Source organism: Capra hircus, chromosome 17 (assembly GCF_001704415.2).
Source record: "Capra hircus breed San Clemente chromosome 17, ASM170441v1, whole genome shotgun sequence".
Taxonomy (NCBI): domain Eukaryota; kingdom Metazoa; phylum Chordata; class Mammalia; order Artiodactyla; family Bovidae; genus Capra; species Capra hircus.
In genome coordinates, this window is record NC_030824.1 from 32,394,531 (window position 1) to 32,538,709 (window position 144,179).

Sequence of the window (144,179 nt, forward strand, 5' to 3'; positions counted from 1 at the left end):
TTACAGTTTGCTGTACTATCTCATTTGAGCATTGACATCACATTATATAGAAGGTGTTATAATGCCCATTTTGGAGATCAGGGCATAGAGAAACTGAAAATTATACAGATGATTATTGTCAGTGCCAGAAGAAGTAACATGGCTAGTAGACTCTAAACCAAACTTCCTAATCAACTTGCTATATTGCTTTCAAACCTATACTATGACTCATGCAAGGATCAGCAAACTATCCCCATGGTACAAACACAGCCACTGTTCTAGTAAATAAAGTTTTATGAGTACAGCCACATTCACTCAATCATATGTTGTTTTCTGCTGCTTTGGGGTTACAGTAGTTGTGACAGAGACCAAGTGATCCTCAACCTTAAATATTTCCTGTCTAGCCCTTTATAGAAAAGGAATTTCCAATCCCTAAATTAAAGTAACAAACCAAGCCACGACATATGAATAAGAAGCTCAGGCAGAGGGAACAGTAGGTGGGAAAGTCTTGAACTGGAGCTGTAATTGACATACCCATGGGAAGCAATAGCCCGGTGGGGCTAAAGCCAAATGAATGATACTATGTTCATTATTAATATGAATACAGTATTATTACTCAATAATACTCATGAATTTATATTATTGAGATTATTGAGATACAATATGATTATTGTATTATTATTATTGAGATACAGTAGCCAGAGCATAAAGGGGTTATCATAGTCCTTCAAAGAACTATGAACTTGATTCTGAGTAGTATCAGAAGCCACTGAAAGATTTTCAGCATAGACTTGATGTAGTGGACAGTGCACTTCAGGACTGAAGTTCTTACTCCCAGAAGGATGAAAATGTTGGCATCAGAAACTCTCAGTCATCAGGGCTCTCCTAGAATTCCCTTCCCTAGAGACAGTGATGTTGACAAGGCCATGCCTCGTTCTTGAGGCAGACTGCAATAATGACTGGTACTTTCAGGGCTCCTATGGGATTGAATTGAGGCCATCATTGAGACTGCATTGCAGCTTAGCTTCTTGTTCCACCCCATCCTGATTCTTTCTCTTGCAAAGGCAGTGATGCCCAGGACACTTTTTTTTTTTTTTTAAGTACACAATTTCAGACTTTTATTATGTTTACAGGATTGCATAGTCATCACCACATTCAATTTCAGAGCATTTTTTATCAGCCCAAGAAAGTGCTCCCCACCCCTGAGCAATCACCTCCCCAGTAGCCTTCCTCATCCTTGGTCTTAAGTTGCCATTAATTTACCTTCTGTCCCTATGGAGCATTGTATTTTTGACATATCATGTAAGTGGAATGATTCAGCATTTATCCTTTTGTGTCTGACTTCTTTCACTTTTGCATATTTTTTCAAGATTCATCTATGTTGTAACATGTGTCTGAATTTAACTCCTTTTTAAGGTTGAATAATTTTACATTGCAGAAAAACAGTTCATGTGCCCATTCATGAACAAATGGATAAAACACAACGTGGTAGGCATATACAATGGAATATTACTCAGCTCATACTGTGAGCTTTCTGATAAATCTCCTATATACTCCCCTCTGAAACTGAATCTGCTTCACTGAGAATCTGCCCAGAAATATCCAACTTGCTTCTGAAAAAAATTACCAAATTCAAAGCATATTTTAATTGGGCAAGTGTGGAATCAGTAAGATTAATAAAAATGTATGACAGTAGTTATAATAATGCAAGGTACAATGATGTATAGATCAGGATGTGGTGAGATATTTAGATTATGGATGTATTTTAATGGTTGTTCTGATAGAAACTGTAGATAAATTGGAGGTGACATATAAGAGAGCAAGGAGTCTAATATAGCTACAAATAACTGATAGATAATCAGAATTCTTCTGTTTTTTGTGCTAGATGAGGAAATAAATCTGGAATTTGCTTTTTGTATATGTGTTAAATTCAAATGATTAGGGTATTATTGTTAATGCAAAATTCTCAGCAATCTCATGAATTAAATACAATTTTTTTCACTAACGTGTAATCCAGTGTAGATGTCCAGGTTGGACAATTCTTCCAGAAACTCTTTCCTTAAAACTGACTCTACTCCATGGTTTTACCATCCTATGGCTTTCATATCACATTTTTGTCCTCCTCCAGAAGACAGAGTAGGAAGTCACACCTTATACCTACTACCAGTCTATTAGGGAACCACAATGCTTCCATCTACATCTTACCACCCTGAAGTAGGAACATCCGTCCACTTAGATATAAGGTTAGGAGAGAGAAATGCCATCCTTCGTTCTCATCAGCTCTTCATCATAGGTAAAAGCCAGACCTCTGGCAATCACCAAGCTATCATGGTTGCATCTCTGTTAAGTATGAGATTATATATAGAAGCAGAGACATAAAATACAATTGGCTGTATATAGGTCTGGAATTCAGGGGAGATGTCTGGGATGATGATCAAATTGAAGGGTCTGATAGCTTAAATGGTAAAGAATCCACCTGCAATGCAGGAGACCCTGGTTCTATTCCTGGGTCAGGAAGATCCCCTGGAGAAGGGATAGGCTACCTACTCCAGTATTCTTGGGCTTCCCTTGTGGCTCAGTTGGTAAAGAATCAGCCTGCAATGTGGGAGACCTGGGTTCGATTCCTGGGTTGGGAAGGTCTCCTGGAGAAGGGAAAGGCTACCCACTCCAGTATTCTGGCCTGGAGATTTCCATGAACTGCCTAGTCCCACAAAGAGTCAGACACGACTGAGTAACTTTCACTTTCATTTTTAAGTGACTATATGGCATGTTAAATCATGAGATGGCATACACCTTTCCCATGGATTAGGTGTAGGTTAAAAAGAGGAAACATTCAAGTCCTGAGTCCTGGGTCATTTCAGTAGTTACAGGTTGAGTGGATGATGTGAAATAGCAAAACGCCTGAAAGATGTCACTGAAGGGGAGGGGAGGAGAACAAACAGAGCATGGCTCTTCTGAGGCTAAGCAGAGAACACATACTGAGGCTGAATCTAATGTTGCTGTTAAGAGGAGTAAGGTGAATCAAGAGAAGAGATCACTCAGTCTGCAATGTGACCTTTAGAAGGACAGTTTTGTGTAACAATAGAATGGACACATGTGAAGTGTGTGTGTGCTAAGTTGCTTCAGTCATGTCTGACTCTTCATAACCCCATGGACTGAAGCCCACTGGTCTCCTCTCTCCATAGGATTCTCCATGCCAGAATACTGGAGTGAGTTGCCATGCCCTCCTCCAGGGAATCTTCCTGACTCAGGGACTGAACCCCTGTCTCCTACGTTTCTTGCATTGGCAGGTGGGTTCTTTCCTGCTAATGCCACCTGGGAAGCCCAATGAGAAGTAGAAGTAACAAATATTGCAGAGCTCTTGAGGAGATGTATGTCAGAACACAACGCTCCTTTTTTACTGAGTGAAGTCCTGTAGTAGGTGTCTGAAATACTTAGAAGAAAGTATGCACTGAAATACTTGGCACTGCTTTATAATGCTTCAATATTATTAAAATATAGGTGATGCATTGTTTTAGCAACATTACTACACTGGACAAAAAAAAGATTGGGGTGGCCTATATCTATGTTACCTCCTCATTTCCTGTTTCTACCTGCTTTAGCATCATCTTTGACTTTGGGGCATGTATTTGTGTGTTTGAACAAGTTTTTGAACACTCTACTGCTCTGATTTTTTTCCAACTCAGATTATTCAGACTTGGATAAGAGGTGTCTCATTTCTACACAGTTCAACACTGAAATATTTTGACAGGAATTCTTACTAGAAGCATAAGAAAACTACAACAGAAACACAAAAAATATATAGAAAACAACTCCATTTCTAGAGTTCAATTCCATGCCAGAAATGCAGTCCAATTCTGAGCTAGTTGACAAAGACCTTGGTAGAAAAGCATTATTATTTTTCTCTTCTAAATCCCATGTGATCTGAACTCAGGGGAAAAGCAATTGGTTTTCCTCTGCTCTCAAAATGCCCAGAATAGCTCTGATCCAAGCCGGTGACTCAGAGAGACTGAGAGGAGACAAGAAAGAAATATCTGCAGACTGAAGAAAATTCTCCTCCCTTTCCTGGCTCTAATATTCAGTACATATATTATATATTATATAATATAATATATATGTAACATATATATGCATATATATGTACACATGTATATATATATATATAAGTTTAGATGACTTTGTGTTTCTTGGAAGGTCAGGGGGTGGTGATGACATGTTTAATGTTGCTTAATGTTTTTCTCCTCACTGGAATTCCTATCATGTATCTATCATGTAAGCAACAAAAATAACTTAATGGAGAATAGCAGAAAACTTCATCTTAAAAATAAGGCTTCCAACAAGTCTGTTCTGTGTCTTGTGAACACAGTAGGGGAAGAGGGTGGGAGGAATTCAGAGAATAGCCTGGAAACATATACATTGCTGTATGTAAAATAGCAAACAGAAATTTGCTGTATGACACAGGAAGCTCAACCCAATGCTCTGTGACAACCTAGAAGAGTGTGATGGAAGGGGGATGGGAGGGGACATAGGTGGTGCTAGCAGCAAATAACCTGCCTGCCAACTCAGGAGACATGGTTTGATTCTTGGGTTGGGAAGATGCCCCCGAGAAGGAAACGGCAACCCACTCCAGTATTCTTGACTGGGAAATCCTGTGAATAGAGGAGACTGGGAGCTATAGTCCTTTAGGTAGGATCGCAGAGAGTTGGGCATGGCTGAAAAACTTTAGCATGCATTCACAGGTGAATCAGTGGCTGATTCATATTGATGTATGGGAGGCCTGGCGTGCTGCGATTCATGGGGTCGCAAAGAGTTGGACACGACTGAGCGACTGAACTGAACTGAACTGAATGGCAGAAACAAATTTAAAAAGAGAGAGAGAGAAATGTACAGCTTGGTGACTATAATTAATATTGTATTACATACTTGAAAGATGCAAAAAAGATAGGCTTGACTATGTCCACCAGGATGTGCATCAGCCGCAGAGCTCTTAAAGAAAGTAGCACCAAAAAAAAGAAAAAGAAAAATTGTATGATAATGATGATTTTTATAAAGCTGGGGAAAAGAAAAAGACATTAGAAAGTATTGTTAATATAAAAAATATAAACTAGATTTGCTCAGTAGCTTCTAAACTTATTTGAGGCTTCTTTTTTCTTTCTTTTTAACTAGAAATTATTTGTCTCTCATCACAATATGTCGATCTCCCCTACTACCCAAGACAGTTTTGGTAATTTATTTTAAGATCAGGGATATACACGACTGTTCTGGGAGAATTCCTTCTAAAGGGCTCGGTGCAAACAAAAATCATCAGATTTTAGAAAGGATAGAGAAAGACACAAATTGACAATGAAAGGAACATTTTTATTCTTGCCTCATTTTGTTACAAGTCATGTAGACAATTAAAATAGGAAAAAGGATATTCAGGAACAAATATCCTCCTGTACTTGAAAACAGAAGTTTGTGAAGGAGGAAAAGTGTTTTTAGATTGAAAGTGTGCCTGACAAGGTTTCTTTGATGGGCTATGACAGTGCGAGCTCTTGGGTAAAAATTATGGCAGAAAAATCCTGGCTCATTAGCACTCAGTCTAGATGAAGTGTCAATATGATGATTACTAGAGATTTTTTCTGAAACAGGGCTTATTTGAACTAGATGAAGAGGGAATTATAACAAATTGAAAGTGGCATAGATTTTTATGTTGTAAATCTTTGTGCTTTTCAATTGTTGGAATGGAAGGATGGTATTCTTGTGACGCTTCTTTATTGCCCTTATTTTTTCTTTCATTTACTAACTTTTCAGACTACCTTCTCTGCATTCTGAGTGATTAGGACACAGATTTATACTCTCCTGCTTCATCTTCCCCCATACTATGACAAGTGTTTTACAGATAGGATAGAATCTTTCTCCATGGAAGATGGAGAGTGTGATTGGATTTCCTAAGACGCGTGACCCTGTATGCATCAGCTATACCATCTGTCCTTTTGGCACAAGAATTTTAAAAATGGATAATTTTTAGATTCTTTCCTTGCATGTAATTTTTATCTTCCCTATTTGGATGACTTCCAAGATCAAGAAAAGGAAGGATCGTGTTTCAAAATGGACTGATAATTCAAAGTGCCAGAGTTGAGTTGGGATTTTTGAATTTTAAAATGAACTTACTGAGGTTTCCTCATTGAAAGCACATTCAGAAGGCAGTCCTATGAATGGGAGGTAGCTGGTAACAGCAAGTGTTCTGCTCAAAAGCCCTATTCACATGGCAGCGTCCTGAAAAAAAAAAAAATGGAATTTGTAACCACGCCTTTTCAGAAATAAAATTACGTCCAAACAGCAGGATTTCTAAACAGAAGGTGCCTTATAACTATATTCTAAAATTAAACTTCATTTAAACTACATTCATTCTAAATGGAAAATGTACTGTAGTTGTTTTCTACATAAATTCAAATCATTGTTACCCTAAGCGGTAAGTAGCTTAAATAACTTCTGCCATGTATTGAAGATTAGCATGTACTTCATATTAGGTTTTCTGAATAATTTTGGTGAAAATGATTTCTTCCTGCACTTGTTTCACATAGACTATGATAGAAAAAATGCATTATTTGAGGAAGATTGCTCATTAGTGAGATGTAATGCTTGTTTCATGTTTCAACCTAGGAAGAAGACTAAACAACATGTGAAATATCGATCAACTTACTTCTTATAGAAAGAAACCATCCCAGGGACTTGCTATCTTTAAGTTCTAGAGGGAGCTCAAATATAGAAATGATATCAATGCACACTTTTCAGGGAAAAGAAGAGATGAAAATGATGGCTTATTAGTGAATTGCTCAACAAAATGAGGAATGAAAAGGAATATTAAAGCTATGGTAGAATTTTAACTCTTTCTTTCAGAGATATGAAGCTGATTTTGTAAAATTCACCAGCACAGCCATTGTTATTGACTCTAATATGTCCCTTAATGAGAAATCAAACACTAATTGAGTAAGCAGAAAATAAGTCTCTTGCTCACTTTTCTGTCTTTGCAAATAGCACACCAAATAACATAACTGAACACTAATAGTAATGGATTGCACACACATGTGTGTGTGCTCAGTTGCGTCCACCTCTCTGTGACCCTATAGATTGTAGCCTGCTAGGCTTCTCTCTTCATGGGATTTTCCAGGCAAAGATACTGGAGTGGGTAGCTATTTCCTCTCCCAAGGGATCTTCCAGATGCAGGGACTAAATTCTTATCTCCTGTGTCTCTTGTTTTGGCAGGTGGATTCTTTACCACCTGCCATTCTTTAGTCACCTGGGAAGTCCATCCACATATGTATGTATATGTAAAGCATTTACCTTTGCAAACACTTTCACATTATCTCAAAATTCAAGGAAGACATCCTAATTACTAGCTTCAGTTTTCTCTCTTTCAAAGTATTTTTAATCTAGGTGTCTGAATAAAAAGGATGAAAAAGATTTCCCAGTGCGGTGTTGTGTATAGTCTATATGTTTCTCCCTAAAACTGATGCTAATCAGCATGCTCATTACTAATTATAAGTGTATTAAGGATTCTAATTGAGGATCAATCACTCTTTTGACATTTACTCATTGGGAGGATTGATGCTGAAGCCGATGCTCCAATCCTTTGGCCACCTGATGTGAACAGCTGACTCACTGAAAAGATTCTGATGTTGGGAAAGACTGAAGGCAAAAGGAGAAGAGGCCATCAGAGGATGAGATGGTTAGACAGCATCACTGATGCAATGGACATAAACTTTGATAAACTCCCAGAGATGGTGAAGGACAGGGAGGCCTGCCGTGCTGCAGTCCATAGGGTTAAGACCTGATGACTGAACAACAGCAGGACTCTTTTGCATTTTTTCTGTGTGGAATTCAGGATCTCTGACTTGCTGCTGAAGCTGCTCTGGGCGGCACCTGGTGTGTCTTCAGATGCGGCTATTTATCATTGTGTTCTATCTGAAAAAAGCATGGAAAAGAAAACAAACAAATCATTTTTATCCCCAATGTTCTTTCTATCAGCCTAGTGTGGCCTGATGATCACCAGAGATCTATAACTAAGATTAAGTGTAAACCTTTTCAAAGGATGCTTCTGATTTCTTATTTACAATCTCAGCATTGGAAAATACTAGAGAAGACAGTTTAGGCATTTTACTGCACATGATTCGAGTATATTCATTTTCACTGCAATTCAACAATGCGTGGAGATGAATATACTTTGATGTTATTACTAGTAATAAGCAAAATGCATTTTACATTAAAGTGTCTAAGGCAAACGAAGGAAGTGTAAAGTACTTGAATAACTCGAGTACTATATTTTAAAATATGTGGTCCATGTATTTGTGTCAGTTTTTAGGAAATAAGGCAGAAAGAATTAATGAATTATTTTATTCTCAGAAAGGTGAATACAGAACATACACATTGACTTATTAGAAAAATATTTTCCAAATATTTTTCGAAACTAAATGAAAGCTGGCATTTGTCAAGTAAATAGTAATACAGATGGCAATGAGTTGCAGACTGAATTTTGAGGTAAGAGTTTGAAACTATGTCTTTCATTGGATCATATTCTCAGCTGTTACATCCTTGGACAAGGAGGTTACAAAGAATCTCTCTGGAGTCAATTTTGTTAAGTAAATGCTCTATTTGAATACAATTGGTGTCATATTCTTGCCCTCCAGCCTTTTTATTGTGGATTAATTATTTCTGTAATCTTTATCTAGTTATATTTGCATAGAAGGAGATAAATTCCAAGTATACAGTTCAGGAACTTTTGTCTAATGTGTATTCCAGTGTAATGACCAGTGAAAACAAAATAAATTTCCAGCACTCCTCAAAGTTCTAAGTTAATCCCAGTTGCCATACCAGGCAACCACTCACCTAATTTCTATCCCTATATCTTAGTTTTGCTTGTTTGGAACTTCGTGTAAGCGTGTTGTGAGTTCCTTACGTTTCTAATCATAAATGTACGCTGAATTTGTGAAAGAGTTCTATTGATTTAGTATATTTATCCTTTGTTCTTTTAATGTGATAAATTATATTAACATTTATTTTTATAACAGATTGTTGATGTAGTTCATATATCATATAATTCACTCATTTTAAGTAAACAATTCAATGGATTTAGTATATTCATTATCTTCATTATCAATATCATCCATTTTAAAAAATCAAAAAGAAATCTCTACCCATTAACACTCAATCTCCATTCCCCCAACCACCTCAGCCTTAATCTCCTGTTTATCCCAAAACTGCCTTTTATTAATATTTCATGCACATGGAGTACATTGGAATTTTTCACTTTATGTTTTTACGGTTCACCTATGTTGTAGAGTGTATTGGAACCCCATTTTGTTTTATTGACAAACACTGTCCCATTGCATGGATGTATCATGTTTATGTCCTGATTTATTAGCTGATGGATATTTGAATTCTTCCAACTTATTGCCCATTATAAGAAATACTGTTTTGAACACTTGGGTACAAATTTGTGTGTGAACATATATTTCCATTTCTTTCAACTGTAGGTATAGAATTGTGTCATATGTAACTTTATGTCCAATCATTTGAGGAACTATCAGACTGTTTTCCAAAGCAGCTGTATCACCGTACTTCCAGTTTTAAATATAGATTTTATTACTGTTTAGGTATAGCAAGGATGACAGATAGTTTGTTATACACGCACATTCCAAGTGGAAGGGGCATGCCACATCCTGAGGGTCACATGGAGACACACCAGAGTTGGTCAGGAGCCAGAGGAGAGTGAGGAGCAAATGTTTTCAAGAGCCCTTTTGTAGTTTTCATGAGAAGAAACAGGAGAGACAGTGTGAGCTGGTCTCAGTTCAGTTCAGTCACTCAGTTGTGTCTGACTCTTTGCGACCCCATGAACTGCAGCACGCCAGGCCTCCCTGTCCATCACCAACTCCCAGAGTTCACTCAGACTCACGTCCATTGAGTCGGTGATGCCCTGCAGCCATCTCATCCTCTATCGTCACCTTCTCCACCTGCCCCCAGTCCCTCCCAGCATCAGAGTCTTTTCCAATGAGTCAACTCTTTGCATGAGGTGGCCAAAGTACTGGAGCTTCAGCTTTAGTATCATTCCTTCCAAAGAACACCCAGGACTGATCTCCTTTGGAGTAGACTGTTTGGGTCTCCTTGCAGTCCAAGGGACTCTAAATACCATAGGGTCTTCTCCAATACCACAGTTCAAAAGCATCAATTCTTCGGCGCTCAGCTTTCTTCACAGTCCAACTCTCACATCCATACATGGCCACAGGAAAAACCATAGCATTGACTAGATGGACCTTTGTTGGCAAAGTAATGTCTCGGCTTTTCAATATGCTATTTAGGTTGGTCATAACTTTCCTCCCAAAGAGTCAGCATCTTTTAATTGCATGGCTGCAATCACCATCTGCAGTGATTTTGGAGCCCTCTAAAATGTCTGACACTGTTTCCTCATCTATTTCCCATGAAGTGATGGGATTGGATGCCATGATCTTAGTTTTCTGAATGTTGAGCTTTAAGCCAACTTTTTCACTCTCCTCTTTCACTTTCATCATGAGGCTTTTTAGTTTCTCTTCGCTTTCTGCCATGAGGGTGGTGTCATCTGCATATCTGAGGTTATCGATATTTCTCCCAGCAATCTTGACTCCAGCTTGTGTTTCTTCCAGTCCAGCGTTTCTCATGATGTGCTCTGCATATAAGTTAAATAAGCAGGGTGACAATATATAGGCTTTACATACTCCTTTTCCTATTTGGAACCAGTCTGTTGTTCCATGTCCACTTCTAACTGTTGCTTCCTGATCTGCATATAGATTTCTCAAGAGGCAGGTCAGGTGGTCTGGTATTCCCATCTCTTTCAGAATTTTCCACAGTTTATTGTGATCCAAGAATCAAAGGTTTTGGCATAGTCAATAAAGCAGAAATAGATGTTTTTCTGGAACTCTCGTGCTTTTTCCATGATCCAGCCGATGTTGGCAATTTGATCTCTGGTTCCTCTGCCTTTTCTAAAACCAGCTTGAGGATCTGGAAGTTCATGGTTCACGCATTGCTGAAGCCTGGCTTGGAGAATTTTGAGCTGGTTTAGAATATGCTAATTTTAATAATTTTAGTATACTCTGGAGGATAGGAGCTGTCCTTAGTCATATGGTTCCTCATGTTTTAAAAATCAAGGTTGTCTGATTTTTTAAAAAATATAAATTTATTTATTTTAATTGTAGGTTAATTACTTTACAATATTGTATTGGTTTTGCCATACATCAACATGAATCTGCCACAGGTATACATGTGTTCCCCATCCTGAACCCCCCTCCCTCCTCCTTCCCTGTAACATCCGTCTGGGTCATCTCAGTGCACCAGCCCTTAGAATCCAGTATCATGGATCTGGCCTTTGCAGATTTTTTATGATTGCTTCCCCCCCGCCCATCCTTTCACTTACAGTCTATCTGTATCTTTGAATCTAAAGTGTATTTCCTGTAGATCATATACTGGATATTTTCTGTCATTTTTAAACTCTCTTTTGATTGCATTTTTAATTCATTCACATTTAATGTTGTTGTTAAAATAGTCACCAGCTTAAATCAGCATATTACTTTTCTTCTTAAATGTATTTTTTGCACTTTTGCACTAAGTGGACATTTTCTATGTAACATTTTTTATTTCTTTATTAATTTTCCTACTGCATTTATTTATTTATCTTTTGTTGCTTCCTCTAAGACTTAGGTTACCAGAAATTACTTCAGACTTATATCTAATTCTAGTTATATACAGAAACATTATTCCTACATAGCCCTATTTTTCTTTGCATTTTTGTGCTGCTATTGTTATACCTACTGCATTTATATGTAAATATAATAAATACTAATTATTATTTTATTACATTTTATATCATTAAGAAACAAGGAGAAGAAGAATATATTCATAAAGTGTGCTGCATTAACCTATCTTACAATTTTCATTTCTCTTTGTTTGTTTCTGTGAATACAGATTACCACCTGGTGTCATTTCCATGCTCCAATACCTCAGTGCTCCTGTTCATCTCATTATACACTATTGGTTTATGAAATTGCTTTTTACATCAGTTAAGAGAAGAATGGAAAAGAAATATGCATTTATACTCTCTTTTGAAACTTCATATTTGCCTCTACTAGTGTTCTTTGTTTTTTTATGTGGGTACAAATTGCTCTCTGAAATCACTTGCTTTTAGGCTTAAGAATTTTCTTTATTACCTTGAAAGTCTTATTCACTGGGAACAAATTCTCTCAGTGTAGTTATTGTTTTCTTAATCTGAAAATGACTACTTCTTTTTGATTTATTAAAAATATCTGTGCTGGATATGAGATTCTTGGTTTATAGCTATATTTTTCTTTCTGAATATTGAATGTGCCATCCCACTGTCCTCTTCCTTCCATAGTTTCCAGTGAAGAGTTAGCTGCTATTTTTAGAGTTTTACTTGTACATAATGAGTCATTTTTCTCTTGTGTTAAACACAAGGACAAATTCATTGTCCTTGAATTCCTGTATAATTGCCATGGTATGTCTGGATGTGCATCACTTTGTTTTTATCTTACTCACAGTTGATTGAGCTTCTTGGATATGTATATTAATATTTTCATCAAAATTAGAAAAATATGCCGTATTTATTTTGATTTTCTTCCTATTCCATCTGGTACCCATATTATGTATATATTGGTGTACTTAAAGAGGTTGACATCTCTCTGAGGCTCAGTTTATTTTTTCTTTAATTTTTTTTTTTTTTCTGAATTGCATACTCCCTAAGTTACCTATGAGCTCATTAATTCTTCTGCTGATTCATCTAATATTGTGTTTTTCTAGTAAAATTTTCATAGCCATTGTTGTGCTTTTCAATTCCAGAATTTACATGACTTTCTTTTTAATAGTTTCTTTCCCTACATTGATATTTTCTATTTGTTTAAATGTTGCCATCACATTTTCTTTTACTTTTTAAAGTAATATTTCATTTTTGTTATTAAAATTTATTTGCAATTTATATATTGTAGTCTTTGTTAAAACCAATATCTGAGCCCAAGAGCAGTTTCTATTATCTGCCTTTTTATCCCTATTTGAATGTAATCTTTGGCTGCAAGGGACCGCACATAAGCGCAGCCAAGAGAGCTACCCCACACCCAAGGTCAGGGGTGGCAACAGAGAGCTCCAGGCTGCGATGGCCCAGGAGTGGCCAAGAGGAGCTATCCCAAGTCTGAGGTCATGTGTGGTGGCCTAGAGGTGCTACCCCACATCCGAGGTCAAGAGCAGTGGCCAAGAGGAGCAACCCCATGTCTAAGGAGGCAGCTGCAGGGGTGCAGGAGAGTGGAGAGGAGCTACTTCACATTCAAGGTCAGGAGAGGCAACTCGTCCAAGGTAAGGAGAAGTGGCTGTGCTTTGCTGGAGCTGTGTAGAGATACCCCACATCCAAGGTAAGAGAAACCCAAATAAGATGGTAGATGTTGTGAGAGGGCATCAGAGGGAAGACACACTGAACTCATAATCTCAGAAAACTAGACAATCTGATCACATGGACCACACCCTTGTCTAACTCAATGAAACCAAGCATGCCGTGTGGGCCATCCAAGATGGACGGGTCATGGTGGAGAGGTCTGACAGTATGTGGTCTACTGAAGGGAATGGCAAACCACTTCAGTATTCTTGCCAAAAGGCAAAATGATAGGATACTGAAAGAGGAACTCCCCAGGTCGGTAAGTGCCCAATATGCTACTGGAGATCAGTGGAGAAATAACTCCAGAAAGAATGAAGGGATGGAGCCAAAGCAAAAGCAATACCCAGTTGTGGATGTGACTCGTGATAGAACCAAGGTCTGATGCTGTAAAGAACAATATTGCATAGGAACCTGGAATGTCAGGTCCATGAATCAAGGCAAATTGGAAGTGGTCAAACAGGAGATGGCAAGAGTGAACGTCAACATTCTAGGAATCAGCAAACTAAAATGGACTGGAATGGGTGAATTTAACTCAGATGACCATTATATCTACTACTGTGGGCAGGAATCCCTTAGAAGAAATGAGGTAGCCATCATGGTCAACAAAAGAGTCCGAAATGCAGTACTTGGATGCAGTCTCAACAACAGCATGATCTCTGTTCATTTCCAAGGCAAGCCATCCAATATCACAGTAATTCAAGCCTATGCACCAAGCAGTAATGCTGAAGAAGCTGAAGTTGAATGGTTCTATGAAGACCTACAAGGCCTTTTAGAACTAACACCACAAAAGATGTCCTTTTCATTATAGGGGACTGGAATGCAAAAGTAGGAAGTCAAGAAACACCTGGAGTAACAGGCAAATTTGGCCTTGGAATACGGAACGAAGCAGGGCAAAGACTAATAGAGTTTTGCCAAGAGAACACCCTCTTCCAACGGCACAAAAGAAGACTCTACACATGGACATCACCAGATGGTCAACACAAAAATCAGATTGATTATATTATTTGCAGCATAGATGGAGAAGCTCTATGCAGTCAGCAAAAACAAGACAAGGGGCTGACTGTGGCTCAGATCATGAAATCCTTACTGCCAAATTCAGACTTAAATTGAAGAAAACCACTAGAAGGGAAAACCACTAGACAATTCAGGTATGACCTAAATCAAATCCCTTATGACTATACAGTGGAAGGGACAAATAGATTTAAGGGACTAGGTCTGATAGACAGAGTGCCTGATGAACTATGGACAGAGGTTTGTGACATTGTATAGGAGACAGGGATCAAGACCATCCCCAAGAAAAAGAAATGAAAAAATAAAAATGGCTGTCTGAGGAGGCCTTATTAATAGCTGTGCAAAGAAGAGAAGTGAAAAGCAAAGGAGAAAAGGAAAGATATTCCCATCTGAATGCAGAGTTCCAAAGAAAAGCAAAGAGAGATAAGAAGCTTTCTTCAGCAATCAATGGAAAGAAACAGAGGAAAACAATAGAATGGGAAAGACTAGATATTTCTTCAAGAAAATTAGAGATACCAAGGGAACATTTCATGCAAAGAAGGGCTCAATTAAAGACAGAAATGGTATGGACCTAACAGAAGCAGAAGATATTAAGTAGAGGTGGCAAGAATACACAGAAGAACTGTACAAAAAAGATCTTCATGACCAAGATAATCATGATCGTATGATCACTCACCTAGAGCCAGACATCCTGGAATGTGAAGTCAAGTGGGCCTTAGAAAGCATCACTATGAACAAAGATAGTGGAGGTGATGGAATTCCAGTTGAGCTATTTCAAATCCTGAAAGATGATGCTGTGAAAGTGCTGCACTCAATATGCCAGCAAATTTGGAAAACTCAGCAGTGGCCACAGGACTGGAAAAGGTCAGTTTTCATTCCAATCCCAAGGAAAGGCAATACCAAAGAATGCTCAAACTACCGCGCAATTGCACTTGTCTCACACGCTACTAAAGTAATGCTCAGATTCTCCAAGCCAAGCTTCAACAATATGTGAACAAGAGATCAAATAGCCAACATCTGCTTGATCATCAAAAAAAACAAGAGAGTTCCAGAGAAACATCTATTTCTGCATTATTGACTATGCCAAAGCCTTTGACTGTGTGGATCACAATAAACTGTGGAAAATTCTGAAAGAGATGGGAATACCAAACCACCTGACCTGCCTCTTGAGAAACCTATGCAGGTCAGGGAGCAACATTTCGAACTGGACATGGGACAACAGATTGGTTCCAAATAGGAAAAGGAGTATGTCAAGGTTGTATATTGTCATTCTGCTTATTTAAATTATAATGTGAGCACATCATGAGAAACGCTTGGCTGGAAGAAGCAGAAGCTGGAATCAAGATTGCAGCAGAAATATCAATAACCTCAGGTATGTAGATGACACCACTCTTATGGCAGAAGGTGAAGAGCTAAAAAGCCTCTTGATGAAAGTGAAAGAGGAGAGTGAAAAAGCTGGCTTAAAGTTCAACATTCAAAAGACGAAGATCATGGCATCTGGTCCCATCACGTCATGGCAAATAGATGGAGAAACAGTGGAAGTGTGTCAGACTTTATTTTTCTTGGCTCCAAAGCACTGCAGATGGTGATTTCAGCCATGAAATTAAAAGACGCTTACTCCTTGGAAGGAAAGTTATGACCAACCTACATAGCATATTCAAAAGCAGAAACATTACTTAGCCAACAAGGTCCATCTAGTCAAGGCTATGGTTTTTCCAGTGGCCATGTATGGATGTGACAGTTGGACTGTGATGAAAGCTGAGTGCCAAAGAATTGATGCTTTTGAACTATGGTATTTGAAAAGACTCTTGAGAGTCCCTTGGACTGCAAAGAGATCCTACCCGTCCATTCTAACTGTATCCTGGTCGTTATTTGGAAGGACTAATGCTGAAGCTGAAACTCCAGTACTTTGGCCACCTCACGTGAAGAGTTGACTCACTGGAAAAGACCCTGATGCTGGGAGGGATTTGGGTGTAAGAGAAGAAAGGGACGACCGAGGACGAGATGGCTGTATGGCATCACTGACTCGATGGCCATGAGTTTGGGTAAACTCCGGGAGCTGGTGATGGACAGGGAGGCCTGGTGTGCTGTGATTCATGGGGTTGCAAAAAGTCCAATCGGACTGAGCAACTGAACTGAAGTGATTCAGTCTTTCTTGCTTCTTTGCACATATCACAATATTTCCCACACACATTTTCAGTAAATTTATGGAAAGAATCACAGTTTTTCATTCCTGTGGGCTTCCTCTTACTCTCAGCAAAATCCTTAATAACTATTTTGCAGCTAGGAACATATACAACACTTCCATTTTACAAGCAAATGACAGTAGCCTTTGCTCTTCTTTTCTTGCCTCTGTTGGTCTGGAACCTCTGGTTAAGCATTATTGGACCTACAGCATTCTACCATGACATACCAGGCGTCGTGCCTCCATGCTATGAGATGGGGATGAGTGGCAGGGAGCCCTCAACCCGTTAATCACCCTTATTAGGAATTTCACCTTGACAATGTAAAGCTGGAGGAGATTAGAAATGTTTGTCATTTCCATTGAGATTCCATATCCCTCGAATTGAGCTTAGAGTAGAGGAAGGCTTGTCTTTTCAGCCATATAGTCCCAGAGTGGAGTTTTTGTGAAGAGCTGGGTGAGTTCTTACTTCTGGAAGTAAGAACCAGATTTGACTCAAGTGCCAGAGACTTTTACTCTTATTACTGACATTTAATAGATTTTCTTAAATCAATGTTTCTTAATTGGCTCTGTTACAATTTCTAGACACTAAAAATAATTTTGATGAGTTATGGTTGGTTTTGTATGTATTGGGTCTGTGGATCTTCTCACAAGCCACTCTGGTAGAGGGACTCCATGTTTGCTTGTTTTTTTTTTTTTTTTTTAAACTGTATAAACCGAACTTTCATTGATGGGATAAACTCATTTTAGTCATAATGTGGCATATATTTGTATTTCTATATTCAATTTGCTAAAATAGTATTGCAGATATTTGCATTTTTCTTCAAGAATAACATCAGTCTATGAATTGCTTCCCTTTTAATAGGCTTGCTGATTTTGAGCATTAGAATTAGATAGTCTTATAAATTGAAAGAATATTTTCAGGAAAATTGGTGTAAAATAAGGATTTTGTGTGTGTGTGTGTAAGAAAATGTTTATGTAAACTAAGGATTCCTAAAAGTCAGTCTAGAATTCATTGGTGAAGCCACATGAGTCTGAATTTTTCTTTTTGACATAGTCTTACATTCATATTTTCAGATTCACTTTAGAAATGATATATAGTTTCTTATATTTTTATATCAGTTTATGTACATGTTTTCTTCAAATGATTTATACATTTTATCTAAATTGCCATACTTATTAGCACAAAGGCATTTATAATATCTCCTTTATATCCCAAAGTATGTCTAGGGTCTGTAGTGATATGACATTTTTCATTTCTGATATTGGTAATATGTTTTCTCTCTTTGTCCTATTAACTATGGCTTTTTTTTTCTTTAAATATTTATTTATTTATGGCTCCATCTTGTCTTAGTTGTGGTATGTGCGGTCTTTCATTGTGGCACATGTGTTTCTCTCTGGTTGTGGTGCAGGGTCCAGAGTGTGCGGGCTCAGTGGTTTGTGGCATGTGTGCTTAGATTTCTAGCTTAGTTTTCTGTCTTGTGGGACCTCAGTTCCCTGATTAGGGATTGAAACTGCATTTCTTGTGTTGGAAGGCAGATTCTTAACAACCAGACCACCAGGGGAATCTCCTATCTATGAGTTTATCAATTTTATTAACTTGCTTAAAAACAGATTTTGGCTTCTTTGATTTTTTTTCTCATTTATTTTTGCTTTGTTTAGCTATCTTTTTGTTTTCCAAAATTTCCTTCCTCCACTTACTATATTTTTTTAATTTGCTCTTCTTTATTTAGATTTTTCTGATTTAAACAAAATCATTGATTTTTAATAATTTATTTTTTATAATATATGTATTTCAAGGTATAATTCCTTTTTAATCTATTTTATTTGAATGTCACACTATTTGATATGCTGTATTTTCATGATATTTAATCTTCTTTAATTTCCTTTTCAATTTTATTTTTTATTTAGAAGTGTATTGTTTTAAGGCCCCAAATATGGGGATTATTCTACATGCACTTGAGAAGAAAATATATTCTCTATTTGCTTTATGTGTTCTAAAAGTTTCACTTAGACTAGTTTGTCATCTATATTCTTACCTTTTAAATATGTCTTCTTATCTCACTTATAGTGATGAAAGTGTTGTAAACTTCTAACCAAGAATACAGATTATCTTTTTTTCCTTCTTGTTTCTGTCAAGTTTTGCTTTATGTATAATTAAGCTCAGTCCTTAGTTTTTACACCATTAAAATTGGTAAGTCTTTCTGAGGAATCAATCATTATCATTATTAAGAGTGAAGACTTTTTCTTTTATAAAACTCTTGTCTTTCATGCTGTTTTATAACAATTTAACAGTGCTCCACTATCTTTCTTATCCTTATCATTTTTAATTTCACCTTTTATCAGTCTGTTTGAGATGTATTTAATTAATGTTATTAATTAAATGTTATTAATATGTTATTTATTTTAACATACATTTGTTGTGCATAGCGTCTGGTTGAGTCATGCTTTACATGCAGTTTGCCTATGTTTTCCTTTTAATTGGAATGTTTGACTATTTGCATTTAAATTAATAATTAATATGGTTAAGCTTAAGTTTATTTTGATTTTTTCCCTATAAAACTGTATAATTCCATTCCTTTCACTACTATATTTTGTGTTATAGTTGTCATGTATTTTTCTCTATGTATGTTATAGATCCCCCAAATGCATTATGAAGTCTGGTGTGCTGCAGTCCATGGCGTCACAAAGAGTCAGACATGACTGAGTGACTGAACTGATGCATTATGATTTTATATCCAAACAGCAACCTGAGCTCTATCTTTTCACACAGGGTGGTGACAGATCCTTTCTGGGATTGCCTTTCCTGCGCATGTCCTTGTAAACTTTCTCCACTGTGAAAGCTCAGGTAAGCAGAATCTCATTTGATTTTTTTCCCATCTGTCAGGGATCATGACCCTTTCTTTCCTGATAAACAATGACTTGTGCTAATTGTACCATATATCCTATTTATTAGTCATATTTCATTCAGTGCTTCTAGTGGTTCAGGTAGTAAGAGAAATCTAATTTCTGATACTTTATCTTAGTAAGATATCTGACTCTTGAAACATGTTTGCTGTAAATAGAATTCTATGTTGACAGGTTATTATTTTATTGTTTTCCCTTTAAGCACTTTAAACTTGCATTTTCTTCTCTGCCATTTGTTTTTCATTTGCAACATGCTACCTTGCTTATCATTGTTTTACTTTGTGAAATGCAATTCTTATATTTAAGACTACTTCTACCTCTGGTTTCAGCAGTTTGACTCTAATTTGCTGAGGAATGATATTCTTTATATTTACACCTCTAGTAGTTTGCTGTACTCTTTGGCTTAATGGGTTGTAAATTTTAATCAAATTTGAAAAAAAGATCAGTATTTTTCTGCCTTATTATCTCTTATATACTATTCCAATTATATGATGGGATTGACTGTGGGATACTGTTTCAGAAGTTATAGAGTTGTTCATTTCAATTACTTTTTTTCTCTGCTCTTCAGTTTAGACATTTCTATTGACTGATCTCATATTACATTTACTCTGCTGTTAACCTCTTCCTGTGATTTTTTTTTTTAATTTCAGAATGTCAACTTGGTTCTTTTTGAAATTTTGAGATCTCTTCTGAAATTCATCTCAATATATTTATGCTAATTTAAAGGTATATTTCATAGATATGCTAAAATTCTTCATTGATGAATGCATCATTTGAATTATGTGTGGATTGTTTATATTGTTTAGTTGTGCTTTTACATAGGGATCATATTCTTTTGATTCTCTTTCCTTTTGTTAAGCAACCTAATAACCAGTATATATGGATGGTAGTTTGATCCAGACAGTTAGCTAGGTATTGAGCAACACTGGAGTGGAGTTATCCTTTTAGTTCTGCTATGGGTTTAGGAACAAGGAGTCTAAGAAAATCTCTGTTTTCAATACATTCTCAATTTTCTGCACTGCCAAAGGGCTTTAATGTCATTAACAGCAGAAATTTAATTGGGTGGTAATTGACTCGTGGTTTTGGTGAGATCCTGTTCACCTTTGTTTGAAAATACTTTTGAGTTCAGTCTTCTCTTTCAAAGAGAGAATATCTGTGCTTTTAAATCTCACATTACAACACAGTCATACTGTGGAGATATCCTGGAACTGCAATGGTTCAGTTCCAGACCATTGCAATGAAGGGGCTATCACAAGAAAATGAGGCCCATGAAGTTTTTGGTTTCCTGGTACATATAAAAGGTGCTTTTGAACTATACCATTGTCTACTAAGTATTCAATAGCCATAAATAAAAAATGTACATGCCTTAAATAAAAAGTACTTTACGGCTAAAAATGCTATCATCCTTCACTGAGCCATAACAATTTTGCAATAGTAACAACAAAGATGACTGATCTCAGCTGATCATTATGGTATGTACAATAATAGTGAAAAAATTTAAATACTTCTAGAATTACTAAGATGTGGCACATCAACACAACATGAGCAAATGCCTTTGGAAAAATGGTGCCAATAGACTTGCCTAATGCAAAGCTAACACAAGTCTTCAATTTGTACAAAATGCAATATCTACAAAGTGCAATAAATGAAAGAGCAATAAAATGAGGTAGATTTGTCTTTGAAATCTTGAAGACTTACGGTATTTTCTTTAAAATGGGGTGACTGTGAAATTAAAAGAACAGGAAATCATGAATCCGTGAGATTTTAAGATTCTGAGTCTTTGAGTTTTCATGCGTAGTACCCCAGAGGACCAGAGACATTTGAGATCACAAAACATCATAACCATGTGGTTATTAGACTAAATTATTATAAAATTACAAAATTGAGCAACCCCACCCTCAGCCTTTCTTTACTTAGTAGAACACTGCTTGCTTCTGGATGTTCTTGGCATTTAAATATAACACACCAGCCTGTTCAGTTCAGTTGCTCAGTCACATCTGACTCTTTGTGACCTCATGGACTGCAGCATGCCAGGCTTCCCTGTCCATCACCAGCTCCCGGAACTTGCTCAAACTCATGTCCATTGAGTTGGTGATGTCATCAAGCCAACAACATCACCCCGTAGGTTCATCCAAAGTTTGCGTGGTTTTCCTGCCATAAGCTTACAAACTCTTTTCTCAATTTCTAATATAATCCTCACATAGGAAAGCTTTCTCCATTGTATGCTCACCAAGAAATGGAAAACTCATGCAGGTTTTATTTCTTTGGATTTTTTTATACCTGCACATTTTTAGATGACTTTAAAAAATAGTGTAATAGGTTGGTTCATTTAGTAATATAGTTTTTACTATATTACTTCCCTGGTGGCTCACATGGTAAAGCGTCTGTCTACAATGCGGGAGACCCGGGTTCAACCCCTGGGTTGGGAAGATCCCCTGGAGAAGGTAATGGCAAGCCACTCCAGTACTCTTGCCTGGGAAATCCTATAGACAGAGGAGCCTGGTGGGTACAGTCCATGGGGTTGCAAAGAGTCGGACACAACTGAGCAACTTCAATAGTTTTAGCAGATGTAAAATTCTTTTATTTTCTTCTCTTCTAATCAGAGAAGAATTGTTGGATTAACTCTTGATTACATCCTCTCTCTTGCTTCTATTCTTCTGTGAATACTTGTTTCATCATTTCTATAGTACTAGTAAGTCCCTTTCCACTGTTTTTATCATGATCCTATTGAGATCCTTAGTCCCTCCTTTTTCATGTGACCATCATTTCCAGCTTTATTTTCCTAAATTGGTGGTGTCTTCATAAGAATCCAATGTCTTATTGTTTTAATGTATAATTATTTTACATTAATTATGAAAATAATTAACAAAATAGAAACAGATATGTATAATTCTTTGGCTATTTGGTTTATATTTGCATCAATTCCAGTCTTGGTGCCAATTCTGGGCCCATTTGTGAATTAAAATCATGTGAAACATATGTATATGAACTTTTTAGCATGTTAATTTCTATTGAAACATGAATGCTTCTGCTTTTGATAGAACTTATGTTTGATAAAAATGTGTTTGTAGGGATGGAGTTTCAAATACCTTTACATTGAAAATATTGACTCTGGTGGCTATCAGTTCAGTTCAATTCAGTCGCTCAGTCATGTCCGACTCCTTGCGACCCCATAAATTGCAGCACACCAGGTCTCCCTGTCCATCACCAATTCCCGGAGTTCACCCAAACTCACGTCCATCGAGTCAGTGATGCCATCCAGCCATCTCATCCTCTATCGTCCCCTTCTCCTCCTGCCCCCAATCTCTCCCAGCATCAAAGTCTTTCCAATGAGTGAACTCTTCGCATGAGGTGGCCAAAGTACTGGAGTTTCAGCTTTAGCATCATTCCTTCCAAAGAACAGCCAGGACTGATCTCCTTTAGAATGGACTGATTGGATCTCCTTGCAGTCCAACGGACTCTCAATACATGGGGACAATTAATAACTAAACTTTATGATGCTCTCTGATGTTTTTTTTTCTGCTCTGACTTCTGCTTTGAACCTTTCTAGACATAAAGTTACCATCACAAATGTACAAAAATAACACCTCTAAAAGCAAATGTCTTTATATCGTGTATAAAAAATACTCTTAGCTAGTGGAGAAAACTAACCACTTCAACATATTTCAATAAGAGCTACAAACAAAGTTGATTGGCTACTTTATTGACATTTGGAATGAAGGGCAGAAACAAGATGATAATAAGTTAAAAATGCTAACTATCTGAGGGCTACATTTATTCATGTGTGTTGTTCTACTATGAAGTTTGCTTTGACAAGAAATCATGAAACAGGCCATAATCTGCAAAAGAAATCCCACAGCTGTGGTATACGATAGCTATGGCAACAGAACAATAAATAATTGACACTGACAAGGAAAAATTTTTTTTAACACATCTGATAGCTAATGTGTGAATAACTCCCCTGGTATTGTCTGCCTGTCACTGTGGTTCAAGCATTCTATTTCAGGAATACAGAAGTTGACAGAGGTGGTATTTTTTAAAAAAATTATATAGTAATATCAAATAGCAGGGAAGACTAAGAAACAATTATTGATGTTGATGAGCAAATATTCAAAAGACAACGTACCTTATGGTTCCAATTAAAAGCCAAGCAATGCTAGTTTATCTGGAAAGTATCTTTTCTGTCTGGACATGATAAAATTTTTAAGAGGTGCTCTAAACTAGAATAAAGTTATTTGTCTAATTTGTAGATACTCTCTTATTAGATTTTTTCTTAATGACACTTTTTTGTCACTTTAGGTTACACAGCTCTTTGGCTCGGGTTATATTTCTCTGTGATCATTGTATATTTGCTTTACAATTGCATACAATTTGCTTTGGTGACAGGATATAGGAAAGATTCATAAAGTGATAAGCCCCTGAGAAATTGAACCAACCCATAGAATTCTGTGAATTTACTTGTCACCTAAACAACAATATTATTATAGAAAATGTCAGAGAGTGTTTGCTGATTGTATAAATTATTTTCAGAGAAACATCTCACAAAGATAATCTCACAATTAGCATGATGGCAAAAAATGTTGCAGCAAGAAACTTACTTGATGTTTGAATCTATTTTGCATTTGACCCAGGAAAATGACTTTTGCTAGTCAAAATAAATCTCTTAAAGGCATGTATTAGCAAGATATATTAATCTAAATTTGGACTATTTATCCAATAATATATTTAAAAAATGTTTTAATAAATGTAGAAAGCTATTCTTATCTGAAAGTAGAGCTTAAGAAATGCACATGAAATTTACTTTTGGGGCAAAGATACAATAATCCTCTAAAGCCACAAGTAAGAAATAATAATGATTTACAAAATTGTCAATATTTAGAAGCATGCTACATGAATGAGAGTACATGAGCCAGTTAGATAGTTAATAGTTTCAAAACTAAACTCCCACCCCACCAAGACAGGCCAGGTAGGTGATGTATATTTTGAGTCATAGCTCCAACTTTGTTCTTCCAAATGATAAGTCCTCACAATACTATGGGATAAGTGGCTTCAACAGAAACATGAAAGTTGGGTTTTTTTTAAATGCATTCAATAAATGGAATAAAAACACCTGAAAGTATAGAATTATTCAACTTTAACAGAAGATGGTCTTATGCACATATGCTTGTCTTAAAGAATGCACACAATGTGGTAATTATCCACCAGTTAAAATAAATTAATTAAAGAAGAAGATTGTACAAACCATCATGAATATTTCCCTGAACAAGTATTTCATCCTTTTAAATCATTATTTCCTTTTTCTTCACTAACCAGTCACTTGGCAATTTTATTTTATCAAATCTCTTTAGAAAATAGGCATAGAAGAAAAATACCTCAGCATAATAAAAGCTATATATGACAACCCACAACAAACATTATCCTCAATGGCAAAAAGTTGAGAGCATTTCCTCTAAAATCAGAAATAAGACAAGGATGTCCAATCTTACCACTACTATTCAACATAGTTTTGGAAGTCTTACCCATAGCAGTCAGAGAAGAAAAAGAAATAAAAGGAATCCAGATTGGAAAATAATTAAAATTGCCACTGTTTGCAGATGACATGATCCTCTACATAGAAAACCCTAAAGATGTCACCAGAAAATTACTAGAGCTAGTAAATTAATATAATAAAGTTACAGGATATAAAATTAATACACATAAATTCCTTACATTCACTAACAATGAAACATCAGAAAGAGAAATTAAGGACAATTTCATTCACCATTGCAATGAAAAAAATAAAACACTTAGGAATAAGTTAACTTATTATTAAAGAAGCAAAAGACCTGTATACAGAAAACTATAAAACACTGATAAAAGAAATCAAAGATGACACAAGTAGTTAAAGAAATACATTGTTCTCTTGGGTTGGAAAGAATAATATACTGAAAATGAATAAACTATCCAAAACAATCTTAGATTCAACACAGCCCCTATCAAAATACCAAACTCTCTGTGTATTTTTCACAGAACTAGAACAAATACTTTCACAATTAATATGGAAGCACAAAAGACCTTGAAAAGCCAAAGCAACCTTGAGAAAGAAAATGAAACGGGAGGGATCAATCTTCCTGCCTTCAGAATATACTACAAAGCTACAGTCATTAAGATACCATGCCCCTGGCACAAAGACAGGGATAGAGATCAATGGAATAAAATTAAAAGTTCAGAGATAACTCTATGCACCTATGGACAGCTTATCTTAGACAAAGCAGGCAAAAATTTACAAAGGATAAAAGTAGTCTCCTGAACAAGTGGTTCTGAGAAAACTAGTCAACTACATGTAAAAGAATGAAACTAGAATATTTTCTAGCATCGTAGACAAAAATAATCTCAAAATGAGTCAAAGGCTTAAATGTAAAACCAGAAACTATAAAACTCGTACAGGAAAACATAGAACACTCTCTGACATAAGCCACAGCAAAATCCTCTATGACCCACTACCAAAATCAATGGAAATAAAAACAAAAATAAACAAATGGGACATAATTAAGCTTAAAATTATTTTACAATGAGGAAATATAAACAAGGTGAAAAGACAGTTCTCAAAATGGGAGAAAACAATAGAAAATGAAACAACTGACAAAGAATTAATCTCCAAATTATATAAGCAGCTCATGCAGATCAATAACAGAAAAACGAACAACCCAATCAAAAGTGGGCAAAAGAACTAAACACATTTCTCCAAAGAAGACATACAGATGGTGCATAAACACATGAAAAGATGCTCAATGTCACTCATTATTAGAGAAATGTAAATCAAAACCACAATGAGGTATCATCTCACACCAGTCAGAATGACCATTATGAAAAAGTACAAAAAAATAAACGCTGGAGACAGTGTGGAGAAAAGGGAACCCTCTTTCAATGCTGGTGGGAATACAAACTAGCACAACCACTATGGAGAACAGTGTGGAGATTTCTTTTAAAACTGGGAATATAACTGCCATATGACCCAGAAATCTTGCTGCTAGACATACACTACAAGAAAACCAAAACTGAAAGAGACACTTGTACCTCAACGTTCATTGAAGCACTATTTACAGTAGCTAGGACATGGAAGTAACCTAGATATCCTTCAGCAGATGAATGGATAAGGAAATCGTGGTGCATACACACAATGGAACATGATTCAGCTATAAAAAGGAACATATTTGAGTCAGTTCTAATGAGGTAGATGAACCTGGAGCCTAATATTCAGAATGAAGTAAGTCAGGAAGAGAAAGACAAATCAGTTCAGTTCAGTCGCTCAGTCATGTACAATGCTTTGTGACCCCATGGATTGTAGCACACCAGGCTTTTCTATCACCAACTCCTGGAGCTTGCTCGAACTCATGTCTATTGAATTGGTGATGCCATCCAACCATCTAATCTTCTGTTGTCTCCATCTCCTCCTGCCTTCAATCTTTCCCAGCATCAGGTTTTTTTTTTTTTTTTTTTTTTTCCAGTGAGTCAATTCTTTGCATTAGGTGGCAAAATATTGGAGCTTCAGCTTCAGCATCAGTCCTTCCAAAGAATATTCAGGACTGATTTCCTTTAGGACTGACTAGTTTGATCTCCTTTCAGTGCAAGGGACTCTCAAGAGCCTCCTCCAACATCACAGTTCAAAAAAGATAAGTTCCTTGGTGCAAAAGTTTCTCTACAGTCCAACTCTCACATCCAAACATGACTATTGGAAAAACCAGAGCTTTGACTAGAAGGACCTTTGTTGGCAAAGTAATGTCTCTGCTTCTTAATGCACTGTCTATTTCGGTCATAGCTTTTCTTCCAAGGAGCAAACATCTTTGAATTTTATGGCTACAGTCACCATCTCTAGTGATTTTGGAGCCCCCTCAAATAAAGTTTCTCACTGTTTCCATTGTTTCTCCATCTATTTGCCATGGAGTGATGGGAGCAGATGCCATGATCTTAGTTTTTTGAATGTTGAGTTTTAAGCCAGGTTTTTCATGATCCCTTTTCACTTTCATCAAGAGGCTTTTTAGGTTCTCTTCACTTTCTGTCGTAAGGGTGGTGTCATCTGCATATCTGAGGCTATTGATATTTTTTCAGGCAATCTTTATTCCAGCTTTTGCTTAATCCAGTCCTGCATCTCAGGTGATGTACTCTGCATATAAGTTAAATAAGCAGGATGAAAATATAAAACCTTGACATACTCCTTTCCCAGTTTGGAGCCAGTCTGTTCTATGTCCAGTTCTAACTGTTGCTTCTTGACCTGCATACAGATTTCTCAGGAGGCAGGTAAGGTGGTAAATTCTTTTGAAGAATTTCCCACAGTTTATTGTGATCTATACAGTCAAAGTGGAGAAGGCAATGGCAACCCACTCTAGTACTCTTACCTGGAAAATCCCATGGACGGAGGAGCCTGGTGGGCTGCAGTCCATGGGGTCGCTAGGAGTTGGACACAACTGAGCAACTTCATTTTCACTTTTCACTTTCATGCATTGGAGAAGGAAATTGCAACCCATTCCAGTGTTCTTGCCTGGAGAATCCCAGGGACGGGGGAGCCTGGTGAGCTGCCATGTATGGGGTCGCACAGAGTCGGACACGACTGAAGTGACTTAGCATACAGTCAAAGACTTCGGTGTAATCAATAAGGCAGAAGTAGATATTTTTCTGGAACTCTCTTGCTTTTTTGATGATCCAATGGATGTTGGCAATTTGATCTCTGGTTCCTCTGGCTTTTCTAAATCCAGCTTGAACATCTGAAAGTTTTCAGTTCATGTACTGGAGAATTTTGAGCATTGCTTTGCTAGCATGTGAGATGAGTGCAATTTTGTGGTAGTTTGATCATTCTTTTGCATTGCCCTTCTTTGGGACTGGAATGAAAACTGACTTTTTCCAGTCCTGCGGCCACTGCCGAGTTTTCCAGATATACTGGCATATTGAGTGCAGCACTTTCCAGCGTCACCTTTTAGGATTTGAAATAGCTCAACTGGAGTTCCATCTCCTCCACTAGCTTTGTTCATAGTGATGCTTCCTAAAGCCCATTTGACTTCACATTCCAGGACTTCTGGCTCTAGGTGAATGATTATACATTGTGAATATCTAGATCATGAAGATTTTTTCATATAGTTTTTCTGTGTATTCTAGCCACCATTTCTTATTATCTTCTGCTTCTGTTAGGTTGATGCCATTTCTCACCTTTATTGTGCCCAATTTTGCATGAAATATTCTGTTGGCATTTCTGATTTTCTTGAAGAGATCTTTAGTTTTTCCCATTCTGTTATTTTCCTCTATTTCTTTGCATTGATCACGGAGGAAGGCTCTCTTATCTCTCCTTGCTATTCTTTAGAACTCTGCATTAAAATGGGTATATCTTTCCTTTTCTCCTTTGCCTTTTGCTTCTCTTCTTTCTCAGCTATTTGTAAGGACTCCTCAGACAACGATTTTGCCTTTTTGCATTGTGGATGATCTTGATCCCTGCCTCCTGTACAATGTCACAAACCTTTGTCCATCGTTCTTCAGGCACTCCATGTATCAGATCTAAACCCTTGAACCCACTTGTCACTTCCACTTTATAATCGTAAGGGATTTGATTTAGGTCAAATGGTTTTCCCTACTAGTGGTTTTCCCTACTTTCTTCAATTTAAGGCTGAATTTGACCTTAAATTCAGGAGTTTAGGATGGGATCAGGATGGGGGGGGACACATGTATACTTGTGGCTGATTCATGTTGATATGGCAAAAACCATCACAATATTGTGAAGTAATTATTCTCCGATTAAAATAAATTAATTTTAAAAAGAAATGTACAAATTTTAATAAATATTTTTTCCTGGACGTGTATTTCATCCTTTTATCATTATTTCTTTTCTCTTCTTTAATCAGTCACTTGGTAATTTTATTTCTTGAGCCTCTTTTTCTTCCCTATTTAACTTTTGCTGATATTTTTTAATTAAAATTTTTACTGGAGTATAGTTGATTTACAATGACAATCTTATGTCTCTCCATGTTGCTGCAAATGGCATTATTTCATTCTTTTTCAGCTTGAGTAATATTCCATTGTATTTGAACCGTTTTAGTAGAAAATTTTGTGAAAAATTTTGATAGATATCAAACAGCATTAAACGGGACCACATATTTAATTGACATGGTAAAATCTCTATAGTATATACTATTTTAAGTTTTATTCAGACTTTGAGAATATTGTCTCGGTTCTAAAAAAAGTTATAGATTAGGTATGGTCCAATTATATATACTTTTCAGATGCTAATTCTTACAATAGTAATCTTGTGCAAACTGTGAAAAAATTTCAGATAAAAACAATCACAAAATCATGTCTTTATTTTATTTCTTTAATTGTTAATTTCACATGATATACTATTACTATACTTTGAGATACAATTTTTTGGTATTCTTATTTCTAAGGTATCTGTCACTATTTGTACTTTTATATATCTGTGGAATTAAACCTTCTTGTCTATCTGTTAGTCAATGGATAGGAAAAAAATCTGTATAATTCAAAGTACCTGGAAAATAAAGGAAGTTTTTTTGGTGTGATAGGACATCAACATGCTTTCTATCAGGGTAGGCTTTCACCATGATTGACAATGCTGAATAAAAGCAAGAATAAAATGCTTCTGTGAGGGGAAAAAAAAAAAAAAGGACCCTGTTCTCAAGTCCTCTGCGTTCATTCCTCTCTGCCCCTCCCCTCTCTCTAAAATGTCTCACTGACTAAAGGTTAGTATCAGTGGATTCCTAGGTCTATTCTAGTTAAACCAAATGGGATGATATGCAGGAGCCAGCTTTTATTTACTCAAAAGAGCCAATTGCAAAATTTCAGGAATTTTGAGAGCCCCTGACACCATGCTAGTAGTTTGAAGATGGATCATACCAGGAATATTTATAGCACAGAAATCAGCAATCACCTCACACCATGGCTCTCCTCCCCCTCCCTAGTGGGTCACTCAGCACTTATAAGGACATCACTGGTTATTTGTCACTGTAAAAAATGACTTCTTTAAACTCGTTGACTTCAAGATTTGACAGACCATTTTCCTGGCTATGACTTTCCCTCTCAGATGGCCATCTTCTGTGGTTGCATATCTGAATTCTTTCCCCTCTACATTCTTTAAACATGTGCATTCCTCAGAATTTTGTCTGTATCCTTTCTATTCTCACTCTCTCTCCATGAGTAAACTTTGCACCTGCAACGTCTACAGCTAGCTTCCAACACTTTCTTAAGTTCTAAAATTTTTTAATTGCTTTCTAGAAACTCCCCTTATAGATCCTATGGGAACAGCAGTCTCACCACGAAGAAAAGTGAATTCATCCCCTACTGTCTCTTTGCCCTCCTATGCTCCTGAGCACAGTTCCCCCTTGTTCACAGGTCCTCTCCTCCTTGTTGGCTGTCCATAGTGGAAATATCACCTACAAATTCATTAACTTGCTAGACTTGACCTCTCCACTTCTATGTCTATCATCTATACTCCTTAAAATCGAGGTGTAGTGAGTTACATAAACCCCATGTGACTAAAAGTCAGGGGCACCAATATATGCTAGGTGCCTCTGGGAAAGAAAGAAGACACATAGGAGGACGTTTGTCATCAGAGGAATTTTACATAATTTGCTTCAAGAATGAACACTGGGACAGTTTGAAGCCTGTGTTCCTGGAGAGATACATAGATGCTGAGTACAATGCTCTCATTTACATTGTTGGACTTAAGAGCCTGAGGTCTTCCATGGTCTTCAGTCAAATATCTGTGCCATGCAAAGAATCAGGCATGAGCATCATTAGGGACCATTATTCTGCCTATCATAAGTTCCAAATCTAGAAGCTGTTGGAAAGAAAATGAAATTCCTTTTACACTCCAGAACTCTTGCCTGCTATTGTCAAGCATCTGTTGGGGAATTTCTACAAATCCTGAAGTCAGTTTCACCATCTTGTCACTCCTGTCTGGGATGATTTCATAAGTTTGTTCTCCCCCACCATCCTGCATTCTTGGAGTAAGATCCTTCCTCTTGAACTGACTGCATTGTGGCTGCCTTAGATGCCATCTCCTTAGATTGCTTGCTTTGGGACATAGGCTCATCATATTGTGCCTCTCCAGCAGTTAGCCAAGTCCCCTGAGGCTTGTCAACTAGCACCTGGCCCTTCAGACTCATATAGAAGAGCTGATCAACTATGATCTTAATAAACTTCCCCCCATTCTTGTGTCCTCTCGCCTCTGTAACACTTTATACATCTTTCTTCTTTCTTCCCTTTTGTCCTTCCTTTGTTCTTTCAATTTGAAAATGATACAAAGCTAATTAGAATCTAACAAAATAAACAAAATATTTATCCTAAGCAGTGCGGTAACAGAGCTATATACTCCAGAATGAGGTTTAGGAACAGTCTTATAGAACTAGACAAAGAACATACAAGTCATCTAATACAAATTCTTAACTGCTCTCAACTTATACACATGTGGCTTTTGTGCCTGTATTCTTCTGAAAATATTGGCCTCTGGAATGCCACATATAATAACAAATTAAAGTATTCATTTTAGCACTTTGTAAATTATTTCCCTCTCTTTCTGAAACACCATCATCTACTTTTTGTCCTTTCAAAAATATTGTTAGAATTTTCACATCATTTTCATTGTGACCACACATAACACAGTTATCTTTCCCTTGTTTTTTTTTTTTTTTTTTTTTTTGTGGATCTTTACTCTTTCTCTTGATATGTATCTCTGCTTCCTGCCATAATCCACAGCTCCCAGTCCACACTCTTACCCCAGGAGGTTAGAGAGTTGCTTTTCAAGTCAACATCAAATTGCTGTCATACCACTCATGCCTAAAATCTTCCAAAACTTCCTATCTACCTCAGGGAAAAGGCTACAGTTTTTGAACTGATGAGACATGTGAAATTTGCTAGACATTCTCAGTGTCTCAGTTCAGCAGCTGTACACACCCCCTTCATTGAAAGCAGCTCTGTGGTGCCTTTGCTGTTCTTTAAACACTCCACCTATCCTCTTGTCACGCCACTGCTGCTCCCTTTGCCTTGAAATTTTGTCCTTTGGTCCATTTTCCCATTTTGTCCATTGGACTTATCTCTTAATCTCCATCAGGTTTCTGCTCTAAAGTCACACTGATAGAGGCTCTCTCTGAGTGTTCTATTTTAAATAAATCTTCCTCCTTGATCACACATTTCCTGTCCTCACTCTTTTTTGAAGAGGATCTAGGTCCTTGATCATCTTCTGTCCTCCAGTTTGTTTATTTAGATTGTAAACTTTCCTCACCATAAATTTAATAAACTTAATGAGAGTATAAATTATCTTCCATTCAGTGTCACCAGAGGCCAGAAAATCAGCCTATGCATGAGAGGCGCTCTATAAACATATTTTTAATGAATAAAGAAATGGGAAGCTTTCTATCTGTTCGGTTTTTTCTCAGTATCAGTTCAGTTCAGTTGCTCAATCATGTCTGACTCTTTGTGATCCCATGGACCACAGCATGCCAGGCCTCCCTGTCCATCACCAACTCCCAGATTTTACCCAAACTCATGTTCATTCAGTTGGTGATGCCATCCAACCATCTCACCCTCTGTCATCCCTTTCTCCTCCTGCCTTCAATTTTTCCCAGCATCAGGATCACCATCATCCTTTCCCACCAGGGAATCCTCTCTGTCTTTTCCCTGGCCATTTCCTTGGATTCCAAGCTGTGGGCTTTTCCTTTATTCATTGCTTCTCCTCTGTGTCTCCCCCCCCCCCCCCAATCTATTCCCAGATGCAAGGGCATCTTAACTGCTTTTTCTCTTACTTTAGCCTCAGGACCTGCATATGTCTTTCACACCACTGACACGGAATTCGTTCCAAAACAGTAATATTTTAAAATCATTCCGTTTAAATCACTTGCATTGATTCCTATTCCTTATGTGAAAAAATGCACACAACTTATTCTCCCATTTAAACTGTCTTCTGCAGTGTGGATGATTAAAAACTTTCCAGGCTCATGTAATCCCCCAGTTTATTTGATACCAACATGGAATTCCAAATTCATGCTTTGATATAAATGACCTCAACATTTCTACATAATTTGAGAAGAAACATTTTTGACTATAACAAAACTGGATGTTTTTGTAAGAAAAATAATCTTTACAATTTAGTAAAGAATATCAAGTTTTCTATATCTTCAATTGTGTGCCCATGTTATCACACTATGTCCCTTGGACTGCAAGGAGATCCAACCAGTCCATCCTAAAAGAGATCAGTTCTGGGTATTCATTAGAAGGACTGATGTTGAAGCTGATACTCCAGTATTTTGACCATTGGATGCAAAGAGCTGACTCATTTGAAAAAAGTCTGAAGTTGGAAAAGATTGAAGGCTGGAGGAGAAGGGGACGACAGAGGATGAGATGGTTGGATGGCATCATCGACTCAATGGACATGAGTTTGGATAAACTCCAGGAGTTGGTGATGGACAGAGAGACCTGGCATGCTATGGTTCATGGAGTCGCAAAGACTCAGACATGACTGAGCAACTGAGCTGAACTGAACTTTTATCACACTATACTGAAAGCTACCATTTGTGTGTGAGTGTATGTGTGTGTGTTATTTCAAACTGTGGATAAATTCTCATTAAGAACCATTTCTTGTGATACATTCTCAATACTCATCATGGTATGTTGCATATAAAATTAACCCTATGAATAAGCAAGTGCTATATAAAAATCTATCACACCATGTCTTATTTTGATGTATTTAGAGGCTATGGAATTCATGAACTATCAATTAATTATAACAACATAGTCTTGTTATATATTGTGGCACAAGCTAGTGTTCTCATATAATTACAGTATACTTCCTCTTGAGTACAATTTATTTGTTCTGAGTATGTTCACAGATCTCATTTATTTGATGAATTTTATAATTATTCCATAAGACAGAGACCAAGTGCTTTAAAAATATATACAGTAATTTTTAAATTACATATTCATGTTACAAAGTAATAAACGTACATACAAAATCTCAAAAGCAACTGTATTTCTATCATCAGAGATATTAAATATTAATATCTGTATTGTATATTTTCCAGTTGCATTTCTAGGCATACTTTTACATTTGCACCAAAGCAATCATAAAGTAAAATATATTATAACTTGCTTTAAAAGTCACTGTCTCAAATATTATCTCATATGGTTAAATGTTCTTTTGTACAAGATTTTTTAATGTCTACATAAAATACAATAGCATGATTAAATGCATTAAGAATACTCAGGATCTGAACAAACTGGTTGTAGTTTTTATGGATATCTTTTAAATTATTTATTGCTTTTGAAAGAATACAATTGCATTTTCTATTTTGCTTCTGGACTTCCCCAGTGGCTCAGACAGTAAGTTCAGTTCAGTTCAGTTGCTCAGTAGTGTCTGACTCTTTGTGACCCCATGAATCGCAGCATGCCAGGCCTCCCTGTCCATCACCAACTCCCGGAGTTCACCCAAACCCACATCCTTCGAGTTGGTGATGCCACCCAGCCATCTCATCCTCTGTCGTCCCCTTTTCCTTTTGCCCCCAATCCCTCCCAGCATCAGAGTTTTTCCAGTGAGTCAACTCTTCACATGAGGTGGCCAAAGTACTGGAGTTTCAGCTTTAGCATCATTCCTTCCAAAGAACACCCAGGGCTGATTTGATTTAGAATGGACTGGTTGGATCCCCTTGCAGTTCAAGGGGCTCTCAAGAGTCTTCTCCAACACCACAGTTCAAAAGCATCAATTCTTTGGGGCTCAGCTTTCTTCACAGTCCAACTCTCACATCCACAGATGACTACTGGAAAAACCATAGCCTTGACTAAATGGACCTTTGTTGGCAAAGTAATGGCTCTACTTTTTAATATGCTTTCTAGGTTGGTCATAACTTTTCTTCCAAGACAGTAAAGTGTCTGCCTATAATTATGTTAGTTAATAATATTTGTATAGTTTAAATAAACCTTGATTTTTCCATAGTTTCCTCATTATTCAGTGGTATGCATGTGGGTATTATATATATATTTTTAGTTCACATAAGTATTAGAAGTATATATATATATACACACACACACATATATATGTGTGTGTATATGTATATACATACACACATATATATACTTCTAATTCTTATGTGAAGTATAAGTATATATGTACACATATGTACTCACACACACATACACACATGGGCTTCCCTGGTGGCTCAGACAGTAAAGAATCTGCTTGTAGTGAAGGAGACATGGGTTTGATCCATGGGTTGGGAAGATATCCTGGAGAGGAAAGGAATGGCTTTCCACTCCAGTATTCTTGCCTGGAGAATTCCATGGACAGAAGAGCCTCGTGGGCTACAGTCCATTGGATTGCAAAAAGTTGGACACGACTGAGCAACTAACATTTTCACTTACATATACATACATATATGCATACATATGTGTAGTCTTTAACCCATATGAGATTGCAATGATTCTGAAAATATAAACAAAACATATTCATAATATGAAAGGGCAGTACAGGACCACTGAGAGTGAAGTATCCAGTGTGTGAGTAACATAGGAAATTCTCTAAGCATTCGAGCTGAGAAGGAGACACCACTGTTTGTTACAACAGTAAAGACAAATTTTGGGAAGAACATACTGTGATAGGGAAGAACAAATCTGACCCCATATTATATTTGTTCCATTTATTTTAACCTTTGTGCTCTGTTGTCTGTTGTTAGTTATGAAAGAAACCCCTAGATAGTGTATGTGTGTGTGTGTGTGTGGGGGGTGCTCCAGTTAGCTCAGGTCCTTTAGGTCTCAGTACAGAAAGAATTCAGTTAGAGGCAGAGTGATAGATAACTGATTTATTAAAATAGGATGCTTAAAAGTCAGTGAGCAAGAGGCTACTGGCCCAAGAATTTACTGGGTTACAGTTTTATAATCAAAGGAAAAGTGGGGAAGGGGAGAAGACCACATTCTTCCTCACTCTTAAGTAGACATCGGGCTTCCATCACCAGATCCTCCTCCAGGTTGAGCAGGGTTTTCTTGTTCCTACATCATCAAGAGGTACTTCCATAGTACTAAGAAAAATTTATTTCAGTTCTCAGTACAATGTGAGTCTTTCACTTTAAAATGTCACCTTTCCATAAATTATTGCTTCTTATGTGTGCAGAAACATATCCTAGAAGTAATTACCTTACTGCGCTCACTGCAGAACAAGGACCTCATTTCACCATTGTTCTATTGTTTTGAGGCTGTGCTTGTTTCATGCTTGTGTGTTAAGCAAGCCTACTTGGTTTTGTGGTTAAGAAAAACTGTTTCTTGAGTGGTTATTAACTTACAGTTGTCTCCCAAAGCTCCCCTAAAGTTTCCTCTCTGTTAATATTCTAATGGGATTTCTGAGCTAACTACTTACCATACTCTATCCTTATCAGTTATGCGGTTTCTGCATCTTTTGTAAAAGAATGTTGCATACAGCAGCCTGAAGTATACAGAATAGGCCATTGCCAACGCTCTGACCTTTAAAGGTATAACACTTTCCATTTATACAGAAATTTTAAAAATGTAGAATAGAGAATAAGATTTGTTTATTTGGAGGTTTATAGGAACACTGTGACCTGATCTATAGGGATAACTGCAAGAACAAAGGATTCCAGGACCAAGAACTTTTAAAAGTGCTTTGCTGAAACCCTTCAAGGTGCTTGAGGCTTTAGGGCTCAAGCCACCAGTATCCTTGCTTGCCCTGAAATTAACCTTTCTTTGCTCCAAACTCTGATATTTAGATTTGTTTGTCTTCACTCTACCTCCAGAACTTCAACTTGCTTTCAGTAACAACAGGACTTTGGAAGAGTCTTGAGGAGTAGTTAACACATGAATAGATGAAACGGAGAGAGTAGGTCCCTTCCATTTGCCTAGCAGTTTCACGTGTGTAGTATGTTGGTACATTTTGTTGTTGTTTAGTCACTAAATCATGTCCCATTCTTTGCAACCCCATAGACTGCAGCACACCAGGCTTCCCTGTCCTTCACTATTTCCTGGAGTTTTCTCAAACTTATGTCTACTGAGTTGGTGATTCTATCCATCCATCTCATCTTCTGTTGCCTTCTGCCTTCAATTTTTCCCAGCATCAGGATCTTTTTGAGTGAGTGATTCTATCCATCCATCTCATCTTCTGTTGCCTTCTGCCTTCAATCTTTCCCAGCATCAGGGTCTTTTCCAGTGAGTCAGCTCTTCACATTGGGTGGCCAAATTATTGAAGCTTCAGCTTCAGCATCACTCCTTTCAATGAATATTCAGGGTTGATTTCCTTTAGGACTGACTGGTTTTATTTCCTTGCAGTCCAAGGAGCTCTCAAGAGTCTTCTCCAGCACCACGATTCGACAGCATCAATTCTTTGGTATTCAAACTTCTTAATGGTTCAACTCTCATGTGTGTACATGTCTACTGGGGGAAATTGATAACGCATAAAGACACAGGGAAGAAAAATGTGAGATAAGAATGATAAAACTTATATTACACAGAAGTGTGGCTTTTTCAATTAATTTGAAAAGGTCCTTTGAGAATAAGAAGCTGTATGTTATTTAGCTCTGACTCTAGTGACCTTTGTTGGCAAAGTGACGTCTCACTTTTAATATGCTGTCTAGGTTTGTCATAGCTTTCCTTCCAAGGAACAAGTGTCTTTTAATTTCACAACTATAGTCATTGTCCACAATGATTTGGAGTTCAAGAAAATAAAAATTTTCACTGTTTCTGATTTTTCCCTTTCTATTTGCCATGAAGTGATGGGGCCAGATGCCATGATCTTCTTTGAATTTTGACAAGCTGTCTTATGACAGCTTTTTCCACTCTCCTCTTCACCCTCATAAAGAGGCTCTTTAGATCTTCTCTTTCTGCCATTTCAGTGGTATTACTGCATATCTCATGTTGTTATTATGTTTGAAGTAAAAGTGAAAGTGTTAGTTGCTCAGTCATGTCCAATTCTTTGTGGTCCATGGACTGTAGCTCTTCCAGCTACTCTGTCCATGGAATTTTGCAGGCAAGAATAATGGAGTGAGTAGCTATTCCATTCTCTGGGGGATCTTCCTGACCCAGGGATTGAAGTCGGGTCTTCTGCATTGAAATAAAATTCTTTAGCATCTGAGTTACCAGGAAAGCCCATTGATATGTTTAGGGATGTGAAAAGTTATCATCACCGAGCATATTTTGTATATAATATTTTTATTTCTGTTTTATTTTATTTTTGATTTTTTTTAGTTTTTTATTTTTAAAATTTTAAAATCTTTAATTCTTACATGCGTTCCCAAACATGAACCCCGTCCCACCTCCCTCCCCACAACATCTCTCTGGGTCATCCCCATGCACCAGCCCCAAGCATGCTGCACCCTGCGTCAGACATAGACTGGTGATTTAATTCTTACATGATAGTATACATGTTAGAATGCCATTCTTCCAAATCATCCCACCCTCTCCCTCTCCCTCTGAGTCCAAAAGTCCGCTCTACACATCTGTGTCTTTTTTTCTGTCTTGCATACAGGTTCGTCATTGCCATCTTCCTAAATTCCATATATATGTGTTAGTATACTGTATCGGTGTTTTTCTTTCTGGCTTACTTCACTCTGTATAATCGGCTCCAGTTTCATCCATCTCATCAGAACTGATTCAAATGAATTCTTTTTAACGGCTGAGTAATACTCCATTGTGTATATGTACCACAGCTTTCTTATCCATTCATCTGCTGATGGACATCTAGGTTGTTTCCATGTCCTGACTATTATAAACAGTGCTGCGATGAACATTGGGGTACATGTGTCTCTTTCAATTCTGGTTTCCTTGGTGTGTATGCCTAGCAATGGGATTGCTGGGTCATAAGGTAGTTCTATTTGCAATTTTTTAAGGAATCTCCACACTGTTTTCCATAGTGGCTGTACTAGTTTGCATTCCCACCAACAGTGTAGGAGGGTTCCCTTTTCTCCACACCCTCTCCAGCATTTATTGCTTGCAGATTTTTGGATCGTAGCCATTCTGACTGGTGTGAAGTGGTACCTCATTGTAGTTTTGATTTGCATTTCTCTAATAATGAGTGATGTTGAGCATCTTTTCATGTGTTTGTTAGCCATCCGTACGTCTTCTTTGGAGAAATGTCTATTTAGTTCTTAGGCCCATTTTTTGATTGGGTCATTTATTTTTCTGGAATTGAGCTGCATAAGTTGCTTGTATATTTTTGAGATTAGTTGTTTGTCAGTTGCTTCATTTGCTATTATTTTCTCCCATTCAGAAGGCTGTCTTTTCACCTTGCTTATATTTTCCTTTGTTGTACAGAAGCTTTTAATTTTAATTAGATCCCATTTGTTTATTTTTGCTTTTATTTCCAGAATTCTGGGAGGTGGATCATAGAGGATCCTGCTGTGATTTATCTCTGACAGTGTTTTGCCTATGTTCTCCTCTTGGAGTTTTATAGTTTCTGATCTTACATTTAGATCTTTAATCCATTTTGAGTTTATTTTTGTGTACGGTGTTAGAAAGTGATCTAGTTTCGTTCTTTTACAAGTGGTTGACCAGTTTTCCCAGCACCACTTGTTAAAGAGATTGTCTTTACTCCATTGTATATTCTTGCCTCCTTTGTCAAAGATAAGGTGTCCATATGTGCGTGGATTTGTCTCTGGGCTTTCTATTTTGTTCCATTGATCTATATGTCTGTCTTTGTGCCAGTACCATACTGTCTTGATGACTGTGGCTTTGTAGTAGAGCCTGAAGTCAGGCAAGTTGATTCCTCCAGTTCCATTCTTCTTTCTCAAGATTGCTTTGGCTATTCGAGGTTTTTTGTATTTCCATACAAATCTTGAAATTATTTGTTCTAGTTCTGTGAAAAATGCGGCTGGTAGCTTGATAGGGATTGCATTGAATTTGTAAATTGCTTTGGGTAGTATACTCATTTTCACTATATTGATTCTTCCGATCCATGAACATGGTATATTTCTCCATCTATTAGTGTCCTCTTTGATTTCTTTCATCAGTGTTTTATAGTTTTCTGTATATAGGTCTTTAGTTTCTTTAGGTAGATATATTCCTAAGTATTTTATTCTTTTCGTTGCAATGGTGAATGGAATTGTTTCCTTAATTTCTTTTTCTACTTTCTCATTATTCGTGTATAGGAATGCAAGGGATTTCTGTGTGTTGATTTTATATCCTGCAACTTTACTATATTCATTGATGAGCTCTAGTAATTTTCTGGTGGAGTCTTTAGGGTTTTCCATGTAGAGGATCATGTCATCTGCAAACAGTGAGAGTTTTACTTCTTCTTTTCCAATTTGGATTCCTTTTATTTCTTTTTCTGCTCTGATTGCTGTGGCCAAAACTTCCAGAACTATGTTGAATAGTAGCGGTGAAAGTGGACACCCTTGTCTTGTTCCTGACTTTAGGGGAAATGCTTTCAATTTTTCACCATTGAGGATAATGTTTGCTGTGGGTTTGTCATATATAGCTTTTATTATGTTGAGGTATGTTCCTTCTATTCCTGCTTTCTGGAGAGTTTTTATCATAAATGGATGTTGAATTTTGTCAAAGGCCTTCTCTGCATCTGTTGAGATAATCATATGGTTTTTATTTTTCAATTTGTTAATGTGGTGAATTACATTGATTGATTTGCGGATATTGAAGAATTCTTGCATCCCTGGGATAAAGCCCACTTGGTCATGGTGTATGATCTTTTTAATGTGTTGTTGGATTCTGATTGCTAGAATTTTGCTAAGGATTTTTGCATCTATGTTCATCGGTGATATTGGCCTGTAGTTTTCTTTTTTTGTGACATCTTTGTCAGGTTTTGGTATTAGGGTGATGGTGGCCTCATAGAATGAGTTTGGAAGTTTACCTTCCTCTGCCATTTTCTGGAAGAGTTTGAGGAGGATAGGTGTTAGCTCTTCTCGAAATTTTTGGTAGAATTCAGCTGTGAAGCCGTCTGGACCTGGGCTTTTGTTTGCTGGAAGATTTCTGATTACCGTTTCAATTTCCGTGCTTGTGATGGGTCTGTTAAGATTTTCTATTTCTTCCTGGTTCAGTTTTGGAAAATTGTACTTTTCTAAGAATTTGTCCATTTCTTCCACGTTGTCCATTTTATTGGCATACAACTGCTGATAGTAGTCTCTTATGATCCTTTGTATTTCTGTGTTGTCTGTTGTGATCTCTCCATTTTCATTTCTAATTTTATTGATTTGATTTTTCTCTCTTTGCTTCTTGATGAGTCTGGCTAATGGTTTGTCACTTTGATTTATCCTTTCAAAGAACCAGCTTTTGGCTTTGTTGATTTTTGCTATGGTCTCTTTTGTTTCTTTTGCATTTATTTCTGCCCTAATTTTTAAGATTTCTTTCCTTCTACTAACTCTAGGGTTCTCCAACTCTTCCTTTTCTAGTTACTTTAGTTGTAGAGTTAGGTTATTTATTTGACTTTTTTCTTGTTTCTTGAGGTATGCCTGTATTGCTATGAACTTTCCTCTTAGCACTGCTTTTCTAGTGTCCCACAGGTTTTGGGTTGTTGTGTTTTCATTTTCATTAGTTTCTATGCATATTTGGATTTCTTTTTTGATTTCTTCTGTGATTTTTTGGTTATTCAGAAGTGTGTTGTTCAACCTCCATATGTTGGAATTTTTAATAGTTTTTCTCCTTTAATTGAAATCTAATCTTAATGCATTATGGTCAGAACAGATGCTTGAAATGATTTCGATTTTTTTGAATTTATCAAGTTTAGATTTATGGCCCAGGATGTGATCTATCCTGGAGAAGGTTCCATGAGCACTTGAAAAAAAGGTGAAATTCATTGTTTTGGGGTGAAATGTCCTATAGATATCAATTAGGTCTAACTGATCTAATGTATCATTTAAAGTTTGCGTTTCTTTGTTAATTTTCTGTTTAGTTGATCTGTCCATAGGTGTGAGTGGGGTATTAAAGTCTCCCACTATTATTGTGTTATTGTTGATTTCCCCTTTCATACTTGTTAGCATTTGTCTTACATATTGCGGGGCTCCTATATTGGGTGCATATATATTTATAATTGTTATATCTTCTTCTTGGATTGTTCCTTTGATCATTATGTAGTGGCCTTCTTTGTCTCTTTTCACAGCCTTTGTTTTAAAGTTTATTTTATTGGATATGAGTATTGCCACTCCTGCTTTCTTTTGGTCTCTGTTTGCATGGTATATCTTTTTCCAGCCCTTCACTTTCAGTCTGTATGTGTCCCTTGTTTTCAGGTGGGTCTCTTGTGAGCAGCATATAGAGGGGTCTTGTTTTTGTATCCATTCGGCCACTCTTTGTCTTTTGGTTGGGGCATTCAACCCATTTACGTTTAAGGTAATTATTGATAAGTATGATCCCGTTACCATTTACTTTATTGTTTTGGGTTCGGGTTTATACACCCTTTTCGTGTTTCCTGTCTAGAGAATATCCTTTAGAATTTGTTGGAGAGCTGGTTTGGTGGTGCTGAATTCTCTCAGCTTTTGCTTGTCTGTAGAGCTTTTGATTTCTCCTTCGTATTTGAATGAGATCCTTGCTGGGTACAGTAATCTGGGCTTTAGGTTATTGTCTTTCATCACTTTAAGTATGTCTTGCCATTCCCTCCTGGCCTGAAGCATTTCTATTGAAAGATCAGCTGTTATCCTTATGGGAATCCCCTTGTGTGTTATTTGTTGTTTTTCCCTTCTGCTTTTAATATTTGTTCTTTGTGTTTGATCTTTGTTAATTTGATTAATATGTGTCTTGGGGTGTTTTGCCTTGGGTTTATCCTATTTGGAACTCTCTGTGTTTCTTGGACTTGGGTGATTATTTCCTTCCCCATTTTAGGGAAGTTTTCAACTATTATCTCCTCAAGGATTTTCTCATGATCTTTCTTTCTGTCTTCTTCTTCTGGGACTCCTATAATTTGAATATTGGAGCGTTTCATATTGTCCTGGAGGTCTCTGAGGTTGTCCTCGTTTCTTTTAATTCGTTTTCTTGTTTCCTCTCTGATTCATTTATTTCTACCATTCTATCTTCTATTTCACTAATCCTATCTTCTGCCTCCGTTATTCTACTATTTGTTGCCTCCAGAGTGTTTCTGATCTCATTTATTGTGTTATTCATTATATTTTGACTCTTTTTTATTTCTTCTAGGTCCTTGTTAAACCTTTCTTGCATCTTCTCAATCCTTGTCTCTAGCCTATTTATCTGTGATTCCATTTTGATTTCAAGATTTTGGATCATTTTCACTATCAATATTCGGAATTCCTTCTCAGGTAGATTCCCTACTTCTTCCTCTTTTGTTTGGTTTGGTGGGCAACTCTCCTGTTCCTTTACCTGCTGTGTATTCCTCTGTCTCTTCATCTTGGTTATATTGCTGCGTTTGGGGTGGCCTTTTTATATTCTGGGAATTTGTGGAGTTCTCTTTATTATGGAGCTTCCTCACTTTGGGTGGGGTTCTATCAGTGGCTTGCCAAGGTTTCCTGGTTAGGGAGGCTTGTGTTGGAGTTTTGGTGGGTGGAGCTGGGTTTCTTCTCTCTGGAGTGCAGTGGAGTGACCCGTAATGGGTTATGAGACATCAAAGGTTTTGGGATAATTTTGAGCTGCCTGTATATTGAAGCTCAGGGGAGTGTTCCTGTGTTGCTGGAGAATTTGCGTGGTATGTCTTGTTTTGGAACTTGTTGGCCCTTGGGTGGAGCTTGGTTTTGGTGTAGGTATGAAGGCATTTGATGAGCTCCTATTGCTTAATGTTCCCTGAATTCAAGAGTTCTCTAATGTTTTCAGGCTTTGGATTTAAGCCTCCTGCTTCTGGTTTTCAGTTTTATCTTTACAGTAGCCTCTAGACTTCTCCATCTATACAGCACCGATGGTAAAACATCTAGGTTAAAGATGAAAAGTTTCTCCACATTGAGGGAGACTCAGAGAGGTTCACTGAGTTATAAGGAGAAGAGAAGATGGAGGGGGTAGTTAGAGGTAACTGGAATGAGATGTGGTGAGATCAAAAGAGGAGAGAGCAAGCTAGCCAGTAGTCACTTCCTTATGTGCGCTCTATAGTCTGGACCGCTCAGAGGTATTTACAGAGTTACACGGGGAAGAGGAGAGGGAGGAAGTAGACAGAGGTGACCAGGAGGATCTGAGAGAGGAATGAGTAGGAGAGAGACAAATCCTTCCAGTAACCTGTTCCTTAGGTGTTCTCCACCGACTGGAACACACAGAGATTCACAGAGTTGGATAGAGAAGAGATGGGGGAGAAAAGAGACAGAGGCCACCTGGTGGAGAAAAAGGAGAGTCCAGAGGAGGAGAGAGTGGTCAAGCCAGTAATCTCACTCTCAGGTAAACTTGGATAGTGAAGTTTGGGTTTTTAAATGTACAAAATTGACAACAAAAACTTAAGAGCAAAGATTAAAAATCTAGAGTAGAGGTTGGATTTTCAAAGATACAATATTAAAGAAAAGCAGAAGGAAAAAAGGAAGAAAGAAAAAAAAAAGAATTATTAACAAACAAACAAACAAACAAAAAACCCACCAACAACCATCCAAACACTATATATGGTGTTTGCCTTAAAGAAAAAAAAAAAGTCGAGGGGGAGAGGGAAAGATGGCAGAGGAATAGGACGGGAAGACCACTTTCTCCCTCACAAATTCCTCAAAAGAACATTTCAACGCCAAGCAAACTTCACAAAACAACTTCTGTAGGCTGGCAGAGGACACCAGGCAACCAGAAAAGCAGATCATTGTCTTCAAAAACAGGTAGGAAAAAATATAAAAGATGAAAAAGGAGACAAAGGAGGTGGGGAGGGAGCTCCGTCCCGGGAAGGGAAGCCCGTCCCGGGAAGGGAATTTTAAGAAGAGAGGTTTCCAAACACCAGGAAACACTCTCCCTGCCGAGTCTGTGGCGAGCCTTGGAAACACAGAGGGCAACATAACAGGAAGGAAAAATAGAGAAATAATTAAAACCAACAGATTACAAGCCCAACAGTAACTCCCCCAGCGGAAAAGCAGCACAGACGCCTGCATCCGCCATTGGGAAGTGGGGGCAGTGCAGGGACGCGCGGGAGGCGCGGGCTGCAGCGCTTTGTAAGAATCGGGCAGGAACGCCCCACGCGCAACCAGAACAATCTAACTTGGGCTAGCAAACCAGACTGTGGGATAGCTACCACGCGAAAAGCTCGAACATAAGACACCGCCAGGACCGAGCACAGAACAAAGGACGGAACGGGAAAAGCCGGCTGCAGACCATCCCCCGCCGGGGACAGGCAGCCAGAGTCGTAAGGACTGGAAAGGGGCAATTGCAGACTCGGAGAGGCTTTACTTACCTAACTGCAAGCAAGCTCCTTTGCTAAGACTTTTGGGGGTGCTGGACCGTCACAATCTACCGCACGGGGTGCGCCAGCGGTCCGCCCAGAAAGCTGAGCAGCAGCGGCAGAAAAGGTGACAAGCTGCGGCGATCTCGCTCGCCAAACTCCTGAGCTACTCGGACCTGGGAAGGGCACAAAGCCCAGTTCCAGCCGAATCTGTGCCTCTGAGGGCTGCCTGAGCGCCGAACCTGAGCGGCTTGGACCGGGGAAGTGCATGCAGCCTAGGGCCGGCCCCAGACGGTTCCGGGCTGAGCATCGTAGAGCCGGAGCGGTTTGTGCGCCGCGAGAAAGGACAGGTCGCCGGACAGAGATACTGCGTGCACACAACAGTGCTATTTGTTAGCAGCAGCCCCCCTCCCTACAGCGGAACTGAACTAGTGAGCCTAAAAAGCCAGCAAACAGAAGAAGTTAAACAGAGGGAACCACCTTGGAAGTGATCCCACACGGCCCATTACACCAGAAAGGGCCAGATATTTTTAATATTTTAAAAATCATTCCTTTTTTTTTTTTTTTTGCTTTTTTTTCTAACTTTTTTTTAATTGTTAAGTCTTCTATTTCTCCTCTAATTTTTATTTCTATAACCTATTATTACTATATTTTTTTTGTTTGTTTTTTAAAAAGACTTTTTTTTTTTTTTTAAGGCAAACACCATATACAGTCTTTGGATGGTTATTGATGGTTTTTTTTTTTTTTTTTTTTTGGATTGTTTGTTTGTTTGTTTTTTAATAATTCTTTTTCTTTCTTTTTTTTTTTCTCTTTCTTTCCTCCTTTTTCCTTCTGCTTCTCTCTAATATTGTATCTTTGAAAATCCAACCTCTACTCTAGATTTTTAATCTTTGCTCTTAGGTTTTTGTGGTCAATTTTGTACATTTAAAAACCCAAACTTCACTATCCCAGTTTACCTGAGAGCGAGATTACTGGCTTGACCACTCTCTCCTCCTCTGGACTCTCCTTTTTCTCCACCAGGTGGCCTCTGTCTCTTTTCTCCCCCATCTCTCCTCTATCCAACTCTGTGAATCTCTGTGTGTTCCAGACGGTGGAGAACACCTAAGGAACAGGTTACTGGCAGGGTTTGTATCTCTCCTACTCATTCCTCTCTCAGATCCTCCTGGTCACCTCTGTCTACTTCCTCCCTCTCCTCTTCCCCGTGTAACTCTGTAAATACCTCTGAGCAGTCCAGACTATAGAGCGCACATAAGGAAGTGACTACTGGCTAGCTTGCTCTCTTCTCTTTTGATCTCACCGCATCTCATTCCAGTTACCTCTAACTACCCCCTCCATCTTCTCTTCTCCTTATAACTCAGTGAACCTCTCTGAGTCTCCCTCAATGTGGAGAAACTTTTCATCTTTAACCTAGATGTTTTATCATCGGTGCTGTATAGATGGAGAAGTCTAGAAGCTACTGTAAAAATAAAACTGAAAACCAGAAGCAGGAGGCTTAAATCCAAAGCCTGAAAACATTAGAGAACTCTTGAATTCAGGGAACATTAAGCAATAGGAGCTCATCTAATGCCTTCATACCTACACCGAAACCAAGCTCCACCCAAGGGCCAACAAATTCCAAAACAAGACATACCACGCAAATTCTCCAGCAACACAGGAACACTCCCCTGAGCTTCAATATACAGGCAGCTCAAAATTATCCCAAAACCTTTGATGTCTCGTAACCCATTACGGGTCACTCCATTGCACTCCAGAGAGAAGAAACCCAGCTCCACCCACCAAAACTCCAATACAAGCCTCCCTAACCAGGAAACCTTGGCAAGCCACTGATAGAACCCCACCCAAAGTGAGGAAGCTCCATAATAAAGAGAACTCCACAAATTCCCAGAATATAAAAAGGCCACCCCAAACGCAGCAATATAACCAAGATGAAGAGACAGAGGAATACACAACAGGTAAAGGAACAGGAGAGTTGCCCACCAAACCAAACAAAAGTGGAAGAAGTAGGGAATCTACCGGAGAAGGAATTCCGAATATTGATAGTGAAAATGATCCAAAATCTTGAAATCAAAATGGAATCACAGATAAATAGGCTAGAGACAAGGATTGAGAAGATGCAAGAAAGGTTTAACAAGGACCTAGAAGAAATAAAAAAGAGTCAATATATAATGAATAATGCAATAAATGAGATCAAAAACACTCTGGAGGCAACAAATAGTAGAATAACGGAGGCAGAAGATAGGATTAGTGAAATAGAAGATAGAATGGTAGAAATAAATGAATCAGAGAGGAAACAAGAACAACGAATTAAAAGAAATGAGGACAATCTCAAAGACCTCCAGGACAGTATGAAACGCTCCAACATTAGAATTATAGGAGTCCCAGAAGAAGAAGACAGAAAGAAAGATCATGAGAAAATCCTTGAGGAGATAATAGTTGAAAACTTCCCTAAAATGGGGAAGGAAATAATCACCCAAGTCCAAGAAACACAGAGAGTTCCAAATAGGATAAACCCAAGGCGAAACACCCCAAGACACATATTAATCAAATTAACAAAGATCAAACACAAAGAACAAATATTAAAAGCAGCAAGGGAAAAACAACAAATAACACACAAGGGGATTCCCATTAGGATAACAGCTGATCTTTCAATAGAAACTCTTCAGGCCAGGAGGGAATGGCAAGACATACTTAAAGTGATGAAAGACAATAACCTACAGCCTGGAATACTGTACCCAGCAAGGATCTCATTCAAATACGAAGGAGAAATCAAAAGCTTTACAGACAAGCAAAGGCTGAGAGAATTCAGCACCACCAAACCAGCTCTCCAACAAATTCTAAAGGATATTCTCTAGACAGGAAACACGAAAAGGGTGTATAAACCCGAACCCAAAACAATAAAGTAAATGGTAACGGGATCACACTTATCAATAATTACCTTAAACGTAAATGGGTTGAACGCCCCAACCAAAAGACAAAGACTGGCCGAATGGATACAAAAACAAGACCCTTCTATATGCTGCTTACAAGAGACCCACCTGAAAACAAGGGACACATACAGACTGAAAGTGAAGGGCTGGAAAAAGATATACCACGCAAATAGAGACCAAAAGAAAGCAGGAGTGGCAATACTCATATCCGATAAAATAGACTTTAAAACAAAGGCTGTGAAAAGAGACAAAGAAGGCCACTACATAATGATCAAAGGAACAATCCAAGAAGAAGATATAACAATTATAAATATATATGCACCCAATATAGGAGCCCCGCAATATGTAAGACAAATGCTAACAAGTATGAAAGGGGAAATCAACAATAACACAATAATAGTGGGAGACTTTAATACCCCACTCACACCTATGGACAGATCAACTAAACAGAAAATTAACAAAGAAACGCAAACTTTAAATGATACATTAGATCAGTTAGACCTAATTGATATCTATAGGACATTTCACCCCAAAACAATGAATTTCACCTTTTTTTCAAGTGCTCATGGAACCTTCTCCAGGATAGATCACATCCTGGGCCATAAATCTAAACTTGATAAATTCAAAAAAATCGAAATCATTCCAAGCATCTGTTCTGACCGTAATGCATTACGATTAGATCTCAATTACAGGAGAAAAACTATTAAAAATTCCAACATATGGAGGTTGAACAACACACTTCTGAATAACCAAAAAATCACAGAAGAAATCAAAAAAGAAATCCAAATATGCATAGAAACTAATGAAAATGAAAACACAACAACCCAAAACCTGTGGGACACTAGAAAAGCAGTGCTAAGAGGAAAGTTCATAGCAATACAGGCATACCTCAAGAAATAAGAAAAAAGTCAAATAAATAACCTAACTCTGCAACTAAAGCAACTAGAAAAGGAAGAGTTGGAGAACCCCAGAGTTAGTAGAAGGAAAGAAATCTTAAAAATTAGGACAGAAATAAATGCAAAAGAAACAAAAGAGACCATAGCAAAAATCAACAAAGCCAAAAGCTGGTTCTTTGAAAGGATAAATCAAAGTGACAAACCATTAGCCAGACTCATCAAGAAGCAAAGAGAGAAAAATCAAATCAATAAAATTAGAAATGAAAATGGAGAGATCACAACAGACAACACAGAAATACAAAGGATCATAAGAGACTACTATCAGCAGTTGTATGCCAATAAAATGGACAACGTGGAAGAAATGGACAAATTCTTAGAAAAGTACAATTTTCCAAAACTGAACCAGGAAGAAATAGAAAATCTTAACAGACCCATCACAAGCACGGAAATTGAAACGGTAATCAGAAATCTTCCAGCAAACAAAAGCCCAGGTCCAGACGGCTTCACAGCTGAATTCTACCAAAAATTTCGAGAAGAGCTAACACCTATCCTCCTCAAACTATTCCAGAAAATGGCAGAGGAAGGTAAACTTCCAAACTCATTCTATGAGGCCACCATCACCCTAATACCAAAACCTGACAAAGATGTCACAAAAAAGGAAAACTACAGGCCAATATCACTGATGAACATAGATACAAAAATCCTCAGCAAAATTCTAGCAATCAGAATCCAACAACACATTAAAAAGATCATACACCATGACCAAGTGGGCTTTATCCCAGGGATGCAAGGATTCTTCAATATCCGCAAATCAATCAATGTAATTCACCACATTAACAAATTGAAAAATAAAAACCATATGATTATCTCAACAGATGCAGAGAAGGCCTTTGACAAAATTCAACATCCATTTATGATAAAAACTCTCCAGAAAGCAGGAATAGAAGGAACATACCTCAACATAATAAAAGCTATATATGACAAACCCACAGCAAACATTATCCTCAATGGTGAAAAATTGAAAGCATTTCCCCTAAAGTCAGGAACAAGACAAGGGTGTCCACTTTCACCGCTACTATTCAACATAGTTCTGGAAGTTTTGGCCACAGCAATCAGAGCAGAAAAAGAAATAAAAGGAATCCAAATTGGAAAAGAAGAAGTAAAACTCTCACTGTTTGCAGATGACATGATCCTCTACATGGAAAACCCTAAAGACTCCACCAGAAAATTACTAGAGCTCATCAATGAATATAGTAAAGTTGCAGGATATAAAATCAACACACAGAAATCCCTTGCATTCCTATACACGAATAATGAGAAAGTAGAAAAAGAAATTAAGGAAACAATTCCATTCACCATTGCAACGAAAAGAATAAAATACTTAGGAATATATCTACCTAAAGAAACTAAAGACCTATATACAGAAAACTATAAAACACTGATGAAAGAAATCAAAGAGGACACTAATAGATGGAGAAATATACCATGTTCATGGATCGGAAGAATCAATATAGTGAAAATGAGTATACTACCCAAAGCAATTTACAAATTCAATGCAATCCCTATCAAGCTACCAGCCGCATTTTTCACAGAACTAGAACAAATAATTTCAAGATTTGTATGGAAATACAAAAAACCTCGAATAGCCAAAGCAATCTTGAGAAAGAAGAATGGAACTGGAGGAATCAACTTGCCTGACTTCAGGCTCTACTACAAAGCCACAGTCATCAAGACAGTATGGTACTGGCACAAAGACAGACATATAGATCAATGGAACAAAATAGAAAGCCCAGAGACAAATCCACGCACATATGGACACCTTATCTTTGACAAAGGAGGCAAGAATATACAATGGAGTAAAGACAATCTCTTTAACAAGTGGTGCTGGGAAAACTGGTCAACCACTTGTAAAAGAACGAAACTAGATCACTTTCTAACACCGTACACAAAAATAAACTCAAAATGGATTAAAGATCTAAATGTAAGATCAGAAACTATAAAACTCCTAAAGGAGAACATAGGCAAAACACTGTCAGACATAAATCACAGCAGGATCCTCTATGATCCACCTCCCAGAATTCTGGAAGTAAAAGCAAAAATAAACAAATGGGATCTAATTAAAATTAAAAGCTTCTGTACAACAAAGGAAAATATAAGCAAGGTGAAAAGACAGCCTTCTGAATGGGAGAAAATAATAGCAAATGAAACAACTGACAAACAACTAATCTCAAAAATATACAAGCAACTCCTGCAGCTCAATTCCAGAAAAATAAACGACCCAATCAAAAAATGGGCCTAAGAACTAAATAGACATTTCTCCAAAGAAGACATACGGATGGCTAACAAACACATGAAAAGATGCTCAACATCACTCATTATTAGAGAAATGCAAATCAAAACCACAATGAGGTACCACTTCACACCAGTCAGAATGGCTGCGATCCAAAAATCTGCAAGCAATAAATGCTGGAGAGGGTGTGGAGAAAAGGGAACCCTCCTACACTGTTGGTGGGAATGCAAACTAGTACAGCCACTATGGAGAACAGTGTGGAGATTCCTTAAAAAATTGCAAATAGAACTACCTTCTGACCCAGCAATCCCACTGCTGGACATACACACCGAGGAAACCAGAATTGAAAGAGACACATGTACCCCAATGTTGATCGCAGCACTGTTTATAATAGCCAGGACATGGAAACAACCTAGATGTCCATCAGCAGATGAATGGATAAGAAAGCTGTGGTACATATACACAATGGAGTATTACTCAGCCGTTAAAAAGAATTCATTTGAATCAGTTCTGATGAGATGGATGAAACTGGAGCTGATTATACAGAGTGAAGTAAGCCAGAAAGAAAAACACCAATACAGTATACTAACACATATATATGGAATTTAGGAAGATGGCAATGACGACCCTGTATGCAAGACAGGAAAAAAGACACAGATGTGTAGAGCGGACTTTTGGACTCAGAGGGAGAGGGAGAGGGTGGGATGACTTGGGAGAATGGGAATTCTAACATGTATACTGTCATGTAAGAATTGAATCGCCAGTCCATGTCTGACATAGGGTGCAGCTTGCTTGGGGCTGGTGCATGGGGATGACCCAGAGAGATGTTGTGGGGAGGGAGGTGGGAGGGGGGTTCATGTTTGGGAACACATGTAAGAATTAAAGATTTTAAAATTTAAAAAAAAATTAAAAATTAAAAAAAAAAAAGAAAAAAAAGTCTTTTTTTTTTAAATAGTAATAATAGGTTATAGAAATAAAAATTAGAGGAGAAATAGAAGACTTAACAATTAAAAAAAAGTTAGAAAAAAAAGAAAAAAGAAAAAAAAACCAAAAAACAAAAAAGCAAAAAAAAAAAAAAAAAGGAATGATTTTACAAATAGTAAAAATATTTCTAGCACTTCTCTGGTGTTATGGGCCATGTGGGCTCACTTCCAAGGTTGTCCCCTCTGTTTAACTTCTTCTGTTTGCTGGTTTTTTAGGCTCACTAGTTCATTCGCGCTGTGGGGAGGGGGGATGCTGCAAACAAATAGCACTGTCTTGTGCACACAGTATCTCAGCCCCGCTTGACCTGTCCTTTCTCGCGGCGCACAAACCGCTCCGGCTCTACGATGCTCAGCCGGGAACCGTCTGGGGCCGGCCCTAGGCTGCGTGCACTTCCCCCATCCAAGCCGCTCAGGTTCGGCACTCAGGCAGCCCTCAGAGGCACTAATTTGGCTGGGACTGCACTTTGTGCCCTTCCTGGGTCCGAGTAGCTCAGGAGTTTGGCGAGCACGATCGCTGCGGCTTGTCACCTTTTCTGCCGCTGCTGCTCAGCTTTCTGGGTGGATCGCTGGCACACCCCGTGAGGCAGATTGTGACGGTCCAGCACCCCCAGAAGTCTTAGCAAAGGAGCCTGCTTGCAGTTCGGTAAGTAAAGTCTCTCCGGGTCTGCAATTGCCCCTTTCCAGCCCTAACGGCTCTGGCTGCCTGTCCCCGGCGGGGGATGGTCTGCAGCCAGCTTTTTCCGCTCCGTCCTTTGTTCTGTGCTCGGTCCTGGCGGTATCTTATGTTCGAGCTTTTCGCGTGGTAGCTATCCCACAGTCTGGTTTGCTAGCCCAAGTTAGATCGTTCTGGTTGCGCGTGGGGCGTTCCTGCCCGATTCTTACAAAGCTCTGCAGCCTGCGCCTCCCGCGCGTCCCTGCCCTGCCCCCACGTCCCAATGGCAGATGCAGGCGTCTGTGCTGCTTTTCCACTGGGGGAATTACTGTTGGGCTTGTAATCTGTTGGTTTTAATTATTTATCTATTTTTCCTTCCTGTTATGTTGCCCTCTGTGTTTCCAACGCTCATCACAGACTCGGCAGGGAGAGTGTTTCCTGGTGGTTGGAAACCTCTCTTCTTAAAATTCCCTTCCTGGGACGGAGCTCCCTCCCCACCTCCTTCGTCTCCTTTTCAGTCTTTTATATTTTTTCCTACCTGTTTTTGAAGACAATGATCTGCTTTTCTGGTTGCCTGATGTCCTCTGCCAGCCTACAGAAGTTGTTTTGTGGAGTTTGCTCGGCATTGAAATGTTCTTTTGAGGAATTTGTGAGGGAGAAAGTGGTCTTCCCGTCGTATTCCTCTGCCATCTTTCTCCTAGAGTCTCTAATTTCTGTTTTAAATAACATACAGCTTCTTGTTCTCAAAGGGCCTTTTCAAATTAATTGAAAAATCAACACCTCTGTTAAATACAAGTTTTTCATTCTTATCTCACACTTTCCTTCCCTGTGTCATTAAGTGTTATCATTTTCTCCTGTGTCAGACACCCGGTTCTGTACATTCCTTATTCCGCTAACTCTCAACCCTAGCCTTTGAACCTGTTCTCACTTGCCTTCATCATGACCTCCTTTTGAAAGCATTTAACACTGCCAGTTTTTCTTCTTTGTTGACCTTTTTCTCCTATGTATGTTTCTTTTAAGCAGGCATAAGTCTTTTTAGCCTCAGTAAATCCAATCTGTGAATTCAAAGCACAGATTTTCTGTTTCCCACTCACCACTAGCCATTCACTGAGTAACAGCTTAAAATCTGGATTCTTAAGCGAAAGATACTACTTTTTAAATGAACATTTTCAATATCTTGTATTAAAGGAAAACTGTAATAGGGAAAATGAATGACTCCATATTGGATCTGCTTCATTTGCTTTAACCTTTGTGTTTTATTGTTTTTGCTACTTTAACCTTTCTTATTGTTTTTCCTATTGTTTTGTAATTTCATGGATTTTCCAATAGTCATGTATAGATGTGAAAGTTGGACTATAAAGAAAGCTGAGTGATGAAGAATTGATGCTTTTGAACTGTGGTGTTGGAGAAGACTCGAGAGTCCCTTGGACTGCAAGGAGATCCAACCAGTCCATCCTAAAGGAAGGACTGATGCTGAAGCTGAAGCTCCAATACTTTGGCCACGTGATGTGAAGAACTCACTCATTTGAGAAAACCCTGATGCTGGGAAAGATTGAAGGCAGGAGGAGAAGGGGATGACAGAGGATGAGTGGTTGGATGGCATCACCAACGTGATGGACATGAGTTTGAGCAAGCTCCGGGAGTTAGTGATGGACAGGGAAGCCTGGTGTGCTGCAGTCCATGGGGTCACAAGGGGTCGGACACGATAAAGAAACTGAACTGACTGAAAGGTGTGTTGCCTACAGTTTAAATTTACATAATGACCCATCTCCGGAACACTGACTGTCATGCCTGAGTGTTAAGCTAAAGTACCTTTGCTTATAGTTCATGGGAAACATCCTGACCACGCCCACCTGTGAATGGTTGTAGGGAGGAAGAAATCAACACATCTCCAGAGTCAGACTGGAATCAGGAAATATTTGCAGCATGTTATGGCCTATTTTACTTTATTTCCTCATGTCCCCCTCTTTGCTCTATAAAATAAACTAGAAGGCAATGGCACCCCACTCCAGTACCCCTGCCTGGAAAATCCCATGGACGGAGGAGCCTGGTGGGCTGCAGTCCATGGAGTCATCAAGAGTTGGACACGACTGAGCGACTTCACCTTCACTTTTCACTTTCATGCATTGGAGAAGGAAATGGCAACCCACTCCAGTGTTCTTGCCTGGAGAATCCCAGGGACAGGGGAGCCTGGTGGGCTGCTGTCAATGGGTTTGCACAGAGTCGGACATGACTGAAGTGACTTAGCAGTAGCAGCAGCAGCATCCAAACCAAGGCAAGATGGTTCTTTGGACATTAGTCTACCATCTTCTCAGTCTGTTGGCTTTCCAAATAAAGTTGATATTCCTTGTTCCAATGATTTGTCTCTCCATTTATTGGTGTGTTATGCAGTAAGCAGTATAAGCTTGAATTCAATAACAAAATTCCAACCCAGGAAACTGCCTACAGAAGGGAAACATTTAGATGCGGTGTATATGTTTTTGCCATTTGACAGGAACCAAAATCAATATACCATTTGGGAGGGGCAGGGCAAGGTGAAATATCTATTTTATGCAGGTCAAGTTAACTTCTTAGCTCTTTTCTAGCAAGCACAGTGATATACCTTAGGCTGGATATAATGCTGTCTTCAAATTCCAGAGGCTTATGTTTTTGTATAGTTAGTTTAGCCATAAAAACAATGAACCCTTCTTGGTCTTTAATCCCTTGATGTTCGACTTCTTTGACAGGGTCCCACCTATGTCTTCTCAGTTGGTTTCCGTAACCCTGTGCCATCCTGGTTTGCCTCTGGTAACTAAAAGCTCCTTTAATTTTTAAATGTCTTTATATATTTCATGCTACAATATCAACTTTTCCCCATTTTCTCACTCAGTGAATTAATCTATTCCTATGAATAAAACCCATCTCTGTATAAATAAATATCAACTCCTCTTCTAACCTTAATTTTATACTAATTTGTTATCTTATTTCATGCTGTACAGTTTATTTGGATGCTACTGTATTAAATATTATTAGGATTCCCATATAATTTATCATCCATATCATGACTTTTTGAGAAAGAAAAATTTTTAAGCCTCATTTAATTATTAATTATTAACCCTGTTTAATTATGTCTGGAAAACAGATGTAAACTGGACTGACCCTGGAACCCTGGACATATCATCAGCTTACCTAAAATTCATCTTTGTCTCCACCAACGAACCTGCCTTCTGAGTCCTACATTACTCCCAATTACAACACTGTACCTGATTATTCAGGTAATGAGAAAACAAATCACCCCTGCAAAAAAAAAAAAAAAAGTTGATTTATAGAAGTATGGACAATGAATATTTTGAAAAAGACATTTTATTCCTTCCATGAAGACTGTGTGCACATCAGACCTGTACACCTCACAAATCCAAGGATGCCAACTGGAGTTGTACATAGCAAAATATTCTCCCTGATAGTATGAGTGCTCTGATAAATCTGTTGCTGTTCAGTCACTAAGTCATGTCTGACTCTTTGTGACCTCGTGGACTGCAGCATGCCAGGCTTCCTTGTCCTTCACCATCTCCTGGAGCTTGCTCAGGAGAGCAACCATCTTGTTAACCATCTCTTCCTCTGTTGTCCCTTTCTCCTTCTACCTTCAACCATTCCCAGCATCAGGGTTTTTTCTAATGATTGGCTCTTTGCATCAGGTGGCCAAAGTATTGGAGTTTCAGCTTCATCTCTGATAATTATGTTTAATTGAGAAAGTGTGATGGAGAACATTGTTAATATTTATACTTAAACTGAGTATCCATAGAAAATATTGCCATAGAAGCAACACATGTTCTGTCAAAAATGAATATGTAACAATACTAAAAATTACAACATTACAAAAGAAAAACAAATGGGTTTTGGTGTGATAATTTGGAATCAGTTTGTTCTGATTTCAGTTTTGAAATACTGTGTTTTGGCACTGAAAGGATGGTGACAGAACACTATCAACTAAGGTGAGAGAACCAAATCTAATTTTAGAGGTAGAATTTAATTTGCCTATTAGTTCATGTACAGATGAGTTGCTATGTTGTAAGAAAAATCATACGTATGGATGTGAGAGTTGGACCATAAAGAAAGCTGAGCACTAACGAATTGATGCTTTGGAACTGTAGTGTTGGAGACGACTCTTGAGAGTCCCTTGGACTGAAAGGAGACCAAACCAGTCAATCCTAAAGGAAATCAGTCCTGAATATTCATTGGAAGGACTGATGCTATAGCTGAAACTCCAATACTTTGGCCACCTGATGTGAAGAACTGACTCACTGGAAAAGACCCTGATGCTGGGAAAGATTGAAGGCAGGAGGAGAAGGGGATGACAAAGGATGAGTGGTTGGATGGCATCACCGAGTCAACAGACATGAGTTTGAGCAGGCTCCAGGAATTGGTGATGGACAGGGAAGCCTGGTATGCTGTAGTCATGGGGTTGCAAAGAGTCAGACATGACTGAGCAACTTAACTGAACTGAACTAAAAAAAATTCAATTGTGCATTTGGCAACTTCATTTCAATTGAAAAAAAGAAAAGGTCCTAACCTGGAAGGAAAGATTTATAGCAACCAGGAATAAGTACTAAGGTTAATTTACAATTTTTCCATTGGCTTAATGAATAGAATTTTTAAGTAGTAGTAAAAATATCTTTTCTTTGTAGGAATATTACAGGTGATTTCATATGCTTCGTGAATAAGTAAATTAGAAATTTAATGCTTCAGTTGATGCAAATTATAGCAGCAACACATTTTTTGTCACTAAATCCTAAAAATTAAATAAATAAGTAATTTCTTTATATAAATGAAGGAAATTTGCTAAAATACAATTACCTTTAGCAAGTTAGTCAGTTTTGGTTGAAAGCTACTTATATAATTTTCTTAGATGATATTTTTAAGATAGTGTGGCTATGAACTCTTTATGTTTTCTCATAGCACTATGGATAGTCCATAGATACAGAGTTACAGAATAACTAGGCAGAATTGAAGACTAATTATTATTTGAATTCACTTTTATTCATGAATATATTAAGAATCTGCTGTCAAAATAAGATTTGAGTTACCCTTTGAGTTACCCTATCTTTTTCATAGAAACAAATATGAAAATTAAAAAAGCAAAGCCGGAATATTCTATACTAAATAATTAACATCATTTGATATTTTACCATTGATTAATTATTCTAGTTAGTTATAATTATACTTTGTAAGATTAGTTCTTTAATCTTTCATAGAGCATTGTGTATTGTGGGTGTCTACAATTGTTCTATTTGCTCTCAGTATTTTGAGTATTATGATTTTTTATTGAGGTAAAAGTTACATAATTTAAAGTTAATAATTTTAAAGTGAACAATTTGGTAACTATATAGTCAAACCTATGGTCTTTCCAGTAGTCATGTATGAATGTAAGAGTTACTTATGTAATTGTACCACAAAGAACTGATGTAATGGTAAAGTAGAGTTGGACCAAAAAGAAGGCTGAACACCTAATAATTGATCTCAAAGAATTGATACTTTTGAACTGTGGTGTTGGAGAAGACTCTTGAGAGTCCCTTGGACTGCAAGGAAATCCAACTAGCCAATCATAAAGGAAATCAACCCTGAATACTCATTGGAAAGACTGATGCTGGAGCTGGAACTCCAATACTTTGGCCACATGATGTGAAGAGCTGACTCATTAGAAAAGACCCTGATGCTGGGAAAGATTGCTAGCAGAAGTGTTTGACAGAGGATGAGATGGTTGGATGGCATTACCGACTTACTAAGCATGAGTTTGAGCAAGCTCCGGGAGATGGTGAGGACAGAGATGTGGTGTGCTGCAGTCCATGGGATCGCAAAGAGTTGGACATGACTGAGTAAGTGAACAACAATGCTGTGTAGCCACCGCTTCTGTTTAGTTAAAATTTTTACATTTTTTAATACATTTAACCCCATTCCAATAAATAGTTGCTTCCCATTCTTCCTCGCCCTCAACCCAGGCAACCACTAACTTGATTCCTGTTTCTAAAAATTAACCTGTTCTGCATATTTCACATAAATGAAAACGTGGATTATGTTAATTTTGTGTCTGGCTTTATAGTACATTTTTGAGGTAATCCATGTTGCAGTATTCATTGAAATTTTATTCTTTTGTATGGCTGAATAAATTTCATTGTATGTATGTACCATGTTTCCTTTAATCTATTCATCCACTGAAGGATGTTTGTGCTATTTATACTTTTTGGCTCTTGTGAATACTGCCATTCATTTAGGATTATCTGAACATTTATAGTAGGAGTATTTGAGTACATTTTCTCAGTTCTTTAGGACTTCCCTGGTGGCTCAGACGGTAAAGCATCTGTCTACAATGTGGGAGACCCTGGTTTGAGCCCTGGTTAGGGAAGATTCCCTGGAGATGGAAATTGCAATCCACTCCAGTACTATTGCCTGGAAAATCCCATGGACAGAGGAGCCTGGTAGGCTACAGTCTATGGGGTCACAAAGAGTCAGACATGATTGAGCAACTTTACTTTCTCAGTTCTTTTGGGTTAAACACTACTTTACCAGGCCATGCTATATGCCCAAACCTTCCTGTTTGCCAGGTCTGTGAGGGTATTTCAGAGCTCAAACAAAAAACAGTGCCCAGAAACTAGAGCAGTTGAACTGAGAAAGTTTTCATGGATATTCCCAAGTGAAATTATCTATACTATCCAGAAATAGCTCCCTAATATACGTTATTTAGAAGCTGCATTTTACCATACCTTGTCTTTACACTGGACCATGAACTTTATTTCATTTGTGTTAGACACTTAACGCATTTAGCACAATGCTCAATAGAAATTTAGAGGTTAAATTTGCAGTAGATTTAAATTAAATTCTTTAAAAAATGTATTTGTGAAGGAAATTGATTAGGAATGTGCACTTTAGAGTTACACTTGCTGTTGCTGCTGCTGCTGCTGCTAAGTCACTTCAATCATGTCCTACTCTGTGAGACACCATAGGGCAACCCACCAGAACTCCTCTGTCCACAGGATATTCCAGGCAAGAATACTGGAGTGGGTTGCCATTTCCTTCTGCAGAGTCACACCACCTGGGTTCAAATCAGCAAGTCAGTAAGTTATTGGCTCAAGTCATTGCATTGGAAATATGTTTATTATTAAAGGCTAAAGTGTTTAGATTCATTGAAAAGGGACAGCAAATATAAGGAAAACATCTTTTATATGTATTTATTTCATATATTTTTCATATTTATATTTTATGCTTTTTTCTACAATTATGTAAATAAGTTAAACATTCTACTTCAGAGCATCCCCCCATGATCACATGCAATGTATTAAAAGTTATAGCTTTTTACAATCTTTGCCTAATTACTTTATGTGTATTTTCTTTTGAGAATGCCATTTTTTCTAATGTAGGAGGAAATGGGCTAAGACTATCCACATAATGATTAAAACCAACCACTGACGGATATTTAGAGGCTTAATTAAGTGAAAAGCATAAAATATAAATACAAAAAGTATGTGAAATAAATACATATAAAAAGATGTTTTCCTAATTAAGTTAAAGAGACACAAGTCAGTAACCTAGGTTTGAAAGGCATTTGATCTGTTCAATGTTTCTCTGAGATCATCCATTCATCTAGTCTCCAAAGAAGACAGTTCTCTCAACATTTAATTCATCTTTCTTATGAGGGTCTAAGTCCCAGCTGGATTGACATGCCCTGTTAGGTTTAAAAATGATGTCTCCTTAGATGGGTGGGATGGGGAGGGAGGTTCAAAAAGGAAGAGATATAATTTTACCTATGGCTGATTCATGTTGAGGTTTGACAGAAAGCAACAAAATTCTGTAAAGCAATTATCCTTCAATAAAAAGAAAATTAATTAAAAAAATCTGTTGGAAAAATGGCATCACTATTCTTGCTTGACAAGAGTTGCCACAAAACTTCAGTTTGTAAAAAATGCAATATCTGTGAAATGCAATAAAACAAGGTATGTGGTGTAAAAAAAAATGATGTCTCAGATAGTCTCCTCATTTAGAAATATATCTCTTCACTAAGAGATATAGAAGACCATAGACTCAATGGTGAATTTAAGGTTTTGAACACATCATATGTAGAAGGATGATACTGTAACTTAGATGTACTATATACACTGTTGAAATTTCTCTGTCTTAATTTTAAAATAAAATAGTCAGGATTTAAAACTCACTGATTGATGGTTCAAAAGTTTCCTTATGTCTATTTTTATTTTTTGTATCAATAGCTGTAAAATCACTGAAAAACTGCCACACTGCCCTTACATATGAGTCCTTGCCCAGCCATAGATAACATATGTCTTCCAGAAAGATTTTCTTTTGCTCTGTGTGTGTGTGTGTGTGTGTGTGTGTGTGTGTGTGTGTGTGTGTGTGTAGAGGCCTTAATGCACTCAATATAATAAAACCTGAATAACTTGAGGATCTGAAATAGAGATTATAAATTTGATTTATATTTACTGTGCTAAGAAAAGTTGCTGTCCCATTGCTAGTTGAGAGTCACTCAAGAGCAATATTTGGTTTGTTTTGTTCTTTATATCCCCAAAATAAAAAAGTAAGTCCTCCTTGCATTAGCCTTTATTTAATTTTTATCTCACTGTTGCACAATGTATTATTGTTAAGCTATTAATCTTTGAAATACTGAGAACTTGTTTTATTTGTGGATGACTAGAAAAGTCCTAGAAACTCCATTAAAACATCAAATGGCTTGACCACTTGCATTAATTCTTATTAAAACAAAAAATATTAATCTCAGTTTGCAACTTGAGTGCCAGGTTTCAAGACATTACATTTTGAGTTGCTGAAATAAAAGTGCTCCAAAAGCAGTGTTTGGAGGGAAAGTACAGAGCCTTTAAACCACAGCACCATGCTGCATGGCATTGGAATCAAGAAACAATTCTTGATACACATTTTCAGTGAGGTTCTTTTGGATTATACGGTTCCCTCAGGAGGAGATAAAAGATAATTCTCCCAGAGAAAATGCCACAGCTAGCGAAGGAAATGTGTTTTACATGATTTGTAATTATTAATATGATTCAGGTGCCAGTCCAGATGAATCTTGAAATAAAAATAGTTTTCTGTAACATATGACTCGAACACTATCTGATCAGTACACATCAGAGAATGTGATGATGACTATTAAAAGATGATGACTATTTCATGGGAAATAAAATGCTTATGTTGATTTTTAAATTTTGTTTTCATCTTAAAAATTAAATAATATAGATAATGATTTTGCAGAAATTTTCATTGTGTAATTATATGGAGTAAAAAAATTTCTATTTTTATATGAGTTAATTTACCAACTTCTCTTGTCCTAATTTGGCTATAATGAGTTGATATTTCAGCTCTCATTCTGAAAATCCTAACCCTAAAGTCCATTCTCACATACTTCTGCACAATAAAATTAAATGAGCTAAGAAATATGCCTAGTTTATTTAAGAGGTTTTAATTTCCAAATATGTTTACTATAAATTAAATTTTCTCTACTACTAGGATTTAATTTACAGAAAGTTAACTGTGTCTCACGTCTTCTCTATTTTAATGCCTAGAGCATATCAGTAATATCACAGACCTTTATAAATATTAAGAGAATGGTTTAATTAATCTTAATTTATAAAGTTTAACTATGTTGATTGCAAATAGCACATCTTACAACACTTTTTTTTTTCCTTAGTAATGTTTGTTCTCCAGCATTCTTCAAAGACTGTTCTTCACTCAATCTGTGGGCTCCTGCTTTCTAAACCCTCTTGCAATTTTATCATATTTCACAGAGAAAATAAAACCTATTAAAAGTGATTCCTGTTATCTCCCCACCACCAAATGAAAATTTCTGCATCTATACCCTGACTTTGCTTTTGCTTAGGTTTGATCTAAAGACATGCCATCTCTCTCTGACATGCCAACCCCTCTCTGGGTCCTCTAGATTTTCCTACAAATTGACTTCTCAGGGACCTGAATTCTTTTGGAAATCTCCCATCTCTCCTCAATTTTTAGCTGCTTATTTATAGAAGATCCCCAGTATCATTTTTTTTCTTATGTTTTCTTAACCTCAGTGCTAGAAAACCAAACCAAAAACATGAGAAAACAAATCTTACAGCAAATCTTTCTCTAGCTAGCACCTTATTTTTCTACATAATTCTTCAATCACAATCCAGATATCAGAAAAGTTTGAAAACTAAAAGTTTATCTTTTAAATTTCATTTAGTTGGTCAAAACCTTATCAGATTTTACCTGACAAGAGGTTATTTATAGTTTTATCCATGACTATTTATATATTTTAATCAAGAAGAGTTAATCGTATTTTACCATAATATTTGATTTTCGAGTGTTGTTAAGAAGTCACTGAGGGTGACTTGTATATAGTAGGAGTTTCTTTGCTTCTTAAAAGTGGAAACTATTCAGAATTCCAAACACACCTAAGTCCTTTATTTTCACATGAGAGACTGTGGACCTCTCTTTTTCTTCTTGGTCACACTTCTCAAGATAATAACTTTCACACACTGTTTCCACCTCACTGATTTCAATTCACCATTGAGCTCACTCCAGGCTTCTATTAGGATGTATTCTTGCCAAGGCAATGCATAATTTCCATGTTGACAAATCCAATGGCATTTGCCAATTTTGTCTTGACCCATGCCTCATTTGACTCAGTTGATCATTCCCTGCTTCCTGAGATATTCTTCTTTCCCTAGGTTTCCATGACTTCCTTCCTTGCCCTCCTCCTCCTTCTGTGGACCCTGTATAGTCCATTAAACAGGCTTCTCCTCTATATATCATCTGAAGGTTGGTGTTCCACATAATATTGTCTATATATTATCACTCTACTTTCTTGAAACATGAGGGATCCATCCCCACTCATGGTCTGTCAAATAATGACTCCTAGATGTATATATTCAAATTCCATGATTCTGTTTCTGTAAGCATAAACAGTCAGCTCAACATGTCGTAATAGTCTTCCCTTGGAGGTTATACAAGTATTCCCAAGTTTTATCCTTCAAATTTCACTCAACTTGTCTTTGAGTCCTCCCTTGACAAAGTGAATCTTAATTAAAACAACTTTTTTCTGCATTCCCTAATTTGATTTTTTTTTGTTAAGTACTTACTATAATGCTATACTCTTCTTGGTATTGGGAGAATATTAGTGGAAGAGATGATTGTGGTCTCTCTGCATGGAAAATATCAGATTGATAAATCACAAATTAAAATGTTTTAAGTACTTACAACTTTTAATGACTGGTATAAAGTACAGTAACTGGGTTGCTGAGATAGGGCATATCTCTTGGTTTGAATCCTTTTGATAGGATGAGCTGGGAAGCCTTCTCTAAAGAGGCATCCCTAATACTGAACTATGAAAGTAAGACAGATTTGATGAGGGTCAGAATGACAGTCAGGAAAGTGAAAGTGAAAAAGCCCTGAGTAGAATGATAGAAGGGAGAATATAATGATGAAAATAAACTTCAGCTAGATAATAGAAGTAAATTTTTTGTATTTCTATTTAAGAATAGATTGCATGTTTCAAAATTATTTTATGCCATTTGAGAAGGCACACTTAACCTTTCTTGATAATAGCTCAGAGTTGAGTTTCTTCCAGAAGTATTTCTTATGTAATCTCCATTTATTCCCCTGATTATTTTTGATGATATATTAGAATTTTCTATGAAAGAAGAATAAATCTTCCCAGCACTTGAACAGGCTTCCCAGGTGGCTTGGTGGTAAAGAATCCACATGCCAATGCAAAAGACACGATTCAATCCCTGGGTCAGGAAAATCTCCTGGAAAAGGAAACATCAATCCTCTCCAGTTTTCTTGCTTGGGAAATCTCATGGACATAAGAGCCTGGAAGGCTATGGTCCATGGGGTTCAAAAGAGTTAGATACAATTAACAATTAAACAACTCTTTTTGAAAAGTCACTGAAACGAGCAACTTAGAACTCTTGAGAACAATAATTTATTTGACATTTCTTTTGAAAAAATGTTAAAGCTTTACCAATTATTTATTTTTAATTTACTCTTTGATTGATGTGAAACTTTTAATTATTTTCTTCCTTTCCTCACATTAAGTTGAAATCCTAGGTTACCATTTAAGTTTACTGTACTCGGGATTCTAAACAATGGTCAGAGTTCGGATGTCTACAGCATATAAGAAAGTGCTGGAAAATATGAGAAAATAATATTTAATACAAAATACTTTAATTTCACTTTATAGTAATGGTAATTAATAACTTTCAATTTTTGATATTTACCATGTGAAAAGAGACTGAGAGACCCCAGGGAATTGGACTTTGAAGTCCAGTGGGACTTGATTACAGATCTGCCACAGGACTGGGGAAACAGAATCTTGCAGGGTGCAAACAAAACTTTGTGTACACTAGGACCCAGGAGAAAGGAGAGGTGACCCCACAAGAGACTGAATCAGACTTGCCTGTGAGTGTCAGGAGTCTTTGGTGGAGGTATGGGTCGACAGTGGCCTGCTGCAGGGTCGGGGTACTGAAGACAACAAGTCCTTTTGAAGAAGGATGCCACTACGGTCATTACTCCTACTTGAGGCCAAACAACAAGGAGAGAACACAGCCCCACCCATCAACAGAAAATTAGATTAAAGATTTACTGATGGGCCCTGTCCAACAGAACTCTCCTCATAGAGCCATACAATCCAAGAAATAACAATTTATTTAAATGGTAGGAAGGACAACAGACTTTTTAGTCCTTACTGTATTCTCATTTAATTATTAAAATTAAAAAATAAAGATCTCCATTCAGTGACTGCAGAGCTACAGAAGAATCACCAGCAGCAAATGTCCCCAGAAAGCTGGGATCTTCAATGCCAAACAAGCAAAGAAGATCTATGTTGATCCCCAGGAGAAGGAGGTTTAGGATGCCATGAAGTACCTCACCCCAAAATCCCAAAATTTAAAGCATCAATATTCACCTTTTGAAACCAAATCAGAGCCTTGAAATGCTTGATTTATTTTCCTGGTCTCTCTAAGATGCCATTTGAGATGATCACAACCTAATTCGAAAATCAATCACTTTTATTTAATAATTTAAAAAAATATATTTCATTTAAGCTACTGACTTTATACATATCTACCAACAATTCTTTTTTTTTTTTTTTAATGTAAAGCTTTGGTTGGGTTCCTTCACCTCTGTTAGCTCCAATTCAACCCCCTGCATAGTATGATTAATGGTGTCTCTCTCTTCTTTGCCTCTCTAGAAACTTGTAAGGGTCCTGATAGGATCATCAACAGGAAAATGGTAATATGTTAAAGAAGACATAACTCTTGTGAACCAAATTGTGACTCATAATATTTCCATAACAAGGAAATACATGTTGTTGTAGGGATGCAGGAAAATGTAATTCTTTTACTGTTAAAAATAAGATATACACAACAAAAAATAGTATATTTTTCCCTTGTATAGAAAGTGCTTCTAATGGTAATGCAACAAAATATATATTTGTGTGAGTTTTAGCTTTTGAAGAGCATATGATTTAGATTCTCATATATGATGCCATTTACCTGGCTTATTCATTTCAAAACTGAGTCATTAATGATTTGAAACTCTAGAATGTATTCACCACTGAACCAGAGCAAAACAAAACTGCAACTACCATATGCAGAAATGTCAGAGATAGTAATGTGGTTTTTTACAACCTCTATAGTTGCTGACCTAGTTTTAATTGATAGCCTTAAGATGGTAAGAAGAGAGAATCTGTGGCCTTAATAGGAGAAAACATTCTCTACAAATCTGTGAAGACAGAATCACTTCAATTCGATGTTCCATTCTTGACTTGCTATGTAAGGTAATAAAAATATGAGTAACGTGTAATGAAGACCAATGGATAGCAATTCTTCATTGACCTTGTATAATGTCTGGCACATTATATGGAATCAGTATTGCCTGCTCCTATGGATGAATGCTTTTGTATAGAAATGATTTTACCCATCTTTGTATGTGCCTACGACCTTCTCAACAAGAACCAGAAATTGGTCTAAAAATTACCTTTTTAGCTCGGTCTTTCCCTTCCCTACTATCAAAGTAGCTAAATCTATTTTTGTTATCTCTGAAAAGACACCATGTTCTTGGCCACCTAGCACTTCTCAAATTTTCATCTATTGTTTTTTGTATTCATTTGTTTATTATATGTCTCTTCCACTGAAATCTAAATCCACTGCTGGCATATAACAGGTTAGTAATACCCATTGGTGAAATAAATGCTAATGGGTAACTATTTACTTCCACTTTGTGTAGGCTCCATGACTCCTTAGGGTCTCATGGATAAGAAACAGATACTCTAAAGAAAATATCATCATTTTTAAAGGGTCACTTTCTGTCTATTATTCCTGATATAAACCTGACAATTCTGGATGTTTCTAAAAGATGCTGCTATATGCTTCTTAAAGAAACAGTGAGTCATGTAAGTTTAGCTTATCACGGGACTTTTAGTTCTGTTTTTCAACAAAAGTTTAATTGATCAGTTTTATTAATGTGTGTACTCATGTTTCCACCATATTAAATAACTCTAGATGGACACATTTAAATTTTTTTCCAAGACCAGTTCTTACAATGTTAATAAACACTAAGGATAGTAGAGGAAACTAAAATTCCCAGTGAGACTCACAGAGGACCAGAAGGAGTTCCACTTGGCTGAAATCCTTCAGAACTACTTCTAGCATAAAAGCAAAGTTCAGTAGGATTAATTAAAAGAAAAAGAAATGGAAAACTCTCCACATTAATGTCAGTTTACCCACGGGAAATAGGTTTCACCAAAGAAATAGATTTCTTTGAAATCTTTGATACTCAGATGTGTGAATAAAACGTTTCACATAGCTATATTTTGGAAAAGCTACTTTCTTTTATAAAAAAGTAATCTTATACCAAGTTTATCATAAAAGTAAACTTTATTGTACTTCAGAAAGCACTTTTTATACAGAATATATGTATATACATATTTAAGAGACAGTACTAAATACACAAATGGAGGACTCTTCCATTATTTGTCATTGTTTCCCCAGTCTTCTTGCAATGATGTTGAGAAAGCTTCCTAAGTATTTTTCTCTAATTTTGCATATCCTTAAAGAGGTGGCTAAATGTTGAATAAAGATCTATCTATCCAATCATAATTGTATTTACTATTTTAAAATTCCGTTGCATCCAAACCACTTACCAGTATTCTTGTGTGATACTAATCTTAGAACCATAGCAATTGCAAAATGAAAAGGATGTTAAGTGAAGTAGTTTTACTGTGTTGTTAATCTGACTCCAAAGCTTAACTTAAATGTAATTTGTCCACGTATCTTTTAATTATTTTAAAGTGTGTAGCCCAGGTGGGACAGTGGTAAAGAATCTGCCTGCCAAAGCAGGAGACAAATGTGGATTTGATCCCTGGGTCTGGAAGATCCTCTGGAGTAAGAAATGGCAATTCACTCTAGTATTCTTGCCTGGAGAATTCCATGTACACAGGAGCCTGGAGGGATACAGTCCATGCGGTTGCAAACAGGCAGACATGACTGAGCACACACACACACAGCAACAATTTAAAAGTGTGTAGTAGAATAAGTGTTTTGAAAATCAAAAGAACAGTACTACGCAATCTTTAGTGGAGCTCACAGAATCTTCAAATTTTAGAGTATTAACAATGTAAAGTATTCGATCACTAGGAAAGTAACAATGACGTTTTAGGAATCAGTGCACTAAAATGGACCGGAATGGGCAAATTTAATTCAGATGACCATGATATCTACTACTGTGGGCAAGAATCCCTTAGATGAAATGGAGTAGCCCTTGAAACCAACAAAACAGTCCAAAATACAGTACTTGTATACAGTCTCAAAAATGCCAAAATGATCTCTGTTTGTTTCCAAGGCAAACCATTCAATATCAAAATAATCCAAGTCTATTCCCCAAGCACTAATGCAAAAGAGGATAAAGTTGAATGGTCTTGTGAACCCACAAGACCTTCTAGAACTAACACCACAGAAAGATGTCCTTTTCATCATAGGGGAATGGAATGCAAAAGTAGGAAGTCAAGAGATATCCGGAAAGCAGGAAAGTTTGGCCTTGGAGTACAAAAAGAATCAGGGCAAAGGCTAACAGAGTTTTGCCAAGAGAATGCATTAATCCTAGCAAAAGCCTCTTCCAACAACACGAGAAATGACTCTATGCTTGAATGTCACCAGATAGTCACTACCAAAATCAGATTAATTATATTCTTTGTAGCCAAAGAAGAAGCTCTATACCATTAACAAAAACAAGACCAGGAGTTGACTGTGCTTCAGATCATGAACGCCTTATTGCTAAATTCAGATTTAAATTGAAGAATGTAGGGAAAACCACTAGGTCAGTCAGGTGTGACTTAACCAAATCCCTTAAGATTATACAGTGGAAATGACAAGTAGCTTTAAGGGATTATATGTAATAGACAGAGTGACTGAATAACTATGGATGGAGATTCATAACATTGTACAGGAAGTGGTAAGCAAAACCAACCTGAAGAAAAAGAAATGCAGAAAGGCAAAATGGTTGTCTGAGGAGATCTTCCAAATAGCTGAGAAAAGAAGAGAAGCAAAAGGCAAAAGAGTAAAGGAAAGATATATCCATCTGAATGCAGAGTTCCAAAGAATAACAAGGAGAGATAAGAAAGCCTTCTTATGTGAACAATGCAAAGAAATAGAGGAAAACAATAGAATGGGAAAGACCAGAAGCATCACAACAAACAAAGCTAATGGAGGTAATGAAATTCCAGCAGAGCCATTTCAAATCCGAAAGATGGTGCTGTTAAAGTGTCACACTCAATATGCCAGCAAATTTGGAAAACTCAGCAGTGGCCACAGGACTGGAAAAGTTCAGTTTTCATTCCAATCCCAAAGAAGGGCAATGCCAAAGAATGTTCAAACAACCACACAATTGTACTCATTTCACATGCTAGCAAAGCAATGTTCAAAATCTCCAAGCTAGGCTTCAACAGTACACGAGCCAAGAACTTCCAGATGTTCAAGCTAGATTTAGAAAAGGCAGAGGAACCAAAGATCAAATTGCCAAAATCACTAGGATCATAGAAAAAGCAAGAGAATTCCAGTAAATATCTACTTCTGCTTCATTGACTATGCTAGAGCCTTTGTGTGGATCACAACAAACTGGAAAATTTTTCAAGAGATGGGAATACCAGACAACCTTACCTGCCTTTTGAGAAATCTCTACACAGGTCAAGAAGCAACAGTTAGAACCCAGATTGGTACAGTAGAGTGGTTCCAAACAGGGAAAGGAGTACATCAAGGCTGTATATTGTCACCCTGATTATTTACTTTATATGCAGAGTACATCATGAGAAATGCCAGGTTGGATGAAGTACAACCTGGAATCAAGATTGCCACAAGAAATATCCATAACCTGAGTCATGCAAATGATATCTCCCTTATTGCAGAAAATGAAGAACTAGAGAGCCTCTTGATGAATGTGAAAGAGAACAGTGAAAAACCGGGCTCAAAACTCAACATTCGAAAAGCTAATATCACGGCATCCAGTCCCATTACTTCATGCCAAATAGATAAGGGAATAATTGAAATAGTAAGAGACTTTATTTTCTTGGGCTCCAAAATTACTGCACATGGTGACTGCAGCCATGGAATTAAAAGATGCTTGTTCCTTGGAAGAAAATCTATGACCAATCTAGACAGCATGTTATAAAGCAGAGATGTTACTTTGCCAACAAAGGTCCATATAGTCAAAGCTATGGCTCTTCCCAGAGAAGGCAATGGCACCCCGTTCCAGTGCTCTTGCCTGGAAAATCCCATGGATGGAGGAGCCTGGTAGGCTGCAGTCCGTGGGGTCGCTAAGAGTCCTACATGACTGAGCGACTTCACTTTCACTTTTCACTTTCATGCACTGGAGAAGGAAATGGCAACACTCCAGTGTTCTTTCCTGGAGAATCCCAGGGACGGGGGAGCCTGGTGGGAGTCAGACACGACTGAAGTGACTTAGCAACAACAGGAGCAGCATGACTCTTCTAGTAGTCATGTATGGATGTGAGATTTGGACCATAAGGAAGGTTGAATGCCAAAGAATTGATGCTTTTGAACTGTTGTTTGGAGAAGATTTTTGAGTCCCTTGTACTGCAAGGAGATCAAACCAGTCAATTCTGAGTATTCATTAACAAATGTTGAAGCTCCAATACTCTGGTCACCAACTTATTTGTAGTGCCAATTCATTGGAAAAGACCCTGATGCTGGGAAAGACTGATGGCAAGAGGAGAAGGGCATGACAGCAGATGAGATCATTCAAAGACGTCACTAACTCAATGGACATGAGTTTGAGCAAGCTCTGGGAGATGGTTAAGGACAGGATTGACTTGCATGCTTTTCATGGGATCTCAAAGAGTCAGACACAACTGAGCACCTGAACAATAACAAGGAATGCAAAGCTTGGCATTGTTATATTAAAATCATACTAGATTATATCAAAATTATAACATGATCATCAATTTATTATAGCTCTTATATGTCTTGCACTGTATAACTCAAAACACAAAATATAAATTTTTAACAATAAAAGGATTTTCATGATCTTATAAAAGACATTAGCTTTAAAGGATCATTTACTAGTTATTGTTAATCTGAGAGGAATTGTATCTATTTTGTGTGCAATATAGCAACAAACATTGGCTCAGATGGTAAATAATCTGTCTGCAGTGCAGGAGACTAGAATGTGATCCTGGGTCAGAAAGGTTCCCTGGAGATGATAATGGCAATGCATTCCAGTATTCTTGCTTGGAGAATCCCATGGGCAGAGGAACCCAGTTGGCTAAAGTCCATGGGGTTGCAAAGAGCTGGACACAATTGAGTGACTAAGCACTCACTATTACCTAACGGAATAAGACTAGCTTGAATGAAATCTAAATTATTCAGACACTGCTTTATCCAGGAATATACTTAAGTTTTATCTTCATTCCTGCAACATAAGATTGTACAGTTGGCAAATAACCAATCAATATAGACTTTAAAAATATTCTAGACATGGTGGATTAGTGGGGTGAATTTAGAGATTGGGAATGGTATATGTGCACTGCCATGTATAAAACAGCTAACTGAAACCTGTGGTATAGCTCAGGAAGCTCAGCTTGGTCTTCTGTGATGATCTACATGGGTGGGACAGGGGGTGGGAGGAAGGCTCAAGAGGGAGAGGATACATGTACACATATAGCTGATTCACCTCATGCTGCTGCTACTGCTGCTAAGTCGCTTCAGTCGTGTCCGACTCTGTGCGACCCTATACACGGCAGCCCACCAGGCTCCCCCCATCCCTGGGATTCTCCAGGAAAGAACACTGGAGTGTGTTGCCATTTCCTTCTCCAATGCATGAAAGTGAAAAGTGAAACTGAATTCGCTCAGTCGTGTCCGACTCTTCGCGACCCCATGGACTGCAGCCCACCAGGCTCCTCCATCTGTGGGATTTTCCAGGCAAGAGTACTGGAGTGGGGTGCCATTGCCTTCTCCTGATTCACCTCATAGTACAGCAGAAAACTAACACAACTTTATACAGCAACTATACCTGTCCCGCAAGATTATCTTAGCTCCATGGATTTACATTACATAATGAATATGTTTAAGAATCTGGAAAATGCATCTGTGGTTCTCTCAGTATGTAAACAACTTATACAACATGGAAGAAATATTTTCAACTGGGAGGGGCTAATAGATATTTTGAAATGGATTATATAGAGTTCAGCTCAGTTCAGTCATGTCCGACTCTTTGCAACCCCATAAACTGCAGCATGCCAGGTCTCCCTGTCCAATTCCTCACCAATTTCCGGAGTTCACCCAAACTTATGTCCATCGAGTTGGTGATGCCATCCAGCCATCTCATCCTCTGTCGTCCCCTTTTCCTCCTGCCCCCAGTCCCTCCCAGCATCAGAGTCTTTTCCAATGAGTCAACTCTTTGCATGAGGTGGCCAAAGTACTGGAGATTCAGCTGTAGCATCGTTCCTTCCAAAGAACAGCCAGCACTGATCTCCTTCAGAATAGACTGGTTGGATCTCCTTGCAGTCCAACGAACTCTCGAGTCTTCTCCAACAGCACAGTTCAAAAGCTTCAATTCTTTGGTGCTCAGCTTTCTTCACAGTCCAACTCTCACATCCATACTGACTACTGGAAAAACCATAGCCTTGACTAGACAGACCTTTGTTGGCAAAGTAATGTCTCTGCTTTTGAATATGCTCTCTAGGTTGCTCATAACTTTCCTTCTAAGGAGTAAGTGTCTTTTCATTTCATGGCTGCAGTCACCATCTGCAGTGATTTGGGAGACCCAAAAAATAAAGTCTGACACTGTTTCCACTGTTTCCACATCTATTTCACATGAAGTAATGGGACCAGATGCCATGATCTTAGTTTTCTGAATGTTGAGCTTTGAGCCAACTTTTTCACTCTCCTTTTTCACTTTCATCAAGAAGCTTTTTAGTTCCTCTTCACTTTCTGCCATAAGGGTGGTGTCATCTGCATATCTGAGGTTATTGGTATTTCTCCTGGCAATCTTGATTCCAGCTGATAATTCTTCCAGCCCAGCGTTTCTCATGATGTATTTTGCATATAAGTTGAATAAGCAGGGTGACAATATACAGCCTTGACATACTCCTTTTCCTATTTGGAACCAGTCTGTTGTTCCATGTCCACTTCTAACTGTTGCTTCCTGACTTGGGTACAGGTTTCTCAAGAGGCAGGTCAGGTGGTCTGGTATTCCCGTCTCTTTCAGAATTTTCCACAGTTTATTGTGATCCACACAGTCAAAGGATTTGGCCTATTCAATAAAGCAGAAATAGATGTTTTTCTGTGACTCTCTTGCTTTTATCCATGATCCTGCAGATGTTGGCAATTTGATCTCTGGTTCCTCTGCCTTTTCTAAAACCAGCTTGAACATCTGAATGTTCATGGTTCACGTATTGCTGAAGCCTGGCTTGGAGGATTTTGAGCATTACTTTGCTAGCATGTGAGATGAGTGCAATTTTGCAGTAGTTTGAGCCTTCTTTAGCATTGCCTTTCTTTGGAATTGGAATGAAAACTGCCCTTTTCCAGTCCTGTGGCCACTGCTGAGTTTTCCAAACTTGCTGGCATATTGAGTGCAGCACTTTCACAGCATCATATTCTAGGATTTGAAATAGCTCAACTGGAATTCCATCACCTCCACTAGCTTTGTTCATAGTGATGCTTTCTAAGGCCCACTTGACTTCACATTCCAGGATGTCTGGCTCTAGGTAAGTGATTACACCATTGTGATTATCTTGATCATGAAGATCATATAGACTGGTAGTGTGCAAACAACATTAAGTCTCTGGTGAGTTCTCAAGTCTTCCATTTTCTTAGCTGTATAGATCCAACTAAAGGCTTCCCTTGGATCCCAGTTTGTCAGCAGAGAAGATGAGTATGGATGCTTTGATGATGCTTCTTAGCTAGTATAGCATTTGTTAATAATCTAGTCTATAGGAAATACAGTTTACATCAGTGACTATTAATGCGACCCCAGAGAACAAGAATATTTCTTAACTTATTTTTAAGGTATTCTGAGAAATGAAGAAGATGATTTTGTGGCTGAAGAATGGACATTTTTATCAGATTAATGATAAGGATCTATGGATCTTCTCAAAGTCCTGAAAACCACTGGGAGCTAAAAGTAAATCATTTTGAAAATGATAATAGATCACTTTTCCTCAGGAACTTAAAAGCACTTTGTGTTTACATGCTTACTTAAAAAAAATATTATCTGTACATAAACTCATGGAATCATAGATCTAGAATACATTAAGAAAAACTGCAACCAAATGTTCCCAAAAGTGATGATAATATTTCCTTTACATACTGGAAATTAAATCTAAGCCTTTTTCTTCATAAAATAATCCAGTGTTCTTTGTGTCTTAGCATTTTCTCTTTCACTGACCAAAATATGGAATCCTTTATTTACCTTGAAAAGTTTTTTTTCTTACACAATCTTTGCTAAAAGAATCACTTAGTCTACTAACAATCTTTTATTCTCTGTTGAAAGTAAATTTATGTATTTTACCACTTTTTGTAATAGTTTCGTCTTGTCTTTATCCAAATTGTGCTCCTTTGGCACTTATCAAATTGTGAACTACACTATGACTATTAGATCCATTTATAGGAAAAATATGCTTCATATGTTCACTGTCAACTTTAAAAAACAACCAAATTTGTTCTTTATTTTTATTTGGTGAATAATTTATTATAAAAACACATTTAATATTAATTTAACATATTTCTTTATATAGCTCATGCAAATTTTATGTCATAAAATATATTCACAGTTCATATTGTCACAGAAATTATTCAAAAGTATCTCATAGTATTTGTATCTTAACTTACCTCACTTCTACATTTTTTTCCTGAGAAAATTCATTTGTCACCTACTGGTCAACTATGGCCACTTTACCTCATTCTCTAATTCAGCTGTTTGCGCTTTTGCTCTCCTGGACTCATTATATCTCTAAGTTACTTCTTTTGCTAATTGTAGTATATCTAAATTTTTTCAAAGCTTAATTTTTCAAATGTATTTATTTAAGTTTTAATCCAAACGCTCAGTATTCTATCAATTTTTAACAATTACATTGTCTCACACAGTTTGTACACAGAAGCATCAAATTTACAATGACCAGGTCTCTGACAGGAATTTGCGCCAGATTTCATCAGATGAACCATATTTATTAGTTTTTTATTTTTTTGTTTAGTCACTCAGTCATATTCCACTCTTCTGCAACCTCATGGACTGTAGCCCATCAGGCTCCTCTGTCCACGAGACTTCCCAGGCAAGAATACTGGTTTGGTTTACCATTTTCTTCTCCAAGAAAACTTTCAGAAGTAGGGATTGAACTTGTGTCTCCTGCATTGCAGGCAAATTCTCTAGCACTGAGCCTGAGGAAATCTATATATTAATATAACACAATCAAATTAAATAATTAGAAATATAAATGGAGTCTTATTTGGACATGTTCAGTGTAAAAATGGATAGACTCTGAGATCTAGACTTGACAATAACAAACTATATTTCATTTTAAAAGACAAATAATAATCTGTTTGTCTTCAAAAGTGTATGAACAAAGAACTTCCAGATTAACAGGTTGTATTTAGGAAAGTCAGAGGAACCAGAGATCAAATTGCCAATATGTGCTGGATCATAGAAAAAGCAAGGGAACTCCAGAAAAACACCTACTTCTGCTGGTAAAGTATCTGCCCGCAATGTGGGAGACCCGGGTTCCATCCCTGGGTTGGGAAGATCCCCAGGAGAAGGAAATGGTAACCCACTCCAGTATTCTTGCCTGGAAAATCCCATGGATAGATGACCCTGATAGGCTACAGTCCATGGGGTCACAAAGAGTCGGACACGACTCCACGACTTCACTTTCTGCTTCATGAACTATGCTAAAATCTTTGATTGTGTGGATCACAACAAACTGGAAAATTCTGAAAGAGATGGGAATACCAGACCACCTTACCTGCCTCCTAAGAACTCTGTATGCAGGTCAAGAAGCAACAGTAAGAACTAGACATGTGACAATAAACTGATTCAAAACTGGGAAAGGGGTATATCAAGACTATATATTGTCACCATGCTTATTTAATCTCTATGCAGAGTACCTCATGAGAAATGCCAAGATGGATGAAACACAATCTGGAATCGAGATTTCTGGAAGAAATATCAATAACCTCAGACACGCAGATGACACCACCCTTATGGCAGAATGTGAAGAGGAACTGAAGATCCTCTTGATGACAGTGAAATTGGGGAGTGAAAAGAACTGGCTTAAAACTCAGCATTCAAAAAACAAAGATCATGGCATCCGGTCCCATCATTTCATGGCAAATAAGTGGGGAAACGATGGGAACAGTGAGAAACTTTATTTTCTTGGGCTCCAAAGTCATTGCAATTGGGGACAGTAGCCATGAAATTAAAAGACACTTGCTCCTTGGAAGAAAAACTATGACAAACCTAGACTGTGTATTCATAAGCAGAGGCATTACTTTGCCAATAAAGGCTCATATAATCAAAGCTATGGTTTTCCAGTAGTCACGTACAGATGTGAGAGCTGAACCATCAAGTAAGCTGAGCGCTGAAGAAGTGGTGCCTTCAAACTGTTATGCTGGAGAAGACTTTTGACAGTCCTTTGGACTGCAAGGAAATCAAGCCAGTCAATCCTAAAGGAATTCAACCCTGATTATTCATTGGAAGGAGTGATGTTGAAACTGAAGCTCCAATACTTTGGCCACCTGACGCAAAGAGCCAACTCATTGGAAAAGACCCTGATGCTGGGAAATATTAAAGGCAGGAGGAGAAGAGGATGACAGAGAGATGGTTGGATGGCATCACCAACTCAATGGACATGGGTTTGAGCAAACTCCAGAAAATATGAATGACAGGGAAGCCTGGCATGCTGCAGTGCATGGAGTCACAAAGAGTTGGACAAGACTGAGAGACTGAACAACCGCAAATTTACTATGTTTCTTATGAAACAGGAAAAAACATCTGTCAAAATGATGTTTTTAATACATAATAGCATTTTTACTGAAAATCAGTATTATTAACATGTTGAAAAAGTTTTTTTTCATAGTGGTTAATCTCATGCATATAAATATAACTATACCATCTATATTTCATTTTTTGCAAACACGAAGTAATTGATTTTAGGAATTTCTTCCTCCTTAATTTTTTTTTCCTTTTATAGCCTATCCATAAACTTACAAGTGCTGCAAATAGCTGGTTCATCTTTCTTGTAGACCTTTCATTAAAATGCATAACTTATTTTGAAAGGATAGATTGTAATGGCCATTGCAGACTTGACTAATGACATATACTGATGAGGATATAAGCTAGCAAAGTCACCAAATTAATACTTTGCAAGAGGATTATAATGAGCAGCATTAACATGTTGGAGTTTTATGAATTTCCAAGGGAGTTTTTGTGTTTGGCAATAGTCATGCAAAGAAAAATACTTTAAATATTTTTTCATTTAGTTTAAAATGAAATTCAGAAAGATATATGTAAACAAGAAAAAAAAGACTCATCAAATGGAATCATAATCTAAAAAAAAAATCAAAGTTAGTCATGAGAGCCATAAAATTTCCTTTTATATAAAATTGGTTTTCCATTATCTCTGGCTTCACTGATCACTATACAGGTGAGGTTATTGCTTTTTCAGTTTTATTAATAAACCTATTAGTACATAAATAGCCTTCTGGCCTTTCCTAAACAAATGTAAAATGAAATTGTTTCATTATCCCCAGGGTTTCATGCACTCCTGTTTATAGAACTATACCTGAAAGAATGTTTCTGGTTACAAGAAAATGTTTATCTTGAAGACTTTTCAAATTGGATTCTACATTTCTGTAATTCTTTATATTTTATAATCAGAAATGAAATATTATTTGAAGTCCTGCTATAGTTTATAAAGAAAATCTTTAAAAATTATTACAGGCAATTTCAAACAAAGGGTAAAGCATGAGTTCCGTGTAATGGCAAAACAAGAAATATGAGAATAGGCATTTGGTGTCAAACAAGGGATATTTTATTATATTGCAAGGATATTTCATTGAGTTGAGTATTTTAATTTTCAAATGGTCTTTAAATCAAGAAAATAAGAAAGTAGCAACTATAGGCCAGGCCTAATAACATGTGCTAGAAAAGGAAAGACAAATAATGCTGCATCCCATTTATCCATTGCTTCATACAAGATAAGCCTAAATATTCCTTAACCAAGAAGGTACCTGTCACCTGCCCTAAAACCTAGAATTATTCCTTAGTCTTTACATACAGAATATAATTCCTTATTTGCCACAGATTGGTTCATTGCATTCACTGTTGCTGTGTCAAATCGCCTAGGTTGCAACATTAGTCAGAAAGATACCAACGATGAATTTAAAAGCGGTGATCCTTTTGTTCCTGCTTTGTGTCCATAACTGCATGATTATACCAAGCTAAAGTTAATTGAACATCCTTTTAGGATACTGAATTTCATAGGACTCGATGAAATTGCAAAAATAGCAAGCAAGTGAAAAAGCGAGGAAGTGAAAAAGCACAGGTCTAAAGAGTTAGCTTGATGGCTGATCTGTCATTCACTGTATGAGAAAAAGAAAACTGTTAGTTGGTTGAATAATAAAATATAATGGAATAAGACAAAGTGGTCATTGCAATTAAGCAGTTCTAAACTCCATACTTCAGAATGGATTGTTTGAAATGATTAAAGACAAAACCATTCTTGTTAATTCTTTGAAAACAGTGAATACTCATCTGTACAACTCCAACCCTGAGTTCAGTGCTTGACAGTTGAAGTGCACTAAAATTTTTGTTGAATGAATGAACAATTAATTAATAAAAATGAATATATGTGTGTTCTAAAATATCACACAAATGAACTTATCTACAAAGCAGAAACAAACCCATAGATGCAGAGAACAGACTGTTGTTTGCTAAGGGGAAGGAATGAATTGAGAGTTTGGGACTAATAGATGCAAACTATTATGTATAAAACAGATAAACAGTAAGGGTCTACTGTATAGCATATAGGCATATGGAACTGTACTCAATATCCTGTGATAAACCATAACGGAAAAGAGTATGAAAAATAATATATATATGGATAACTAAATCACTTTTTCAAGAAATTAACACAGCATTGTAAATCAATTGCGCAGAAATTTAAAGAGAAATGATTATAGCCACGATCCAAAGGATGAAATTTTTTCCTTTAAAATACAGTTCATTTTGTTCATATTTATTGAGGAAATTTTGTATTAGATTACTTTATATAAAGTTATATAGGTCAGCATTCCTCAGCCTTATTGGAACCAGAGACTGGTTTCACAGAAGACCTTTATTCCAAGTTCCCAGCAGGGAGAGGATGGTTTCAGGATATTTCAAGAGCATTACATTTATCGTGCATTTTATTATTATTACCTCAGCTCCACCTCAGACCATCAGACATTAGATCTTGGAGGTTGGGGACCCCTGATACCGGTGACTTAAAACCAATAAAATGCCTTAAACAATAAGATGTTTAAGATTATTGCATCCTAATTGAAAGGCTAAAGCCTAAATTATTTAAATCCTAAGTCAGTTAGGCTCTCATATAACATATATAATGTGGAAATGAAAAGATACAGACTAAATGGCAAAACATCCCTGTTGTGGCTTACCTAAAGATTACTATTTTTAGTGCTCTCAGCCTTTCAGAGAGATTCTGCCAAGCACAGGTTTAAGATTCCTGTCTAGCATCAGAAATCATATAGATCATAATTTTCTCTATGAAATTTCTACAGAACTGTAGGGAAGGTTTTCTTAGAAATTTAGGTTGTGTATTTCCCATAGTGATGTACTGAATGCCTAATAAATTATCCAAAAATATTCATTCAGTTCAGTTCAGTTCAATTCAGTGGCTCAGTCATGTCCGACTCTTTGTGATCCCATGAATCGCAGCACACCAGGCCTCCCTGTTCATTACCAACTCTCAGCATTTTATTAATGAAAAGTTAGGATCATAAGAATGAACTACTTTGCTTTTATAAGTGTACAATTATTAAATACCAGATATACAATTGGTAATAAAAAATAATATATTTGGGATAATGAAAACATGAAAAATTTATGTTTGAAGATAGTCTGAATACATTCAATTCACTTGTGGCATATAGGATATTGTGCTTTTTGTATTTATTACTGTAAATGTTCACATAAGAATCAGGGTAACCTCCGGGTTGCCTTGCCATGTTCTGGTGTCTGTCTTGTGTGTTTTTATATCTACAGTCAATGAAAAGAAACATTAGACACATACCACGTTCTGTGATACTCATCCTCATACAATAAGAACTATAATATTAGTTATATATGAAGGAAAATACCCTTTTCCATTTCTAAATATTAACTCTCGGTGTTAAAGGTCAACGTTTTCTTAATTCATTTTTAGAATGCTTTCATAAACATTTCCCAGCATAACTACTTTCCTGAAAGGTGCTGCCTCCTGAATTTAGGAAGGACATGATTCATTGAAATGGTAATTTACCAAATGTTCAGTTATTGTATCTACTTATCAATATTCCTTTAGAATGCCTGCAGGAGATGCAGTGTTTCATTTTCTAGTCCCAAGGGACAGCAGGCAATTTATGCATAATAACTATCTGTTACATTTCTCTAACACAGTCACTTTGCTTGTAAATAATAACTGTGTTTTACTTATAGAAATGTTTACCAGGATATTAACAATTTGTTAAAGCCCTGACATGAAGAATGTAAAAAAATATAATTCAATTTGAAAACCTATAATTTCAAGTGATACAGTTTTACCACTCTTCTTAGTCAAGGTAAGATAAAGCAACTTTCCTGTCAGAGATGATTGGATAATGTGATACATTACCTGATTACCAAATGATTCTGGGAAAACAACCCATTTCTCTATATTAATCTGACTTGTTTAGTGTTCTTCCTCTCTGTGCATTCAGATGAGGTGCTCGACACCAACCTAATTCTTTTTTATGTGCATTGGCTGTTTTTTTACAACATCATTTTTTCCTGAACTGCTTAAATAATGACAGTTTTGCAAAGTTCTGAATAGTTTTCCAAATGTCTTGAATTTTAATTTGGTGCATTTTCCTTCATGACTATCTGTGTGGGTGGAAACAAGAAATAGGAAAATTTGCAACTTGGTGAATTTCTATAATATGCCGTAATATCTGAATGTGGCTGATATCATGTTGTATTTATATAAGATATATATGTATTTATATCTTGCATTGGGTACTTTTCACATATTTTATTGTTATTTTCCAATTATTATTTTTTTTAGAAAAGGAAATTAGCAACACAGAAGAAATAGACGATTCAATTTTGCATGGTCAGAGAATGAATAGCAAATACTAGACAAATGTCTTTTCTGAGGTTTTGAAACATTTGCTTGAGAAAGGTAGAAATCATCTGTCTATTGTTGAATACAAGAACTTTCATATATTGTGCTGAACTTGTCCCAAATTTCTAAGGATTCATACCTTATGTTTCATAAGATACAAGTGTATAGCCTTTTATCTGAGTTCAAGTCAGTCAACTGTCTCAACACACTGTAATATATCTCTGCCACTAGAATGCCAAGTAAGGACTTGGATGTTCTTTCTTATTTTATAGATTTGTTGTTGATGTTATAATAGTTTTACTCATGATCCTAGCTGTTCCAATGTTCTTTTCTAGTGGTAGAATTGAAAATTCCAATAGACTTTATTTGCATCATACAACATAGATTTTTTGTTTCAAAGGAAACTTTAATGGCCTCATTGTTTAGCTCTCTGAATGTGGAAATGGAGGCACCAATAGGTTCGATACAGGATATAGGATGCTTGGGGCTGGTGCACTGGGATAACCCAGAGAGATGATATGGGGAGGGTGGTGGGAGGGGGGTTCAAGATTGGGAACTCATGTACATCTGTGGTGGGTTCATGTCAATGTATGGCAAAACCAATACAGTATTGTAAATTAAAAAATTAATAAATCAAAGAGGAATTTGATGAGAGAATTATAAATTCAAAGGATATTCTTATGCTGCTTTTCTAAAATATAAATGTTCTTCTTTGAACTCCACAATTGCTTAATTTAACCTTGACCACTTTCATCATAGGGCTTCCCTAGTGGCTCAGATGGTAAAGAATCTGCCTGCAAGTCAGGAGACCTGGGTTCAATCCTTGGGTCTGGAAGATCCCCTGGGGAAGAAAATGGCTATCCACTCCAAAATTCGTGCCTGGAGAATTCCAGGAACAGAGGAGCTCTGTGGGCTACCATCCAGGGGGTGCAAATAGCTGGACATGACTGAACAACTAACACACTTTCATCATACCGCAAGAGTTATTTTTGTTTTTTAAAGCTAGTAATGACATAGGTTTCCTTGTGATTGGCTTGTTATTTGACTACTAAACTTTCTCTTTCTTGCTTTCTTCTACATGGAAATTGAATTCTCTTGCTTGATTTTCTACCCTTGTCATATTTTTCAAGTACTGTTTCTTACATTCTATTTTTTGGATGTTTTCTTCTGAATCACTGACCTTGATCTCTGGCTTGGATTTTTATCTATTTATTCAGCTTATTGGATCTTCCCTGGTGGCTCAGACGGTAAAGCGTCTGCCTACAATGCCTATCACGTGGGAGACTCAGGTTCAGTCCCTGGGTCAGGAAGATCTCCTGGAGAAGGAAATGGAAACCCACTCCAGTATTCTTGCTTAGAAAATCCCATGGATGGTGGAACCTGGTAGTCCACAGTCCATGGGGTCGCAAAAAATTGGACATGACTGAGCAACTTCACTTTCTTTTGTGAATTCAGCTAATGTTCAGTTGCCTCTATGTGTAGGCCAGAATAGTGCTTTGCTTTTGTTTTAAACCACTTTATTGAGGCATGATTAACATAACATGCAAAAGGCTGCACATACTAATGTACACAGTTTGAAGAGCTTGGAGGTAAGTATACAGTTGTGAAGTTATCATCACAATGATTACCATAAACCTATTACTGCCAAAAGTTTCCTCTTGCCCTCTTTATTTATTTATTTCTATAGAATAAGAGCATCTAACATAAGGGATAACTTCTTAGCAAATTTTAAAGCGGACAGCATAGTATTGTTCATTGCAATTACTGTGCTGTCCAGTAAATCTCTATGACCTACTCACCTTGTTATAAATGAGACTTTGTACTGCAGATAGTGATTGAAGCCATGAAATTAGAAGATGCTTACTCCTTGGGAGAAAAGTTATGATCAACCTAGACAGCATATTCAAAAGCAGAGACATTACTTTGCCAACAAAGGTCCGTCTATTCAAAGCTATGGTTTTTCCAGGGGTCATGTATAGATGTGACAGTTGGACGGTGAAGAAAGCTGAGCGCCGAAGAATTGATGCTTTTGAACTGTGGTGTTGGAGAAGACCCTTGAGAGTCCTTTGGACTGCAAGGATATCCAATCGGTCCATTTTAAAGAAGATCAATCCTGGGTGTACTTTGGAAGGACTGATGCTAAAGCTGAAACTCCACTATTTTGGCCACCTCATGCGAAGAGTTGACTCATTGGAAAAGACCCTGATACTGGGAGGGATTGAGGGCAGGAGGAGAAGGGGACAACAGAGGATGAGATGGTTGGATGACATCACCGACTTGATGGACATGAGTTTGAGTAAGTTCCGGGAGTTGGTGGTGGACAGGGAAGCCTGGAGCGATGCAATCCAAAGAGTTGGACATGACTGGGTGACTGAACTGAACTGAGCTGAATTGAGAAACCAATCAGCCTGAGAAATAACTAACAAGCCTGAGAAAACTTAAGCTACAAGTTAGTTTTGGGAAGCTTAACTCACCATGCAATTGATATGGATCTAGGTGTAGCCCTTGTTCTGATATCAGATGCCCTAAATATCAAACCTGGGTTTGAGAAAATTGCAATTTTTTTCCTTGGTGACTTTATGTCCCTTTAAGGATAAAAGCTTTAGCAAGTAAGTAGATGATGTTTTCCTGTGAGGAGGCCTGAAAAAGAGAGAAAAGAACCAAATCATCCACATATCGCAGCAAATTAGAAGCCCTAGGGAACTTTATATCATCTAGATCAGCCTTCAGAATTTGTGAGAAATAAGAAGGATTCTCAGTAAATCCCTGAGGCATTATTACCTAGGTAAACTGTTTTTCTTCCAAAGTGAAGGCAAAAAGGTATTGGCAAACTTCATCAAGAAGAATACTAGAGAATGCACTGCATAAATCAATTATAGCAAAGAATTTGCTTCCAGTGGGAATGGATTTTAGCAGGGTATGAGATTAGGAATAATAAGGTGTCAAAGGATAACAATGTTCTTTATTGCTGAGAGGTCTTAGACAAACCTCTGCCCTCAGATTTTGTCATTGATAAATGGGAGTGCTATATGGGTAATGATAATCTTCTATTATGGGCCTTATACCTTGAACAATTTCTTTACATAATATTGAATAATTCTTACGAGAGGATATAAGGGATCTGTTTGAATCCTGATAGGAGGTGTGCTGTGAATTCTGCCCATATTAGTTGTAAATGTTGCCCTTAAGGAGGGTGGTAGCAGATTCAAAAGGTGAATGATGAGTATTTCCACTATCAGTTCTAGCACCATCAGAGACAGAATAAGTAAAAAAAAAAGTCAAAGGATCACTTAAGTCACCTTGTTGCGTGCCTTGATGACCACCATCAGGTTGAAGAGCTATATCCCTCTTTGGGAGAAACAAATCTAAGTCCTGGCCTAATAAGAGGATGTGTGTGCGTGTGCTCCGTCACTTCAGTCATGTCCGACTCTTTGAGACCCCATGGACTGTAGCCTGGAAGGCTCTTCTGTCCATGGGATTCTCCAGGCAAGAATACTGAAGTGGATTGCCATTTCTTCCTCCAGGGGTATCTTCTCAACACAGGGATCTAACCCAAGTCTCCAGTGTCTCCTGCCTGACAAGCAGATTCTTTACTTTTCAAGCAATCAGTGGCAGAAGAACTCAGAGAAAAGAGCATGCATCTCTCAAAGGGCCTAAACAAAATAGTATTGGTTCAGAGTCAGGAACCTCTGGAGGTTCACTAGAGAGCCCCACTACTGGAACTGTTCCAGTCCTCTGAGGTGGGGGCTGCTTTATAGTAATGAGGTTGAGTACCAAGAGTGTGACTCTGGTGTCATCTAGGACTGGAAAAGCTCACCAATCTGGACAAATGTTTCCCCAGACCAACTGAGAGGAAGGATTCAGATGAGGCCCTGCAGTTCCTCACAGCCTTACTACTGAGAATTCGGAGAATGTTGGCAAGTCCAGTTAGAAGGCTGAAAGTGCCAGATTTTTTAAAATTTGTAATAATCTCTTCCTCAATGGTGGCTCTTTGCAATAACAGAAGAACCTAGGAGAGTTTTGATTTTATTTAAGGTCTTTCACTTGCTTCAGTTGAAGATTAAAAATATTGGTAGAATCTGTCCATCCAAATCTTCCGATTTATCCCTTACCTCAGACCCACTACTATATATAAAATAAGTAACTAATAAGGATGTACTGCATAGCATATGGAACAATACTCTGTAATGACCTATATGGGAAAAGAATATTTAAAGGAGTGGATATATGCATTTGTATAACAGAATCAGTTGGCTAAACACCGAAAACTAACACAATATTGTAAATTGGTTATATCCCCCCAAATTTAAGATAAAAAGTAACAGTCAAAAAAATTTTGGTGGTTTTCTTTTGAGGTGACTCATCTAGATTATGAGAGAGGTGGTTTGACAAACTAACTGACTCTGGAGTGAACATAGCTTTTCCATTCCTTCCTGGTCATTTTTACTAGAAGATCAGACTTTTCTTTAATAATAATCTGAAGTTGATTGTAATAACTATGAATATATTCATCAGGTTTTTGTGCACAAACCGGAGTTTTGTTCTGATTAACAGTCTTCAGAAAAGCCCTAGGAATTTGCTCATTGAAATTGCCTAGCAATTTCTTGAGCCTAATCATAGAAGTTAGCAACTGGTCTCCCAGGTATAGTTTTAGAGACCTGGCAGGACTTTCCCAATTAGTGATTTTTATCCAAAGCTGGACCTGGGCTTCACTGACAAGCATATAAAGCAGCTAATATAAGAAAGAGAAAGCAGGTTGATACATTAGAATGACTATATTAAATTCTGTAGGGAATCTGTAAGGGTCTTTTGTTACTTTGTGAAAATCTTTGTTACAACAAGGGTTTGTCCTCTGGATCCTCAGAAGGTTTCATTTTAACTGGATAGATTCCTATGGATTTAGGGGAAATGGGGGCTGAGATGAGTTTCAAAGAAAAAGGGAAATTTGATGAGAAAATTAAGATGGGGGATCTGTCAGTATAGAGAAGGTATAATTGGTATAGAAGGAAGAAAAGAGAAAGATGGATCTGGGGTGGCACCTGAGGCAAAGGATCTGGTGAGAGGAGCTTGAGGCTTTGGAAGGCATCTTTTCTTTCTTTGTGTGTGTGTTTTGTTTGTTTTGCCTTAGTTCATCTTAAAAGTTTATTTTGCAGAGAGGCAATTCAAGGTTCATGATAACATTTAGAAGCTTCAAAATATCAACTGACATAGCATGCCATTCAGTTTGGGAATTTTTATTTATTTTTTTTTTCTCTTTTTATTTTTATTTTTTTATTTTTTTAATTTTAAAATATTTAATTCTTACATGTGTTCCCAAACATGAAACCCCCTCCCACCTCCCTCCCCATAACATCTCTGTGGGAATTTTTAGATCTATGGTAGTGCAGTCAATTTTAAGAAAAGTAAGTTTGGGAATTTAAAACATTCTTTATTGTGGCCACTGATAGTTCAAATTGACTTTAGTTGTCGGTTCACTTAGTAAATGTGCATGAGAAAGAATCACAGTTATTAAACTAAACTCAACTAGGGCCCCTGTAGGTGGGGTGTACTCAAAATATTCAGATAACTGTTATCTTATTTGGAGTTCCTTTTTATCTCTAGATTAAAAGAATAATTTTCAAATAGCCTAAGTAGCTTGCAACTCAAACAGCCTATAAGCCTAATACCATCCAGTTCTAAGGGGACAGGCTGTTCCCAAAGTAGCCAAGCTGAAGTCTGCTCAAAACAGCTGTGATCAGTTCAGTTCAGTTCAGTTCAGTCCCTCAGTCGTGTCCGACTATTTGCGACCCCATGAATCGCAGCATGCCAGGCCTCCCTGTCCATCACCAACTCCCGGAGTTCACTCAGACTCATGTCCATCGAGTCCGTGATGCCATCCAGCCATCTCATCCTCTTTCATCCCCTTCTCCTCCTGCCCTCAGTCTCTCCCAGCAGCAGAGTCTTTTCCAATGAGTCAACACTTCGCATGAGGTGGCCAAAGTACTGGAGTTTCAGCTTTAGCATCATTCCTTCCAAAGAAATCCCAGGGCTGATCTCCTTCAGAATGGACTGGTTGGATCTCCTTGCAGTCCAAGGGACTCTCAAGAGTCTTCTCCAGCACCACAGTTCAAAAGCATCAATTTTTCAGTTCTCAGCCTTCTTCACAGTCCAACTCTCACATCCATACATGACCACTGGAAAAACTATAGCCTTGACTAGATGGACCTTTGTTGGCAAAGTAATGTCTCTGCTTTTCAATATGCTATCTAGGTTGGTCATAACTTTCCTTTCAAGGAGTAAGCGTCTTTTAATTTCATGGCTGCAGTCACCGTCTGCAGTGATTTTGGTCCCCCAAAATAAAGTCTGCCACTCTTTCCACTGTTCTCCCATCTATTTCCCATGAAGTGATGGGACCAGATGCCATGATCTTCGTTTTCTGAATGTTGAACTTTAAGCCAACTTTTTCACTCTCCACTTTCACTTTCATCAAGAGGCTTTTTAGTTCCTCTTCACTTTCTGCCATAAGGGTGGTGTCACCTACATATCTGAGGTTATTGATATTTCTCCCACAATCTTGATTCCAGCTTGTGCTTCTTCCATCCCAGCGTTTCTCATGATGTACTCTGCATATAAGTTAAATAAGCAGGGTGACAATATGAGACATAAATATCCATATTAAGTTACTTGTCTTTTTATCATGAGTTATAATATATGAGAGTTTATAATATATGAGTTCTTTATATATTTTTGAGACAAGTATCTCTTCAGATATATTATTTTCAAATATTTTCATCCATTTAGTGGGATGAATTTTCATTTTCATTGGCTTTCTTAGAATTTTCTGTGTAAACAAACATGTCATCTCCAACTAGAAACAAATTTTATTTTTCTTTCTGAATGAATATTTTAATTCTTTTCTTCTTAAATTGCCCTTGTTAGAATTTCCAGAATAATGTGTCAAAGTAGAGAGAGCATATGTTCTTTTTTTGTTCCTAGTTTTAAGGAGAAAGATCAAGCATTTCATCAATAAATATAATGTTAGCTTTGAGTCTTTCATATATATATTTTTTGGTAGATCTAGTTAAAGAAGTTCCCTTTTATTCCTAATTCGTTAACATGTTTTTATCATGAATGGGTCTTGGGTTTTTGTCAAATTCTGTTTTTGTGTCTGATAAGAGGGCCATGTGTGTTTTGTTTTCTATTCTGTTGATGTGCTACATCAGCATATGTGATTTTTGGATGTTCTACCAACCTTGCATTCTAGAATATATCCTGCTTGATCATTTTGTTTGGTGCTCCTGCTAAGTCACTTCAGTTGTGTCCGACTCTGTGTGATCCCATAGACAGCAGCCCACCAGGCTCCCCCGTCCCTGGGAGTCTCCAAGCAAGAATACTGGAGTGTGTTGCCATTTCCTTCTCCAATGCATGAAAGTGAAAAGTGAAAGTGAAGTCACTCAGTCGTGTCTGACTCAGTGACCCCATGGACTGCAGCGCACCAGGTTCCTCCATCCATGGGATTTTCCAGGCAAGAGTACTGGAGTGGGGTGCCATTGCCTTCTCCGATCATTTTGTATAATTGCATTTATATGTTGCTGGATTTGCTTCGTTAGTATTTTATGGAAAATTTTTATGTTTATATTTATAAGAAATATTGGTCTGTAGTTGTATTTTCTTGTGGTGTCTTTCTCTGGTTTTGATTAAAGGACAATAATGACTCTTACAAGTTACAATAATTTCTTTTTCTTGACTAGGAAAGAAAACTGCATGCAATGTTGGTCTGATTGAATCTGAAAACAAGGTAACCTGGGTACATACTATACATCTCAAACTCTTTATTTTGATCAAGCAAATTATCACTTATCAAATGATGGCCCCTTAATTTGAACAAAACCAGGATCATTGCCTAGTACAAATTCTGCAGATGTAGCATGTCTGGAGTTATGACTTCTTTCTTGCCCTGTGCTAACTCAAGAAGAAGAAAGGATTAAGCATAGAGCATATTACAGAGTTGCTCATTTAAAATCCAATAACATTTTTGTTAGAATAGAAGTTCATGGAATGATGGAAGTCTAATCATAAGTGTGATTGAAGATAAAAACGCCCATTAAGTAGAAGATGCCAGAGCTTCCCTGCTCTGACGCCCATAAATAAAAACCAAATCCACTTTATTTTGTTTGGGTGAAAATAAAAATGATTTTAAGTTGTAAAATGTGGATGCTTACAAGGAGTAAATACTCATAGTTGCCAAAATTTCTATTTCTTTTCTGTCAAACAAAATGTTTAATTTTGATGTCATATGTTTCTGAGGAATATAAATATTTATTTAACAAATACATTACTGACAACATTTTCTATTTTTTTTCTCAAATAGCACTCTAGAAATATTTAAAAGTGTTGGAAATAACAAAGATTTAGCATTTTTATTTTTATTTTTTTTTATATATATATATATATTTAGTTTTTTATTTTTTTAATTTTAAAATCTTTAATTCTTACAGGCATTCCCAAACATTTTTAAATGTTCCTTTTTATTCAGGCCATGTACTTGCCAAATCAACTGTGTTAGTAGAGAGATTTTTTGGCTTAAATCGTTCTTGTTACACAGAATTTCATCTTGACAATATGCAAGCAATGCTATTGGGTAAACTAGGGGAAATCAAGAATCAAATTATGATTTCCTTTAATAGCAAAAATTTCAAAAGTTTCATCCTTGAAACTTATCTAAAGAGATGTGCTGGTTTGAACAGACCTTAAATGTCCTGTAGATCTGCAGTCATTTTCCCCCTCTTTATGTAAAGCATATCATTATTGCAAAATATGCACATTCAGAAATGGAGTTAAATTTTTCCAAATATGAAGAATGGTATTTTTAAAGATCTATTTTCTAAGCCTGGCAATGTTTTCTAGGGACAATTGATGCTATGTGTAAAGGTTAATTCAAGAGAAATTTTACTCCTACCCTTGATACCTTACATTTTTAGAAAAATAAAAGCCTTTTTTGTTTGTCTAGATGTCTCAAACTTTTGCTTCAAGTTACATGTGTAGATATAGTCTTTGCTGATCTGTGTTTACTACTGTTTTTGCTCTGCACTCTAGGAGTATGATGTGTGATGTTGCCATTGCCCTAGAGAATTTTTTTTTTTTGTCTACAGGATGTAGATAAATAATTTCCACAAAACAAGACCATGAATAGATTGAAAATTTTATATTTGATATTGTTAAGATGCTTGGTTCCACAAACTATGTTATTTTCAAATGTCTCATTAAACTAAAAAGACTACACTAAAAATCTGCTTTATCTAATGCTCATATTTTTTTAAAAAAAAGTTTATAGCTCTGCTATAAATGTATTTAACAAATTTCTTTTTAAATCAATATTTTTGCACACAAGGATTAGGTATTTGAAGAGAAGGAGACTATGCATACATCATCTCTAAAACATCAAAGGACTTTTACTGGAGTGGAAGAAAATTAAGTATAAACTATGACAGAGAACAGTCATCAAAACTAACTGCTGCAATAGAGAAAAATATTCTTATTTTATGTATCATGTATTGGGTTGCTCTGGAAGTAATAAATACTGTGAAGTGCAGAAAAACTGGGAAACGTTTTGACTCTTATGCTATTTACAGGCTAAAAGGTACATTTTTCTGCTATTTTTTTTTTCCATACTACAAATGGTTCATTGTCAATGAATAGACCTCAGTTTAAAACTAAGCCAGATTTTCAGGCTCAAATTTTTCTTTTGCTCTGGGCTTGCTGTGATCACTATGTTCATTCTCCTAATTCATCCAATCATATGAACCTGGTAAATAAAAGCAATCAGGATTCATACTTAAGTTTTTGATTGTGTCACAGGCACAATAAGCTGTGACACAGGCAGCTTATCAATTATCTTAATTATCTACAATACAAATAATGGTGTGATAAAATCTTTTTGTTTTTATAAGTGTATATGTCATCCAAATATTTTATATTTGTGCCTTTTAGAAAAAAGTTTGTACATCTCACAGATTAAAATACCTGCTAAGGGAGTATATTAGCCATGTGTTCTTTTTCATGCTTTTCCAGGGCTGCATGGTCGAGTTTATTTGATATTGTTTCATTTGTCAACATAGTTTTCAATCTTAACAGATAACGATGATGTTTGCTTTAAAAGACATATACTTAATAAACAGAACTTCTCATATTTAAGCTGTAAATGAAAAAAAAATGTGTTTTTAGGGATGCAACTTCAGACATGAAAGATAAGGAATTCATGATGAAAATACAGTTGTTTTAGGTCACTTCAGACATGAACTGAACTATAAGCTTTAGTTCTGATCCAATTCATAAATTCTGTACTTTTCAAATGAGGCATTTCTTAGAGTGTCTGATTAAGATACATCAAGGTAGCTAAGATAAGGAGGTTTATATACATAATACAAGTAACAAAAAGAGAATATTTTTTCTTTTACAAGTAAAAATGGAAAGGCCATACTTTCTACAAATGCACTCGTTTTAAAGTAGTAGCTTTATTTACACCTATGTGTGCACATGTTACCTGCGTGATGCACTCTTTTCTTATTGGATTATCAGTTCCAGTAAGCATGAAGCTGCATTATCATCTATTTTCATTTCTCCAGTCATGTTTATTTGATGGAGCTCCAAGTAAGTGATCTCTACTGCCTACCACTACTGGAAGGAAGAGAGAAATAGTTCCTTTTTATTAGTCCAAGATACACACACATGTCCTATAGATACACAAAACACCTAAGTGTACCTTTGCTTAATATTTCAGACAAGAAATCCAAGGCATGCAGAATAAGGATAACACATATCACTTAAGGACCAAATAAATGACCACAGCTTACTTTCACAAATTCATATTTTGACTATGCTCTGTTCACTCCTGCTCATTTTGTTTCTTTCTCCTCATTTGCTTCCATTCTGTAAAATCAGTCCTTTTTCCTGGAATGCTACCTGTCCTATTTCTTCTGACCAACAACCCTACTCCTGCAGCCAGATCCTGTCCATTCTCAAGTGATGCAAACTTATTACCTCTTGCCACAGTACTGGATGGATTGCTACAGTCCTTTCCAGTATCTGTTTTTGGACTCAAAGGAGAAGAAAATTTTAAGGCTTTAGAGCAGATGCAAAAACAAGAGACCTTAAAATGATCCTCAGTTGTGGGTTTTTTTTCAGGTTGCTATTTTTTCTTTGACTGTCTATGAAGTATTTACAAAAAAGTCTTCTTCTCATAAGGGTTATCTTTTTCTTAACCTGAAGATATAATGTGGTTGCCTAAAAGAATCATGTCACACATGCTAGCATAATTTTTTTCCATATATTTATATATAAATATCACTCTCTGACCTTTGCAATTCTTCAAAACCTTCTGTTATCATTATTCATACTATTATTGAAGACTGCATTGCCTGATTGCTCTTTCCTAATTCTTAGATCTTTCTCTGAATTATATATTACATCAGTTCAGTTCAGTTCAGTTTCTCAGTCGTGTCTGACTCTTTGCGATCCCATGAATCGCAGCACGCCAGGCCTCCCTGTCCATCACCAGCTCCCAGAGTTCACCCAAACCCATGTCCATCGAGTCAGTGATGCCATCCAGCCATTTCATCCTCTGTCGTCCCCTTCTCCTCCTGCCCCCAATCCCTCCCAGCATCAGAGTCTTTTCCAATGAGTCAACTCTTCACATTAGGTGGCCAAAGTATTGGAGTTTCAGCTTTAGCATCAGTCCTTCCACAGAACACCCATGGCTGATCTCATTTAGGATGGACTGTTTGGATCTCCTTGCAGTCCAAGGGACTCTCAAGAGTCTTCTCCAACACCACAGTTCAAAAGCATCAATTCTTCAGCCAAATATACTATATTTCATTCCAATATAAATAAAATGGAGAAGGAGGCTCTTATCAATACATGCACGACAGGCTGGACACTGTCATATATATAAAATATCATGCTTGTATTGAAGAAGCTCTTCAAGGTGCTCATCATTTACCTGGGCCCTTTCAGTAAAGCCTAAGAGCTTCTGATCCACTGGTCCACCTAGATCCACTTTCAGAGGTGTCCCACATTATTCCAAAGTGAAGATCATAACTGATTAGACAGAAGATCAGCACTTCACTAAGACGCAGTATTTCATTAGACACCTGGGAGGACTCCATCCTGAAGTTTACTGCTTACTGGAAACTGGACCCAACTCTTTTTGGGATCTTGAGTTCAAGATAGAAATAATCAAATAAAAGTGATACGTGGAAACAAAACAGAGAAAAGATTGTCAGCAGAAGGCAGAGAAGTAAAGTAGCAGATGGAAGGTACAGGCCTTCAGTAATAATAATGTACAATCTCAGTCTATTGACACATCCCTCAACTGTGACTGACCCAGTTTATCACAGTCCTCTGGCCTGGCTGCATGGCTGCTGAAGTTGTTCATGTTACTCTTCATTTTCTTGTGCATTTTGTAAGCATTACCTATTAACTGGGGCAATTATGGTGTTTTGTTTCGTTTTCTCTAAAAATCAAAATGTTGTACTAAAACATTATTAAAATGGAGGAGAGTGTTATGTTCAAGAAATTGGTCTTTCAAACTAGGTTAAATAAAGGAATTGACTGATCATAAAGATAATTTAAATTGTGCTGAAATGGGTTTTATTTGTAATATATTTTTCCAATCTAGTAATAGCATTCAAAATAAATAATACAAGAGTCTTGGGAATATGTTATGAGAAAAAATAGTATTTTAACAATTTCACAATAAGGATTATTGTTGAATATTAGTAACTGTTTTGTGTATATAAATTAAATCACATAAATCCTGACTCAGAATAGTTTACACACCACATGAGTTGCAATGATATTGAAAAAAATCTAGTAATAACATTTTTAATAAAACCTATATACATGTTTAATACCTTGCTTAACTGACTATATATTTATTTGTAGGTCTTAGTCACAGTGTTTGTTGAAACTAAAATTGCTTAGCTCCAGAATCTATTTACATAAAATTTTATAAATTATTTTACAAGCAGTTATTTGTTTTTAATTCTCTTCTCCTAGATTGCATTGATCATTGTGTGTAAGCTGATCTGAAATACCACGTTTTATAAGCACATGAAACAACTGGTCAAATGGGTAGTAACTTTTATGACACTATTAGTTGGTCTTTGGCAGTTTATTCTGACATTAGACGATAATGATATAATTATTATACTTCATCTAAATTTTTATGTCTATATCTTATTTATTTCATACATTCTTAAAACTGTGTGATGCCCAAGTGACTTTTGATCAAGTTGTAAACCATTTCATTGATGATAATAAAGGAATTAGGAAACCCTCTCTAATCATTTTGGCAACCTCACAATAGCATAAAGCAATGGCTGTCAAAGACTAAGATATAGAAAAGGAGTACCTGTCTTAAGTAGTGCTACAACTGAATTGACAAAGTAGTTGATATTAGTCTGAGTTGCTTTAAAAAATTACAAGCCATTCCTACAGTTATCAAAAAATATATCACAGATAATTTCATACTTCTAACATAGCACAATGACTTCTTTGTAACATAGCACAATGACTTAAAAAAAATGACAAGCCACTCCTACAGTTATCAAAAATATATCACATAACTTCATACTTCTAACACAGTACAATGACTTATTTTCATGGTCATAGTAAAATGACATCTAACATGGTACAATCAAATCAAACATAGTACTTTCAAATATTAATTTAAATTTTTTTAAATTTTTAGCAGCATTATTTTATTGATTTTTCATAGTCTGTCATCTCATATCATTTTTATCATTATTTCAAACAAAATTGTTTTTTAATTCATTCTTAGAGAAAAATTCAGTTCAGTTCAGCTGCTCAGTCGTGTCTGACTCTTTGCAACCCCATGAATTGCAGCACGCCAGGCCTCCCTGTCGATCACCAACTCCCAGAGTTCACTCAGACTCATGCCCATCGAGTCAGTGATGCCATCCAGCCATCTCATCCTGTCGTCCCCTTCTCCTCCTGCCCCCAATACCACCCAGCATCAGAGTCTTTTCCAATGAGTCAACTCTTTGCATGAGGTGGCCAAGTACTGGAGTTTCCGCTTCAGCATCATTCCCTCCAAAGAAATCCCAAGGCTGATCTCCTTCAGAATGGACTGGTTGGATCTCCTTGCAGTCCAAGGGACTCTCAAGAGTCTTCTCCAACGCCACAGTTCAAAAGCATCAATTCTTCGGCACTCAGCTTTCTTCAAAGTCCAAATCTCACATCCATTCATGACCACTGGAAAAACCAAAGCCTTCACTAGACAGACCTTTGTTGGCAAAGTAATGTCTCTGCTTTTGAATATGCTATCTAGGTTGGTCATAACTTTTCTTCCAAGGGTAAGCATGTTTTAATTTCATGGCTGCAGTCACCATTTGCAGTGATTTTGGAGCCCCCAAAAATAAAGTCTGACACTGTTTCCCCATCTATTTCCCATGAAGTGATGGGACCAGATGCCATGATCTTCGTTTTCTGAATGTTGAGCTTAAAGCCAGCTTTTTCACTCTCCTCTTTCACTTTGATCAAGAGACCTTTTAGTTCCTCTTCACTTTCTGCCATAAGGGTGGGGTCATCTGCATATCTGAGGTTGTTGATATTTCTCCTGGCAATCTTGATTCCAGCTTGTGCTTCTTCCAGCCCAACGTTTCTCATGATGTACTCTGCATATAAGTTAAATAAGCAGGGTGATCCCAATCCTGAATATGGTAAAGTAAAATAAAGCGAAAAAAAAAAAATCAGGGTGACAATATACAGCCTTGACATACTCCTTTTCTTATTTGGAACCAGTGTGTTGTTCTATGTCCAGTTCTAACTGTTGCTTCCTGACTTGCATATAGGTTTCTCAAGAGCAGGTCAAATGGTCTGATATTCTCGTCTCTTGAAGAATTTTCCACAGATTGTTGTGATTCACACAGTCAAAGGCTTTGGCATATTCAATAAAGCAGAAATAGATGTTTTTCTGTAACTCTCTTGCTTTTTCCATGATCCAGTGGATGTTGGCAATTTGATCTCTGGTTTCTCTGCCTTTTCTGAAACCAGCTTGAACATTAGGAAGTTCACAGTTCATGTATTGCTGAAGTCTGGTTTGGAGAGTTTTGAGTATTACTTTACTAGCGTGTGAAATGAGTGCAATTGTGCAGTAGTTTGAGCCTTCTTTGGCATTGCCTTTCTTTGGGACTGGAATGAAAACTGACCTTTTCCAGTCCTGTGGCCACTGCTGAGTTTTCCAAAGTTGCTGGCATATTGAGTGAAGCACTTTCACAGCATCATCTTTCAGGACTTGAAATAGCTCCACTGGAATTCCATCATTCCCACTAGCTGTTCATAGTGATGCTTTCTAAGGCCCACTTGGCTTCACATTCCAGGATGTCTGGCTTAGATGAGTAATCACTCCATCATGATTATCTGGGTCATGAAGATATTTTTTGTACAATTCTGTGTATTCTTGCTACCTCTTCTTAATATCTTCTGCTTCTGTTAAGTCCAGACCATTTCTGTCCTTTATCGAGCCCGTCTTTGCATAAAATTTTCTCTTGCTATCACTAGTTTTCTTGAAGAGATCTCTAGTCTTTCCCATTCTGTTGTTTTCCTTTAGTAATTTGCACTGATCACTGAGGAAGGCTTTCTTATCTCTCCTTGCTTTTCTTTGGAACTCTGCATTCAGATCTTATATCTTTCCTTTTCTCCTTTGCTTTTCACTTTTTTCTTTTCACAGCTATTTGTAAGGCCTCCTGAGACAGCCATTTTGCTTTTTTGAATTTCTTTTCCATGGAGATGGTCTTGATCCCTGTCTCCTGTACAGTGTCATGAACCTCAGTCCATAGTTCATCAGGCACTCTGTCTATCAGATCTAGGCCCTTAAATCTATTTCTCACTTCCACTGTATAATCATAAGGGATTTGATTTAGGTCATACCTGAATGGACTAGTGGTTTTCCCTACTTTCTTCAATTTGAGTCTGAATTTGGTAATAAGGAGTTCATGGTCTGAGCCACAGTCAGCTCCCAGTCTTGTTTTTGCTGACCGTATAGAGCTTCTCCATCTTTGGTTGCAAAAAATATAATCAATGTGATTTTGGTGTTGACTATCTGGTGATGTCCATGTGTAGAGCCTTCTCTTGTGTTGTTGGAAGAGCGTGTTTGCTATGATCAGTGCATTCTCTAGGTAAAACTCTATTAGCCTTTGCCTTGCTTCATTCTGTATTCCAAGCCCAAATTTATCTGTTGCCACAGGTGTTTCTTGACTTTCTCCTTTTGCATTCCAGTCCCCTATAATGAAAAGGACATCTTTATTGGGTGTTAGTTCTGAAAGGTCTTGTAAGTCTTCATAGAACCATTCAATTTCAGCTTCTTAGACTTGGATTACCGTGATATTGAATGGTTTGCCTTGGAAATGAACAGAGATCATTCTGTCGTTTTTGAGATTGCATCCAAGTACTGCATTTTGGACTCTTTTGTTGACCATGATGGCTACTCCATTTCTTCTAAGGGATTCTTGCCCACGGTAGTAGATATAATGGTCATCTGAGTTAAATTCACACATTCCAGTCCATTTTAGTTCGCTGATTCCTAGAAACTCGACGTTCACTCTTGCTATCTCCTGTTTGACCACTTCCAATTTGCTTTGATTCATGAATCTAACATTCCAGGTTTCTATTCAATATTGCTTTTACAGCATCAGACCTTGCTTCTATCACCAGTCACATCCACAACTGGGTATTGTTTTGCTTTGGCTCCATCCCTTCATTCTTTCTGGATTTATTTATCCACTGATGTCTTGTAGCATGTTGGGCACCTACCAACTCCCATCTTATCTATGGTGCTACAGGTCTTGCTACAACAGCAGGCCGTCACTCATAGTCAGGGCGGTGTCCATGCAGGTTAGAAGCGAGGTCAGAGGCCTGCTCTGCTTTGCCTCTGAAGCATAAACAAGACTATTTAATTTCCCTAACAGATTTTTAGAATTTTATTGCTATTTTCAGAAAAATTATTTTAATCAAAGATCTGGACACCCCATGGCACAATGGAACTGACACAGAAAGTTAACTATCACAAGTCCACCTCTTGTCAACTTGGCACCATTATACATTTCCTTAAATTATAATTAATCTCCAAATAAAGACAATAACTAAGTTGTGGCTCTGATTGTTATGATGTAACTTTCCTGTATACAACAGAACAGATGCTAGCCCCTCCCCTAGAAGAAGTAAGGAACTTGAGTCCTGTTTAGCAATACTAACATGATGTCTTATGGTACATAGTAAGGACTACCAGAGTGAAGAAAACAAAGATATTTACATGCAAATATATTCATAACAAAAGAACTTCCCAGGTAGCACAATGGTAAAGAATTTGCCAGCCAAAGCAGGAGACACAAGAGACTTACTTGGGTTTGATCCCTGGGTCAGGAAGATCCCATGGGTTAGGAAATGGCACCTGGATCCAGTTAGTGTTAGTTAGTGTTAGTCGCTCAGAGGTGCACGACTCTTTGTGACCCCATGGAAATTCCATGGACAGAGAAGTCTGGCAGGGTACAATCCAGAGAGTAGCAAACAAAGGGTTGGACATGACTGATCGACTGAACACATATTCATAACCAAATGAGGACACACGCATGGCAACAGTCCTCATTTTTATAACTGGCCCTGTGGTAGAATTTGTAACTGCCTTCTTCCACTATTCGCTCTATATATCTTTTGCTTTCACTCTGCAAGCCCCTCGGCAGGTCACTGCGCTTTATCTGGTAATCACATTTCCATTCCTAAAGGGTGTAAGTCTTTAGTAGTTCTGCCTGAATTGAATTGTGACAATTTTCCATTAACCTTATTCAGAGAGAAAGATGCTAGGGATTTGTATTCCAAATGTACTCCTTCACCTCCACAGTGGAGCAGTAGTCTGATCCCCTTTGGTCGTTAGGATCAATTACTCTAGCATGAACAAAAGCTCACTTCTTTGCCTTTTAAAAGTTATGAGGATTCCAAAGTGGCCAGATAACTGTTTTAACTTGCAGTGCAGTGGAACCATTCATTGTGTCTCCTTGCCGAAGTGTAACTCCCTTTGCATCTACGATCTCTGGGCTGGACTGGTAAAGAATACATTTGCAAAAAAAGGACGAACAAATTTTGCTAATAGGTCATTAGTGGTAATAGTGATGTCATTCCCATTTCCCCTGATTCTGTACCTATAATTCCTGGTGATGAGAGACACAGTTCCTTATATTTAATGCTAATTCAGAGCATATAGAGTCTTCTGGAGAAGATTGCCCCAGCCCTCCACAGTCATGCCACTTAACTGGTACAATACTGAAGTCTTCAATAAGCCGCTCTGCCATTCTACCACAGCAGCTACTTCAGGATAGTGGGGAGGCTGGCAACATCAGTGGATTCCATGAGCACGAGCCCATTGCTGTGTTCCATTTGCTGTGAAGTGCAATCCTTGATCACAAGCAATGCTGTGTGGAGTATCAAGATGAATGTTAAAGTCATTTTTTTTTTTTTACTTATGATAATAGAAATTTGGAGGACAGAAGTGCCAAAGTAAAAGTGGCAGCGGAGTTGGGTTCCCTCCAAAACCACTATGGAGGAGTCTTGCCTTCCTTCTTCCAGTTCTTGTGGTTCTAGGCATTCCTCTGCTTGGGGCCACATCACCATAATCTCTGCCTCCATCTTCATGCGGGCTTCTCTCTCTTTTCCATGTGGTATTTTCCTTTTCTGTCTCTTTTAAGGACAGCTAAGTTATTATTTTTTAATTCATGGGTAGTAGCATTGTCAGAAGCACTGCATGCAGGGGATGGAAAAAAAAAAAAAATCCAGATTAACCATTTGTTATAGAAAACTAAATACTGCCCTTCTATGATGGAAATAATTCACTGTAATCAACCTGCCACCAGGTGGCTGGATGAGCAGCCCTGTAAATTGTGCCATATCAGGGACTTGATGTTGGTTTGTGCTGCTGACAGATTGGAACTCAGCTGTGTCCATAGACAGTCAACAGAAGTCCATGTTTCTGGGCCCATGCCTCACCTCCATCTCTGCCATCAAGACCACTTTGTCCATGAGACCACTGGGTGATGACAGGGTGGCTGGGGAAAGAGCTGACAGGTATCTATCCACCTGATTATTAAAATCCTCTCAAGCTTTGGTGAGCATTCATGTGGGTCACAAATATATTCATGCTTTTTGTCCATGTAGAGAGACATAGTTGCATATCTATTACCCAAATACTCTTGTAACCAGTTTTCCAGATGTGCTCCTTCCAAGTCCCTGACCATTGACCCTTTTGATCATGGTATGTGACTCAGTATGTAATCACATGTATGTTCATTTCTTCTTCCTAGTAAAGTGAATAGGTCCTGTGCTCAATTCTCTGTCCACTGAAAGGACTTTCCCTCCACACTGCCTTTCAGGGACATCCCATGAAGGGGCAGTAGCACAGCAGCTGTCCACTTCCAAGTGGTCCTTGCATAGCATGCAGACACATCTGTAAACCAGGCCTGAGTCTTTTCCTCCTCTGTTGACTGACCATGGGGAGCTCCCCATGGGGCCCTAGGTGCTGGGTCAGGGAAAGAAGGCAGGAGTGAACAGAAATTGGCACTACAGGTATTTGGACCACTTTATCTATTTACTTGTGCCTTCAGGGCTTTATCACTCTCAATCACATATAAATCAATTCCATTAGATGATGGAGCACTGATGTGCATGCCCAACCTTATGGCTTGGGGCATCAGTTCATGGTGAGCAGTCCAGGTCACGAGGTAACTCGGTTGCCCATGGTGCAGCATTCAGACTCTACTAAAGCTCAGCAGCAGTCCAGGAGTTTTTTCTCAAAAATAGCTATTTACGGAGGATAGTAGGCCTTTTTTCTAAAATCTTAAGGGCCTGGACTGGGATGCAATTGGAGGGGCCTTTCAAAGCATTAAAAAGCAGCCTTACCTCTATGACACTTCAAGCACCACTTGATCTGTTGGATCTCTTGGCCCAAGATGGGAAGTTGATTGTCCAGCAGCCTGGACCTGGTGTAGAGTCCTCTCATGTTCTGTGCATGCACACTTTGTCGCTTTAGTCATATCTGACTTTTGAAACCCTATGGACCTTAGTCCACCAGGCTCCTCTGTCCATGGGATTCTCCAGGCAAGAATACTGGAGTGGGTTGCCATGCCCTCCTGCAGGGCATCTTCCAGACCAATGGATCAAACTCACATCTCTTATATCTCCTGCATTGGAGCTCCACTCAAAAATAGCAATGTCTCAAGTCATGTGGTAGTTGAAATGAAATGACACCTTCAGGACAGGAATAAGTTACCTCTAAAACCCAAAGTCTTCCTAGGTACTGTGCCTCTTTTTGGTTGTAGAAAAGGCTGGATGTAGCCACTTATCCTTCACCTAAAAAGCTTCTTGTGCATGGAATATACTACATGATATCTACAAATTTCACTGAAGTAGAATTCCTGAGTTTTCATCAGATTTATTTCCCATACCCTGACTAGCACATACCTTACTAATCAGTGTAGAATAGTTTCTAGTTCTTGCTCACTAGATGCAGTCAGCACAATGACGTCAATGTAATGGACCAGTGTGGCATCTTGTGGATGGGAAATCTGATAAAGTTGTTGGTGAACAGAATTATGACATAGAACCAGAGGGTTTATAAACCTCTGGGAGCGGACAGTAAATGTGATTTGCTAGCCTTGCCAGCTGAAAGTAAACTGCTTCTGTTAGTCTTTAATAAAAGGTATTGAGAAAAAAAAAAAAAAAACATTTTCTAGATAAATGGCTGCATAAATGGTACCAGGGATGTGTTCATTTGCTCATGTAATAAAATCAATCTGTTACCACAGCTGCAACTGGAATCATCACCTGGTTAAGTCTATAGCAATCCCCGTCCTTACTCCAAAGCCATCTGTCTTCTGCACAGGCCAGTAGATGAGATGAATAGGGTGTGATGGGAGGTCTCACCTCAGATTTTCTCAACTCCTTGATCATGGTGTTAATCTCTTAAATTTCTCTAGGAATTCAGTTTCTTTGGACTTCACTATTTTCCTAGATAGAGACACCTCTGGTGGCTTCCACTTGATCTTTCCTAAAATAATAGTCCTCATCACACAGTCAGAGAATCAGTGTGGGTCTTCTTTTAGCTACTGAGTTTATCTATTCCAATTAGGCTCCAGAACTGTGGAAATTACAAGATGGGTGTGGGAACCACTGGGCCTGTTGTAAGATGGACCTAGATAAAACTCAACTGATCATCTGACCTCCATAACCCCTACTCTGAGTCACAGTGATGCTTTTGGTCTCCAGGATTTGCTGTCAGTTGATAGCCAGCATCCAGTTGTTCCTGAAAATGAGTTTATTTCCTTTTCCCAGATGCACAGTTAACCCTAAGGCTGTAGGTCCCATTAGGAAAGGCTGAGAGAAAGACTCACAATATAAATTGGTAGCCTGAAAGGAACCCAGCCTCCTTAATTCAAAGCATTCTGTGTCTGTAAACTGGCTCAAGTCTGGGAGATTAAGGGTCCATGACACTCTGCTTTTATGATTCTGTTTAGACTTTTGCTTACTTGACTCAGGACTTTATTGCTTATACAAATCAAGCAAGAATTTAATATTCTTCCTGTGTATTTCACTGTAGGGAAACCATGATCAACTAGCCAATATCTCAGGTCTGTGGAATTTGGTTATTCTGCAGCCATTACCATGCTCACCTTGCTTTTGAGGTGAGTGCTATAACTTGGCCCCTGCTACCTGGGGATCAAATTACTCTAATTGAGTTTAGACTTCCCAGTTCAGTGACTGCAGTTCTCCTGTTATGTCTGGCCTGCGGAGGCCTGCTCTTCAGTGATGCAAAGATTACTCTCACAAGTCATTTTTGCCATAAAGAGGATAAAAGTATATCCTTAAGACTCTCAGCAAGGCAGGAGTTAGATGGACTCCAGGCTAGTTATTTACAACAGCCTCCTGTTCACATTTCCTGAGGAAGGAGGCAGGTGGCCTCTAGGATAGATATTTGCAATGAGCCCTATTTGCAGTTTGAGATGGAAATAACAGAAATAGTGTAAATAGCTGGTCTTTGCCTCTTAGACACTTTAAGATTACAGCTATGGCAGGAACAGAGGGAGGCTAAACCCTGTTTGATTAAAAGGTCAATATCCTTGGGGCAAGGGAGACACTGCCCATGTGCAGAAAGATTCCTTGGGAGTCAGGAAGGAGGGGCGCCACCTCATAATAAGTGATACTAATATCCAAAAGGCCTTTGGGCTGTAATCCATGCTGGAAAAGAGTTACACACAGATGTTGGGCAGGGTGCTAGGTTAGGTGTGGAAAAAGAAACTAGATAATCGATCAAAGGTAAAGAAAGAACTGCCCTATATAAATGACTTAACTACCTCTTTACTGCCCTACTCCTCATTAGAGAGGACACCCACACCTCTTCTCTGTAGGTTTATCTCTGCCTTGCTTCTATATTAAACAAATAGTTTCTTTGTGTGGGCTTCCCTGATAGCTGAGTTAGTAAAGAATCCACCTGCAAAGCAGGAGACTCCTGTTCAATTCCTGGGTCAGGAAGATCCCCTGGAGAAGGGAACAGCTACCCACTCCAGTATTCTGGCCTGGAGAATTCCATGGACTGTATAGACCATGGGGTTGCAAAGAGTTGGATACAACTGTGTGACTCTCACTTTCACTGTATGTTCTCCCATTTTGCACGTCTGTTAGTTGCTCAGTAGAGTCTGACTCCCTGCAATCCCATGGACTATAGTCTGCCAAAATTCTCTGTCCATGTAATTCTCCAGGAAGAATACTGGAGTAGATTGCCATTTCCTTCTCCAGGGGAATCCTCCTAACCCAGAGGTTGAAGCTGGGTCTCCTACATGGCAGGCAGGTTCTTTACCTTCTGAGCTACCTGGGCTGTGTCTCTAATAATAAACTTTGTACATGATATTAACAATTTTGCCTCTTTGAGAAATGCATTTTTCAATGAGAGCAAGGACCAGGGAATTTTGCTTCTAACCTCTAGCCCCTGGTAGACTCGCACCTAGGATTCCTGGTTTTCATCGAGGCTACCCAGGTTCAATTCCTGGGCAGAGAACTAAGAGTTCACTTCAAGCCACCACTCACTGCTGTCTCTCCAAGATCACCAGTGTGAGTGAATAGGTCTTAAATGACAAATCAACTCTAGCACTTTAATCTCCTCAAGCCTTTGAATTTCTTGGGCACCTGATGCAAAGAGCCAACTCATTAGGCAAAGACTCTGATGCTGGTAAAGATTGAAGGCAGGAGGAGAAAGGGATGACAAAGGATGAGATGGTTAGATGGTATCACCAACTCAATGGACATAAGTTTGAGCAAGCTCTGGGAGATGGTGAAGGACAGGGGAGCCTGGTTTGCTGCAGTCAGTGGGGTTGCAAAGAATCAGACATGACTGACTGAACAACAACAAAATTCAACCAAGATAGGTCTGCCATGTCTAATTTTCTCATAGCGGGTATATGATCAGGCCACTCACAATGGCTGTTCTCTTGTCTCCGTCTGTCCCTTGTTGACCAGTCCTTGCTTCATTTACTCCCTATGCACATGACTGACCTACCTACATACTTGATTCAGGTACCCAGCTAGTGATTGTTCCCAATAGCTTATCAAAAGGACAGTGAGAATTGCTCCTTCTGCTGGTTTCCCTCGCAACCGGTAAGCCAACCTGATGTCAATCCCTCTATAAGTGGTAAGCTCTCCCTGCACCTGGGAGTGAAGACTGCTGCACTGCCCTGCCGCTGCAGTTATCCAGGCCCTATTCCAGGACCTTGCATGTAAGATTTCCTCACCCATTAAACTAATGATGTCTGTGTTGCTGACACTGGGCTCTGGTCCGTGGGGTGCAGCCTAACAGTGGGCCACTTTTTGATCCAAGTTTTAGTCAACCAGCCAGGCAAGCTGTACATACCTTCCTCTGAGCTGTGACATCAAGGCAGCATCTCTCCTTAGTGAGCCTATATCAGTAAATTCAGCCTGATAGAACTTACTTTCCTACCATTATTCCACATGCTTTATTTCCCACATGTGTTCTCTAGAAATTGTCTGTGTAAATCAGAACATTCAACTAGTTATCTAATTTACATACATGATTATGGAGCCTGAAGAGATTATGATTATGGAGGGCAGGAGAGCCAATGATGGAGTTCCAGGCTGAGTACAAAACTGAAGACAGAAGACTAATGACAGCTTAAAGACAGTCAAGGATAGAGAACAAATTCTCCTTGATATTGTCTTTTTGGTTCTATTCAGGCCTTCAATAAATGGGATGAAGTCCACCTACACTGGGGAGGGCAATGTGCTTTATTCAATCTGAAAATTCAAATATTTAGAACCACTTTCACCAATATACTCAGAATAATGTTTCCGAGGACACTTGGGTGCTTCCCAGGTGGTATCAGTTCAGTTCAGTCACTCAGTCGTGTCCGACTTTTTGTGACCCCATGAATCGCAGCACGCCAGGCCTCCCTGTCCATCACCAACTCCCGGAGTTCACTCAGACTCATGTCCATCGAGTCTGGGATGCCATCCAGCCATCTCATCCTGGGTCGTCCCCTTCTCCTCCTGCCCCCAATCTCTCCCAGAATCAAGGTCTTTTCCAATGATCAACTCTTTGCATGAGGTGGCCAAAGTACTGGAGTTTCAGCTTTAGCATCATTCCTTCCAAAGAAAACCCAGGGTTGATCTCCTTCAGAATGGACTAGTTGGATCTCCTTGCAGTCCAAGGGACCCTCAAGAGTCTTCTCCAACACCACACTTCAAAAGCATCAATTCTTCGGCGCTCAGCTTTCTTCACAGTCCAACTCTCACATCTATACATGACCACGGGAAAAACCATAGCCTTGACTAGGCTGACCTTAGTCGGCAAAGTAGTGTCTCTGCTTTTGAATATACTATCTAGGTTGGTCGTAACTTGTCTTCCAAGGAGTAAGCATCTTTTAATTTCATGGCTGCAGTCACCATCTGCAGTGATTTTGGAGCCCTCCAAAATAAAGTCTGACACTGTTTCTACTGTTTCCCCATCTATTTCCCATGAAGTGATGGGACCGGATGCCATGATCTTCGTGTTCTGAATGTTGAGCTTTAAGCCAACTTTTTTACTCTCCTCTTTCACTTTCATCAACAGGCTTTTTAGCTCCTCTTCACTTTCTGCCATAAGGGTGGTGTCATCTGCATATCTGAGGTTATTGATATTTCTCCCAGCAATCTTGATTCCAGCTTGTGTTTCTTCCAGTCCAGCATTTCTCATGATGTACTCTGCATAGAAGTTAAATAAGCAGGGTGACAATATACAGCCATGATGTACCCCTTTTCCTGTTTGGAACCAGTCTGTTGTTCCATGTCCAGTTCTAACTGTTGCTTCCTGACCTAAATACAGATTTTTCAAGAGGCAGGTCAGGTGGTCTGGTATTCCCATCTCTTTCAGAATTTTCCACAGTTTATTGTGATCCACACAGTCAAAGGCTTTGGCATAGTCAATAAAGCAGAAATAGATGTTTTTCTGGAACTCTCTTGCTTTTTCCATGATCCAGCAGATGTTGTCAATGTTGATCTCTGGTTCCTCTGCCTTTTCTAAAACCAACTTGAACATCAGGGAGTTCATGGTTCACATATTGCTGAAGTCTGGCTTGGAGAATTTTGAGTATTACTTTACTAGCATGTGAGATGAGTGCAATTATGCAGTAGTTTGAGCATTCTTTGGCATTGCCTTTCTTTGGGACTGGAATGAAAACTGACCTTTTCCAGTCCTGTGGCCACTGCTGAGCTTTCCAAAGTTGCTGGCATATTGAGTGCAGCACTTTCACAGCATCATCTTTCAGGATTTGAAACAGCTCATCTGGAATTCCATCACCTCCACTAGCTTTGTTCGTAGTGATGCTTTCTAAGGCCCACTTGACTTCACTTTCCAAGATATCTGGCTCTAGATTAGTGATCACATCATCATGATTATCTGGGTCGTGAAGATCTTTTTTGTATAGTTCTTCCGTGTGTTCTTAATGTTATAAAACTGAAAGATCCTTGATAAAAACATACAACTCAGAAAATTTTAGGAAAATATTAGGACAAACATAAATCAAAATAAATTGAGGAGATGCAAAGAATGCAGGTTTGATCCCTGGGTCAGGAAGATCCCACTCCAGGAAACAGCAACTCATTGCACTATTCTTGCACACACACACACACAAATACTTTAAGTACCTTGGACCCATTCAGTTGGAAACTTGAATCATCATATTATCTGAGTCTAAACTCAATTTATTTTGATTTATGTTTGTCCTAATATTTTCCTAAAATTTTCTGAGTTGTATGTTTTTATCAAGGATCTTTCAGTTTTATAATGTTAAAATATAGATTCTCTGTTTTTAAAAATATTTTTGGTCCTTGTATACTTGCCAGGCAAAATAAGTACCTCAAAAAATATTTACAAATTTAGAATTGCCTAAATCTAACTCTTAGAAATGGAATTTCTGAAATTCTTATTATACTGTTTATAAATATTTTCTTTGTTCTTGATATTCTATAGATTTAATATAACTAGATTATATTTTAAATACACAGTTTCACAATTCATGCATGTTGTAATCCTAAGGTCTCATTTTTTTTTTTTTCAGTTCTGTAGTATTTTTAATCTTTTTTTTTTTTTTCCTGTGATTTTGTTTAGTCTTTCTTCCTGGAAATTTTATGCAACATATTTTCAAGTATTTCAACCAAGTGTCTGGATCTTTTAAATTTCTCATATTTAGTCTATTTCTCTGGTTTATTCTGAATTAAGTTTTCAGCATTCATGTCCAATTAGTTTTTTTTCTTCACTGGGTTCCTTCCAGAATTAACTACATCTATTGAGCATTTTAGTATGATAATTATATTTCTCTATTTATTTCAATTAATTATTTTGGATGTCTATTTGATTTTGATTTATATAATTTGTTTTCTTTGATAATTTTTATTGTTTTTATAATATATGTTTTTCTTCCTTCACTCTACTGAGGGTTTTCTTTATACTCATTTTTAACATCTTTTGATAATGTGATGGTATTTACATCTCACTAGTGACTTAATCTTTTGATTATTCAGCTGTTGTTGCTTTTCTTTTTTACTGTTTATTTTGTATTGTGGTGTAGCTAATTAATGAGCTAGTGATAAAGAACCCACCTGTCAGTGCAGAAGACATAAGATTTGCTAGTTTGATCCCTGGGTCAGAAAGATCCGTAGGAGGGCATGGCAACCCATGGTAGTATTCTTTCCTGGAGAATCTTATGGACAGAGGACTCTGGAGGACTGCATTCCACAGGGTCGCAAAGAGTCAGACACCACTGAAGTGGCTTAGCATAGCCAATTAACAATCTTGTGACAGTTTCAGATGAATTCAAGGGTACATATACATGTATGCATTCACACCCAAACTCGCCTTCAATCCAGGCTGCCATAGAACACTGATCAGAGTTTCATATGGTATACAGAAAATCTTTCTTAGTTATCCATCTTTTAATATAGCAGTGTGCCCATGTCCATCACCAATTCCTTACCAAGTATTTCCCCTGGCAACCATAAATTTATTTTCTAAATCTGTGAGTCTCTTTCTGTTTTGTAAGTAAGTTCATTTGTATTATTTCTTTTTAGTTTCCATGCATAAGAGATGTCATTTCTCCATCTCTGCCTGACTTCACTCAATATGACAATCTCTGGGTCCATTCATGCTGCTGCAAATCACATTATTTAATTAGTTTAAAGACTGACTACTATTCCATTAAATATATATATTACATCTTACTGATATTTTTTCTCTATTGATGGGCATTTAGGTTGTTTCCATGTGCTGAATGTTCATTGAAAGGACTGATGCTAAAGGGGAAGTTCCAATACTTTGGCCAACTGATACGAAGGACTGACTCATTGGAAAAGACCGTGATGCTGGGAAAGATTTAAGGCAGCAGGAGAAAGGGATGACAGAGGATGAGATGGTTGGATGGCATCACCAACTCAATGGACATGAGTCTGAGCAAGCTCCATGAGCTGGCGATGGACAGGGAAGCCTGGCGAGCTGCAGTTCAAGGGGTCACAGAGTTGGACATGACTGAGCCACTGAACTGAACTGAATTGAACTGATACTATTCTCTACAGTGGCTGTTCCAACTTACATTTCTAGGAGTGTTCCCTTCTCTCCATACTCTCTCAGCATTTACTGTTTGCAGATTTTTTTTTACAATAGTAAAAGATGTTTATCAGTTTTCATAATCAATAGCCAGATAAAAAATAACAGATAATTACAACTGCAAGTCATAATGGGAACATGATTAACTTAAAAATATAAAATAATTACATACAATTTTAGGTCGGGGTGGGGATGTCAAGCAGAGTGATGTGTTAAGTTGAAGTGCATAAATGCACATGTTTTCATCCATCCAGTCAAGTTATGTGTTTTGGTTGATGCATTTAATATATTTACATTCAAGATAATTATTGATCTTATTGCCAATTTCTTAATTGTTTTGGGTTTATTTTCTGTAGGTGTTTTCCTTCTCTTGTGTTTGCCACCTAGAGAAATTCCTTTAGCATTTGTTTTAAAGCTAGTTTGGTGGCACTGAATTCTTTTAACTTTTGCTTGTCTGGAAAGCTTTTGATTTATCCATCAAATCTAGAGGAGAGTCTTGCTTGGCAGAGTGTTCTTGGTGGTAGGTTCTTCCCTCTCAGCACTTTAAATATATCATGCCATTCCATTCTGGCTTGTTGAGTTTCTGTTGAGAAACCAGATGATAACCTAATAGGGGTTCCGTTATATGTCATTTGTCATTTTTCCCTGGTTCTTCTAATATTTTTTCTCCATCTTTAATGTTTGTCAGTTTGATTATTATGTGTCTTGGTGTCTCCTTCCTTGGGTTTATCCTTCCTGTCACTCTCTGTGTTTCCTGGACTTGGTTGACTATTTCCTTTACTTATGTTAAGGAAGTTTTCAGCTATTATCTCTTCAAATATTTTCTCAGGTCCTGTTTCACTCTCTTCTCCTTCTTGGACCCCTAAAATGCAAATGTTGGCACATTTAATATTGTCCCAGAGGTCTCTTAGTCTGTCTTCATTTATTTTCACTCTTTTTTCTATATTCTGTTCTGTAGCAGTGATTTCCACCATTCTGTCCACCAGGTCATTTATCTGTTCTTCTACCTCAGTTATTCTGCTATTGGTTCCTTCTAGTGTATTATTCATCTCTGTTTGTTTGTTCTTTAGCTCTTCTATGTCTTTGGTAAAGATTTATTGCATCTTCTCTATATCTGCCTCCATTCCCAACCCCTCCCCCCCCCACCCCCAGATCCTGGATCAACTTTACTATCATTATTCTGAATACTTTTTTCTGGAAGGTTTCCCATCTCCACTTAATTTATTTGTTTTTCTGAGGTTTTATCTTGTCCCTTCATCTGGGGGCTTCCCTAATAGCTAAGTTGGTTAAGAATCTGCCTGCAAAGCAGGAGACCCCAGTCCAATTCCTTGGTCAGGAAGATGCTGGAGAAGGAATAGGTTACCCACTCCAGTATTCTTGGGCTTCCCTTATGGCTCAGCTGGTAAAAAAAAAAAAAAAAAAAAAAAAAAAAAAATCCACCTGCAATGTGGGATACCTGGGTTTGATCCCTGGCCTGTGAAGATCCCCTGGAGAAAGGAATGGCTATCAACTCCAGTATTCTGGCCTGGAGAATCCCCATGGACTAGTCCGTGGGGTTTCAAAGAGTCAGACACTACTGAGGGACTTTCACACTTCACTTCATCTGGGACATAACTCTCTGCTTTTCTCATCATGATTAACTTTCTGTAATATGGTTTTTGCTCTCGCTTCTGTGAGACTGTGTTTCTTCTTCTTCTGTCTTCTCTCTGATGGATGAAGCTGAGACTTGTGTAAGCCCCTTGATGGGAAGCACTTGTGATGAGAAAAACTGGGACTTGGTCTGGTGGGCAGGGCCCTACTCATTAAAGGTTTAATTCAATGATCTGCTGATGGGTGGGGTTGTACTCTCTCCCTGGTAGTTGTTTTGTCTGAGGCGACCCAGCCCTTGGGTCTAAGGGCTCTATATGTAGGGTTAATGCCAAATTCCAGAGGGTTCATTCCAAGTGGATCTTCCAGTGTCCCTGTCCCTGTGGTGAGCCCCTGACAACCCATGACTCCACCGGTGGGTAGAGGCCCTCTAACACTAGCAAGTAGTTTTGGTTCAGTCTCCTGTGGGGCCACTGCTCCTTTGCAATGGGTTTTGATGCATGCAAATTTTTTTGTGTGCCCTCCAATACTGGAGTCTCTGTTTCACTTAGTCCTCTGGAAGGCTTATAATCAAATTCTGCTGGCCCTCAAGGCCAGATTCCCTGGGGATTCCCTGTCCCTTTTTCAGATCCCCAGGCTGGGAAGCCTGATGTAGGGTTCAGAACCTTCACAATAATGTGAGAACTTCTTTGTTGTTATTCTACTCCATTCTGTGTGTCACTCATCTGAGGTGCATAGGATTTGATTTTATCTTGATTGTGCCCCTCCTGCCATTCACTATGGCTACTTCTTTGTCTTTGGACCTGGAGTATCATTTTTTTGGTGGGTTACAGCATCCTCCTGTTGATGGCTGTTCAACAAGTAGTTGCAATTTTGGTGCTCTTACATGAGGAGATGAGCACATGCCCTTCTGTTCCATTTTTAATGGAAAAGCCACCTTTTGTGGATTTTTTGATGACAGTCATTCTGGCTATTTTGAGATAATATCTCCTTGTAGTTCGATCTGAATTTCTCTAATAATCAGCAATGTTGAACATCTTTTTTATGTGCCTCTTGGTCATCTGTATGTGTTCTTTGGAGAAATGTCTATTTAGGTTTTCAGCCCATTTGTTGATTGGGTTGTTTGTAAATCTGTTTGTAAATCTTGGAGACTAATAACTTGTTGGGAGTGTTGTCTTTTCATTTTGTTTATTTTTTCCTTTGTTGTGCAGAAGTTTTTGAATTTGAGTGGGTCCCATTTCTTAATTTTTGTTTTTATTTCCATTATTCTTGGAAAGAGATAAAAAAAAATGTTGCTGTGATTTATGTCATGGAATGTTCTGCCTATGTTTTCCTCTGAGAGTTTTATATTATCTAGTATTACATTTGTGTCTTTAACTTATTTGGGGCTTACTTATGTGAATGATGTTAAAGAATCATCTAATTTCATACTTTAACATGTAGCTGTCCACTTTGCCCCACATCATTTGTTAAAGAGACTGTCTTTCCAGAATTCTGCATTTTTGTCTCCTTTGTCATAGATTAATTAACTATAGGTGCATGGGCTTATTTCTGGGTTTTTCTATTCTATTCTATTGATCTATATTCCTCTTTTTGCACCAGCACCATAGTGTTTTAATGACTATATCTTTGTAGTATAGTCTGAAGCCAGAAAGCCTGATTCCTCCAGCTCAGTTTTCCTTTCTCATGATTGGTCTGACTATTCAGGGTCTTTTGTGTTTCTGTACTAATTTTAAGGTTTTTTTTTTTGTTGTTGTTGTTCATTTGCTTAGTCTTGTCTGACTCTTTATGATGCCATGAACTGTAGCACATAAAGTTCCCTGTCCTTCACTATTTCTGAGAGCTAGCTTAAACTCATGTCTGTTGAGTTGGTGATACCATCCAACCATCTCGCCCTCTGTCATCAACATTTGACAGCTTACACCATACTCAATGGTGAAAAGATGAAATCATTTTCTATAAGATCAGAAATCTGAATCCTCCTGCCTTCAATCTTTCCCAGCATCATGGCCTTTTCCAATGAGTCAGTTCTTCACATCAGGTGGCCAAAGTATTGGAACTTTCCCTTCAGCATCAGTCCTTCCACTGAATATTCAGGACTGATTTCCTTTAGGATGGACTGGTTTGATCTTCTTGCAGTCCAAGGGAGTCTCAAGAGTCTTCTCCTGCATTATAGTTTGAAAACATCATTCTTTTATTCTCAACCTTCTTTATGGTCCAACTCTCACATTCATACATGACTGCTGGAAAAGTCATAGCATTGACTATATGGACCGTTGTTGGCAAAATTTTGTCTCTGCTTTTGAATATGCTGTGTAGATTTTCATAGCTTTTCTTTCAAGGAACAAATATCTTTTAATTTCATGGCTGCAGTCACCATCCACAGTGATTTTGGAGCCCAAGAAAATAAAGTCTATCACTGTTTCCTTTGTTTCCCCATCTATTGGCCATGAATGATGGGATTGGATGCTGTGATCTTAGTTTTTTGAATGTTGTGTTTGAAGCCAGCTTTTTCACTCTCTTCTTTCACCTTCATCAAGATGCTCTTTAGTTCTTCTTCACTTTCTGCCATAAGGGTCATGCCATCTGCAAATCTGGAGATTATTGATATTTCTCCTGGTAATCTTGATTCTACCTTGTGCTTCATCAAGACCAACATCTTGCATAATGTACTCTGCACATAAGTTAAACAAGCAGCATGACAGTATACAGCTTTGATGTACTCCTTTTCCAATTTTGAACCAGTCCATTGTTCCATGTCTAGTTCTAACTGTTGTTTCTTGACCTGCATATAGGTTTCTCAGGAGACAGGTAAGTTGGCTTGGTATTCCCATTTCTTTAAACAATTTTCCTAGTTCTGTGAAAACTGGCATTGGAAATTTGATAAGGATTGCATTGAATCCATAGATTGCCTTGGGTAGTATCATCATTTTGACATTTATTCTTCCAGTCTACAAACATGGTGTATCTTTCCATCTATTTGTGTCTTGTTTGAGTTCTTTCAGATGCATCTTCTATTTTCAGGGTAAAAATCTTTTGTTTCCTTAGGTAGATTTATTCCTAGATATTTTACTCCTTTTGATATAATAGTGAATGAAATTATTTCTTGAATTTCTCTTTCTGATCTTTCACTGTTAGTATATAGATATGCAAGAAATTTCTGTGTATTAATTTTGTAACCTGTACTTTTACCAAATTCATTGATAAATTCTAGTATTTTTCTAGTAATATCTTTAGGATCTTCTATGTATAATATCATGTCATTTCCAGACAATGAGTTTAACTTCTTTTCCAACTTGGGTACACTTATTTATTTTTCTTCTCTGATTGTTATAGGTAGGACTTCCTAAACTATGTTGAATAATTGTGTCGAGAACAGATAGTGCAGTCTCTTAGGACTGAACCAGGAAGAAATTGAAAATATGAACACAACAATCACAAGCACTATAATTGAGACTGTGATTTAAAAACTCCCAACAAATAAAAGTCCAGAACGTGATGGCCTCAAAGGAGAATTCTATCAAACATTTAGAGAAGAATTAACACATATCCATCTGAAACGGATCCTTGTATTGTTTCTGATCTTATAGAAAACGATTTTATATTTTCACCATTGAGTATGGTGTAAGCTGTATATTCGTTGTATATGGCTTTTGCTATGTTGGGGTATATGCCATCTGTTCACTCTTTCTGGAGGCTATCATAAATGGGTGCTGAATTTTGTGGAAAGCTTTCTCTGCACTTTTTGAGATGATTGTATGGTTTTTATTCTTAATTTGTTGACATGGTGTATTATATTGGTTGACTTGTTGATATTGAAAAATACTTGCATCCCTGGAATGAATGTCACTTGATTATGTTGCATGATCTTTTAGTCTATTGTTGGATTCAGATTGCTAGTATTTCATTGAAGATTTTAACACCTATGTTCATCAGTGATATTAGCCTATAAGTTTCTTTTTTCATGGTATCTTTATTTGATTTGGTATCAGTGTGATGGTGATCTCATAGAATGAGCTTGGAAATTTTCCTTCTTCTGAATTTTTTGGGAACAGTTTCAGATGGATAGATGTTAATTCTTCTCTGTTTGATAGAATTTTCCTGTGAGGCCATCAGGTTCTGGACTTTTCTTTGTTGGGAGTTTTTAAATCACAGTTTCAATTTCAGTGCTTGTGACTGAGATGCTCATATATTCTATTTCTTCCTTGTTCAGTCTTGGAAGACTGCACTATTCTAAGAGTTTGTCCATTTCTTCCAGACTGTCAATTTTATTGGCATAACGTAGCTCATAGTAGTCTCTTATGATCCTTTGTTCTGTGGAGTTATTTGTGACTTCTTTTCATTTCTAATTTTATTAATTTGAGTCTTCTCCTTTTTTTTCTTGATGAGTATGGCTAAAGGTTTATACATTTTTATTGTCTTTTCAAAGAACCAGCTCTTAGTTTCATTGACCATTGCAATTATTTTCTTTGTCTCTATTTCATTTATTTCTGCTCTGATATTTATGATCTTGTTTCTTCTACTAAATTTTAGTTTTGTTCTTTCTCTAGCAGGTTTAGGTGTAAAGATATGTGGTTTATTTGATATTCTTCTTGTTTTTTGAGGTAAGTTTGTATTGCTGTAACTTTCTTCTTAGAACTGCTCTTTCTGCATCCCATAGGTATTAGATCATTTTGCTTTCATTTTGGTCTTGTTTTTGTATCCACCTAGCCAGTCTATGTCCTTTAGTTGGTACGATTAGTCCATTTAAATTTAAGGCAATTATAGATATGGATGATCTTACTAGAACTTGCCAGGTGGCTCAGTGATAAACAATCCATCTGCCAATGTGGGAGATTAGGGCTTGATCCCTGGGTGGGTAAGATCCCCTGGAAAAGGAAATGGCCACACACTCCAGTATTCTTGCCAGGGAAATCCAACGGTCAGAGGAGCCTGGTGGGCTAAAATTCTTGGGGTTGCAAAGGGTCGGACGTGACTTAGTGACTAAATAGCAGCAACATGATTCTCTTAGTTTAGTTTAGTTTAGTTCAGTCCCTCAGTCGTGTCCGACTCCTTGCAATTCCATGAAGCACAGCATGCCAGGCCTTCCTGTCTATCACCAACTCCCAGAGTTCACCCAAACTCATGTCCATCAAACCAGTGATGCCATCCAGTCATCACCTGTCGTCCCCTTCTCCTCGGGTCCTCAATCATTCTCAGCATCAGGGTCTCTTCAAATGAATCAGCTATTTGCATCAGGCGGCCAAAGTATTGGAGTTTCAGCTTCAACATCAGTCCTTCCAATGAACACCCAGGACTGATTTCCTGTAGGATGGACTGGTTGGATCTCCTTGCAGTCCAAGGAACTCTCAAGGGTCTTCTCCAACACCACAGTTCAAAAACATCAATGCTTCAGCTCTCAGATTTCTTTATAGTCCAATTCTCACATCCATACATGACTACTGTTAAAACCATAGGCTTAACTAGATGGACCTTTGTTGGCAAAGTAATGTCTCTGCTTTTCAGTATGCCATCTAGGTTGGTCATAACTTTCCTTCTAAGGAGTAAGCGTCTTTTAATTTCATGGCTGCAGTCACCATCTGCAGTGATTTTGGAGCCCCCAAAATAAAGTCTGACACTGTTTCCACTGTTTCCCCATCTATTTCCCATGAAGTGTTGGGACAAGATGCTACGATCTTAGTTTTCTGAATGTTGAGCTTTAGGCCAACTTTTTCACTCTCTTCTTTCACTTTCATCAAGAGGCTCTTTAGTTCTTCTTCACTTTCTGCCATAAGGGTGGTATCATCTGCATATCTGAGATTATTGATATTTCTCCTGGCAATCTTGATTCCAGCTTGTGCTTCTTTCAGCCCAGCATTTCTCATGATGTACTCTGCATAGAAGTTAAATAAACAGGGTGACAATATACAGCCTTGACGTACTCCTTTTCCTATTTGGAACCAGTCTGTTGTTCCATGCCTAGTTCTAACTGTTGCTCCATGTCTAGTTCTAACTGTTGCTCCCTGACCAGCATACAGATTTCTCAAGAGGCAGGTCAGGTGGTCTGGTATTCCCATCTATTTCAGAATTTTCCACAGTTTATTGTGATCCACACAGTCAAAGGCTTTGGCATATTCAATAAAGTAGAAATAAATGTTTTTCTGGAACTCTTTTTTTTTCCATGATCCAGCAGATGTTGGCAATTTGATCTCTGGTTCCTCTGCCTTTTCTAAAACCAGCTTAAACCGTCTGGAAGTTCACAGTTCACATATTGCTGAAGCCTGGCTTGGAGAATTTTGAGCATTACTTTAGTAGTGTGTGAGATGAGTGCAATTGTGCAGTAGTGTGAGCATTTTTGGCATTGCCTTTCTTTGGAATAGGAATGAAAACTAAGCTTTTCCAGTCCTGTGGCCACTGCTGAGTTTTCCAAATTTCTGACATATTGAGTGCAGCACTTTCACAGCATCATCTGTTACCATTTTCTTAATTGCTTTGGGTTAGTTTTTTGTATATATTTTCCTTCTCTGCCTAGAGAAATTCCTTTAGTAGATGTTGTAACGATGGTCTGGTGGTGCTGAATTCTCTTAACTTTTGCTTGGATATGAAGCTTTTGATTTCTCCATCAAATATGGAGAGAATTGTTGAGTAGCATATTCTTGGCTGTTTTTCTTCCCATCCATCACTTTAAACATATCATGCCATTCCCTTCTGTCTTGTGCAGTTTCTGTTGAGAAATCAGCTGATAACCTTATGAGAGTTCCTTTGTATATGTCACTTTTCCCTTGTTGCTTTTTAATATTTTATCACTGTCTTTAATTTTGTCAGTTCGATTATTTGTCTTGTTTTGATTATTCCTCCTTGGATTTATCCTTCCTGGGACTGGAAGTCTCCTATAGGGCAACTGCTCCTTTCCCCTGGATCCTGATGTTCACAAGGTTTTGGTTGTGCCTTCCAAGAGTGGAGTTTTTATTTCCCTCAATCCTGTGAAAATCCTACTATCAAATCCTGGTGGCTTTCAAAGTCAGATTCCCTGGGGATTCCTAGGCTAGGAATTTTCCTTGCCAGATTCCCATGCTAAAAAGTTTGATATGTGGCTCAAAACCTTCACAACAGTGGGAAAACTTCTTTGGTACTATGTTCTCCATTCTCTGTGTGACCCATCCAATGGCATGAGATTGCTTTTATTATGAGTGTGTTGCTCCTAAAACTTCTCCTTTGTCTTTGAGCATTTTTTTTTTTTTGATGAGTTGGCAATGTCTTCCTGTCTATGGTTGTTCAATAGACAGTTAAAAAGTTGGTGCCTTCACAAGAGGAGACAAGCACATACCCTTCTATTTGGCCATCTTGAACCAATCTCAGTCATGTGCTTTTCTATAATGTCATTTTTCCTCACTTGTTTTTAAGTTTAATTTTCTTGTTCTTCTTAAGTTTTACTTTTTTTTAAAGGCCTTGGCTTATCCTTTATGGTCTGGGAGCTTTGTAGTTAAATCAACTTTTTTCTTTGTGATGCCATGGATAGATAACCAAGTTATATGATAAGTAAGATTTCCTTTCCCGTAGGGATATTGAGAATTTTGAGATCAAGCTCTCAGGTCTGCATGGTCAGATTTCTTTATTGCCATTCAATGGTAAGTTTTCTTTTCTATATAAGCCATAGATCTAGGGATGCTCAATTTTATTTAACCTCATTTCTGGAGCAGTTTAAGACCCTATTTTGTTCCCAATGCTCACCACTGGACAAGTAGGTACTTTTAGTTTAACAGCTGTTGTCTCTTACTGCTAGTTTCATAACTGGAGTCTGTCTCTTGTAGTCTTCACAAGATGATCTATCATTTGGTTTCAGACTGTTATTAATAAGTGTTTATCTTTATTTTATTCTACTTTCTTTATGGGCCTCACCCAGGAAATATTTACTTTGAAATTCATAAAACAGTATTTCTTGAAATCCTCACTTTTTCAAATAAAATTTTAAAATATTATAAATCTGTTTTTCTCATTTTAATATGTGTTAATGTGTCTGATTTTTTCTCATTTTAATACATCATGATTATTCTCATCACATCAGTTCTTCATAAGCAACTCTTATGACTGTGGCTACTGACATTTGGTATTGTATATATTTCAAGCGCAGAAATAATAAGTAACACAAATGCAAAAATTCAGAATTAAAGTCATGGCATGGAGACTAATAAAACAGAAAAAAATTATAATGAAATGTGCTTCTGCCAATCTTAGCCAGTGATGCGAAACTGATGCTTCTAGGACTTTAATATTTAGAATTTAATATAAAATGGGGGAAAAAGTCAGTGTTGAAATAGCAATAACATTTTAAAGACGTGGAAAAGACTTTATTAACTGCACTTTTCACTGATGAAGTATAAAAAGGCTCATATTTTATATTGCTACATATCCTTAGTTAATGCCAGTTAGGTACAAAAGCAACTATAAACTATAATTAAAGTGCCCTTTATAAATTAAAAGCAAGCATTATTTAATTTTCTAGTTTATAAAAATTATCACCATGATCATGAATAAAGTCTGATTAGGATGTTTGGTTAACTAGGGATATTTGTGGGCAGGGGCAAATATTGTTAGCAGAGGAATTAATGTCCAAGTCGAATCTAAAAAAGCATTGCTAATTTATTTTAAAGGAGCTATACATGCAATCGTTATGTCTGAACTCTGGGTTAAGCAGGTGACTCAGTGCAAAGTCTCCTATTATTTGTTTTTTTTTCTGCTCAGCCAGCTGTTTTAAAATTAGGAAGTGTACGCTATCTATCTCAATTAATATAGACATAATACTTTCAAACTGAACTTGAGTTACTTCAAAGTAATAAATACCTTCTTTGACCTGAAAAGTGAAATTGTCTCTGTATTAAGGAGAATTTATATATGGAGAGATTAATTAATTGCCAACCTCAAAAATGTATTCTTTATTCATTGAAAATTTTATCTTTCCTTTCCAAAATAGTAAAATAGAAAGGTTATCTTTGGAATTTGTAGAAAGTTCAAACTACTTCAATTACTCATATATATATATTATTTATTAAAGTAACCTCATATATCCTTTCAATTTTACTTTAAACACATTTTCAGTGTACTACAGTACGTCTGTCATTCTTATGGCTGTAACAAAAAGTAAATAAGACTGAAATGGTATCCTTGCTCTATAATTTTCTGGAGTGAGAGTAGAATCAGGAGACTGACCAGGAGTCCAGTTAAATAAGAAAAATCTGACAGTGCAAGTGCAGTGAGGGAGTCCATGTAGTTTGGCAAAATCTAAAGTCTGAAAAGAAGAAAAGCCATAGAAAAGTATAGAACAGCTGATTCTAAGACAGAAATTTATTACTGTTTTTAATGTTTTATTCCTTTTGCTGGATCAAGGAATCTTGAATGATGAAAGTAGATTTTATGCAGAATGAAGTCAGAGGTACAGAAAAGTCTGGCTCTCAATTGAATAATGTCTTCAATCAGGATCTCCTTATTCTACTGCCAAGTTTTTGCTATTATCACAGTTTCTACTAATTCTGACTTGTCTTCATAGTATCTATTCTCAATAGAAGGAAAAAGTTTTAAAAAGAAATGAAAAGGAGCAATATGGTTAGAGAGAAAATGGAATCACCAATGAAGGATACAAAAGAACAGTTGAATGCCTGGTACCATTCTTTGTCTTTATATGGAATGAAAAGTTTCTCCCTTCAAAAGAGTGGATTAGCTAAAATAAAAATAGAGTGAAATGAGTAGGATACTGTTCTTCAAGTTATAGTGACTTTTTGGAAGTATCATTCTTCAGTTCAGTTCAGTCGCTCAGTCGTGTCCAACTCTTTGTGACCCCATGGATTGCAGCACTCCAGGCTTCCCTGTCCATCACCAACTCTTGGAGTTTGCTCAAACTCACATCCTTTGAGTCAGTGATGTATCCAACCATCTCATCCTCTGTCGTCCCCTTCTCCTCCTGCCTTTGATCTTTCCCAGCATCAAGGTCTTTTCAAATGACTCAGTTCTTTGCATCAGGTGGCCAAAGTATTGGAGTTTCAGCTTCGGCATCAGTCCTTCCAATGAATATTCAGGACTGATTTCCTGTAGGATGGACTGGTTGGATCTCCTTGCAGTCCAAGGGACTCTCAAAAATCTTCTCCAATGCCACAGATCAAAAGCATCAATTGTTTGGTGCTCAGATTTCTTTGGAGAAGGAAATGGCAACCCACTCCATTATTTTTGCCTGGAGAATCCCAGGGAAGGAGGAGCATGGTGGGCTGCCATCTATGGGGTTGCATAGGGTCTGACACAATTGAAGCTATTTAGCTGCAGCATCAGCAGCTTTCTTTATAATCCAACTTTCATATTCATATATGACTACTGGAAAACCATAGCTTTGACTAGACGAACCTTTGTTGGCAAAGTGATGCTTTTAATATGCTGTCTAGGTTGGTAATAGCTTTTCTTACAAGGAGCAAGCATCTTTTAATTGCATGGCTGCAGTCACCATCTGCAGTGATTTTGGAGCCCCTCCAAAAAATAAATTCTTTCACTGTTTCCATTGTTTCCCCATGTATTTGCCATTATGTGATTGAACCAGATGCCATAATCTTAGTTTTGTGAATGTTCAGCTATATATATATCATTCTTACTTATATATTTCTTTCCATTTTAATTCTGATTAATAGAAAAAAAAAGAAGAATATCATCTCACTTTAATTTCTACCCTGTAAATTCAGAGAGTAGAAAAGAGACCATTTATAAATGCTTTCTAAAATATATTTTTTATTAATAAAGTTTATTGAAAAAAACTGTTTTTCTCCCATGGGGTACCATCCATTTATTCAGAATGTTGGGGACACCAAAAAAATGAAAAAAATGAGGATTAATATTTTACTTTGATCAATTTTATTAGACATTTGTAAGCATTAAACAAGCCAATAGAGTTATTATGCTATTTGTATTTTTTAGTGTCAGACAAATAATTATAGTTATTTAAAAAATGTAAAACATTTTTTGAGACTCCTCTAGTGGTAGATTATGCATTTCCAATGCAGGCACCATGGTCCTGAGAACTAATAATAATAACAATAATAAAAAGTTTAAACATCAATCCACATTATTTGATGACTTGCTTAATACATGGGAAGACTTAGAACAATATATTCAATGTACTTATTTCCATTAAATATAATGGTAATATCAGTAGGTTTCTAAATCAATTTTTCTCCAAATATAGTTCAAAGGTGACAAGTGTCAACTACAAAAACCTTTCTCAAAGAGCCATTAGTTGAGTTTTAGTCAGGCACTTAAGTACTACAGCTTGGCAGATAGCCTCTCAGACAGCTCTGAGGACCTGCAAGAAGAGGTAAGGGGAGCAGCCAGTATGCATGACTTTGGCCAGGAAATATGTGCAGTCAATCAGACATTTCAGTATATGATTACGAGTAGTCATGAGCATCACTACAAACAAAACTAGTGGAGGAGATGGAATTCCATTTGAGCTATTTCAAATCCTGAAAGATGATGCTGTGAAAATGCTGCACTCAATATGCCAGCAAATTTGGAAAACTCAGCAGTTGCCACAGGACTGGAAATGGTCAGTTTTCATTCCAATTCTAAAGACAGACAATGCCAAAGAATGCTCAAACTACTGCACAATTGCACTCATCTCACATGCTAGTAGAGTAATGCTCAAAATTCTCCAAGCCAGGCTTCAGCAATACATAAACCATGAATTTCAAGATGTTAAAGTTGGTTTTAGAAAAGGCAGAAGAACCAGAGATCAACATTGACAACATCTGCCGGATCATGGAAAAAGCAAGAGAGTTCCAGAAATACATCTATTTCTGCTTTATTGACTATGCCAAAGCCTTTGACTGTGTGGATTAAAATAAACTGTGGAAAATTCTTCAAGAGATGGGAATACCAGACCATCTAACCTGTCTCTTGAGAAACCTGTATTTAGGTCAGGAAATAACAGTTAGAACTGGACATGGAACAACAGACTGGTTCCAAATAGGAAAAGGAGTATGTCAAGGCTGTATATTGTCACCCTGCTTATTTAACTTATGTGCAGAGTACATCATGAGAAACGCTGGGCTAGAAGAAGCACAAGCTGGAATCAAGATTGTGGAAGAAATATCAATAACCTCAGAAATGCAGATGACACCACCCTTACGGCAGAAAGTGAAGAGGAATTGAAAAGCCTCTTGATGAAAGTGAAAGTGGCGAGTGAAAAAGTTGGCTTAAAGCTCAACATTCAGAAAATGAAGATCATGGCATCTGGTCCCATCGCTTCATGGGAAATAGATGGGGAAATAGTGGAAACAGTGTCAGACTTTACTTTTTTGGGCTCCAAAATCACTGCAGATGGTGACTGCAGCCATGAAATTAAAAGATGCTTACTCCTTGGAAAGAAAGTTCTGACCAACCTAGATAGTATGTTCAAAAGCAGAGACATTACTTTGCCAACAAAGGTCTGTCTAGTGAAGGCTATGGTTTTTCCAGTGGTCATGTATAGATGTGAGAGTTGGACTGTGAAGAAAGCTGAGCACCAAAGAATTGATGCTTTTGAACTGTGGTATTGGAGGAGACTCTTGAGAATCCCTTGAACTGAAAGGAGATCCAACCAGTCCATTCTAAAGGAGATCCGTCATGGGTGTTCTTTGGAAGGACTGATACTAAAGCTGAAACTCCAATACTTTGGCCACTTCATGTGAAGAATTGACTCATTGAAAGTCTCTAATGCTGGGAGGGATTGGGGGCAGGAGGAGAAGGGGACAACAGAGGATGAGATGGCTGGATGGCATCACTGACTTGATGGACATGAGTTTGGGTTAACTCCGGGAGTTAGTGATGGACAGGGAGGCCTGGCATGCTGTGATTCATGGGGTTGCACAGAGTCGGACATGACTGAGCGACTGAACTGAATTGAACTGAACTGAGTCATGAGGAAAAAAGTACCTATGCTAATGACATTAGTGTTTGCTTGTTTTCTATGTATGGGGAGATTCAAGAACTTGTGATGATTAAAATTTTTCCTGAGAGATAAAAATATTTAAGGGACTTGTTTTCCCAAATAAGAGTGTTTTCCATTATGAATTCCTTTCTGGGTGAACCATCAGTCAGGGATAGCAATGGCTAGTTATTTAACCTTTGTAGAACTAGATGCTGGGCAACAATCTTTCTCTTATAATTATCTCTCTTTGGTCATAAGTTGACCAAGGTTTGGAAAGCATATCATGATCAATTTGTCTCACACCACTAACAATGCTCATTCCTAGGTCAGGTGATGATTTCATTGATAAAACACTAAATGTGCTATTACTGTGTTAATGTTAGCATAAAAATCTCTGGTACACTTGTTTTACTAGTCTGTTATGGTTTAGGAAATGTTTCTTCTTTGTTGCATCTTTGTATATCTAGAGTTACACTATTGCAATCATTTTAATCTTATATTCAGTTCAGTTCAGTTGTTCAGTCATGTCTGACTCTTTGTGACATTGAATACAGCACGCCAGGTCTTCCTGTTCATCTCCAAATACCGGAGTTTACTCAAACTCTTGTCCACTGTCAGTGATGCCTTCCAACCATCTCATCCTCTGTCATCCCCTTCTCCTCCTGCCTTCAATCTTTCCTAGCATCCGGGTCTTTTCAAATGAGTCAGTTCTTTGCATCAGGTGGCCAAAGTAATGGAGTTTCACCAACAGTCCTTCCAATGAATATTCAGGACTGATCTTTAGAATGGACTGGTTGGATCTTCTTGCAGTCCAAGGGACTTTCAAGAACCTTCTCCAACACCACAGTTCAAAAGCATCAATTCTTTGGCACTCAGCTTTCTTTATCATCCAACTCCCACATTCATACATGACTACTGGAAAAAATCATAGCTTTGACTAGACAAAGGACTAGATATTTCAAGTGGCTTAGTCATTTCAAGTGACTTAGTCATTGTAACTTGAATTGAGTGATCAATTACACAGAGTAATACTAAAACCAAATATTGTGCAATATAGACAGAAGGCAAGTAATACATCTTTAGCATCAGTAAGGTCGTAAGTTAAAAGAATTTAAGACAGGAACTTCCATTAGGTGTGGCCCAGTATATCCCTAGCTTTCTGTTCCATGCCAAGCATTATCTTTAAAAGTAATGATATATTAGCATTATTGATAAGGCCCTCAGTCTAATTTCCTAATGTTATTAATCTTATTATCTATCATTTTAATTAATTGTTCCAAATACAGAGGGGCTTTAAACTTAAATGAACATAACCTGGTGTTTCTCATATAAATCAATACCATAACTGAGGGAAGGTTCTCTTAATAAGTGTGAGGCTATTGTTTTGACTGAAATTTAGCTTGTTACTTTGACTGAGCTTGAGTAACATTTAAAGAAAATGTGTATTTATTGCCAGGGTCTAAGTAAGTATGATTGATTGGCCAAGTGAGTGATTAATAGCATTATTAATATCAATAATGGCCCAAAGAAAAAGAAAGAAACAGTGAAATCTCAGTCTGACTCTGCAACCCCATGGACTGTAGCCTACCAGACTCCTCCATCCATGGGATTTTCCAGGCAAGAGTACTGGAGTGAGTTGCCAATTCCTTTTCCATAATGGCCCAAACAGAACTTAAATTAATTATAGCTTCTTTCTTTAAGATTAGGTTTGCAATTACCATCCAATCAGAGCCTTGGAGAGGAGGGATCCACCAAAGTATTGTGACTAATTTTGTAGTAGAATGTAGGATTATGTTCCATAATACAGAAACACCTGATTCATGTGAAACAGTCCAAAAAATTAAGGAAATACTACAAATAATCATACAGATCAGCTACAGCCTCTTAGAATAGCTGTTTACTTCTGATGCCACCTTCTCTTTATCTTGCTGTTGGAATCATTTCTTCTCTGTTTGACTATCATTTTAAGGTGAGCTTAAAGTCAGCTGTCTTCTCTGTAAACCACTACAGGGCCATTTTAAAAGAGGAAACTATGAATTTATGAATCAATTCCCTTCATTTTTACTGCACATGAGCTAGTTATGTGTATCTGATAAGGGTCTCTCCATCCAGATTGGAGAGAGTCCTTTAAATGATGTCTTTTCCAATATGCATAATCTCCAGGTTACACGTCATCAGGCATCTGATTTTCATTTAAAAAACAAACTACTATAATAAGCTTCAGAAACAAGCTTAGAATGCCCTTTTTTTAATAATTTAGTTAAAGCTTACAATAAGTCAGTATAATAACAAGGAGCCTTTTGGAATTGAAATCTTAAGCAGTAAATACCAAACATGAATGGCTGAGACAGTAAAGAATCTGCCTCCCAGACAGGAGATCAGGTTCAATCCCTGGGTCAAGAAGATCCCCTGAAGAAAGAAATGGCATCCCACTCCATTATTCTTGCCTGGGAAATACCATGGATGAAGATACTGGCAGGCTACAGTCCAAGGGGTCGTAAAGAGTTGGTTATGTCCATGGGGTCGCACAGAGTCAGACACGACTGAGCGACTTTCACAAAAAGCATAGCAATTGAATGTATATGCTCTTTTTTTTTTTTTTTTTTTTTTTTTTTACTTTACAATATTGTACTGGTTTTGCCATACATCAACATGAATCCACCATGGGTGTACACATGTTCCCAATCCTGAACCCCCCCTCCCTCCTCCCTCCCCATATCATCCCTCTGGGTCATCCCAGTGCACCAGCCCCAAGCATCCTGTATTCTGCATCGAACCTGGACTGGTGATTTGTTTCTTATATGATATTATACATGTTTCAGTGCCATTCTCCTTATATGCCCTTTTAAATTTATTTTGTTTCCACAAAGAATCTTAGATTGACCTTTTTTAACTGGAGGTTAATGCTTTAAATGTTGTTGGTTTCTGCTGTACAACAACATGAGTCAGCCATAAGTATTCATTTATCAGATTGACTTTTGAAAAGACCTCATATTCAAGAAATTCTCAACAAGAACTTGCCACTAGATTCTACCAGAAATACCTACAAGCTTGGGTAGATTTCTTTCTTCTCCCTGAAATATTTTGAGTTCCCTCCACCTACCAGGAAGTGAGTTTCCTATCGTGTCCGACTGTGTGTGACCCCACAGATGGCAGCTCACCAGGCTCCCTGTCCCTGGGATTCTCCAGGCAAGAATACTGGAGTGGGTTGCCATTTCTTTCTACAGTGCATGCAAGTAAAAAGTGAAAGTGAAGTTGCTCACCCGTGTCCAACTCTTAGCAACCCCATGGACTGCAGCCTACCAGGCTCCCCCTTCCATGGGATTTTCCAGGCAAGAGTACTGGAGTGGGTTGCCATTGCCTTCTCCATTTACCTGGTAAGGTTGCTAAAAAACTTTTAAGCAAGGCTGCTGCTGCTGCTAAGTCGTTTCAGTCGTGTCTGACTCTGTGCAACCCCATAGACTGCGGGCCACCATGCTCCTCTGTCCCTGGGATTCTCCAGGCAAGAATACTGGAGTGGGTTGCCATTTTCTTCTCCAATGCATGCATGCATACATGCTAAGTTGCTTCAGTCCTGTCTGACTCTATGCGACCCTATGGGCAGCAGCCTACCAGGCTCCTCTGTCCATGGGATTCTCTAGGCAAGAATTCTGGAGTGGGTTGCCATTTCCTTCTCCATCTAAGCAAGGCACCAAGCTGTTTTTCCATTGATCTTTTTGCCTACATAAAGTTCACCTTAGTTATTAAATTATCTGGTCATATCTGATTCTTTGCATTTTCTCAAATATGACATTCTGGTCAAAGTCATTGTAATACGACTGTTTCAACTGTGATCTGTTATAAGGAGAATAGATTCCTGTTGAACTCATGCATATGACTACATGATCATTAAAATAAGAATATTCACTAAGAGTTTCCAAAATCTGGAGGGATGAGGTAGATAGAAAAGAAAAATAATTTAATTCTGTTTACAAAGTAATAATTTACCAAATTTCTATGTCATAATTAACTTAAGGTGAAAGGTTTCCTTATATCTGGAAAACAAAATTTAAAAGCAAGTAATATTTCTGACAAAAAATCATTAAAAATTGTTTCAACCCTATGACACTAACTATTTTTGACCTTGATCTTCTTTTAACAGGTATATGAAGCCATCATGATTTTCATTAGAATTTTGTAAAAGAAGAGAATTAAACTAAAAGATTGGACTTGAGTAATTCCTACATGTGTTTTCACAAAAATTTTAAAGTAAACCTTACTTTATATTCAAAGCAGGAAGAAAATACATTCTCTAAATCTCAATCTAGAGATATAATTTGTCTCATCATTTTCCTCAATTTTTATTTCCCTTTAAGAACCCATTTAAAAGCAAATGGTCATGAATTATATCATTACACTAAAGGCTGAATTGGTTGAAAAATTACAGGGAAATGAAAATTCTACCAGAAAAGAGTGTCTGTGATAGGAAAACCAAGAAAGAATTTCAGTTAACTAATATGTAGGAAAGTATTGAGATACATTGAAACAGAGCATAATGATCTAAAATGGACAAACAAGGTGATATGAGGAATTCCAGGTATGCTATTTCTCAATCTGTGTATTGTTTACTTAGTGAGTAGTGTTTTTGGAGAATGTTTCAGTTCACAAATTCCTCTCAGCACACACACACAAAAATAACAATTCTCAGAGTCTATGTAAGTATAGACTCATTTCACATATTCATGAGAAGTATTTCACATCCTCATGTTTTTAGCATTTCATCTTAATATTTGTCAAAGTAAATTCCAAATTCATAAATAAAATAGTGTATATGTATATTTTGTTCTTTTTGCTATATCTTAAAACATATTCAAAAAACGTTTTGACAATACAGATAAGTGCAAATAATAAAAAGAAACTAATTTAGTTATAACATGAATTGATGTTTATGCTTAATACTTTGGTATTTGTTCTTCCAATATTGTTTTATAAAACTGTTTTTCCAAATATTTATGCTTGAGTTATATCACATATATGTCTGTTATCTACTTTTTTCTTGGTAATAAATATTGATCATTAATATATTAACATACATTTAACATAAATATATATTATATATCAATATGTTATTGTTAATAAATATATATTAACATTTTAATGTATAATACAGTTGCAGTCAGTGAGTGGAAATATTTGAATCCAGTTATGTCCAATAGGCTGATATTTTGGTTTATATTATATATATTTTTGATTCTAGGAGTGGCACTACAGTACACACAAACCTTTTGGTACATATTTTTGTTTGTCATTATATTATATCCTTGGAAATAAAATTTCTGGTCAAATTTATCATTAGTTTTGATAAAATAATTGTGGTAGGAATTTAAAATGATGATCCATTTTTGTAAACACCTTGAATTACATTTTAAGTAAAAGTTTTATTCTATTTCTATATTTTAAAAAATTTATACAGAGTATACTTTTTTTATACCTATGCTTTCCCATGTATTTTTAATTTGTGAAATTTCTCAAGTTTTTTTATTTTTGGGGAAAAAGGTGTCTTAATTTTCTTAATAATTTGTAACAAATATTTTATTTTATTCATAGATGGATACCTTTTTTATATCTGTGTCTCACTGCTAAACTGGTAGACTTTCAGAAATTATTTATGTCCATAAATATTGCTGTCAAATAAAAAATTTTATTTTTCCCACGTTTCATTTATTAATTTTTTCCCCTTTGTCTGTGTAGCTCCTAACTAGAGTCACTTACAAGCAAACTATCTAATAGCTGAAATAATAATAAGCAAAAAGAATGTATATTTGTTTACCCTAGCAATATATTTTGATTACTATTATTTACTACTTGCTTTGAATATGTTCACAATTGAGCACTATGACCTTTGTTTATTTCATATCTTAAAGGGAAGTTTTTTATATAGTTTGGGCTTCCGTATAGCTCAGTTAGGAAAGAATCCACCTGCAATGCGGGAGACCCCCTTTTGATTCCTGGGTTGGGAAGGTTCACTGGAGAAGGGATAGGCTACCCACACTAGCATTCTTGGGCTTCCCTTGTGGCTCACCTGGTTGAGAATCCGCCTGTGATGCAGGAGACCTGGGTTTGATCCCTAGGTTGGAAAGATCCCTTGGAGAATGGAAAGGCTACCCACTCCAGTATTCTTGCCTGGAGAATTTCATGGGCTGTATAGTCCATGGAGTTCTGAAGAGTCAGAGACAACTGAGAGATTTTCACTTACATAGGAATACGCAGGAATGAAATCAGACATAGTGAGGGTATCATGCTCTATTTGTTCTACTTGCTGTGTATTAGTAGTAAAAGTTTTATAAGAAACAAGGAAGATTTTGCTGTAGATTGAGTTCTATTAAAACATCTGTTCTATGTTCAAAGAGTCTGCATTTACTTACATAATATAGCATTTTGGGTGGTAAACTCTTAGAAGTATAAACATGTAAGGAATTTTTATGATTTGACAGATTTTTGAAAATATGATAATATACAGTTTTGGCAAAAATTTTGGAGAAAGACCAATCCCATCTACAGCTGATCAGAATATACAGTTTAGGGACTTTTAGATAGTTGACTCATTGGAAAAGACTCTGATGCTGGGAGGGATTGGGGGCAGGAGGAGAAGGAGACAACAGAGGATGAGATGGCTGGATGGCATCACGGACTCGATGGACATGAGTCTGAGTGAACTCCGGGAGTTGGTGATAGACAGGGAGGCCTGGCGTGCTGCGATTCATGGGGTTGCAAAGAGTCAGACACGACTGAGTGACTGAACTGAACTGAACTGAACTGAGAGAATAATTTGGGAAAATATTTTGTAATAATTTCTTGTTGTTATTGTTGTTGTTCAGTCGCCCAGTCGTGTCTGACTCTTTGTGACCCCATGGACTGAAGCATGCCAGGCCTCCATGTCCCTCACCATTTCCAGTTGTTTGCTCAAGTTCTTGTTCATTGCATCAGTAATGCCATTCAGCCATCTCATCCTCTGATGCTCTCTTCTCCTTCTGACTTCAATCGTTTTCAGCATCAAGGACTTTTCCAATGAATTGTCTGTTTGCATCAGATGACCAAAATCCTGGAGCTTCAGCTTCAGCATTAGTCCCTCCAGTGAACATTCAGGGTTGATCTCCCTTAAGATTGACCAGTTTGATCTTCTTGCTGTCCAAGGGACTTTCAGGAGTCTTCTTCAGCACTGCAGTTCAAATGCATCAATTCTCTGAATTTCTGCCTTTTTTTAATGTCCAGTTCTCACAACTGTTACATGACCACTGAAAAGACCATAGTCTTGATTATACGTAATAATTGCTAAGACATTATTATCACAGTATTTGTGGTAATATAAAAAAGACATAGGCTGGTGTGAATTTTCAACATTTTGCTATTTAATTACAATGACATTATAATAAAAATAGGACATGGCTAAATATATTTTCTATACACATAAAAATACATTTTATATTACAATATTACATAATCTTTCTTTGTATCCTCTTCTAAACTGTCTTTAGTACAAGACAGAGTTATTTGTCCCCAGAAAAAAAGGTGCATTTCTGTTTTCAGAGGCAAACCCACTTGTGTTTCTATATAGTCAGTTGCTTCTGTTGTGTCCAACCCTTTGAGACTCCATGGATGTTAGCTTGCCAGGCTCCACTCTCCATAGCATTCTCCAGGCAAGAATAGTGCAGTGAGTTGCCATGCTCTTTTCCAAGGGATCTTCCCAACCCAGGAATTGAATCTGTGTCTCCTGCATTGCAGGTAGATTCTTTACATCTGAGCAACTGGGGAAGCCCCAAACACACTTACATAAAGACGAGAAGTTTCCCATGTTATTCTGAATTTTGCTGATAATTTGGCACCAAAGACATGACAAAAATTTTAGATCTTCTTACGTTAGCTTAGCCTAATAAAATGTATTAAATACTTACAGATTGCCTAAAGAACAAGTGGAAGTGAGTATTTCTAAGGAAATTTACAGCTTGTATGACTATTTGCATTAATGTATACTGCTAAGGAATTAGAGGAAGACATATGCATCAAAGCACATGTAACTTATGAACCTTACTACTTGAAAAGAGCACAAAATACAATAATTCTTATTGGGAAACTGAAAACATATTTTCAAACCCTACTGATATTGTATAATCATTTACTTTATTCCACTTTTATTAAATTACTTGAAATAATTAAACCATTTTAAAATATTTCCCTATAATGACTGTGGAAAACTCTGAAAGAGATGGGAATACCAGACCACTTGACCTGCCTCTTGAGAAATCTGCGTGCAAGTCAGGAAGCAACAGTTAGAACTGGGCGTGGAACAACAGACTCATTCCAAATGGGAAAAGGAGTACGTCAAGGTTGTATATTGTTACCCTGCTTATTTAATTTATATGCAGAGTACATCATAAGAAATGTTGGGCTGGATGAAGCATGAGCTGAAATTAAGATTGCCGGGAGAAATAACAATAACCTCAGATATGCAGATGACACCACCCTTATGGAAAAGAGTAAAGAAGAACTAAAGAGCCTCTTGGTGAAAGTGAAAGAAGAAAGTGAAAATGTTGGCTTAAAGCTCAAAATTCAGAAAACAAAGATCATGGCATCCAGTCCCATCACTTCATGGCAAATAGATGGAGAAACAGGGACAGACTTTATTTGGGGGCTCCCAAATCACTGCAGATGGTGACTGCAGCCATGAAATTAAAAGATGCTCACTCCTTGGGAGAAAAGTTATGTCTAACCTAGACAGAATATTAAAAAGCAGAGACATTACTTTGCCAACCTAGGTCTGTCTAGTGAAGGCTATGGTTTTTCCAGTAGTTACATATGGATATTGATCTATAAAAAAAGCTGAGCGCCAAAGAATTGATGCTTTTGAACTGTGGTGTTGGAGACGACTCTTGAGAATCCCTTGGACTTCAAGGAGATCCAACCAGTCCATCCTAAAGGAAATCAGTCCTGAATATTCATTGGAAGGACTGATGTTGAAGCTTAAACAGTACTTTGGCCACCTCATGTGAAGAGCTGGCTCATTTGAAAAGACCCTGATGGTGGGAAAGATTGAAAGCAAGAGGAGAAGGGGATGACCGAGAATGAGATGGTTGGATGGCATCACTAACTCAATGGACATGAGTTTGAGTAAGCTCCGGGAGTTGGTGATGGACAGGGAGGTCTGGTGTGCTGCAGTCCATGGGTCACAAAGAGTCAGACGCGACTGAGCAAGTGAACAGAACTGTTCTTACTGATGTTTTTAAATAAAGTGACTGTGAAGAAAGCTGAGCGCCAAAGAATTGATGCTTTTGAACTGTGGTGTTGGAGAAAACTCTTGAGATTCCCTTGGACTGCAAGGAGATCCAACCAGTCCATTCTAAAGGAGATCCATCATGGATGTTCTTTGGAAGGACTGATGCTAAAGCTGAAACTCCAGTACTTTGGACACCTCATGTGAAGAGTTGACTCATTGGAAAAGACTCTAATCCTGGGAATTTGCGGCAGGAGGAGAAGGGGACAACAGAAGATGAGATGGCTCGATGGCATCACCAACTCAATGGACGTGAGTCTGAGTGAACTCTGGGAGTTGGTGATGGACAGGGAGGCCTGGCATGCTGCAGTTCATGGGGTCGCAAAGAGTCGGACATGACAGAGCGACTGAACTGAACTAAAATAAGAATTAAAAGTGTAACAATTTAAATATTCAACAATAAAGGACTTGTTAACTTTGCCTATTCTAGAGTAGAATACTCTGCAGTCATTGCAAATGAACACAAAATATCAATATTTATAACATATTTTGAGCGAGAAAATCAGTACACTAAGACATCTTTTTAATAAAGAAAAATGTATGCAATTATGCTTAGATAAAAGAATTACAAATATAAAAACAAAAAATTAACACTATTTGTTTATAAGTAATGAGTTTTTGGTGTCTTCTTTGTACATGCAGCTTGTATTTTTCCCTGTAAATGTGAATCATTTTATAATGCGAAATATAAAGGTTACTAACACATTTAAATATAGCTGAAAACTGAGTGACCCTTTATTTTGCAATTCACATAAACAAGGTTATATTTGTTTAAGTCCAGACATGATAGAAGTAGAATTAGAGTCATGTAGTTTTTCTTCCAGGTTTTGTTCTTTCTTCTGCACTGCAATGGTTTTAACATAATCTGAATTAGTTTTTTTGTTGTCCAGTCACTCAGTCATGTCTGACTCTTTGTGACCCCATGGACTGCAGCACACCAGGCTTCCCTGTTCTTCACTATCTCCCGAGTTTGCTCAAACTCATGTTCTTTGAGTCAGTGATGCCATCCAGCAATCTCATCCTCTGTCCTTCTCTTCTCCTTCTGCCTTCAATCTTTCCCATAATCAGGAACTTTTCCAATGAGTCAGCTCTTCTCATCAGGTGCCCAAAGTATTGGAGCTTCAGTTTCAGCATCAGTCCTTCCAATGAATATTCAGGACTGATTTCCTTTAGGATTGACTGGTTTTATCTCCTTGCTGTCCAAAAGACTCTCAAGAGTCTTCTCCAACACCACAGTACAAAAGCATCAATACTTTGGTGTTCAGCTTTCTTTACGGTCCAAATCTCACATCCGTACATGACTACAGAAAAACTGTAGTTCTGATTAGGTGTAATTTTGTCTGGAAAGTGATGTCTCTGCTTTTTAATAAACTGTCTAGGTTTGTCATAGCTTGTCTCCCAAGGAGCAAGCATCTCTTAATTACATGGCTGCAGTCACCATTTACAGTGATTTTGGAGCCTAAGAAAATAAAAAGTCTCTTACTATTTCCTTTTTTCTCCATCTATTTGCCATGAAGTGGTGGCACCAGATGCAATGATATTGGTTTTTATTATTAATCTATATACCACTTACCATTTGCTTCAACATATATTTATTCAGATGATGATTAGGATGATAAAAATTAGTAATGTAGTTTATATATTTTTTTCATTAAATTGTTGCCGGCCAAAATCTTGGCCTTCTCTACCCACTGAAGCTGAATGAAAAATATGGAGACAAAGTTTGGAGGAAATAGAAAGGGGGCTTTTATTCTCAGCTGGAGGAGAAGTGAATGCAGTAGGCTAATGCCTCAAGAATTGTGCCCACCTCCTCCCATGAGGAGTCTAGGAGTTTAAATAAGGCAAGGATTCCCACTCAGGAGTCAGTGATGAGAAACAAAGGTGATAGGATCTTGATTTCTTCCTCTTGCATTGTTTCAAAGACAGTCAGTCATAAACTGGAGTCAGTAACCCAATAATTGAGTCTGGCAGTAGGTGCCTCTGTGTAAGGGTAAACACCAGATAGAGGATGTATTAAGCATAGAGTTTAAGGAAAATAGGTGTCAAGTGTAGCTCTTGCAGAGTTAGAGGGCAGAAGAGCAAACTTAGTTATAGACATTCAGAGTTAGGAGAAGTTAAAGTAAATAACAACAACCAAAAACTTGGAATGTTCAGTCCTGCTCACTCTTCTCTCTATATTCTTTGTCCTCAGGAAAGGGAAAGAGAAAAACCCATTCCTCTTTTTTTTCCTTTTCCCTTTTCACTGCAACAATACCAAATGGAATAAATTATCCCAGAGTTTTGCATTGTGGGTTCTACTTTGCTTGTATAATATCTATCCTTAGTAAACATAAAAACAAATCAAATAGATGCAACAAAAACAAAATTTTGCTCATCTCATTATGTTACTGCCATTTCATTCTTTTACCTGGAAAGCTTGACTGAAAAGGAATGCTAATCCTTGAAGTCACTCCCAGCAGAGACTTTCTTTAACTTAGTTTGTTATGCTCTTGGAAAATATCAAGAAATAAGAACCACGATTAAAGATCATTCAAATGTCTAAACATCTAAGTTCATGAGACTTGCTTTTGCTGAGACAGTTTTGTTCATTCTGAATCAATACTCTCTGATATAGTACTTTTTCATTTTATTTTCTTCTGTTCAGAAATTTAATTAAATTTTATGAAGCTATACAATGAAGGGTGAGTATATAAATCATTCTTCAGGTACAATTAACAGCAAGCATGGCACTCCAGCTGAGTTATTTCATCCAGCACATCAAAGGGACTTCCTTTCCATTGTGGTCCATTAAGAACTTAAGCAGGAATAGCCTATGAACTACTAGCTTTAAATTTCAGGCCCTGGGAGGACTCTAACTGGATGAATTCAAACATCTTTAAAATGTTGGTATTTGCAAACTAAGACATAATCTGAATAAAAAAAAAATACAGAACACACAATGAAAGAAAGAAAGGGGAATGATGAATATATACAAATCAAAAAATATAAGACCAAAATGGGACTGAAGTTACTTTTTTTCTGTTTTGTTTAGCACTGATAATGTCAGATTTTATATTTTCAAAAGATTTGATAATTTGTATTTAAGATTCAACTTAGCTAAAGTTTGTAATAAGGCAGAGTATAAAGTTGGTTCTCTCTTTAGGGTGATAACTTAAATTTGGTGGGAGGGGGGTTCATATTTGGGAACGCATGTAAGAATGAAAGATTTTAAAATTAAAAAAAATAAAAAATTAAAAAAATAACTTAAATTTGTTAAATTAACATGACATAAAAGTAAGAATAAAGACTCATTAGCCTAAAAGGAATCCAGGTAAATTGCATTCACTGTTTTATGACATTTGTTCAGAATTGAGAATTTAGCCATGTAATATTCTCAATTCAACTTTTAAGGCAACATCATGTGTCTCTTACTCTGTTTGTTCTGACTTTTGTTCTCACATTCCCTACTATTTACTTATCTTCCTTTTTGCCTCCCTTCTTCCTTCTCTATTCCTTTATAGTTGAGGTGTCTCTTCATATATTGTATTTGTGCAATATGGGCACCTTTGTATGTGCTCATGAAAGGGGCACACATGTAGTTATATATTCGTATCTAGTGGCTCAGCTGGTAAAGAATCCACCTGCAATGTAGCAGACCTGGTTTTGATCCCTGGATTGGGAAGATCCCCTGAAGAAGGGAAAGGCTACCCACTCCAGTATTCTGGCCTGGAGAACTCCATGGACTGCAGAGTCCATGGGGTCGCAAACAGTCGGACACGACTGAGCAACTTTCACTTTCACTATAACAACCATATTATATTGCATATGCTTATACATAATATATTACAGTATAATACATATATATCATATATTATATATATACATATTCTAAGTTTTGTAACCTACATAAAACTTTCAAAGCAAAAGATATTTCAAATAATTTTAATTATATGCAAATTTTAATGCTTTTATCCAACACCTGAAATGGAAATAAGGGTTCTCTGAAGAAACATTACAGTTGTAATTCTTATTTTATATTAACAAAAAATTTTAAAAAATAACTTTGCCAATATGTAAAACATAGTGATTATTCTGCAAATGGTACTTCTGTTTCATTTTGTTGTTGATAATTTATATTATTATTTGCCTATATTTAAGTAAAAAGACATTGGAAACTTCTACTCTCCTATAGGTAGTGGCTTAATGGCTTCTCTGATAATTCAGACCATAAAGAATCCACCAGCAATGCAGGAGACTTACCTTCAATGCAGGAGACCTAGGCTCAGTCCTTGGGACAGGAAGATCTCCTGGAGAAGGGAGTGGCTATCCATGCCTGTTTTCTTGCTTGTGAAATCCCTTGGTCAGAGAAGTCTGGTGCACCCCAGTACATGGGGTCATAATGAGTCAGACGTGACTTAGCAATTAAACCACAACCCACCAAATAAAAGACTTTGGAAAATTCTACTTCTTATCCTTAATCAGGTGGCCTGAAAATATTAATTCAGAATATGCAGGGCAGAGCTGTGTTTTCTTCTCTGTGATACCAGAATGAGTCAACAAAATCAACACTTCTATGGCATTGATTAGATATTTTGATTTCTCCTGTATCAATATGTGTCATATTAAGGAGCACATATCTTACTGGATGATCAGCACATGTGAAATAATTGATTACAGCCTCATCCTTGAAGCAGTTATTCATTTGTCTTCCAGGATAATTTCCTTAGTTCTATGACTGCTTATTTTGTTTCCTTTTCTGGTTTTCCTTTTATCTATGGTCATTTAATGGTGGAGGAGTCTCCTTGTTCTACTTGTTTTTCTTAATTATGCTCACAGGCTCTTGGTGATCTCTTGAAATATAATGGTAATGAACATCATAAGTTGGCATCATCAAATTTATCTGTGGTTCAAACATCTTTCCTAAAATCAAATTTATTCAAATATCCAACTATTTACTTGACATTTCCATTAATAATAATTACAAGTGAAATTAATCTAACTAAAAATGGTCCTGGCACAACTCAACTAAATCCTAGAAACAATATGAATAATGAGCTCTTCAGCTGAATTTCAGACAGAAATAAGACTCTTAGAAACCTAGTGATATATCCACCAGTGATATATATTTATAAAATTATGTATATATGCAGAGTTATGTATGCATAGAGATAGAGATGAATAAATATACAATTATATGTATATTAATTTATGTGTTTTTATTTATATTCACAATATTTGAAGAATAGTTGTTTCTAAGCCTGTTTTCAACTACAAGCAAGGCATGTTACAATCTTTTATGATAATTTAGAGTTTATTAACATTTCATTTTAGTTTCTCATTTTCTCTCTTTATGTACTTTGAAGCTTGTTATTCACTGCATACTAGTTTAGCATTATGATGTGTTCTTGATGAACTGAACACTGTATTATTTTTGCTTTAAAATTTACTTCATCTGAAATTACTAAAGCTGTTGGAACTTTATTTAGATTTTTGTTTTTATGAAGTATATTTTTACATTCTTTTATGTTCAAAATTTTAGTTTTCTTATATTTAAACATGTATCTGATATCAGGATATGTGTGTGTGTGTGTGTGTGTGTGTGTGTGTGTGTGTATGTTAGTTATTCAGTTGTCTGACTCTTTGTGATCCCATTGACTGTAGCTCCCAGGCTGCTCTGTCGATGGAATTCTCCAGGTGAGAATACTGGAGTGGGTTGCCATTCCTTTCTCCAGGGGATCTTCCCCACCCAGTGATTGAATCCGGGTCTTTTGCATTGCAGGCAGATTCTTTACAGTTTGAGACACTAGGGAAGCCCTATATCAGGATACAGTTGCATTTTAGTATTTTAAAATAGCTTAAACTATTATCTAATGTGTAATATTTAATCCAATTATAATTAAAATTATTATTTTATGACTTGGTTTACATTTTATATATCTCTATTTTTCACTAAACATATATGTTGCATGTCCCTTTTTCTTGGTGCTTTATTTTTTGTTTATTTAAAAATATTTTGGTTTTTCTTACTGTTAATTTGTTGGTTATACGTCTTGAGTATTCTTTAAGAGGTTATTTATTATAGTCTAAATGAAACTATTTTATCACTAATGATAAAGACCTTAGAAATAGAAACTTTTTTGCCTCTTTCCTTGTTGTCATACATTCTAGCTTTATGGATATTTTAAAATATAAAAGAGTTGCAATTTTATGTACAGCCAATATTGCTTTATTTACTCATATACTCATTCATTTACGTGCTCACTGATCCCTTTTGCCTTGTATACTGTAACCTAGAATTATTTCCAGATGTGGATAAATATAAAATAAATGTTTTCTCAATGAAAAAAAAAGATAAGCTAGGTACTGTTTAGAAGAAAAATAATCAGAATGTATTGCAAAGTTTATAACACGTGGAAAACTTCATACCAATAACTGCACAAATTTTGAAAGAAAAAATTGAAATATACTAATGCAAATTTCTTGCATTATATATGATGTAGTGCATGAAGAAAACCTGTGATGATTTAAAGATCATTATTTTCTGATTGTCTTATATAACTCAAATATAAGAGGCACTATTTTATCAATTTTTGAAACATTCCTTTGCCCCACAAATTGATCATTCTCTATTTATAACCATCATATTTTAATTTTGATTATTTAGAATTAACTGTTATACCTGAATTCTGAAATTTTTTATATTAAATAAGTAAATTTTAGTTTTTACTTAATGCAATCATAGAATTTTTAAAAGACTATGATTAAACTAGTTATCTATATTTAAAATGCTCAATTACTCAGTCATGCCTGACTTTTTGCAGCCCCATAGACTGTAGCCTGCCAGGCTCCTCTAACTTTGGAATTTTCCAGGCAAGAATACTGGAGTGAGGTGCCATTTTCTCCTCCAAGGGTCTCCTGATCAAAGGACTGAACCTGTATATCTTGCAACTCCTGCATTGGCAGACAGATTCTTCACCACTATTGCCACTTGGGGAGCCCACCTATGTTTAATATCAGATTAATTAGAATAAAAATTAGGTATACTTGGTTTCTTAAGATTGAAAAAAAGGGAAGGTGTAGTCGTTCAGTCATGTCCGACTCTTCACGACCCTATGATCTGTAGCCCACCAGGCTCCTCTGTCCTTGGAATTCTCCTGGCAAGAATACTAGAATGTGTTATCATTCCCTTCTCCAGGGGATCTTCCCAACCCAGAGACTGAACCAGGGTCTCCCACATTGCAGGCATATTCTTGACCATCTGAGCTACCAGGAAGTCCTGAGATTATTTGCACACATATAACTTTTCCCACTCATGAAGACAATCATTTCTTGAGAAAAATGTTAAATATATCCTATCTTTTTATTGTATGTAACATGAATTACTAAATATGTCTCATTATGTTAGTCTCATTTATTACATATCAACTCAGAAAAAAAATTAGAATTTCTTGACTGAGAATCTTTTAAAACAGATATATAATTCCTGAGAATATAATCTTATAAAATAAATATTTATTTTAATTTGTTCAATTTTTGTAAGAACTTTATTTTCCAAATAAAATTATATCCTTAGGAACTTTAAGCTATTAATTATTACTCTAAATCTAACTATATATATTCATGCAGTTACATATTTAAGTATATATTATGCCTAGTTAAATACATTTATATCATTATATGTGGCTTCCCTGGTAGCTCAGATAGTAAAGAGTCTGCCTGCAATGCAGGAGACCAAGATTCAATCCCTGGATCAAGAAGATTGCCTGGAGAAGGAAATGGCAACCCTCTCCAGTATTCTTGCCTGGAAAATCCCATGGATGGAGAAGCTTGGCGGGCTAGAGTTCATAAGATTGCAAAGAGTTGGACACGACTGAACAGCTAACACTTTTACTTTCACTTTCTATATCCTTATATATCTATGTACAACTGCATACTTAACTGTGTATATACATAAAACTATTCATAACTTCAGGCTTCCCTGGTGGCTCAGAGGTAAAGAAGAATCTGCCTGTCAATGTAGGAGATGTGGCTCGATTCATGGATCAGAAAGATCCCCTGGGGAAGGAAATGACAATGCACTCAAGTACTCTTGCCTGGAAAATTGCATGGAGAGAGAAAACCAGCAGACTATAGTCCATGTGGTCACAAAGAGTTGGACATGACTTAGAGACTAAACAACAGCAACAACAGCACTCATAACTGTGTTATTATAACTATAAACACACACTCATGTAACTAGTTATCTCATACTCAGTAATAAATTATCCCAAAATTTATCAGCTTAAAAAATATAAGTTTATGACCTCACAGTGTCTGTGAAGTCAAGCACTCAGGTGTGCTTTAGCTACGTCTTCTCTGGAGATAGCTTGCATAGATGTCATGAAGGTGTGGACTGAGGTGCCATGTTCTTTTCGGGGGAGGGGTTGGACTTGACTGAGAATGATGCACTTGGTACATCAGTCATCTTTTCATTGTCAGAATTCAGTTTTCTGCAGGTTACTATACTGAGACAAGTTTTTCAGAAGATATTGACTGATAGGTTCCTTGACTAGTTCCTTGACATTAAAAACTTAGCAGAGCATCTTACAATACAGGGGGGAGCAAATAAGAGATCAAGAAAGACTGAAAGCAACAAGGTAATTTGTAACCGTGTCATGACAATGGGTACGCCATTACTTTTGCTAGACTTACTTTCCTTAAAGGCAACTCTGAAGTATTGTGAATTTAAACTGCAGAAATCATTACAGTATAACACCATTTAGTAATTTTTGCTTTTTCCTTTCTCTTCCTCCTTTGCACATTTTCTCTTATTTTTCTCCCAGAAAGTAAGTAAATATTTTTCTCATCTTATAAGTTTAGAAAGCAGAGAGCATCTGTGATTGCAAGTTTAGGAAGCAAGGAAGCAGAATTTTTTTTCTTAGGACAATATTTATGGTCTCAGTTTCTAACATAGGCAGTTTATCTTAGGAGCTCTTCCATAAAATTACAGACATATCCCAAGGTAAAATCTGGTAAATAAAATTTTATCCAACTTGTTGCACACATAGTACATTTATTCACTTTGGCATCTCACTTAACACATTATATCTACAGTCTAAAATCAAGGTAAATTGGATGCACTCAAGCAGGAGACAGCAAAAGTGAACATCAACATTTTAGGAATCAGTGAACTAAAATGGACAGGAATGGGCAAATTTAATTCAGATGATCATTATATCTATCTTTTATTGTAGACAAGAAGATCATCCCTTAGAAGAAATGGAGCAGCATTCATACCCAACAAAAGAGTCTGAAATGCAGTATTTGAGTACAATTGCAAAAATGGCAGAATGATCTTCATTTGTTTCCAAGGCAAACCATTCAACATTACAGTAATCCAAGTATATGACCCAACAACTAGTGTGGAAGAAGTTGAGTTGACCAGTTCAATAGACTTAGAAGACCTTCTAGAACTAAGATGAAAAAAGATATTTTTGTTCATCATAGGGAATTGGCTTGCAAAAGTAGGAAGTAAAGAGATACCTGGAGTAACAGTCAAGTTTGGTGTTGGAGTACAAAATGAAACAGGACAAAGGGTAACAGAGTTTTGTCAAGAGAACACAATGGTCATAGAAAACACCCTCTTCCAACAACACAAGAGATAACTCTACACATGAACATCACCAGATGGCCAATATTAATATCAAATTGATTATATTCTTTGCAGTAAAAGATGGATAAACTCTATATAGTCACCAAAACAAGACTTGGAGCTGACTGTGTGTCAGATCATGGGCTACTTATCACAA